Here is a 144,179-nt window from a genome sequence, read left to right as displayed (position 1 = left end):
GAGAAGGAGAGAGAATATATTTTCAGAATATTTTACAACAAAGTTCCCAGCGAAAAACAACTTCACGTGCCTTCTTGTAATTGGGTCCAAACATTTGGATCCACATTCATACATTTTCGCTCCCTCCCTCCCTCCCTCCCTCCCTCCCTCACACGTCAATGTTTGCTTCCTTAGAAATGTCGACGGCCAAAAATAGATCCCTCCAAATTAAGGAATGTAGGAGGGTGGATTTCAATCACTGAATCAGTCACATGATGTTGAACATGCTTCAGGAAATGCGACTTAGCTCAGATCTTTGCTGGCAGATGAGATCCAGTCATATGCATGATGTGTCTGTGTGGATACGAGCCTGACATGATCAGATAAAATAATACAAACTTTATTAGTCCCAGAGGGGAAACTGGTCTGTCAATCAGTCAATGTGTCTCAGTATCCATTCTGAATATATTATTACATCATTACATCCATGTCATACTAGTACTAAGCTTATCTACTGTATGGCTATTGAATGTCAGATCGCCCCTAAAGACCACATCTGAATATTTATGATTTGATAGAGGGGACATGCAGACTGTGATTTAGAATAGGGGACAAACTGTAAGTGTAGCCCATGTGACTGTCTCTGGCCCACTGTGTCCCTCTGACTGCTGCCACATTCTTCCCCAGCTGTTTCGACTGCAGCAGCTTGGAAAAACATCTGCATGTCTGACTTGATGTATTGTTATCCCTTCAATATTGTGACATATCTTGTCCCATATTTGGAGCTCTCAGGTCTTCGGCCCACTGGGAATGTTCTAATTAGGACATATACTTAGCTTGCTCCGTAGTGTGTCTATTCTGTGGAAAATATCAGTTTAGAAATGTGTAAACTGGTTAAGAAAACATCATTCATCAGTTGTAGTATGGGAAATGTTCCTGACTTTGGTTTTGGCTCTGACTTTAATCCAAATAACCATTACTGTAAACCTGGATGCCAGTGACCTCTGTTTTTGCTGCTTTTCTCAAATCAAGACACAATTCCAGCCAAGACCATTTATTTATTTATTTATTATTTTACACCTTTTTCTCCCCAATTTCGTGGTATCCAATTGTTGTAGTAGCTACTATCTTGTCTCATCGCTACAACTCCCGTACGGGCTCGGGAGAGACGAAGGTTGAAAGTCATGCGTCCTCCGATACACAACCCAGCCAGCCGTACTGCTTCTTAACACAGCGCCACAGGAGTCGCTGGTGCGCGATGAGACAAGGACATCCCTACCGACCAATCCCTCCCTAACCCGGACGACGCTAGGCCAATTGTGCGTCGCCCCACGGACCTCCCGGTCGCGGCCGGTTACAACAGAGCCTGGGCGTGAACCCAGGGACTCTGATGGCACAGTTGGAGCTGCAGTACAGCGCCCTTAACCACTGCGCGACCCGGGAGGCCCCAGCCAAGACCATTTAGCACTGATTGTAATGAATGGCTTTGTGTAATCCCCTGGCTCATTGCATGTGCTTAGAGGGAGATTACAAGTTCCCTGCTTGTTTGTGAGGACACGGACAGTGTCCAAGCAAACACTGATTATTTAGTCTAGCAAACACTGATTATTTAGTCTAGCAAACACTGATTATTTAGTCTAGCAAACACTGGTTATTTAGTCTAGCAAACACTGGTTATTTAGTCTAGCAAACACTGATTATTTAGTCTAGCAAACACTGATTATTTAGTCTAGCAAACACTGATTATTTAGTCTAGCAAGCACTGGTTATTTAGTCTAGCAAACACTGATTATTTAGTCTAGCAAACACTGGTTATTTAGTCTAGCAAACACTGGTTATTTAGTCTAGCAAACACTGATTATTTAGTCTAGCAAACACTGATTATTTAGTCTAGCAAACACTGGTTATTTAGTCTAGCAAACACTGGTTATTTAGTCTAGCAAACACTGGTTATTTAGTCTAGCAAACACTGTTTTTTTAGTCTAGCAAACACTGGTTATTTAGTCTAGCAAACGCGATGATTGGTTTCTTCTAGCTCAGAGCTTTGAAAACTGAGATCTGCTTGCAGAGGTGGATCATCCACTTTAAACCAGCAACCACTTATTCCATATGTGACCGGCTAGATTTGGAGACCGAGGCTACTGTGTATCAGACGACTGTGTTGGCCCGCTGAGCTAAAGCCTAGGCATTACACAAGTCTTCAGGTCTCAGGCAAGGTTACACATCACATGGGCATTGAACATAGATGTTTCTTTGTGTTGCTGTTGTTCTGCTGAGGTGAAAAGAAGGTTCCCTCCTGTTCTTCACTTCTGACTCGAGCTCAACACAATGAACTCAACGTATCATCTGTGTGTGTGGAATTCCAGCTCCACCTTCCTCCACTTATAGATACACACTGGAAAGCATCAGGAAAGGATGTGCTACTGGATGAAAGTCAACATTGGGGCTTAGGCTTTCCAGTACATACTGAATCATTATCACACTTGGATGCACAGTAGCACATATCAGCCCAAATCTGGGTGAAAATGATGACGGCAATGTCTGGCATTCCTCGCAGCTGCTGTATGTATGGCGCCTGAGCAACTACTGGTGAAACCCATAAAAATTGCTGGCTGGTTGGAGCAGCCATTTTGGAGCTAATATCTCCACAGAGGTACAGCATCGCCTTAACATCAAACGATTAATGGAAAACGAAGCATGGAAATGAACCTCATAGACCTCATAACCTCACTGTTCACACGGGCTCTGTGCCAATAAAAGTTGTTGTCCCAATGGGTGTGTTCTGTATGCTTATACATTCCCACGCTGCTTCTTTAACCATGTTTCTGAATGGGGAGAATGTGGCAAGTGTTGTCCTGTCGAGAATGTGAGACCTTGGTGGCGGGACAGTTAGAAGTTCAGTGGAGGGGGACTGGGAGTAGCAAGAGCTGGTCTTGGATCAGATTCCATAAGGAGTACAGTCGGAAAACAGTGAGTGGAATTGTGCTGGGTGTCAGTTGACCAGGAGCTTATTCCTGATCAGTTTCCATTGAGTGGGACAATGTTAAACTATGACCCTCATTAAGCTCAGTGAGCCTATATTTCTCTTGGCTCAAACAGCAGATTACTGTACAGTGATTGGATATCTGGCTTAGATTAGTAACAAGAGCACGTTCTACAGTAGTAGGGAATCTATCCAAGCTCAGATAGACACAACACCTACCAGAGAGTGACATTCTATGAGAGAATGAGAGTAAAGTATGGACAAACAGTTCCCTGCATGTTATGTTTTATAAAGCTCAGTCACAACCGCGTTGAACTCTTGACTGTTGAGAGGAAAACGTAATTTACCCCTAGTCACGCTGTGTTCCTACCATGACCTTTCTGTTCTGTCCAGGGCCCAGGCATTCCTCAGACAGACTGAGGCACTGCATGATCGATGGTCTGTTTGTGTCCACTTCATACATGCTCCGACTTCCAATCAAGCTTCTTATTTGGACCTTGTCTGTCTGTACCTGACCCTTCAACCCAAAAGCACATGGCCCTGTACTTTCAAAACAGTCCCTGCCAGGTATTCAGGGCTGTAATGGAAAAGAAAGCAAATAAGGTATTGAGGGAGAGATGCTGTTGCACCAGACTTTCTTTGGGTTGGGCTGGGTCATCTCTAGGTCATGTTAACAACATTTCTCAACGTGTCATATTTTTCTGTTGAGGTCAAATACTTGACCACAAGAATGTCCCTATGTACTGTAGCTGTCTCTCAAACAGGTGAAGGGTATTATCATGTCACTACTGTGACTCCTGCCTCAAATCATCCCCTCACTGTTAAGAAGCAGCTCAGAGTAATACAGAGGAAACACTGTTGAATGAAGCCGCTCAAAGTCTCATTATCTCACTTAATGTTAATCAGGCCTAGGTCATTTTTGAGAAAACAGGCGAGTTTGTAGATATAATAACTACTACATCTCCCGTACAGGTCAAAGAATAGGTGTGAAGGAGGTGGTTCAGTGAATGGTCTCATCTGAGATCAGAATACCTGACTTAGCTGCATTTAGCTCAGGAGCTGCCTTTAGCTCAGCAGTCCTGTGGTATGCAAGAGACCAAGGTTGGAACCCAGTTGGTAAGCTTGTGTCCAGGTGTTTCTCTGCTTCTGCTCCTGGTTAGCTCCCCTTATAAATGACAGAGCTGCCTTAGTCCGCGGTTCTGAAGGCTGAGAGAGAGGGCTTTTATGAAGAGCAGACCACAGATCCTGAACTCTCAGGCCTGCTGCGGCACATATGCCCTGACACTTTGAAATCTGACCGTCCTACCCTATAGCCTATGCCCTATAGACACACCTGGCTCTTTGAAAAGAGGGGACATCTATAACGTGGGACATACTTGCGATTACCGGTGTCAGAGGTTAAAAGGTTTTCACCCGGTTTCACATAGGAACGTCTGCTGCAGTTTGCACCCTAGTTGTCTCCCACAAACCTGCGGCTCGATAGTTTAACCTACGTAGACATGTTTACAGTATGCAGTAAGTGTAGGATTTTACATGACCAAGAGCCACTGTGTCAATGTATTTGACTATATTGTATACTGTATGCCACTGCGTAAATACTGCAACGTGTGCTGAGTTTGACTGACCTCCTGGTCACAATAACAGCAACCATATTCACCCGCTCAATGGGTTGCCATTGGTTTAATGAGTCATTCAACTACTCACAATGCTATCTCTCCTCTTCTCACTTTCTCTCCCCTTTCTATTTAGCCCTTTACCCATCAGCCTTTAGAGTGAAGCGTGGCGCACACTCATTGGTCAACCCCACCTTCCAGAACTCTGTGGAAGATGTTAACCTGCTGTTTGAGGTGAGTCGACAATAGCCATCTCTGCTTAAATTACATTAATGGGTTTAAAGGGGATTTAACTCATTGTGAATGTTACATGGAAACAAGAAGATTGTTGTCAAATAAAGTTAAATCTTCCACAAATGTAAAGTTGTATTGCATGCTCTCAGTCTGTAACAGTCTGGCTCTTCTCTCCGACCCACAATGGATCATCTAGAGACCCTCCTCTCAGATAGTTTTGACTTTATTACTAAATAATGTTCTGACATTGAACTCCATATCCCAGAGGTCCCTGCTTCTTCTCGTTGTTGAGCCAGACCATATCCACTGTGGGCACAACCCAGATTCATCCACACATACTACATTTGGTATGTTGGAGCCCAAGAAGCAAACATTATGTCTGGAAATATACTGCTCAACCATCCACCGCTCTGATGTTTGAGTGGAAAACATGGACACAGAGGTTATAGGTTATTCAAGGTTTGTGAATCTTGTGGGGTAGCAGCAAAACATGTTGCATCAGAATCAATGCTACTCAAGCTTTTATATTCACCATTGCTTCCAAATAAAATATCTTAGGCTTAACAAGTCAAAAATACCTGATAGCTCATCTCTTGTGCTTTTGGGAAGAATTCTTGACTTTCAGAGACTCTGTTAGTTACCTCAACGAGTTGTAGGTCCCGTAGGGACCCCTTTCTCCATGCTGTAGTAAACTCTTCTATCAGTCCTTGTCAGTGCCAAATATCAAATTGGCCCATAGACCCTTATGGAGATCTGAGAGCGCATAGAGTCTAAGGGCTGATTTGGAATTGGGCATTACAGTATGGGAAGAGGCTACATTTCTACTATTTGTTATGACAGAACTCAGAACATAGCTGAGCAAACAACGGAAACCAAGAGGTACGTGTGCAGTAAGCAAAGTTGGAGAGCTCTTGTCTTTAGCAGTGGGCCTATGTGTGTAGGTGTGTGTATCTCCTCAGAGTTCCATTCAGAGAGAGAAGTGAAAGTTAAAGACGTATTAAATGTTTGACTCCTCTTCTCCTACTAATTGAAGAGCTGAAACTTTCCTGTTTGATGTGAATCCTGTGGGTACCATCGCTCGTCGTGCAGCAGGGACATGGAGATCGAAGGTGGGAAGGACAGAGACAGAGAAGCTGTAGGCAAACAGTGCTCATGGGTTCAAACTTTCTGAATTTCATACAGTTGAACTTGGACAATGAGAGTCATGGTTGGAGCAGGAACGTAGTTTTGACCCACTGGGAAAGGGAAGCTGAAGCCTCAGTCAGCAGTCGTCATCAGTCGTAGTGTGTGGGTAAAATCACTGGGGAAACCAAGACAGGATTTTAAAAAACATATTACAACCTATGTGTTGTGATAATTGCGTTGTTTGCTCTATAACCTGTTAGTTCATACGTCTTGACACCATGATATATAGACCTACGGACGAGACAACAAGAAAACACTGGCAGAATAAACTCAACCAGGCCTTTGTTTCATCATTACAAAACCAGAGAGCAACCTCTGTCCAGTGAAGTCCACAAAGCATATTGAATGTAACCAACAGTTACATGAACTACAGCATGGGCAAGCAAATGAATGTTTCTGAAATTTTTGGACTACTTAACAGCTATTGATTTAGAACCATGGAGAGGTACCGCAAGTCGCAAAGAAACAGGAGCGGCCTCCACAATTCCAGCACTATTTCATCTTCGACATTTCAACATTATCAAACCACCTATGCTTAGTCTAATACAGTCACAACTAAAAGACACCAAAAATGATTTAGTCCAATCAACGTGAGCTAAATATGATGTGGCTTTCCGTGGTTCTGATTTCTCTCTCTCTCTCTCTCTCTCTCTCTCTCTCTCTCTCTCTCTCTCTCTCTCTCTCTCTCTCTGTCTCTCTCTGTCTCTGTCTCTCTGTCTCTCTGTGTCCCTGTGTCTCTGTCTGTCTCTCTCTCTGTCTCTCTCTCTCTGTGTGTGTGTTTTTTTTGTGTGTGTACAAGTAGAAAAAACACGTTCACTCACCCTACTTGTAGAGAAATGCCAATGCCGTTGTCCTCTCTTTCATGTTGACGAAACGGTCTATGACTCTGTTATACAGTACATGCTTTTATTTTTTGTTGTCCTAGACTACCTGGCTAAAATGTTTGCTCGCAAGACTAACTTCCTTTCATTGGAAACATTAGCTAGTTAACATTAGCCTTCTACATCTAGCTACATATTGACCTTCCATCCTCTCAGGCCAATGTATGAATTTATCCTCGGATCAGAATCAAAGTTATAATAATTTGCCAGTATGGTGAATTAAGTAAAACCGCAAGTCCAAATCCCTATCTCCACCGATGGATAATTTAGGAAAGGGACAATTTTAGCTAGCTAGCTAGCCACCAAAGGACAACAATACAACGAAATGCAACAATTCAAGTTGTTTTTGTCAATGACGTTTGGGTCTCGATGTGATAGGAGTGAAGCCAAATCCAAACTGGCTTCCCTTGACACTTTTTTGGTGAGCCAGGACCATTAACAATTTAGCTCAACACTGATTGGCTATTACAGTTTTTCTCAGTCGCTTTGGTTCATTTTTCACATCATCCCTAACATGTGCAAAATAATAAGTGCATTTCTCAGAACAATTTGTACAAATTGCAATATATGCAATAGATATGTTTCTAAAGCTAGTCAGTCACTAAAAATCATTAGTACATCTCTCAAAAGTAAATATTCATGCCAATGATCATGTCAGTGTCATCAGAATGATAAGTCATTGAGTCATTGTTCACGAACAAGGTCGTCAAAATGTTTAGGCATGTTGTCAATGTAACTGTGTACTTTGACAGTATTACCGTAGGGAGTTTTTCCTAGCCACTGTGCTTCTACATCTGCATTGCTTGCTGTTTGGGGTTTTAGGCTGGGTTTCTGTACAGCACTTTAAGATATCAGCTGATGTATGAAGGGCTATATAAATACATTTGATTTGATTTGATGTAAACTTAGGCTACAGTTTGGATGACAGCTACTGAAAATGCACTAGGCTGCACTTCTATGGCATATATCAATTTTAACAGTGCTATTTACTTATTACTGTATGTGGGTTATTGATTGAAAGAGACTGGACAACCCAAGAGGCACAAAGGAAAAAAAAAAAAAAAATTAGAAAGAAACACCGGAAACCACCCCTAAGGCACAACTTTGCCCGCAGCACTGTTGTGCTGTCTCTACACATCCAGACGTTCCTGTCTGTCGACCCACATATTCTCATCCACATCACACCGGATATTTTCCCTTCCAATGCAACGTGGAAAGAATCTTTTGGAATGCCTTATCCATCCTCTGCAGGCGTCTACTGTGATGTCCTCACATGCTGCATCCATTGCACTGTCATCTATGTGTGTGGCTGACGATCGTACACCTTCCACCTCCATGCTGAAAATAACTCCTCAATTGGCTTAAGGAATGGTGAATAAGGTGGGAGGAATTTTATGAGCATCCTCGGGTGGGTCACAAACCATTGCCTTATGTTTGATCGATGGAAACTCACATTATCACAAATGACCACATACTTTGGCAAATCCTCTCTAAAAAGACCCCTCTCATCATCAGGGATGAGAGCCCTGTAGAGAGTCTTTAAAATGTTGAGTAGATGCTGGGTGTTGTATGGCCCTATAAGGGGGATATGGGTTAGGACACCATGCTCCGAAATAGCAGCACACATGGTGATATTTCCTCCCCTTTGGCCTGGCAAATCCACAGTAGCTCTGTGACCGATGATATTCCGACACCCGCCTTCTGCATTTGGGAGGGTTAACTTGATTCCAACTCCATTATACGCTATATCACAGAACACACAGATGAATTTGTTTTGGTAAGGAAGAGTGACGTAACATGTACATATATTGCATGTTCCTTCCACAGCAATGGACATGTGTGCAGTTTATGCTTACTGTACTATGTATCACTATAGAATGTTGCTGTAAAGTAGTTACATAGATCTATGTTTTACCTGTACATACTGGTACCGTAGCTCCTTAACTCTGTCCTCATTCCTTTGGAATGGTACACGGTACAGCTGTTTCATACTCATCTGGTTTCTATGCAGCACCCTGTCGATGGTTGAGATGCTAACCGTATGGATGTTTTCAAAGACATTGTTGTCTTCTATAATGGTCCTAATGGTCCTTTGTATTTCCCTGAGTCTCATGGCATTGTTTACTCGGACTATGGTGCAAATAGCCTCCTCCTGTTGAGGTGTGAAAAGGCGTCCTCTGCCACCGGTTTGAGGTAATCTTGCAGTCCTATGTGGGGAAAAATACAGTGATGCATCGCACACTTTCACATCGACATCAAAAACTATGCAAACACACATTTTACTGTAAAACATACAGGTGGGTGCATGTAAGGTGCAGTATGTATCTGTATAGAGTATATTTCTGTATGCTGTGAAATACAAGTGGACTACTGTAATATGAAGCACTGTAGGAAGTATACAGTATACTGCTTATATACAGTAACAGTGCACTGTACATTGGTGGACATACCTGTTCTCTCTTCAAAACGTTTGAACTATTGAGGACACGGTTGATCTCCCAATATTCGACTGCACCCTTCGACCCGCCTCAGCCATTGTAAGGCCATGATTGACAACATGGTCTACAATAGTGGCCCTTATGTCATCAGATATGCGCCTAAATCAAATCAAATCAAATGTATTTATATAGCCCTTCGTACATCAGCTGATATCTCAAAGTGCTGTACAGAAACCCAGCCTAAAACCCCAAACAGCAAGCAATGCAGGTGTAGAAGCACGGTGGCTAGGAAAAACTCCCTAGAAAGGCCAAAACCTAGGAAGAAACCTAGAGAGGAACCAGGCTATGGGGGGTGGCCAGTCCTCTTCTGGCTGTGCCGGGTGGAGATTATAAACCTAGAGAGGAACCAGGCTATGAGGGATGGCCAGTCCTCTTCTGGCTGTGCCGGGTGGAGATTATAAACCTAGAGAGGAACCAGGCTATGGGGGGTGGCCAGTCCTCTTCTGGCTGTGCCGGGTGGAGATTATAAACCTAGAGAGGAACCAGGCTATGAGGGATGGCCAGTCCTCTTCTGGCTGTGCCGGGTGGAGATTATAAACCGAGAGAGGAACCAGGCTATGTGGGGTGACCAGTCCTCTTCTGGCTGTGCCGGGTGGAGATTATAAACCTAGAGAGGAACCAGGCTATGAGGGATGGCCAGTCCTCTTCTGGCTGTGCCGGGTGGAGATTATAAACCTAGAGAGGAACCAGGCTATGTGGGGTGGCCAGTCCTCTTCTGGCTGTGCCGGGTGGAGATTATAAACCTAGAGAGGAACCAGGCTATGAGGGATGGCCAGTCTTCTTCTGGCTGTGCCGGGTGGAGATTATAAACCTAGAGAGGAACCAGGCTATGAGGGGTGGCCAGTCCTCTTCTGGCTGTGCCGGGTGGAGATTATAAACCTAGAGAGGAACCAGGCTATGAGGGGTGGAGATTATAAACCTAGAGAGGAACCAGGCTATGTGGGGTGGCCAGTCCTCTTCTGGCTGTGCCGGGTGGAGATTATAAACCTAGAGAGGAACCAGGCTATGAGGGGTGGCCAGTCCTCTTCTGGCTGTGCCGGGTGGAGATTATAAACCTAGAGAGGAACCAGGCTATGAGGGGTGGCCAGTCCTCTTCTGGCTGTGCCGGGTGGAGATTATAAACCTAGAGAGGAACCAGGCTATGTGGGGTGGCCAGTCCTCTTCTGGCTGTGCCGGGTGGAGAGGAACCAGGCTATGTGGGGTGGCCAGTCCTCTTCTGGCTGTGCCGGGTGGAGCCTATGTCCTCTTCTGCCTCTTCCTCTGTTTTGCCTTTCCACCAGGCATCCTTGCTCCTCTTCTTCCTCCTCCTCTTGGCTGTTGACCCTGTTCATTTCCTGGTCCATCCATTATTGGAAAATTGCAACTCTGTGTTTTTGGTCTGTCTATATATGCTTGGCAATTGATTCTTCATGAGATACACCTTTGAGAAATTTAGACAACTGGTTGATTGTTGGTTGAACTAACACTTTACATTCCTTCATGAGTGAGGGTCAATTTCACCTGCACGATTCATCAATTCACGTTTTTGTACAAAAGGTCTAATATAAATGTGTAAAACTATGCTTGACAGTTTATGACAAATAGTTCAACAATTTTGCATGTAATGGCTTATGCAAGGAACTAATGCCTAGATGTTTCGAGGGGTAAGACTCAACAGAGAACCATCTACTATATTTTGATCAACATGACATGAGCAATTGATAATGTGGAAAAAAGCTGACACTTGTACATTATCAATTGCAATTTGTTCAAAGGAATAAGAACTTGCTTTAATGATGTGCACAAGTGACTAGATGATTTGGAATTTGTACAAGTAGTTTCAAGAATTGCACATTTGATCTAAGAAATGCACCAAAGCGACTGAGAAAAACTGTATTTTATGCTTTTTTTATATCAAGGGAGGACAAATGCCAAACTATTTTTGACCAGACATCATCAGATAGATGGCCTACACATACAGAGACAAAGGGGTACAATTTCACTCGCTTTAATGTTTTCTCTGGTGAGATGCATTCCGCCTCTGAAAAACTGACACGAAAGATACATTTATTTTAAACTTTTTTTCTTGGACAATTTTTGGGGGGAAGCCTGACTTCCCTTGGCATCCATGAATGCATGCCAATGGGAGTCAGGTTACATATGAAAAGTGGATCTGACAGAACCTGTAAAGAATCTGATACAACTGTGTCTGTCTTCTAGATCCTGCTGGCAGGCCTGCAGATCGAGGGTGAGGACAAGCCCTTCGTGATCCCAGACAAGGAGCTGTCGTCTCTGAGGAGGGTCCAAAAGCTGGAGGTCATCTGTGAGGACGTCCTGCCCAAGAGACTATCCGAGATCAGACGTCTGACCTCCCACCTGTCCCAGCGCAGAGGTGCCCTAAGCAGGGAGGACTTTGAGCGCACAGTGCTCACTATGGTGTACACTGCCCAGACTCTAGCTCATACCACTTCCCAACACCAGAAGGAGCTGTGGGGAGACGCCCTGCTGCAGCTGTTCAGGGCCATTGAAGAAGATCTGACGCCCCTATCCAGAACACCTCAGCACAACTAGTGTTATGGACACGTGGACACATTCTTTTAGATACTGTAATATACTGATAATTTTATATTGTAACACAAGTCACTTTTTGGCAGAAAATTTAAAGGATGTTTTCTATTGAGTTGTATTGTATAATCAACATGACTGTTCTGATAATGTAATGTGTTTGGTTATGATCAAATGATGACATGATCTAATCATATTGAAAGGAGGATGTGGGAAAAGGAGGGATGTGAACAATATCCTGTTCATGTTCTATCTATCGGACTTCGCCTTGTTCCAGGACTTCAGATGTAAACAAACATTTTAAATATTTTATCAGTCACTCTGTCATGATTCATTACAGGTCTTTATCAAATCTTCTGTCATAATCTTCTCAACTGTTTATCACAATCACAATCTTTTCCCAGCACTGTCCTGTTGCGAAAAGGTGCTTCATGAAAAAAAAAATAGTCCCATGAGGTGCAGAAATATTGTATTGAACTGTAACATTGAAGACAGGGGTGTCAATTTACTCAGCTTATTTCTCTGCAATTGATATTATAATAAAATAATGATCAATATATATATATTTGAACTGTAACATGGTTATGGCCATGTTATGAACCAAGCTAAACATGGGGCCTCAGGCTTTCTACACATCCCCCAGATCTACACATCCCCCAGATCTACACATCCCCCAGATCTACACATCCCCCAGATCTACACATCCCCCAGATCTACACATCCCCCAGATCTACACATTCCCCAGATCTACACATTCCCCAGATCTACACATTCCCCAGATCTACACATCCCCCAGATCTACACATCCCCCAGATCTACACATTCCCCAGATCTACACATCCCCCAGATCTACACATTCCCCAGCTCTTCAATGGCTTCAAAGAAAGACGAGTGCCTAATCTGTGTCCTGTTGGCGACATAGTCCCCCGCTGCTAGAACAGACTTTCCATTGACATACTGTTGCCTACAATGTTTCTCACTCTTCCACTGCCTACAGACGACAGGTTCAGGGTGGCGGCCATTTTGCATGGAAAACTCCTCTCTTTTTCTGTGTCCAGTTGCTATTGTTTCCGGATGGTGATAGAACTGGTCTAGCTCTCCTGGTAGTCACACATCAAGGCACGGGTGAGTCCATGCCCACTAGAGCCCTCATTGATGAGAAACTGCAGATTGTGGTGAAGAACGTTTTTCCCCAAAAAAGAAGATCACCCTTCGTTCCTTTCAGCGCTCTGAGGATGGGAGGCGTTCGGCCATTATGCCAGTGATGAAACGGGGATGGTCAAAGGTAAGAAGAGGTATGGTTTTGGGCTTGTGTTCATACTTTGCCAGGTGTTACTATCTATGTTTGTGATACTTCATGCAAAATTAAAAATGACAATATTTTCACTCGTTTATCAACTGTACAAATTGCTATAGTAAAGCAACTGAGTTGTGTTATTGTCACGTACCGTGTGTGAAGTTGCCGAGGACATCCATTTTGGTGTTTTTATGTGAAACATGACCCAGGTACACACACACACACACACACACACACACACACATACCACACACACACACCAAATTACATAAGATATGCCTCTGCTCCAGTATGAATTCTGAATTATTTTCAGTTAGCTCTCCCTACATAGTTGACTGTTTCTTTTCTCCGTGTCAGGTTGAGGAAGAAGGATATCCATACTCCACTGCTGGTTCAGATCTCTGTGTACAGTGGCCACATCAGCCAGGACTTCAGTGAGCAGGCTGCTGTAGCCTGTACAGTCGTAGAGCGCTGGTGTATGGCCCCCGTAGTCCAAAAGATAGACATCTTCAAGGACGGAATCCAGGGAACCCTTTTTATACCAGCAGGTGACTAAACAAGATATTTTGTACGCGATTAAATATCCTAAAACGCATTACGGTATATATCATTAGACCAGAATGTTGACCTTGAAGTGTGACGGACTGTTAAATATTGGATGCAAGTGTAACTATTTGACTGTATATGCTGAGCTGGAGCTATCTGGGGGAGGAGGGGGTCTGTTTGAGCATCGCTCCTCCCTATTAGCATCCGACAGCTACGTCTCCTCAGTGCTGCAGTACCCCACGGACGTCTCTACAACGGTTGCCATAGGATGCAAGTACTTTGAAAAAAAAAAAGATGCAAGAGGCCTGAAGTGTGTGTGCTCTGGAGTTTGTTGTGAACCTGCCGCCCCTACTTCAGACAGCCTTCACTATGCTGAGACCATCCTCAGGTGGCCAGTGATAGAGGCTATGTTTGGCTTCTCACTGGGAGTCCTTATCCCTGGCCATTTACTCTGATGTCATTAACATGATTATTCCACACCTTCCTCTTTGAAATTGACTTGTTTGATTGATAACCAGTTAATTAGTGAACGCAAATACTGTAAACAATTATTTCACAGGTGCTCTGTAGACACACCCCTCTCCTATTTCCCAACATATTTGTTGATAATTCCCCTCTCTTCCAGCCCAGATGTATGGTGTGTATACGTGGCAGCCATGTTTTCCCTTTCAGATTGTCGCTTGTGTCAATAGCTGACAAGTACAACACGTGAGTGTGTTTTAACCTATTCTAAAGCAATGGGAAATGACCTCATTTGGAGTGCACTGAAATTATAGTTGTATTTTGCTCAAATCCCTAGAAATATGCACTTTGATGAGAACAACCATTTGATCTGGAGAGACACGATCCAGCCCATCACTGAGAGTGGCCCTAAAGTAGAGGTGATGGTATCTTTCAGACTGCATTGTATGCACACTATACTGTATGTATTTGTACAGTGAGGAACTGACATGTGCGTGGACCTCTTTTTTGGCACCATAGGTCAGGAGGTTAAAGTGTCCGTTACTGATGGTCATTGGAGAAGCTGACCAGAACTGTGCCACTACAGAATCTGTCCAGGATGTAAGTACTGTACATTTAAGTTATTTAGTAGACATTTGTCCAGAGCCACATACATTAGCAATTAGTGTTAGTCAGTTCGGGGATTCAAACCAGCAACCTTTCAGTTTATGGCCCCACACTTTTAACTCCTAGGCTACCACTACCTGATAATGCATACAATTTGGAACACTAAAAGGCCTATCCCAGATATCACCTGACCTCTGACCTCTATGCACAGATGCACAGTACAGTATGTGGGAGAGGGCAGGGAACCTGTGTCTTACCCTGGGGCTGGTCACCTGATCAAACCTTTCTACTCTCCTCACTTCCGCTCCAGCAACTCCCAAGAACAGGGGCAAAGGTGAGGGATTTTACAGAGCATCTCTCATCTGCTCCGACTTACTGTAAGGCTAGATCAAGGACACAGTCGATTGTATCACTCGACATTACATTACAAGTGTCTGAAAGGGATTGTTTTTCATTAGTATTTTTACCCTACTGTAAAACTGTATTGTGCTGTTGCAGTGATAATGTTGTGGAGAGAGCAGCCCAAATGGAGGAGGCTCCTGGAGTTCCTTCAGAAGAACCTGTACCAAAGACAGGACCCCTCTGTCCCCTCAGAGCTGTGAGATCCTCCTGGACTATCTCCATTATAGTCGTCGCTTCTCCAGCTTCATTATCTGTCTTGAAATGAAGTAGAGACAATATTGGTTGGATTTGTTTTTACTCACCAGGTGGCAGCATTGCACAGTCTCTTAAATGACTGGTCTGCTGCTTGTAGTTGTCATAGTAGTCAATGTCCTGACAAGGAGGAAGAAGAGGAGATGGTCGACATCGGCCTTTCATCAAAGTCCTTATAGGGAACCCTTTCTGTTTAAAGACCTTGGATCAGACCTTGGCTGCTCGGTCACGGTTGAGTTGCGGTCTTCTAGCCAACCTGGTTTGGATTCCAAACTCCTGTGAGGTAACATGACGTGTCATTAATATCAGCTGAGTTGAAGAGAATGAACACCGCTGCCTTTTAACTCTCATCAACTGCATACTTTTTGATTTTTTAGATGTCACCCATATATTCTCACTTCAGATTCCATTCTGGCAAAGGGGACCGATGGCCTAAACATCTCCATGTGCTGCACATACTGTATATTAAACCAATAGCCTGGTCTGGATCTGCTTGTGCTGTGTTGCTCCTATGGTCATTATCATCCCAAACAATCATGCACAAACAGATCTGGGACTACGTAGGCTACTAAACCAATGCCTTGTCTAGTGATGAAGGATAAGTTCCCAATCTGGCAACCTGCCATGCCATTAAACTAAGGCCTTGTCTAGTGATGAAGGAAAAATACCCCATCTGGCAACCCACCGTGCTGTTAAACCTTTACAGACTCAGCAGCCTTGTGGTGTGACTTGGCATCCCCCCCTCTTCCCCCCTATTATTATGAGGAAGTAATCCAGCGCCTGTATCCCATGCATCAGACACACTCTCCGGCCCCGCCATGAAAAACATTCCACTGGCAGCCCCTCAGCACGGCCAAAATGGGCCAAATTCCTACTTTTGAAACTCCATTGAAAGAATATGTTCATGTTGTGAGCCGAAAAAAGAGGAATAATAGATTAAAGCGATTTTAAAAGAAAACATTTGCATTAATCATTGTCACACATGGCGGCGGTAGAAAAGAGGGCGGAGTGGAGGGGTTTAGATGGTTCTGGTTTGGTTCAGATGTTCTGATTTATGAGCTATAGAGCCAAGCACAGTGTGATGCTATTACCCAGATAATGATGCCACCTAGTGACCATGGCAATGTACAAACCCTGTAACTCTGGATAGGGTCCATGCCATGTTACGTGGGCAGCCCACAGAACACTAGAATCCCTACTCCCCAGGGGCTGATAGTGAGGTAGGATTTTAGAAATGTGACCCCACCCACTTTTAGTACAGAGGTGGAAGGGAGGGTTGAAATATGTCCCTGTCCATCCAGAGTTTTGACAGACTGATATAGCATGTAGAATGGATATGGAGCCTGGCTTTGACAGTGAGATGGGAGAGGGGGGATGATGCCAACAGCATGTGCGTCTCCGCTTGTGTGTGTGTTAGTTTCCTATGTGTTAGTCAGGGATTGGGATACCTCAGTGTATCCAACAGCCAATTACACAGTATGAGGGGGGTAGAGTCCAACCCATAACAACCTACATTAACAGCCTGCATGAGCTCATGAGATCAGCCTGAAATTAAATAAACACACTACCAATACGTTGAATCATGTCACCAAGAATAGTTATAACTACGTCTCAAGACAGATCAAATAAATATAAGCTGTTTAGTACATTTACGCATGCCATGCGTTCATTTGATTGGGTTAATATATCCTTCTGTCGCTGTTTTTGCAATCAAAGGTGAATTTCACAGCATAGACTGTCAATCTACTTCTTGCCAAGCACTTGCCCGCTTTGATGTGGTTTCTTGGGGAAGGCTTCTCCTCCAAAACCCCATAATGCTCAGTAACCGAAGCGGCCACATTTATCACAGCTCTTGGAATTCTGGCATTCTGCTCCATGTTCCCACAAAATGAATTTGTTGTGCATAGCGCCCCTGACACAGTCGATAAGCGATGGGAGATAGTTGTCAAGGAGGGAGTGATGAGGCTTAGGCATGAGGTGGTTCTCCTACTCCCCCCTACAGCTCTTATCTAGTATTGTTATGTAGAGGTGCTGGGTTCTCATGAGAGTTCTGGTATTGTTATGTAGGGGTGCTGGGTTCTCATGAGAGTTCTGGTATTGTTATGTAGGGGTGCTGGGTTCTCATGAGAGTTCTGGTATTGTTATGTAGGGCTGCTGGGTTCTCATGAGAGTTATGGTATTGTTATGTAGGGGTGCTGGGTTCTCATGAGAGTTCTGGTATTGTTATGTAGGGGTGCTGGGTTCTCATGAGAGTTATGGTATTGTTATGTAGGGGTGCTGGGTTCTCATGAGAGTTATGGTATTGTTATGTAGGGGTGCTGGGTTCTCATGGGACTTTTGGTATGCTCTGTTTCAACACAACCCACTGCAAGGGCCTTTAACTCAATTTGTCCCGGTGTAATCCTACCACAGGTGCTTGCTTCCCAAGGGGAAATGTTCATTGTGTGTGTGTGTGTGTGTGTGTGTGTGTGTGTGTGTGTGTGTGTGTGTGTGTGTGTGTGTGTGTGTGCGTGCGTGCGTGCGTGCGTGCGTGCGTGCGTGCGTGCGTGCGTGCGTGCGTGCGTGCGTGCGTGCGTGCGTGCGTGCGTGCGTGCGTGCGTGCGTGCGTGCGTGCGTGCGTGCGTGCGTGCGTGCGTGCGTGCGTGCGTGCGTGCGTGCGTGCGTGCGTGCGTGTGTGTGTGTGTCATTTAATAATTTTTCTTCCCCATTTTATGTTTCTCAGTTTAGTTCGAAAAGCAATGGTAGATACAGAGGTCGCAATAGACCCATGACAGTTATAATGCCAATATGATACAGATGAGATCAATTTGTTTCTGACCATTTCTTTCGATCCATCTGAAATTTGATATATGAGCATTTACATATTTATACTGAACAAAAGTATAATTGCAGCGTGCAACAATTTCAGGGATTTTACTGAGTTACAGTTCATATGAGGAAATCAGTCAATGTAAATAAATGCATTAGGGCCTAATCTATGGATGTCACATGACTGGGAATACAGATATGCATCTGTTGGTACCTTTAAAAAAACTATCTAGTTTGACCACCATTTGTTTCATGCAGCGCGACACATCTATTTTGCATAGAGTTCATCACGCTGTTGACTGTGACCTGTGGAATGTTGTCCCTCTCCTCTTCAATGGCTGTGGAAAGTTGCTGGATATTGGCGGGAACTTGAACACGCTGTCATACACGTTAACCCAGTGCATCCCAAACATGCTCAATTGGTGACATGTCTGGTGAGTAGGCAGACCATGGAAGAATTGGGACATTTTCAGCTTCCAGGAATTGTGTACAGATCCTTGCGACATGGGGCCGTGCAGTATCATGCTGAAACATGAGGTGACGTTTTAGGATGAATCGCATGATAACGGGACTCCGGATCTCATCACAGTAGCTTTCAAATTGTCATCAATAAAATGCAATTGTGTTTGTTGTCCGAAGCTTATGCCTGCCCACACCATAACCCCACCGCCACCGTGGGGTACTCTGTTCACAACGTTGACATCAGCATAGCTCACCCACATAATGCCATATAGGTGGTCTGCTGTTTTGTGGTCGTTCATACTTACTGCCAAATTCTCTAAAACAACATCGGAGGTGGCTTATGGTAGAGAAATGAACATGAAATTCTCTGGCAACAGCTCCCTCAAAACTTGAGACATCTGTGGCATTGTGCTGTATGACAAAACTGCACATTTTAGAGTGGCCTTTTATTGTCCCCAGTACAAGGTGCACATGTGTAATGATGATCATGCTGTTTAATCAGCTTCTTGATATACCACACCTGTCAGGTGGATGGATTACCTTGAAAAAATGAGAAATGCTCATTAACAGGGATGTAAACATATTTGTGCAAAATATTTGAGAGAAATAAGCTTTTTGTGAGTATGGAACATGTCTGGGATATTTTATTTCAGCTCATTGAACACTTTACATGTAGTGTTTATATTTTTGTTCAGTGTACTTTTTTCTTTTGATCATGTGATTTAACTACTTGGGTACGCCCAACTAAGAATTCAGGCAACACTAAATCTAGGTCATATCTAGAAACGATTCCGTTGTGGTAACCGTTGGAATTTGCGGATACTGGATGCCTGCTGGGTCTGTTTTTGTTACACCTCAGCATTTGATCCCATGTTTATTGGACCAATCCAATTGGTCCAATAAACATGGGATCACAGGTGTTTTATAGGTACTGATTGACTTCCAAAAGGCTGGAGAGGAGATCATGAACAGCTCAGATGTGGTTGCTTCAGATATAGTTGCTTACATGTGAATCACTCCATTTCTTCCATCAGGTAAAGATAATCTGCCCTGGCAGGGACCCAAATGAGACCGGCGCACGCTGCAGTTAAATCACATCTGAACTCATCACTGTCACTGTAATGTAGGCTGTGACAAACAGCATTTTCCATCTCATATCCAGCATTTGTTTTTTTTGCGTCGTCGTCATTTATTTGATGACACATGGGATTGATGCAGGCAATATAAACATAAAAAGGAATGTTTCAAGCAGGGCTCGTTCTAATTGAAATGTGTTCCAGATGAGTCAGAGTTCTCAATCACATTGTGCGTGTCAAGACGTGTGTTGGGGGGTTCAGGGGGTGTGTTGGGGGGGTCAGGGGGTGTGTTGGCTGGTCAGGGGTGTGTTGGAGGGGTCAAGGCGTGTTGGGGGTGTTGGGTGTGTTGGGGGGTCGGGGGGTGTTGGGGGATCTGGAGGTGTGCTGGGGGTTAAGGCGTGTTGGCTGTGTAGGGGGTCAAGGCGTGTGTTGGGGGTCAGGCGGTGTGTTGGTGGGGTTAGGGGCTGAGTTGGGGAGTGTATTGGGGGAGTCGGGGAGTGTGTTGGGGGTCAGGGGGTGTGTTGGGGGTCAGGGGGTGAGTGCCGGTGGCTGTATCCCTCAGGGAGTTTTTAGCTGCACTCTCTGGTGAGGGTCTGTTGACTCTGTCAAATAGCTGTTGTCATGACCCACTGATTAAACAGTAGAAGTAAAGAAGGAAGGAAAAGAGGGGGTCAGGGGGGACCCAGAGACCCCTGATCACTTTGGCATGAGGCCAACCGAGACCTACAACCATTCAGCCCGCCAGGGACGTTTTTCTACTGAAAAAGATTAAATCTGTGTTCTTACTGGACAAGTTTGGTAGTATACCTCCACGTTTCTCTCTACACCAACATGTTCTCTCTCCTGAACACCACCCAGCAGTTAATGCCAGAGGAGCAACAGCCTTATCACGCGCCCACACTGCCCCTTACTGCCCAGTCCCCACAATAGACTCAGTGTATTAGCTATGTGGTTACAGCAGTCTGTTTTTAATAGACTCTCTCACTTTGGACATTGTGCATATGTATCTGCCAATCACAGGCTTGGGTTTCTCTCCCGTTGTTGCTTGGCAACTTTGTGGAGGCAGTTATCACACAACTGTTTTTTCTATTTGTTGTCGTCCAAGGAGAAACTCTTGTGTGATTGTCTTGGAGAACATACGAAGACAACTGTGAGTAATGAGTAAACAACTGGCTGCATGAGGTGTGCTGACTGCTGGAAAACACCTTTAGAATAAGCACTGCACTTTCCTGCACTGAGGTTTAAGGCCAACGGTTACTGACCCAGAAACCGAAGGTGGGACTGAAACAGTCAAACACTTGACTGTAAATGAACTCCAAACTGTTTGGTTCTTGGCAGATTTCCATCCTATCATTTTCTCTGTTTACTTAAGAAATAATCATTAAAAGGGTAATCCGCAGATGAAACGATAACAAAGTTAATCCCAGCCCCTGTTTCAGTAATACATTTAGCTGTGAGATTGGGCTGGAGAAATGTAACCACTCTCAAATTCATAGACAGCGCTATGGATGCAAGGACTGAACGTCCATGACATAAAATGACAGTTTAAACTTTGTTTTGAGGCTGCATAGTGTTTGTTTATATTTACTTTGTTTACAAACATTGGAGTAACTAAGCTCATAAGGCATTTATAAGTTATATTCTTCAAGAATCAATTAATTCATCATTAATGTATACGTCCAAAAATGAATGTATCAGCTGCAGATTGCGCCTTTAAGTGACTGTAGTATCTGTGGTCAGCAGGCTCTGTTTTCTCTGTAGCCATCTTCGTATGGTTTTAATGTGCATCGTGCTGTTGTGTCAACACATACAGGAAGCCCAGTGTTAGTCCTCGACGTATGGGGAATTAAAGTGTTTATTTCTCACAGAGTAAACCGTGAAATTAGGTGCATGTGCGTCAGTGTGCACATACAGTACCTGTGTGCTTGCGTGCGTGTGCACGTACGTGCATTCGTCTTTGTGTGTGTTCCCCTCAGATGCGCTCCAACCCACCCCTGAGCTGCCAGTCACCAGAGGCAGCAGGGCCATTATGTGTGTGTGTGTGTGTGAGTGTGTTCAGTGTGAAACTAGCTGTGAAGACGTGTGTGGCCCTCGGGGAGCCAACCTGACCCTGTGAGCCGTTTAGTCAAACTGCTCATCCTTCCATTTCAACACGCCATCCGACCTTAGGGGTATGACAGTCTCCAATTGATGACCTCATCAGTAAGAGACACATGTAGCATAACCTCCCTAGATCATCCCTTAGTCGTCACCGCTGGGTGGTGGTGTCTTATGGGAGTTTTAAGCGGTGTCCATATGACAGACATTGCTTGGCCTAACACACCCCAGGCTTTATTCCACAATGGGGAAAGTATGTTTACTTGGATCAGATAGTAGAAAGTAAAAAGCTGTTGGCTTGGTGAATCCCCCTTTCCCCTCCTTTCTTGTTAATGGTGTTTTTCAGGGGAACAGATGTGTTGACTGAGTCACATAAGGACTCTGCAGATGCTCTGGGTTGAGGAGTTGAAGCATTCGTGTCCTAGAGAATACATAACACACAGTAGGAGGGAAATGATGTGGTGATCAATGTGTCCACTTGAGGATTCATGTAGAGAGAGAGAGAAGGTAAAGGGAAAGGGGGATACCTAGTCAGTTGTACAACTGAATGCCTTCAACTGAATGTGTCCATGTGTCAACTGAAATGTGTCTTCTTATATCTTGGTATCACTGACAGACTTCACAGTTATGATCATGTTTGCTCCTTTCTGATTGATGTGCAGTCAACTAAGGTACACATAAAGCTCTAGGAATGAGCTTTTACTGTTCCTGATCCCACCGATATATATGTGGGAGACATAGTGTATGTCCATATGCACAAAGCTCAACTTCAGCCCGGCCTTTGTGATTCCCTCCCAACACAGCCGACTTGAAGTTTACCCAGGAAATCCTTGTCTGGTTAGGGTGCCAAGATTGCCCAGAGAGAGGTTATCTAGCGAACATCTGCTCTTTGTCCTGAGCGTTGGCTTTGATTCTCCTGCAGCGTGTTCAGTCTCATAGTCCAGACATGGAATCAGCATGGAACCCTAAACACATCATGATTAGATAAGAGGCTTTCTCTTTATCACATTCAAGTCATTGCTTTACAGCTTTGCGGTGACTCTCAAGGACATATATGCTGATTATGCAGAACAGTAAATGTGTTCATGAATCTGGTCCAGTATATGGCTTGAAGCATGGAGTCCATGAGTGCATTAATGCAGTCGGTACTGCCTGACATGGAGCCATTCATCTGGAAATACAGAGAATCAAAACTCACTGTTACTTCTTACTAAACCCTAACTCTTTTAAACACTAATAACAGGTTCTAGTGTCCATGACTCAACACATGCCATGCAGGGAACCTCTCATACATTTGCAGATGCAGCAATGGAAGAAGTGACCTCTGGCGCAGCGCTGGACACATGGCAGATGAACCTTGGTCCTCTCTGGGGCTGTAATGAGGAAGAGGGCCCATAGCGTGCTGGAGGAATATGAACCACAGGTTAATGTTGACAGAATCAATCAGAGCCTAAGTAGAGTTACCTAAGCCTGTCCTGCCCGGGTCCCCAGGTCATCCATTCACGTAATTAGCAAAGTACTATTCATCTACAGAGGGAGAGGGGCTTGGATACAGCTCCCTCAGCGCTCTGAGGCTGGGCCAATTAAATAGCTGGTATTAATACAGCCATACGTACACACACACACACACACACACACACACACACACACACACACACACACACACACACACACACACACACACACACACACACACACACACACACACACACACACACACACTCACACTCACACTCACACTCACACTCACACTCACACTCACACTGACACACACACACACACCTCTGGCATTAGAATACAGGGGTGGGCATCCCATCCGTCCCTGTGGATTGGGCGATATTGATCTGGTCTGAAGTAATCCCCTTTAAAACATGAGGGACTCAATAGGGCGGTCACACTGTTAGAGTAATATAACTGATTGGTACTGTTAGGTCAGATACCTGGGTGCAATTCAATTGTTGGACGTGGTAGTAAAAGAATGAGAAGCATACTCAAAATAGGCCTCTTCAATTGAGTGAATGTGAATGGGAAGACGAGGGGGTAAGGATGGCTTGATGGAAAGAAAGAAAGCTCCCAGCACACAGCACTTTCATAGTGTTACTTGTTTATTTTGTGCCAACGTTTCACCTTCACACCCGTAGCTTGTGGTGGGAGAACGGTCTGTGAGTGTGTTTCTTGTTTGTTTTCTATTTACCCAATATGTATGTCTTATCGTCACCTTGCTCCCAGCCTTGCCTCATGTTGTCCACATGTGTTACTAATCCAGCCTGCTGACTGCCTGATGGTTTGGTGTAATGAGCGTGTTTCTTATGATGCAGAGCTGGCCTTAACACTGCAGCAACCCTCCCTCAGAGAATGAGTTCATATCTGAGCTTCCAACATAAAGAACCAAAAAAGCAACCTGTAAGTGATTCCAGGATATGGTCAGGAAGACATTGCAATCAGCGGGCTATACGGAAAGTATAAGATCGTCAAGATGTACTGGCAAAAACGCTTGTGGAAATTGTAAAACGTTGCAAGTTGTCTAGCGATTTACAGTGTATCCACATACGGTATCAGTAAATTCATGTGTATTTGTGTATGTGTATATGATTGATGGTAACACTTATTGAATACCAGAAATTGTAGGACATTGTTATATGCAGTAAATACCTATGTACTCCTACTACTTGTTATTGTCATACTTTACAGATGACGTTTCCATTTGACAAAATCCTGGAATGAAAGGAATGGGTCGGTTTAATTGGTCACTTATCTCTTCATTTAGCTGTATCTGCTTGATCAGTGGCTTTCGGTGCAGTTTTTTTTGTTACTAAGCTATTTTTAAATGCCCAGAATAAAATAGCTATAGGGCCATTTTTCTTTCAGTTATCTGAAATATGAGTTTAGGCTAAGGCAATGCCTTTCTAATTCAAAATCTTAAGACTGGAATATGTTAAACCTAATCTGAAAAGACTAAACAATGGATAGACAAGAGAACTCACTTCCTGTTCAAAATGCAGACACTAATCAGAAACCTGTCCACCCACCAATAATGCAGTTATTGATTAACATGTCTGAGGCTCTTTGCTGCTGATTGGTCTGGTCTGAGGGGACCTCCTGATTGAATTGTGGACCCAACATAAATAATGGTCTGCTGGCATAGACCAAAAGAGCTTCTGGAATGCAACTGGTAAGCGGAAATCAAGTGTCACTTTTCTCCTCTTTCCATTAATGCACTCGCTGCAGTTCCTTTTGACACGAGGAGGCGTGCAATCCTAGCATAGCCTTCGCCTGTTCAAAAAAACATTCATCAACAATGAGTAACAATGAGGCTGATAGCAGGTCTTTAAAATGAATTCAACCTAATTGAATTCCAGTGTGCTGATGACAGAATGCGTTCAGATCCTGATTTGTGGCTGTGATTGGTCATGCACGCCTGTTGACCCCTGGCCCCAGGAAGCATATAAAACAGCAGGATGTTTGCACAAGGCCAATTCATAAGTGCTGCGAGACACAGTGGCCAATATCCCCTCCCCTCCCTTCTCTGTGCTAGCCTGCCAGTCCACTCTAATCAGATAAATTTGTCTTTGTTTCTACCTAATTTATACAGCATGTGGAGGGAGGGACCACAATACACAGGGCCCCCTGCCTGCAGTTACTCATGGAGAATGAAGTCACTAGGTTAAATGAAAATGTATAGCTTTATTGATCATGTGATTTCTAGATAAGGCACTCGTTGGTAAAGGGAAAGCATGGTCACAATGCAATTCCATTTGTTTTGATTAGGGAGTGGGTTACATTTTGTCAAGTTTTGCTGGATGTTAGAGGTTAAAAACATTATTCCTGGTGACTGGGGTTCCAGGAATGGTATCTTCTAGTAAACAAAACGTCACTCTGATGTGGAAAATCAGATCTAAAACATCAGATTTCTGGAAATAGTGAAGCATTTGGCAACACACTTTTGTTCCGAATTGGGTCTTGTTTGCTTTCAAATTCTACACCAGCTCCATAAAACCAATGATTATCCAATACTGCTCCAGATAGCGGACCGTAACAATGCCTGATAATATTGTGCAGATGATTTAGCCAGGGAAACATTGGTCGGGCCTTTGCTGAATCGTGTTTATCTCCCAGGAAGAGAGACATCTGGGTTGGGAAAGACTTAAGGCCACGGCAGATTGAAAATTGAATCCCTGACCTAGGCCTAGGGAACATGCTGACCTTCCCCTACACTCTGTGTTCAGTCTGTCTACATCCACAGGTGAGTGGCTTTAGTGGGTATCTGGGGGGCGGTCTGGGGTAACCTTGAGTGGATATAGGGTTGTAGGTCTACATAGCTCCATAGGGATGGATGAAATAGGGCTGGGTACATGGGGCTAGTTAGTTTGAGTTTATTGTGAGTGGTTGCCGGGGTAGCCGGTCCGTGGGGAGGGCCGCGGTCACAGCTTGCACCGTGGGTCTCCCAAGGCATCATCGGCATGGAAACTAACGTTATGCATCTGTGTTTAATGCCCAGACCGGTAAGGGATATGGCTTGAACCCTGACCTCTAGAGAAATCCAGCCATTCGTCACGCATCGTTGGATCAGGGGGTGGCAGCTCCCAGCACATCTGTTCAGAGGCAGGCAGCATGTGGGGCCACTGGGCCGAGGCTTCTGTGCATCCATAGCAGTCTGTTGGTGTATGGAAATGGATGGCAGTTGGAGTTGTAAGCTCTGGGATAGCCTGACCCTCGTTGATTTATGTTGCCTATCCTAAGAGGTTTACCTTATCTAATGCAGCAGTTTTTCTTCAACTTTGAACTTTCTATGAAACTCAAACTGCTTTGGTTGAGTTGAAAGTCAGGCTAAACTCAACATTTATTTATATATTTTGATTAATTTTTCTATCTAGATAGACATTTCAAATAACGTTGAGGTTGTTCATCTGTGGGCCATTCAGGTCTCCATCCGTGTTGAAAGCTATTGTGAATTTGAGTCTTTGGGGAACGTGAGGCGTTTATATGTTCCAAGATGGATGGCACTTACTTTCCCTTGCTCTGAGACTTTGTGTACATTATACCTTATTGTTACCATTGACGTAGCGAGAGGCTTGGACTTCCACATACACAAACTGGGCTTAGACTTTGGGCTGCCAGACAGACCATTGACAGCGATTTTGTGTTGAATGGGTAGAGATGAACGTGGAGGCATATGTAGTGAATCAGGCATTCTCTCTATTTCCTCAGCGGTCAGAAAGGTCATTCCTCTGATTGACACTTGGATTGTGACGGAGACTCAATCGGAGAAGCATGACCATTCCCAGTTGACATTGACATGATCTGCTCAGGGAAGAATGGCCATAGAATACTGATTGGCATCTGCTGCTTTGAGCAGAACGACTATTGAGCGATTCGCCCCCGCCTTGACCTGGTTGAAGAAGGAATGTCCCGTTAAGAATTTTTCTACATCGACACGAGCTGATTAAAATTCCGGCAGAGGATCCCAATGAACAGCTGATGATCCCGGTGATGATCCACATGATCCAAAATGACAGTCAAATTACAGGAGTCTAGATGCAGAAGATAAAGCAGAACTAAAAACGCCCTAAAGGAACCTTCTGCCTTCACCCCCATGTTAAACTGTCAGCTACAGCCAAGTAGATTATGATTGATCGGTCTGTGTGGAATGTTGTTTTCTAAAGGTTCTCTAGGCTCTGATTGGTTCTCTAGTAACTCATCAGTGTCCGTCTTTAGGGGTGTTCAGTGTCAAAGTAATCAGAGGCATTATCAAAAGCTTTTGACCCACCACCCAAATCATTAGCACATTGCTGATAGGAGAATTTAGTCTACATTGCGGTTAAAGCAACAATCCCCCGAAAGATGGAAAGCTGCTTTTCATACCAGATTTTCAGCTTCCAACTTACCGGGCGTGTCGGCACGAATACGGTTGCTTTCTTTCCGAGGCTTCGGTTATGTGTTTTTAAACTAGTATCCATCTGTAACCTCTCTGAGTAGGAAGAGTTAATAAGTCCTCCGCCTGTCAAAAGGAAGGTCAAACTACGTCCTGTGTGTTCACTTGTTTTCTGTCCCAGTAGAAACTGTCGGCAGGGTCACATGAGTTCCAGACAGGAGTCGCGTTTTGTGCTCCATGTTAGATCCTGGGAACTGATACACTCTGGATTGAAGGAGAGTGTTTTCAGGTGTTATTCCTATTCCAGGAGTATGAGCTCAGCTGGCTGTTCTGATCTGTTCATACTGTGGTATTTTACCTCCTTTGGCCACTTGCTTTGATATTGTTTCAATTTTCCACCACAAAGGCAGTAGAACTCTCCATCAGTACTAGAATTCTCCATCAGTACTACATTTACATTTAAGTCATTTAGCAGACGCTCTTATCCAGAGCGACTTACAAATTGGTGCATTCACCTTATGACATCCAGTAGAACAGTCACTTTACAATAGTGCATCTAAATCTTAAAGGGGGGGGGGGTGAGAAGGATTACTTATCCTATCCTAGGTATTCCTTAAAGAGGTGGGGTTTCAGGTGTCTCCGGAAGGTGGTGATTGACTCCGCTGTCCTGGCGTCGTGAGGGAGTTTGTTCCACCATTGGGGGGCCAGAGCAGCGAACAGTTTTGACTGGGCTGAGCGGGAACTGTACTTCCTCAGTGGTACTAGAACTCTCCATCAGTACTAGAACTCTCCATCAGTACTAGAACTCTCCACCAGTACTAGAACTCTCCATCAGTACTAGAACTCTCCATCAGTACTAGAACTCTCCACCAGTACTAGAACTCTCCATCAGTACTAGAACTCTCCATCAGTACTAGAACTCTCCATCAGTACTAGAACTCTCCATCAGTAGGAGAACTCTCCATCAGTACTAGAACTCTCCATCAGTACTAGAACTCTCCATCAGTACGAGAACTCTCCATCAGTACTAGAACTCTCCATCAGTACGAGAACTCTCCATCAGTACTAGAACTCTCCATCAGTACTAGAACTCTCCATCAGTACTAGAACTCTCCATCAGTACTAGAACTCTCCATCAGTACTAGAACTCTCCATCAGTACTAGAACTCTCCATCAGTACGAGAACTCTTCATCGGTAGTGCTTGTCGTCTGATGGGAGATGAGGAGAATGAAATGAACACAATATCAGTGATGTGAAATGAGGGATGAAATGTAATCAAATCCAGTAGAAGGCAGAAGTCATTGTAATGAAATTGAATGGTGCTTTATGGGAGGGTAATGACCCATAACCATGTACTTGACAAGCATAGAGGAAGCTATGATAATGGAAGAGAATGAGAAGCAGAGCTCTGGTCATGAGGTTAAACCTACTGTGGTGTCTGCCTATCGGTGAGTCTTTTTGTCCCTCAGCCCCATGTCTCTTTCTCTCGTTCCCTCTCGGTGTCTCTCTCTGTGTCTCTCTCTCTCGCTCGCTCTCTCATCATTTGAATAACTTATTTAGTAGCTGGTAACATCCACTGAGTAATGCTACACAGATGTCTGTGGCTTCTCAATGTTAATGGAGCACTTTGAGCAGCTGAAACGTGGACAGAAAGAAATAGACTCGTCCATTCGCTATTATGAATCATTGGAGGAGGCAATTATTACAGTGTACATGGGACATTGGTCCTTTAAATTGGACCTTTTCCTGATAACTGTTCTCATCATGACTTAAGGTACCATTGTCACCCTCCAAAATACATGAAATTGAAATGATATGCCATAGATCCCTGGATAGGAAGGTCAGAATTATCTCTGCTAGTAACTGTAACTGTACCCTTTATCACAGACCATGGCTAGACAAAACTACAGGAAGTGGTATAAATCTTATAACTCAACTCCAATATGCTTTTCCTATTGAAGTTAAGGCCTGAGCTAGAGAGATGTAATTGAGAAGATTAAACCTGCGAGGGAACATATGATATTATTATGCTGTACCCCTTGCTGAGGTGTTTGGCACTGTGACAGACAATATTATTCAGTGGCAGGGGGTGAGGGGTGGGGTTCTCCAAACAGTTCACGCTGCTGTATACCAGACCTGGGTTCAGATACTATTTGAAATCTTTCAAATTCTTTTAGTGTTTTTTCTAGCCTACCTGGAGTGCCAGATGGTCAGGGTTTGCACTATTGTGACTACTCTATTGGCCAGGAAAGCTCATTCAAGCCTAGTGTAAGTATTTACAAAGTATTTCAAGTAGTCTTTGAACCCAGGTGTGGTATATACATGTCATAAACAACAGGAAGACCAGTTGAGATTAAAGTTGACTTGTACAGTGCACCTCAGGGAAGGAAGAGGAGAGTAGTAGGAAAGTGGAGGTAGTATAACAGTTGATTGATCCCATAATCTAACTCTGGCCCTTCCTGTGGGACTTTCTGGGAGCTGTAATGTATGAGACTGTGTTGGCAGAACTAATGGTGAGAAGCAGCGCTATTATTAGACACCTGATGATGTCTTCATTTCCTCGCGCCCTGGCTGCCTTAGTCTTCATTGGGCGACCTCGAAGGTATGCGATTCATAATAGGATCAGGTGTGGAGATATTATGAACAGTGTTCTGGGTTGAATTTACTTTGTAGGATTCATGTAGTCTGGGGTCAAACAGACGTCAGCCAGAAGCTAGTTTAGAAGTAATCGTTCCTTTTCACACAGACTCGCTATTATGAGTCTGTCTGGGTATTATGAGTCACTTAGTTAATTGAGTTCCTCCTCTCCTTTCTCTATAGGCTGTTATTTCTGGACCTTCCGTCCAGCCTCCACTGTGAGATGATGTCCTTTAGATATGGAAATGCTCTCGTTTGTAGAAAAATCTCCCTCTGTTTCCCTCAAGTGCCAAGTCATTCTACATTAGACTGAAGAAGTAGTCTCGGCTGCGCTGATTCCGCCAAAACTACAACTGTACTACAGTAATGGAATTCTTCAACACCGTCTGAGGGGAACGCTTTCAAAGACGAGTGTCTGAGGAGTTCTACCTCAAGCTGTTTCAACACCGACTGTGACTCCAGCTGAATTCCTCTCTCTCTCTCTTTCTCTCCTCTCTCTCTCTCTCTCTCTCTCTCTCTCTCTCTCTCTCTATCTCTCTCTCTCTCTCTCTCTCTCTCTCTCTCTCTCTCTCCTATCTCTCTCTCTCTCTCTCTCTCTCTCTCTCTCTCTCTCTCTCTCCTACTCTCTCTCTCTCTCTCTCTCTCTCTCTCCTCTCTCTCTCTCTCTCTCTCCTACTCTCTCTCTCTCTCTCTCTCTCTCTCTCTCTCTCTCTCTCTCTCTCTCTCTCTCTCTCTCTCTCTCTCTCTCTCTCTCTCTCTCTCTCTCTCTCTCTCTCTCTCTCTCTCTCTCTCTCTCTCTCTCTCTCTCTCTCTCTCTCTCTCTCTCTCTCTCTCTCTCCTCTCTCTCTCTCTCTCTCTCTCTCTCTCTCTCTCTCTCTCTCTCTCTCTCTCTCCTACTCTCTCTCTCTCTCTCTCTCTCTCTCTCTCTCTCTCTCTCTCTCTCTCTCTCTCTCTCTCTCTCTCTCTCTCTCTCTCTCTCTCTCTCTCTCTCTCTCTCTCTCTCTCTCCCCGTCCAGGGTGGCAACGGCCAGTCTATTAATCTAACACACGGTGATTTTCAGATCAGAGTCCCCCCTCTCGCTGCCTGGTAGGTTATTACTGACCCCACTATTCACGTTTTCTGCTGTTGTTATTGCAGTCTTTCATGGCTAAGTGGCAGCGGCGGCCTTAACTATGTGCTGTGTGCACAGATGGAGGGAGAGATATGCAAAACCAGAGCAGCTGCACCAACAGAGAAAACAATATGTCCTGATTATACCTCTCATAACACGTACAACACGCAAATCAATCCATCATTAGCTCGTTCAGGCGCCCACTACTCATACACTCCTGCCTCGTTATCATGCCCGTCATTCCCTTGGTAATTGAGGAGAGGGTTTGCAATAAGCTTCAGTCCGTTGATTGGAATGTCGTGTGCAATTTGGGTAGTATTTGTCAGAGGTACATATGCTGTCCGAAATGGCATGCTATTCTCTATACACTGAGTGTACAAAACATTAAGAACACCTTCCTGATATTGCGTTTCCCCCCCTTTTTGCCCTCGGAACAGTTTCAAGTTGTCGGGGAATGGACTCTACAAGGTGTCAAGCATTCCACAGGGATGCTGGCCCATGTTGACTCCAATGCTTTCCACAGTTGTATCATGTTGGCTTGGATGTCTTTTGTCTTGCCCATTCACTGAACGGCACACATACACCATCTATGTTTCCACATCTCAAGACTTAACAATCCTTCTTTAACCTGTCTCCGCCCCTTCATCTACACTGATTTGAAGTGGATTTAACAAACGACCACAATAAGGGATTGTAGCTTTCACCTGGTCGGTCTGTATCATGGAAAGATCATGTGTTCCTAATGTTTTGTATCCTCAGTGTATACTTGCACTACTTTTGACCAGAGCGCTATGGAGTGCCTGTACTCAAGCTGGTGGGGGTTCAATACCATATCAATGTTGGATACACACTGAGGGAGCAAGACAAGGTCAGCTCTCTGCCTCACATCTTTTATCATCTCCAATTAGTTGTTTATTGGAGCTAATTAGTTAGAGCCTGTAGCTATGATAATGACTTCCCAACTATACTGTTTCACCAGGCAGTACTCACACAGTAGGAACCAATTGGAGGTTTCATTGGCTCAGTGGGTTAGAGCATGATGCTGGCAACACCAGGGTTGTTGGTTCAATTCCCGCACAGGCCACCGAATACAGCTCTCTTAGTCACTTTTGCCAGAAACATCTGTTACATTTACATTTACATTTAAGTCATTTAGCAGACGCTCTTATCCAGAGCGACTGATGCGAAGCTGAAGGCAAATGTCCAAAGAGTGCAGAGAAATCTTGATTTGTGTTATGAGTAAGACCTAACTTGAAGGGAGGAATATTCCATGCTCAGCCTGATAGATTGTCCATGTAGTCTCAGAGTTCTTGTTGTATTACACTCTGAACTCTCTGGTATAGAATCACATACCATGAAAGCAGATGTGTGTGACGGAACATTTTGGCTTAGTGGAATCACCCGTAACCCTAGCCATCGCTCAATGTATTTAACTTAGGTGTGGCAAACAAAAAACACATGCGCGTGTGTGTGCGCGGTCTGCTTGTGAAACAAAGACACAGTCATAAGTACAGGTGGACAGTTCAGATTGCCTGATAAATTCTCTAAACTGAAAATGTATTTATCCTCCCAACAAGACATTTTTGGAAAACTCCAAATGAAGCATACCAATGTTTTATCATCTCTGGCCTCTCTACACAGAGCGGACATGTTTTACATGACACCACAGAGAATGCATCCTGTTCTCAGTGTGAGAGAGTTGCAGCTACCTACATCGTTTACAGTGTCAGAGAGGGCTGTTATTCGGAAAGGTTTCCCTCCTCTCATCCTCGATAATAATGTCTCTCATTTCTGTATGTAATGTCATGAAGATAGTTGCAGCCCGTCCCTTCTGTCTGAGGCAGACGTGCTCTCAGCTTCATCACAGCCATTAGAGTAATTTACTGCTCCTCTCATCTGTAGATGGGCTGGATAAAGAGGAGACCCCTTCTGCCTCAATTCTCTCTGGGTGAAGAGAAGAGGCTTTACGGCCCTATGAAATGGTCTCTCCCGCTCTGCTGCTCCATATCCTGACAGTTTAATTGGAGAGGCATAAATCAGCTCATCTGTCAGAGAGAGGGGTAATTATTTCCCTGTCTCCGCTTCTAGCTTTACTGCCCTCTCTCTTCCTCCCTTAAATAGACATGTAGGAGCACACCCACACATATTAGTAAATACACACACACCCACACATAGTAGTAGTAAATACACACACACCCACACATAGTAGTAGTAAATACACACACACCCACACATAGTAGTAGTAAATACACACACACTCGCTCACACACACTAAATTAATGCATTTGTCTTAATATTGTGTTGCAATGTATTTTTAACAAATGTTCTCTGACTTAGTTTCATAAAACACATTTGGAATGCATTTTTCCAGTTGATTGTATATTGAAAATGTATTGAAACCATAACACATTGGTTTGTACCAAGCTCTCAAACTCTGTGAAAACTCAACCTCAAAGCTTTTAAAATGTAAAAGTGTCAATCCTGCTTACCTTTACCCATAAACTGACAGGAGTCTTTCAAGTCATTCCAAGAGCAACACAAATGTACCCATTCATGGAAACACAACCTGGGTAGAATGTACAATACCTCACAGCTCTCTGGAGTGCACTCTGGAAATATAGCACACATTGGCATGTGGCTACTATGTGTGGTAACACATCTCATTCATGTATTTAGGTATGTGTCAGGCCTTTGAACAATGTGGTTTTGTTTTGGCACAATTTGCTGGGCAGTAGAGGTAGAAACGAGGAGATACCATTACATATCTCATCATGAGGTTCCTACTCAACTCACTGGTGGAAAATACAAGTAAATGCTCCCTCTTTTCAGGACCCCCTTAATTGTAACCCCCCAAAGCTGACTCAGCACAACAGGGTTGTGTTCATTAGGCACCAAATTGAATAAAATGTACTGAAACAAGGAGAGATTACCTAAACTTGTTTAATGAGAAATGTAACTGTTCATATTATGTTGCAAAACGTTTGAACATGACCCAGGACTCCAATGACCCCTTTAAAGTGTGTTTGGTGGGTGTGTTTTGAGGTGACTCTGAAAGTGATATGGTCTCTGCATTGTATTGTTGCATGCTTCTGGTCTGAGAGAGGGCATACCACTTAGATGATAAGCCATATGCTCCCAGAGGCAACCCAACTATAGTGGATCTCTCAGGGATGCACTAACCTACCCTGTGACTTAGAATGCAAGCTTTTGGCTATACCTTAGTAAAGGCAATTGTCATGCATAGGTGTAATTAGGTGGCAGGGAAGTCAGGCGCAGGAGAGTCAAATGGAGTGTAAAATGGAGTCTTTTAATAAAGTCCAACGAGTATGCTCCATAACACTAACTGTACATAAACAAACAAACATGGGTACGAGGACCCGACGCGCACCTAAACAACAATCACACTACACTGACAATAAAACAATCTCTGACAAAGACATGAGGGGAAACAGAGGGTTAAATACACAACAGGTAATGAATGGGATTGAAAACAGGTGTGTGGGAAGACGAGACAAAACCAATTGAAAATGAAAAAAGGATCAATGATGGCTAGAAGACCGGTGACGTCGAACGCCGAGCACCGCCCGAACAAGGAGAGGCAACGACTTCGGCAGAAGTCGTGACAGCAATGGAATAATTAAGTGTGTTTATACAGTTGAATTCGGAAGTTTACATACACTTAGGTTGGAGTCATTAAAACTCGTTTTTCAACCACTCCACACATTTCTTATAAACAAACTATAGTTTTGGCAAGTCGGTTAGGACATCTACTTTGTGCATGACACAAGTCATTTTTCCAACAATTGTTTACAGACAGATTATTTCAGTTATAATTACCTGTATCACAATTCCAATGGGTCAGAAGTTTACATACACTAAGTTGACTGTGCCTTTAAACAACTTGGAAAATTCCAGAAAATGATGATATGGCTTTAGAAGTTTCTGATAGGTTAATTGACATCATTTGAGTCAATTGGAGGTGTACCTGTGGATGCATTTCAAGGCCTACCTTCAAACTCAGTGCCTCTTTGCTTGACATCATGGGAAAATCAAAAGAAATCAGCCAAGACCTCAGAAGAAAATGTGTAGACTTCCACAAGTCTGGTTTATCCTTGGGAGCAACTGCACAAAGATCATACTTTTTGGAGAAATGTCCTCCGGTCTGATGAAACAAAAATATAAATATATTTATGTTTGGAGGAAAAAGGGGGAGTCTTGCAAGCCGAAGAACACCATCCCAACCATGAAGCATGGGGGTGGCAGCATCATGTTGTGGGGGTGCTTTGCTGCAGGAGGGACTGGTGCACTTCACAAAATAGATGGCATCATGAGGGTGTATGTAAACTTCCAACTTCAGCTGTGTATATATATACTGTATATTAGAATGGAGAGCCAGGCTACATAAGAACAAAAGTGGAGGAAATGAATAGTTTAGGAATATTTGTGTGAATGCCATAGTAACTTCCTTAGGATATCAAATTATCATCAGAATTCATATAACGTCTCACAACCGATTTGAAATATTTCAGCATGAAGAAAATATGTCCCCCGACTAACTCAAAATCTGGGCTGTAACATTTTACAACACTACTATGAAATAATGAATGTGTTGTTTTTGAAACTGTCTCCAGCCCATGTTAGTTGTGATTGGTATTATTTGGATACGTTCAACAGGAATAATATTTAATATTGTGTTGGTGTGTAGTGTAGATAGTGAAGAAGGAAGAGTCTGTGTTTTCATTTCATCTACTGCTGAAGGGCAATATGACTGAATGTGTTTGGGTAGTGTCCATGGATAAACTGTCCAGGGCTCTGCTGGACATAAATGATTGGTACTGACTCTCTGTCTCTCTCATATTCTCCTGCTTCTCCTGCTTTCTCCCTGGTTGCCTCTGTCTGTCTGCGTGAGGTAGGAGTCCTCTGTTTTCCTGTTTGTGTGATGTAGGAGTCCTCTGTTTGCCTGTGTTTGTGTGAGGTAGGAGTCCTCTGTTTGCCTGTGTTTGTGTGATGTAGGAGTCCTCTGTTTGCCTGTGTTTGTGTGATGTAGGAGTCCTCTGTTTGTGTGATGTAGGAGTCCTCTGTTTGCCTGTGTTTGTGTGATGTAGGAGTCCTCTGTTTGCCTGTGTTTGTGTGATGTAGGAGTCCTCTGTTTGTGTGATGTAGGAGTCCTCTGTTTGCCTGTGTTTGTGTGATGTAGGAGTCCTCTGTTGTCCTGTGTTTGTGTGATGTAGGAGTCCTCTGTTTGCCTGTGTTTGTGTGATGTAGGAGTCCTCTGCTGTCCTGTTTGTGTGATGTAGGAGTCCTCTGTTTGCCTGTGTTTGTGTGATGTAGGAGTCCTCTGTTGTCCTGTTTGTGTGATGTAGGAGTCCTCTGTTGTCCTGTTTGTGTGATGTAGGAGTCCTCTGTTGTCCTGTTTGTGTGATGTAGGAGTCCTCTGTTTGCCTGTGTTTGTGTGATGTAGGAGTCCTCTGTTTGCCTGTTTGTGTGATGTAGGAGTCCTCTGTTTGCCTGTGTTTGTGTGAGATAGGATGTCCTCTGTTTGCCTGTGTTTGTGTGAGGTAGGATGTCCTCTGTTTGCCTGTGTTTGTGTGAGGTAGGATGTCCTCTGTTTGCCTGTGTTTGTGTGATATAGGAGTCCTCTGTTTGTGTGATGTAGGAGTCCTCTGTTTGCCTGTGTTTGTGTGATGTAGGAGTCCTCTGTTTGCCTGTGTTTTTGTGAGGTAGGAGTCCTCTGTTTGCCTGTGTTTGTGTGATGTAGGAGTCCTCTGTTTGCCTGTGTTTGTGTGAGGTAGGAGTCCTCTGTTTGCCTGTGTTTGTGTGATGTAGGAGTCCTCTGTTTGCCTGTGTTTTTGTGAGGTAGGAGTCCTCTGTTTGCCTGTGTTTGTGTGATGTAGGAGTCCTCTGTTTGCCTGTGTTTGTGTGAGGTAGGAGTCCTCTGTTTGTCTGTGTTTGTGTGAGGTAGGAGTCCTCTGTTGTCCTGTTTGTGTGATGTAGGAGTCCTGTCTGTTTGCCTGTGTTTGTGTGAGGTAGGATGTCCTCTGTTTGCCTGTGTTTGTGTGAGGTGGATGTCCTCTGTTTGCCTGTGTGAGGTAGGAGTCCTCTGTCTGTCTGTGTCTGTGTGAGGTAGGAGTCCTCTGTCTGTCTGTGTGAGGAAGGAGTCCTCTGTCTGTCTGTGTCTGTGTGAGGTAGGAGCCCTCTGTCTGTCTGTGTTTGAGTGAGGTAGGAGTCCTCTGTCTATCTGTGTTTGAGTCCTCTGTCTGTCTGTGTTTGTAGGAGGAGTCCTCTGTCTATCTGTGTCTGTGTGAGTCCTCTGTCTGTCTGAGTCCTCTGTCTGTCTGTGTCTGTGTGAGGTAGGAGTCCTCTGTCTGTGTCTGAGGTAGGAGTCCTCTGTGTCCTGTCTGTCTGTGTTTGTGGTAGGAGTCCTCTGTCTGTCTGTGTTTGTGTGAGGTAGGAGACCTCTGTCTGTCTGTGTGTTTGTGTGAGGTAGGAGTCCTCTGTCTGTCTGTGTGTGGTAGGAGTCCTCTGTCTGTCTGTGTCTGTGTGAGGTAGGAGTCCTCTGTCTCCCTGTGTGAGGTAGGAGTCCTCTGTCTGTCTGTGTTTGTGTGAGGTAGGAGACATCTGTCTGTCTGTGTTTATGTGAGGTAGAAGTCCTCTGTCTGTCTGTGTTTGTGTGAGGTAGGAGACCTCTGTCTGTCTGTGTCTGTGTGAGGTAGGAGTCTTCTGTCTGCCTGTGTGAGGTAGGAGTCCTCTGTCTGTCTGTTTGTGTGAGGTAGGAGTTCTCTGTCTGTCTGTGTTTGTGTGAGGTAGGAGTTCTCTGTCTGTCTGAGTCTGTATGAGGTAGGAGTCCTCTGTCTGTCTGTGTTTGTGTGAGGTAGGAGTCCTCTGTCTGTCTGTGTCTGTGTGAGGTAGGAGTCCTCTGTCTGTCTGTGTTTGTGTGAGGTAGGAGTCCTCTGTCTGTCTGTGTTTGTGTGAGGTAGGAGTCCTCTGTCTGTCTGTGTTTGTGTGAGGTAGGAGTCCTCTGTCTGTCTGTGTTTGTGTGAGGTAGGAGTCCTCTGTCTGTCTGTGTTTGTGTGAGGTAGGAGTCCTCTGTCTGTCTGTGTTTGTGTGAGGTAGGAGTCCTCTGTCTGTCTGTGTCTGTGTGAGGTAGGAGACCTCTGTCTGTCTGTGTCTGTGTGAAGTAGGAGTCCTCTGTCTGTGTTTGTGTGAGGTATGAGTCCTCTGTCTGTCTGTGTTTGTGTGAGGTAGGAGTCCTCTGTCTGTCTGTGTTTGTGTGAGGTAGGAGTCCTCTGTCTGTGTGTGTGAGATGGGAATCCTCCACCAGATAAATGTTAGTACTGGGAGGGATTGGGTGATCAGTTCGCTGTCTCGTTAGCTGACGGAGGGGAAGAGAGAAAGAGAAACGGGGGGGCTTCAGTAGAGTATGTAATAGGAAGCCAGCCCTTTCTCTCTCTCCTCCTCTCTCTCCCCTTCCCTCTATCATCTCTTTCTCTTTCACTCATCAAGTCAGTCCTGCAGGCGGTTGGATGGAATAGCAGCAGTGCTCTCTTCTCTGCCTTCTTTCTGGGAGAGAACCGTCTCAGTGGTGCTAAAGTGATTGAAGAGGATAAGGACTGGGTCAACACAGGAACAAACAGGGAACCAGGGCTTTGGGATCGGGACAGAGACAGAGCAGGAGAGGAAGCCTTATAAGGTGGGTCGTAGGCTGGGCTGTCCTAGGCTGGGACAGGGGTGTGTGGACAGTCAATCTTTGTGACAGAGAGATCACTCACAGGGGTAGTGGGAGAGGGCTGCGTGGACTCGGGCTAACAGGTGCAGGGTCCCACTGGTAGACAGACGGAAAGGGAATAAGAACGGCTGAAAGGGAACACATTTAGACAAGTATTAAGAAATACTTCATCCAAATGTAGCTAAATTTGTGTCTTGTTAATTTAGATACCCATTTGCAGTTTGGTAGTTTATTTTCTCCGTTCTATAATGATGGATAAGGGGTTTTCTGTTTTGTCACAATAGGTCTGAAATGAGGTGCTGTGAGGCGTCTGAAAAGTAATGCTGATCATTGAACATGTTTTTGATTGTTCTTCATCACTGATGTTTGCACACCATACTGTATTTATGGTGGGATACGTGTTATATTCACATTTACATTGAGTAGAAATAAGTATCATTGTTATAGGACGTACTATGACAAATATATCAGCGTGATCACAAGTGTGCCTTTGCTCCGGGACTGAGATTGTCACGTTGTCTGACATTAACTATATGAGTAAAAATAGAAGATTGTGAGTCTGAGATGATTGACGATAAACCAAAGATATTGTTAAAAAATTATTATTCAATTCTATTCAACTGGTTACTGTAGAGCCCTGAATCCTCTGTTTTCGGAACACAATCACTCAGTTTTCCTTAGCTCTCCCTAGTCAAACGTGTGCTTGGCAACTTGTCCATGTACCCGAGCCGTTAACTTGTGAGTGACAAGGTGTGGTGTGAACACTCGGAGGCCCTCTGGTAGATCTTGTAGGCAGAGGGATCACTCCGATACAGACAATTCACACAGATTAACTCTATACTCTCAATATATTATTATGACTATTACTATTATTATTTAGCATCTGCTATTATTTACATGCTCTAGGTCTAAATAGCAGCTCTGCCATGACTAGAGAGAGAGACACAGTCTCTTGTCTAATTTATGTGTTGTAATTACAGTGTGGTTATCTCTATTTAAAGTAGGAATCTTTGTACAAATAGGACCAGGAAGAAGAGCGAGTCTGGACCAAAACAAGCCATTTATCAAGTCGTAACCCAGATGAGACTGCTTTTTCCCCATTACGTTCCATGTACAGTGCATTCGGAAAGTATTCAGACCCCTTGACTTTTTCCACATTTTGTTACGGTACAGCCTTATTTTAAAATGTATAAAATTGTTTTTTTCCCCTCATCAGTCTACACACAATACCGCATAACGACCACGTTCTAGTGTACAAAGCCATATGAAGAGCTATAAATATTCACATTAATTTGTCTGGCAAGACTGTACTCTGTCCAGAAATACTGCAGCTTGCAAATGTATAAAAAAAAACTGAAATATATTTTTTTATATTCAGACCCTTTACTCAGTACTTTGTTGAAGCACCTTTGGCAGCGATTACAGCCTTGACTTCTTATGTATTACGCTACAAGCTTGACACACCTGCATTTGGGGAGTTTCTCCCATTCCTCTCTGAAGATCCTCTCAAGCTCTCTCAGGTTGGATGGGGAGTGTCGCTGCACAGCTATGTCCAGGTCTCTCCAGAGATGTTCGTTCGGGTTCAAGTCCGGGCTCTGGTTGGGCCACTCGAGGACATTCAGAGACTTGTCCCAAAGCCACTCCTCCGTTGTCTTGGCTGTGTGCTTAGGGTCGTTGTCCTGTTGGAAGGTGAACCTTCGCCCCTGTCTGAGGTCCTGAGTGCTTCGGAGCAGGTTTTCATCAAGGATCTCTCTATACTTTGCTCTGTTCATCTTTCCCTCGATCCTGACTAGTCTCCCAGTCCCTGCCACTGAAAAACATCCCCACAGCATGATGCTGCCACCACCATGCTTCACCGTAGGGATTGTGCCAGGTTTCCTCCAGATGTGACACTTGAGAGAGTGAGTTCAATCTTGGTTTCATCAGACAAGAGAATCTTGTTTCCCGTGGTCTGAGAGTCTTTAGTTGCCATTTGGGCTGCCATGTGTGTTTTACTGAAGAGTGGCTTCTGTCTGGCCACTCCACCATAAAGGCCTGATTGGTGGAGTGTTGCAGAGATGGTTGTCCTTCTGGATGGTTCTCCCATCTTCCCAGAGTAACTTTGGAGATCTGTAGAAGTGACCATCTGGTTCTTGGTCACCTCCCTGACCAAGGCCCTTCTCCCCCGATTGCTCAGTTTGGCCGAGCGGCCAGCTCTAGGAAGAGTCTTAGTGGTTCCAAATTTGTTCCATTTAAGAATGATGGGGACCTGGGTGTTCTTGATGAGTGTTCTTGGGGACCTTCAGTGCTGCAGAATTTTTTTGGTACCCTTCCTAGATCTGTGCCTCAACACAATCCTGTGTCAGAGCAAAAACCAAGACATGAGCTCTACGGACAATTCCTTCGACCTCATGGCTTAGTTTTTGCTCTGACAGCTGTGTGCCTTTCCAAATCATGTCCAATCAATTGAATTTACCACAGGTGGACTCCAACCAATTTGTAGAAACATCTCAAGGATGATCAATGGAAACAGGATGCACCTGAGCTCAATTTTGAGTCTCATAGCAAAGGGTCTGAATACTTCTGTAAATAATGTAAAAACCTGTTTTCACTTTGCCATTGTTACTGTGTGTAGATTGAAAAAAAAAACATTAATTTACTACATTTTAGAATAAGTTTGTAACAAAACTAAATGTGAAAAAGTCAAGAGGTCTGAATTCTTTCCGAATGCACTGTAAACGCGCTCAATTGTGTGAAATATGAATAGTCCATTACAAAAGACAGACAGAGGAATTTCTCTCATTCAATAAGGACATTTATGGCAGAGCCAGATGATCAGATCTCCTGTTCAGCATCTAGGAAAAACAAATCGGTCTTAAAATGTCATCATACATTCATCGACTGGTCGTTTTTGAAAAGAGAGACTCCCTCTGAAGTGGTCAGATGGAACATTCCTTAGGCAAAGGGCCAAACAACACACAATAAACCCAATTATTCTTATACCCCTTCGGTAATGTATTGCTGTATTTATTCAAGTCCACCTCCTTTGTGGAGACCGATTTAATTGTCATCGCCAGGATTCCTGGCAAGGCTTCGACAAGCAGCAGTATTTCTGGACTACAGTCTCGCCAGACAAATGAATGTTTATGGCTATCCACATGGCTTTGTACACCAGAATGTGGAGCATTGCTCCTTATAAGGCTGTTGTGTACATCAATGTGGAGTTTGGTTGTGTACATGGAGGTCAGTTGGGCAGGTCAGTTGTACTAGCTAGGTGCCAGTCATATTTGTAGGGATCTCCATGATATCACCTGACAGGTTATACAGTATGACCGTGGTAGATTTAAAGCAGGAGAGAAGTTCCAGTTGTATGTGTCTAATCCTGCTGAGGTGGTGTGTCATGGCAGGCCTGTGTCTTCTCTCACTGTAATGACTCCTGGCACTCAGCAGCAGTTGAGGCTCCGGTCTCCAGCGATGGCTTAAGCAGCTGTGAGGCTGACATCTCCAGTCCAGCGCAAGGGCTTCTCTCTCCGTGAACTCACTCCAGCTAGGGTGGGCTGGGATAGGGAGGGCTAGGGCCGGTTTAGGAAGCCATGCTGCCAAAGAGATCTTTAACCCTTCTGCACTTTTCCATATGCGTTCTAATTCTTCACACGCGGCCCCTCAAACGACGCCCCAAGCCCGTCATGCAGGTTACATTTCAGCTGGGTGATATATGGTTCATCTGATCCCAGTGCCTCAACCTTTCTGTCAGCTGCATCCCAAATTGAAAGTTTCATAGATATCCCACCCTCCTCTATAAGCCATGAGAATATAGATCTGCCTTTGTTTGGGTGCATTTTATTGTCTCCCACATTTTTTATATTTTTTATTAAACCAATATGGATACTTTGCGTACAACACATTGACATTGAGTGGCATGGCCATGGGCAGAAGAGCCTGCACATTTTTTGGTTAGCAGTAATCTCTCTACAGGAGAAGATCCCCTGGTAATACCTGTCTTCATCAATAATGGAGCTCCTCTTGTCCAATAATGGAAGCAGAGTGAAGGCAGGACAGGAGATTCTCCCCCAGCTCTTTTGTGTAGAGGAATCTCATCCATATTTAACAGTGAGCCATGTTAAAGGATGTGGTAACTGATGGATTTAACTGTCATGTGACGCTCTGATCTCTCTCCTTTAAAACGGATCCTCCTTATTTAGTGTTATTATTAGAACAGGAAGTAGTTACCATAGGACAGGAAGTAGGCACCATAGGACAGGAATAGATCATGGAGGGCTGCATCACTGCTAGTTTTTATCCTACCATTCTAATCAGGAATTGTTTCAGACCTGGGAAACGAGATGAGTGAATCAATCAATTACTGGGATCTATTAACTACCGGGAAGAGAATAAAATCAGCAGTGCTGTAGCCCTCGTGGACTGGATTTGAACATCCCTGCCGTATCTGTGGTACTGTAGTCTGACCAGTGATGTCCCTCTCTCTTCCTCCCTCAGGTTATTTGGACTAGGTGTGGTGTGAGGCCCTGCTGTCATGAGGTGGCCGGAGGGGGTCGTTAAGACCCCGCCCTGGATAGGAGTCAGATCCACCCTCCTGGCTCTCTCTATCCTCCTCACTTGTGTCTCCAGCTTCCTCCAGCCACTGCCAAGAGTCTTCCTCTCCTTCGAAGGTAAAGAAATGTCCTGTTTACTCCAACAGTGAATTCCTAAGCATCGGACAGACATGCCCTCCATCTAACCTTCTACAGAACATCCGTAAAGCATTACCTCAGACTTAGTCTCATCCTGGTCTGCTGTGTTTTACCACAGCTGTGATGAGCTTACAAAACACAATGAAGCTATTAGTTTATAGTGTTAATGGGTCACATATGGTCAATAACAGATTGATGCCCAACCAGAGGATGTACAATCATCTTTGTCATTTTGAACTAATGAGAAAATACTCTATAATTACCTTCTCTGCAATGTCTGAGATGAGATCGTTGAATGTTCCCTTAGATGTTTGCGTTTGATTGACATTTAATCAGTGTTCTCCACCAGATAGTGGGAGGCCGGCTCTAACCTTTAAAGTACCCATGCTGCTTAGTCCCTGTGGGCCTTAACATCGACATGTTCTTGGTTTCGGCCTGTGAGACCCTGAAATCGTGGTTCCATTTCTTTGTTCTGTTCCATGTCATTGAGGCGAGCCAGAGCCGTACCTCTGTGATTGTACTGTACTGTGTCATGAATGACTGACTGCCCTGGCTCAGCCTGGTCCTGGTTAACGTTAAACACACACAGTGGGTGGAGGCACAGTTTCCCATCCCTGTGAGTGTTGTTACAAGACTCTTGCTCTGATTCCTCTTCTATTTAATTTCAATGACACAGATAATTTGATGAATTATTAACCCTCTGAACTAGGAAGGAGTTTGCGGGGGAGGAGGGGTTGTTTCTTGTTTCTCATGCTTTCAGGGACCAGCTACCCCTCCTCATAAGTAGTGGAACTGTACACTGGTGTTGATGTTGTACAGAAACTGATGGGTATGTTTGATCATCCTTCAGTACCTTCAGGCCCAATGCAGGAGAAACTGTGTGGCTGTGCTATAAACTCAGCAAAAAAAGAAACGTCCTCTCACTGTCAACAGCGTTTATTTTCAGCAAACTTAACATATGTTCATACAAATACTTACACAATAAGATTCAACAACTGAGACATAAACTGAACAAGTTCCACAGACATGTGACTAACATAAATGGAATAATGTGTCTCTGAACAAAGGGGGGGTCAAAATCAAAAGTAATAGTCAATATCTTGTGTGGCCACCAGCTGCATTAAGTACTGCAGTGCATCTCCTCCTCATGGACTGCACCAGATTTGCCAGTTCTTGCTGTGAGATGTTACCCCACTCTTCCACCAAAGCACCTGCAAGTTCCCGGACATTTCTGGTGGGAATGGCCCTAGCACTCATCCTCCGATCCAACAGATCCCAGACGTGCTCAATGGGATTGAGATCCAGGCTCTTCGCTGGCCATGGCAGAACACTGACATTCCTGCCTTGCAGGAAATCACATATAGAACGAGCAGTATGGCTGGTGGCATTGTCATGCTGGAGGGTCATGTCAGGATGAGCCTGCAGGAAGGGTACCACATTAGGGAGGAGGATGTCTTCCCTGTAACGCACAGCATTGAGATTGCCTGCAATGACAACAAGCTCAGTCCGATGATGCTGTGACACACCGCCCCAGACCATGACGGACCCTCCACCTCCAAATCGATCCCGCTTCAGAGTACAGACCTCGGTGTAACGCTCATTTCTTTGACGATAAACACGAATCTGACCACCACCCCTGATGAGACAAAACCGCGACTCATCAGTGAAGAGCACTTTTTGCCAGTCCTGTCTGGTCCAGCGACGGTGGGTTTGTGCCTATAGGCGACGTTGTTGCCGGTGATGTCTGGTGAGGACCTGCCTTACAACAGGCCTACAGCCCTCAGTCCAGCATCTCTCAGCCTATTGCGGACAGTCTGAGCACTGACAGAGGGATTGTGCGTTCCTGGTGTCACCCGGGCAGTTGTTGTTGCCATCCTGTACCTGTCCCGCAGGTGTGATGTTCAGATGTACCGATCCTGTGCAGGTGTTGTTACACGTGGTCTGCCACTACGAGGACGATCAGCTGTACGCCCTGTCTCCCTGTAGCGCTGTCTTAGGCATCTCACAGTTCCCTCTTCATAGAGGCGTGCGTAACACGGACATTGCAATTTATTGCCCTGGCCACATCTGCAGTCCACATGCCTCCTTGCGGCATGCCTAAGGCATGTTCACACAGATAAGCAGGGACCCTGGGCATCTTTCTTTTGGTGTTCTTCAGAGTCAGTAGAAAGGCCTCTTTAGTGTCCTAAGTTTTCATAACTGACCTTAATTGCCTACTGTCTGTAAGCTGTTAATATCTTAACGACTGTTCCACAGGTGCATGTTCATTAGTTGTTTATGGTTCATTGAACAAGCATGATAAACAGTGTTTAAACCCTTTACAATGAAGATCTGTGAAGTTATTTGGATTTTTACGAATTACCTTTGAAAGAGGTTTTGTCTGTGTTGCACATGTGTCTGTGCGGCATCTGAGTGCTCAGACAGTGTTAAGAGGTGTTGTGACTGTGACTCATTGTTTTTGGAAAGGCTGTGATGTACTGTGGTCATCTTTGTCCTTGACTCCAGACACCTTTCTCTTCCTCTCACTGGCTCTCATCCTCTCTCTGCCCCTTTTCTCCTACTGTCTCTCCTTTCTCCTTTCATTGACTGACTTTCTCTCTCCTCTCCCTCTCTTCTCTCTGTGTTTCTCTGTGATTGTCTTGAGTGCTGTAGCCCAGTGCTGTAGCCCAGAGACAGGCAGTGAAACGCCCAACTCAGCAGAGCTGCTCACAGACAGGACCCAGGCTGTATACTCTTGTCTAGGGGATGTGTGGAGCATTACTGGTGGCTTGGAAAAAGCCTGCTAACTCACTGCAAACAGACCAAACCACTCAAATACCTCTGTGGTTTTACATACAACCACGGTAGGCCTATTCACTCCTGCCCTGTTAAAATGTCTATCCTCCAAGATTCACCATCAACATACTGGGAATGAATCTATCCCTGCTGCTGATCATGGGATTGGTCAATCCCTTTTCCATGTGTGGATTTGATTTGTCCCCGTTCCTTGCTTTAGTGCAGTTCTACTGTATCTTAGTGAAACGTCAAAGGGAGCTATTATCAGTCAAATATGTTCTAAAGTGGTTCTTGGTTGGTTAGCGCTGGTTTTGTGGTGGACCGGTAGAAGCTTTTATTTTTTTAAAGTCAGATGTGTGTCTGTCACTTAGGATGATCTATGTAGGTGCTTCGCTGTGCTTCGTTCTCATGGGACTCATTGGATTGAATTAGTGTGAAAACAGAAGGGGAGGGGATTTGGCAGTGACTAGAAGGATGTTTTAAAGAAAGGAATGGAGATGTGATTGGGAGCCAAGATTTCAGGTGTTGGTTAGCTTTTATGCTGTGATTTTAGAGCTATTCTATCCGAGATGTTAAGCACAGGGGAGTTGAGCTGAACTGATCTTTGTTGGTGGAGATGGAAATCATTTGCCGTTGGGGCGGACAGGCTCCATATTTCACCCTGCCTTCAGTGGAGCTTCTGCCTGGGAGAGATCCAGATGTAGGGAGTTTATACTCCTCTGACCCAGGGAGAGGGCTCTTCTCTCCAATAAACTCCAGTGTGGATTTCCCCACTGAGGGAAGTATTTGGGGTGCATGGGCTCTCTCCAGTACCAGGGTGGGGAGAAGAGAGGTGCAGGGCCCAGAGAGGGTAACAGGTGGGGGTCCAGTCAGCAGCAAGTGTAAGGGTGTGTGTCAAAGGTTCTGCACTGGAGGTGAGATATACTGTATTTCCCTGGAGTAAACACTCTTTATTACTACAGCCTAAACTGACTAAACCAAAATAAGAGAAAACAAACTCTGGGAGGAGTCTTGTGTCAGTACACAGTATCTCTCTCTCTCCCTCTAGCTACCCATCTTTTCTTCCCTCTCTCCTGAAACTCTAGCCGAGGGTAAGGCAGGTTCACGTGGCTGAGTGAGTCAGCTCGCGTCTCCAGGAGAGGTTGCCGTCACTGGCATTCCTGCTCCCTCACACTGCTTCATCTTGTCTCGGAGAGGCAAATGCAATGCAATGGGACAACAGCCAAAACACAATAATAAACAGTGAGAAACTCAGGCCCCAGAACGCAGTCCTATATAATAAACAGTCAAATACAGCCATACGTTTCAATAAAGCTGGAAAATAAACGAGGGGCTTCAATTCTTTGCAAAAATCATTATGGATTTACTAGCATGAAAAGGGATTTGTTTTTAAACTTTTGTTTTCAATCACTTTTATTTTCTCCAATATTTAGTCTCGCGTCCCCTTTCATTTCATATATTCCAAAACACAGACTCCATCTGTCTCAGTGAAAGTTAAAATAATGAATAGCAGAGTGCTCCGAAGTCTGTGTTTTGTCAACCATGGATAAAAGAAGATAAGGGCCATATTTTCCCATGAATCATTCAAATGTGAGAATGGTACAAAGCCCAGGACTAAGGACTGAATAATAAACCACTAACAGTGGGCTTCCTATAGCTTTCTCTGAGCAGGTGAGGTGTAGATTAGACTGGGCTAGGTCTAATCCAAGGCCAGGATCCAAACAAAAGCAGAGAAAATGTAATAAAATATTTAGCTGAATCCTGGGCTAGGATTACCTAGTCCATTCAGATTCACACTTCACCTGCTCAGAGAAAGCTTTGTGATTTGGAGCCCTTGGCGTGGTGATTTGATGGGGGCGGCAGGGTAGCCTAGTGGTTAGTGCGTTGGTCTAGTAACCGGAAGGTTGCAAGTTCAAACCCCCGAGCTGACAAGGTACAAAATCGTTCAGTGTCGTTCTGCCCTTGAACAGGCAGTTAACCCACTGTTCCTAGGCCGTCATTGAAAATAAGAATTTGTTCTTAATTTGTTCTTGCCTAGTTAAATAAAGGTAAAATAAATTTAAAAAAATGGCTACTACTACCACCTCTGTCATGGTCCACAAATCAAGTGCACTGCGATGTTGATAATCTGTGTTTATTTAAATCCCTGCTATAGATTATATGGAGATTTGTTTCCATTTCAACTAAGGTGGAAAATGTATCTGGATCTAGTCCAGTGGTCATATAACATTGTCCTTTCTCAAATGGATTCAGTGACATAGGTGATACGCTTTTAATCAGAAACCGAATGAACTTCTCTCTCTTGGCTTTTTACCCCGCAAAAAAAAGACATGCATGCAGTATCTGGATGTCATCTCAGTTTATTTAGCCAAATTGCTGAGCATAGAAAACGTTTGATCATCAGTTTCTTGGTCAGAAAGGCCCTGGCTCATGCCATGTTGATAATTTCTGTTGTTTGACCCAGGTGAAACGTTTCACAACCTTTGTTAGGCTGCGTTCTGCACCTGCCAGTGAGTTTACAAGCAAGGAAGACAATGTTTTAGCCCTCATCTAATTGTTAGGAGGCCATATTAACGAGTTGTGAACCCAGGGCTATTGCAACTTCTTCTTAAGCTAGCGGGACAACTTCCGGGGAAACTGGAGGGTGCGCTATTCAAATAAATAATCAGAAAAAGTATGAATATTAAACATTTAGGTACATATAAAGGTGTCTCATATTGGTTGAAAGCTTAAATTCGTGTTACCCTAACTGCACTGTCCGATTTACAGTAACTATTACAGTGAAAACATGCCATGTGATTGTTTGAGGACGGCGCCCCATATCAAAATATTTTTCCACCAGCAGGGGTTTCATAAATTCACTAATAGCGATTAAATATTCACATGCCTTTTGAAAATCTTACTCTGATTTGTCCCAGCTATAACATATAGTGTTGTTTTGTTAGATAAAATCCTTCTTTATATCCCAAAAAGTCAATTTAGTTGGCACCATCGATTTGAGTAATCCATTCGTTCAACATACAGAGAAAGGAATCTGAAAATCTACCCCTAAACTTTGTTTCAACAAGTCAAAATACATTTCTACTTACTCCTCAGATACCCTAAAATATAAGAAAACTATATGATTTCTTACGGAAAGTAGTATGTTCAATAGGAAACCGATTTTAGCAGGTGTGTTCTGTCAGGTCGAGAGCAAACACAAATTTCCAAGACTGGGTCCCTGTACTAAAACTGATATTTCTTCTTCGTTTTTGAAGTTACAAGCCTGAAACCTTGAACATAGACTGCTGACACCCAGTGGAAGCCATAGGAATTGCATCCAGGAAGCTCATTTCCAGTATGCCCTTATACTTTCCATTGTAAGAGCATGGTCTCTCACAAATAAAAAATATTCCGGTTGATTTTTCCTTGGATTTTCTCCTACCATACCTATTGTGTTATATTCTCCTATATTATTTTAGCGTTTCTACAAACTTCAACATGTTTTCTTTCCAGTGGTACCAATTATATGCATATCCTGGCTTCAGGGCCTGAGCAACAGGCAGTTTACTTTGGGCACGTCATTCAGGTGGAAATTTAGAAAAAAAAGGGGCCTAACCCTAAGAAGATTTATTACACCTCTAAGGCTTTCTGTATATGGTCTGGTAGGATGATTTTGGTTTTGTTTCTCTCTGGGTGATTGTGAAGAGGATTATACACTAACACAGTGGGTGTTGAGAGTCATGGTCACTGTCACCGCTGACAGGGTGCGTGTGGCTGAGGGTGGGTGGTGGTCTTTGTTTAAGATGTCATTAATGTCCTTCTATCCTGGTAAAACACTGCTGGTGGTCAGGGTGACACTATGGAAATTACGTTGGGAAAAAAAGTGAAGTGTATGTGTGTGTGTTTAGCAGGTGTCTATTTGAATCCTCCTGTCTAGTCCTTGGTAGAGAGCCTTGGTCGCTTAGCTGCAGTTAGAGATGTGTGGGAGATTGATTAAGATGGTGTTCTTGTAATGAATGTTCCCTCTCTCTGGGAGCTACTCCTGTTCTCAGCCAAACCCTGAGCGGAACCAGACGTCTCACACACACAGCCGTCTGTCTCACAGCCTCTCACCATAGAACGGATGCTCTGGTTCCCCAGCTTCCTCAGATCAGTTCCTTCTTTTATCATGCGTCATTAGAATCTCCTCCTTGCCCTCATTACTTATAAAGGATGACAATCGGGTGCTCGTCCAACTGTGAAGTATGTTTATTTAATTGTGGGATGGTGTGTGCGCATGCAAATTCTTCACATTTGATTACTTTCTGATGGTATACCTTTCCGCTGAATCACCATGGAAACTGACCAGGGATTTTTTTCGTCCCTCTTTATAAAACAAATTGAGGCTGTGAGCTGTTAAGTGAATATTTGGAATACCTCAGGTATCCTGAAAAACGTTTGCGTTTTACTGAAGGAAATCAAGAGGTGCATTCAGTGAAACTGAAACACAGCCAAAGTCAAACATTTTCTGAATTCCTACGTGAAGGAATCATTTGGAAGATAAACAGCAGAACCTTGCCAATGTAACATTCACCTCCTGGAAGATAATGTCTCAAACTTTAAATCTAATGGGAAGGTCTGAGCCAGTGGTTTGATGTTCAAGGTTTTATCCTTGCCGAACCTAAACCTTTAAACCTGACCATAAATCGCCTAACTTGCCCCAGATCTCATGATAATGTGTTCTCTGTGGGTTTGCCCTTTTGTCGTCTATCCCTGACCCTCCCGCAATTACAGGGCCTGGATAGGTCAAACAGACTGATGCCTGCATGGTCGTCAGCAGGGCCAATAGGAAGTCGAAGGTCGTCAAAGGTTATAGGCAGGGCTGACGAGGGGCAAAAGTGGACCAGAGTGTCTGCATTATTGCTCAGGGGCATGGAAGTAAAGTAAAATGCTTATAATTTCACACAGCATCCCATATCTGCTTTACACTATTTTTCCCAGATTGCATCTAAACTTAATTTGCAACATAATTTGCCTTTGAAGTGAAGTCCCAAATCCGTGATGGTATGCTGCAGGGAGTTCAAGGCTATGCAAACCAGTGACCTGTCAATACTGTCGACAGAGAGATGTTTAGACATACAAATAACCAGGCTGACAAGGGTAATTTTTTGTGTGGTTGTTGTTTGAGTCTCCAGGCATGTATCCCGTTGCTAGCCGAGCTAATTGATTGAGTTAGAAACAGGACATTCTCCAGTGAAGGTTAGCGGGTACAGGCTGCAGCAAAGCCTACGGCTGCTGTGTTTGAAGGCAGGGTTTGACAAGCCTTCTGTCAGTCATACTTTTTCTCTCCTTTCTCCTCCTTTCTCTTCCTGTCTCTGTGTTTTGACATTCCTGTCTTTGACCTTGCTGCCCCAGATGAATGTTTTAGTGTTCATCCCGTGCGCCATGTTGAAAGGTAATCAATGGCCATCAATATGGAAGAGACAGTATCTTTCTGGAAGATACACAAGGTTAAATGAAAATGGTGACGGTTGGTCTCTGATTCTGTGAAATGTATTCTCAATGTTGTTTTTCTGTCTTTTTTACAGATGTATCATTAAATATTTTATTTTGCACACAGAACTATTCTCATACTAGCTTTGAGCTTAAGCGAGTTTCCATAGAAAAAGGCGAAGGTTATATACGTAATAAAAGGGAAAAGGTTAAACGAACACAGCTAGACTATTACATACAATGCATTGGGAAAGTATTCAGACCCCTTCCCTTTAACCACATGTTGTTATGTTACAGCCTTATTGTAACAAGGATTTATTTTTAAAATCTCATGATCTACACACAATATGCTATAATGACACTGTGAAAACTGTTTTTTAGACATTGCAAATGCATTAAAAAAACGGATACCTTATTTACACAAGTATTCAGACCCATTTCTATGATACTTGAAATTGAGCTCAGGTGAGTCCTGTTTCCATTGATCATCCTTGAGATGTTTCTACAACTTTATTGCAGTCCACCTGTGGTATATTAAATTCATTGGACATGATTTGGAAAGGCGCACACCTTCTATATAAGGTTGACAGTGCATGTCAGAGCATAAACCAGGACATGAGGTTGAAGGAATTGTCCGTAGAGCTTATATAGACAGGTGTGTGCTTGCTCTGACATAGGTTTGTGTCGAGGCACAGATCTGGGAAGGGTACCAAACAATGTCTGCAGCATTGAAGGTCTCCAAGATCACAGTGGCCTCCATTATTCTTAAATGGAAGAAGTTTGGAAACACCAAGACTTTTCCCAGAGCTGGCCGCCTGGCCAAACTGAGCAATCAGGGGAGAGGGCCTTGGTCAGGAAGGTGACCAAGAACCAAATGGTCACTTTGACAGAGCTCCAGGGTTCCTATGTGGAGATGGGAGAACCTTCCAGAAAGGACAACCATCTCTGCAGCAATCCACAAATCAGGCCTTTATGGTAGAGTGGTCAAACGGAAGCTACTCCTCAGTAAAAGGCACATGACAGCCCACATGAGAAACAAGATTCTCTGGTCTGATGAAACCAAGGTTGAACTCTTTAGCCTGAATGCCAAGCGTCTCGTCTGGAGGAAACCTTGCACCATCCCTAAAGTGAAGCATGGTGGTGGCAGCATCATGCTGTGGGGATGTTTTTCAGCGGCAGGGACTGGGAGGCTAGTCAGGATCGTGAAAGATGAACAGAGCAAAGTACAGAGAGATCCTTGATGAAAACCTTCTCCAGAGCACTGACGTCACGACAGCGGCGACGGTTCACCTTCCAACAGGACAACAACCCTAAGCACACAGCCAAGACAACGCAGAAGTGACTTCGGGACAAGTCTCTGAATGTCCTTGAGTGGCCCAGCCAGAGCCCTGACGTGAAACCGATCTAACATCTCTGGAGAGACTTGACAATAGCTGTGCAGTGACGCTCCCCATCCAACCTGACAGAGCTTGAGAGGATCTACAGAGAAGAATGGGAGAAACTCCTCAAATACAGGTGTACCAAGCTTGTAGCGTCATACCCAAGAAGACTCTGTAATCTCTACCAAAGGTGCTTCAACAAAGTACTGAGTAAAGGGTCTGAATACTTAAGTAAATGTGATATTTAAAACGTGTAATTTTTTTACATTATAAAACATTTCTAAAAACCTGTTTTTGCTTTGACATTATGGGGTATTGTTTGTAGATTGATTAGGGGGGGAACAATTTAATCCATTTTAGAAAAGGGCTGTAATGTGACCACATGTGGAAAAAGTCAAGGGGTCTGAATATATTCCGAATGCACTGCATTCACTAACATTGGAACAAGGCTCAGTGACTCTTTGGATTAACGTTCTATTATACCAGTGGAAATCATTGTAGCGAAGTAAAAATCGTCAAAAATAGTCAAGTACTTTACACCATTGACCCTCACCATCATTCGACAGCACTGAGATGACCATTTGACCTGCATGACGTCAGCCAGGAAATATTAACGTTGTTATCCAACAAAACGACGATCTCAACATGTCCGCCCCATTCGCCTAAACTTTACTCAGCCTTTGCTTCACTTTCACCTCCATCACTACTAAATCAGAGAATCTCATGGCCCAATACTGTCTATTAAACCTCCCCTGAACCTGACAGTTTCAAGTTTTATTAGTCATGTGTACGGGATTCAAATGGTATACACCCTCCAATCAAATGCTTACTTGCAGGTTCATTCTCAACAATGCAACAAGAATAAGATATAGAAGTTAAGAATGCGTACGTAAAGTAAATGGTAGTAGAATAGAAGAAAACATTTTAGCATAAGTATAATACAGGAAGGAACCTTTTATAGTCCCATATTGACTCTCACTCTGGTCTCATGGGGCCCGTAGTCTATAGCTTAACTGACAGTAAAAATACATCTGATTTGGTATCTGCGGGCGGGGTGAAGGTGTAACCGGAGGACTGGTTAGGTGAAAGGTTGTGAGAGGCCGATATGGGGTTGGTGGGATTCTGTGGCAGGTGAAGAGGCCAGGTGCTAATTAAGGCTAACGCTAGCTAGCGTGATGGACAGGTTGATTTGCGTCTCCGGTTTCAGACTCCTGAAGGGAATATTACCCAACGCCGCCGCATCTCAGGTCATCCGTGTAACGAAGACTGCTCTGACGCTGGTGATGAGTAACCTCACCCTGCAGAGTCTTAGAGAGCCACACTCTGAGACTCTCGTTCCATCTTGTCCTACCCTTGTGTCCTACATTGTGAAGATGGAGTGAGAAATCAATGATAGGTAGGTTATACCAAAGGCTAAAAGGAGAATAGTCATCCTACATATGACCATGAGATTCCCCTGACATTGTCTGGAGACTGCTAGATAATGCAGTAACTTGCAGAAAATGGTGGGAAGAGGATGATGATATTGGATGGGATGAGAGTTAGTCAGCCAAGCGGTTGTCCCTCTCCCTGTATGTCTATGGAGATGAGTGTGTTGATGCTTGAGCGGTGAGTTTGTGTGCTCCTGCTCCTCTTGCCTGGCCGAGAATGTGGAGAATGTCAGATAGAAAGCCAGCCAGACGACTCTGTCGCCCTGCACTGGCCACTCTGGGTGGTCCCTCTTTACGAGGAGGGACAAGGAGGAGACCATACTCTGGCATGATACCCAAACCACCCCCTCTGCTTTACCTGCCTATATACCACCTGCCAAAACATTGTATACTGTAGAGTTACTGTAGGCTAGGCCTATATCCCCATGGTGATGGAAGAAATGTCCTCGTGCGGGTCAGTGTCTCCAGAGCCAGACCGAAGCTTTGAGTTGCCATGGTAAAGGTTGTGAGTGGCGCAGTATGTGTGAATGTACCAACATTGTATTAGAGGAGTGTAGCCATGCAGAACTGAACCCAAGGAGATGTGGCATTGTCCTCACAAAGAGCACCGACACTTGGCAAGAGGTCTAAAGTCAGACGTTTATAAAGAAACCCACTCCATCTTCAGTGGGTACATGAATCAGGGGGCGGGGGTGTACTAAGCCCATGCTTCAATATTTATCAAGGCGAGTGATTGGGATCCGCCTACTCCTGCCCCTCGAACACAGGTCCTATTCGTTGAAAATAGATGATGCCTCATTTGCATGTGGTTCATGAATTCATGATGCCCTTCAAGGGTGCGGCCCATTTGAAAAGGACTGCATTGAATCTGAGACACAAAGGGAGGTTTGTGATTGGCCGCCTGCCCAGCTCTGTGGTGTTAATGGGGTCTGAAGACCTCTGGGCCTTTGGCTCTCAGACACCGAGGTAGCCAACATCCAGCAAGAACTCACACTCCACAGGCCTAGTTAACCATTTAACCTAGTCTAGCTTTCCAGTACTCCTATGAGTAGAGTGGATTAAATCTTGGTTGTGTAGACTTGGTTCTCCTAAACTTCATCCCCAGATAAAGCCTTGGCTCGAACCATGCTGTACCGTGTACGGCATCCATATTAGGAAGTTGTCAGTTCACACAATGCCGTAATCCTGAACTTTTGATACCTCTCCTGCCTCCTTGTGCACCTGACCCTGCCTGGACACAGCCGGACTACAGGTGTCATGGCTCAGTACAGCCTGAGAGTGTCAGTCCCCAGCTAGTGCACCCCACATAGAGAAAGGGAGAGTAGAATGAGTTTGTCAGGGTGGCCAAGTGGGCCGACCAGCACAGACTGCTGGCTCCATGTCCTTAAACCCGGTCTTTGGGGGACCCACAAAGTCATCGCTCTTGTAAATGCCAGACGGCGTACTTTCCAGCGGCGCTGAATCTCTATTTTTACGATTCTGCAATGTGATAAAACTGTTCCTTGTATGGCGAGCCAAACCTAAAACACAACTGGCTTGTTTACTGGTGGGGATCATGGTGGAGGCCCGCTACTTTGATCAGCCTAACAAATGGGAGAGTTAGTCTGTCATTCCGTGTTATGGGTTTTCACTTCGCCGGAGGGAAACTCCTTATTCTCTGTGGTGGCACCATCTATGAGCACTGCAATCTCTTGAGCACTGCAATCTCTTCCGATTGTAATTACAGTAAAACCACCATGGGCGGAAGGATAAGTCCCTGCTGTTACCCAAATCCTTTCACTTAGATTCTACAGACTGACATCACAACTGTTTTGTTCCTTTTGGACAGTACTATGTGGCATGCAGGACGGTTGTTGCCTTTCTCTGCTATCCTCCCTTAGTTTACAGAGGACTCATTTATAGGGAATGATGATCAAAGCTTGTAGTCTTGTCATGTCACTAGACGTTCCTGGTGGGTACATTTTAGACTGGATTAAAAGCCTGCTGTCTAAAACAGATTTGCCCTCTGTGCACATGGTTCACTGGACAGAGGATCAATGCAAATGTGAATCAAAAGTGTGTTAATAAGCTGATGAAATATAGATCATCTGAGATCCTGCTGTAATGTCAAGGTGAATGTGTATCCATTAGGCTCATTAGTTACATTCTCACCATCGAGGATCTCTGACCTGATGTCTTGGGTGACCGCTAGTATGGATTTATATCTGGGTTTTAGTCTTGCATGCGAAATGTGTAGACTGCTCCACTCAGACTAGATAACATCTGTAGTTGCTCTGCGGCAGTGTACGACGATGCGAAGCCTGCAACCCACAACCACTCTTAAATATTGAATGACCGTTGTGGTCTCTTGGCCCCTACTGAAGGTTTTTGTGCCACTTCCGCTTGACCAAGCGCTCACAAATGAACCACTCTTCAAAGGGACTAGAGGTATTACTGTGCGGTCACCTGCAGCAGTCGGCTGCTCTGCAACCCGCAGTCCACTACAAGGATGACCGCGCCTGGTCAGAACATTATTCCTGCACAGCGGGAGCCCCCATGGGTGAACGTGCCTGGTCAGAACGTTATTCCTGCACAGCGGGAGCCCCCATGGGTGAACGCGCCTGGTCAGAACGTTATTCCTGCCCAGCGGGAGCCCCCATGGGTGAACGCTCACAGTCAAAGTGAACTCTGGAGTCCTACCAGGAGGCACACGGGGGAAGGTGCGGCCCACCTGCCCACATAAATAATAGACTACCCACAATCCTCTACTCAGTCTTCAACACTGCTCTGCGTTCTCCTACTGCGGCTGTGTTCTATAACGAGGCCAGAAATGTTTTTGTATCCTGTCCATTATGCCTAAACAACAAGGGACACGCCATTTCATCCTCACAGTCAACACCACAGCAGCTCAACCTACAGTACATACCAGACCTCCCCAACGTCTTTCTGTCAAGGGTGATGTCTTCCCATTTTATGACCCCCTGAATACTTCAACCGAGCCAATAACAATGACCAACATTCTTATTCATTATGCTTAACATTTAGAGCCAGTTTATCCTCAAGCCACATCTGAGTGAATCCAGTCTACATAAACAGCACCATCCATAGCAGACTGGACAGACAAGGACAATTTTGCCAATTATATCCACAAACACTTATGACATACCCAGGGTCTCTGCTGGTGATGTCATCATAGTGGAATGCAGGCTAAGCCCATGACTAATAAATATTACTACAACCTGATGGATTTATAATTCATTGTGATGAGAGCATATGGGAGCTCCCATTTGATCATTTGGTTTTCAATAAACAGGCCCGAGCTCATCGTAAGAGCATGGGTTTGATTGTCAACCCAATGATTTATATGGCAACAGACAGTACTGTACATGTATCAGCCACTGTCCTCAAATGCTTTAAGCGATACTTCTGGAACTCATTATTACTGATCTATGACAGCCATTATATAGTTTAAGTTTAGATTACATTTCCACAGCCACGTATTAATGTTATGGCGTCAAAATCTTAACTCGTCCCACAAGGATGACCTCTGATCCCATCAGGTCAATGGTTAATAGGTAGTAGAATAAACATCCACAAACCTGCCTGCCACCATCTCTCTTTGTAAGCCTATCTCATTATAAATTAGACCCATGTTAAATTGTGCAATCCCATGTATCTTAGGCAGAAAATGATGGAGAAAGCACTTGAAGTGAGTCTTGTTGTTTTCTTTAGAGAGTGCAGGTGCACTATACTAACGGCTATTGTGACATTTTGATAGAAGGCTGTAATGCTTGCCCAGGCATGAATCATGTGTGTCCTGCTGGGGTCATGATGAGCAGACAGACACTGAATCCCATGGTATGCACCAGAGGCTATGCTCGCCTCACTGTGGATCAGTTGGGTGTTGGGGTCATGTGACGCACGCCTGCCGCGTTTCCCCCCAAAACACTGGACTTAGTTAGGGCTTCCACCCATGGGAGGAAACATGAAAGTCTCCAATTCCTCCACTGAGAAAACAATACAGAGTTAATGATAATAATAACAGTTATTTCACCCGGGCCACCTCACCCCACACCCCTCTGAACACTTTGTTCCCCTTGTGGAATGTTCCAGAGGGAGAATATGGATAGAATCAGACTGTACCAAGAGCATTGACTTTAGGGGGGATTCCAGATCCACATTGAGCAGGGCTACAATAAAACATTCTGTAAACAGGAATCATTAAGTGAGAGTCAACACCTTTTTGCTCCAGGAAAAACAGAAGCAGGAGCCCGCAGGCTTGTAAACTGAACACTCCTTTCCCTCAAGGATAAGAAAAATATAAAATAAAACCCTTTCCAAGAAGGTCTTTAAATCTCTCCTGCCTGTTATTCTGGAGGGATGTAGGTAAGAGTGGTTTGGAGTGAAGCATGGTTTTAATTAGTTCTTATAGTTACCTCTTCACCCCTGGTGGCACACATGGCTTCCCTGATCTCTGGCAGAGCTGCTGTTGAACATCTTTAGCCTGATGAGCCGAAGGCTTGAGCTAACCCAATATCTCCCTGAGCCCAATGCGACACGATCTCCTAAGCTGTAAAGCTTTTGAGATGTGGATCTTCTCCTTTTTCCAGAGGTTCCCTTTATTAAATACACATTGGCTTGTTGGAGTTTGACAAGGGCCTTCGTATTAGATTTGAGTCTGGTGGAAACAAAGCATATTTTGTGTGTGTGTGTGGTGTGTGTTCTTCATTCCGCACTGTGAGAATGCTCATGCCTAAAATTATACATGATACACCAACTGACAAATGTATGCTTTTTAAACAATATGGCTTAAGTTGATTTCTCTACATGTGATTGGGGCGTAGGATATGAGGATGCTTATAGAGGTATGTCAAGATCAATAGAGTGAAGAGGCGTGGGAAACGGTACTTATTCATGTAAACAACTCTGGCTTTATTCCATACGGCAACAGCACTAACCACACATCCATGATCAAAAAGAGAGGGGGAGGGGAGGCACTCGAATACGGCTTTCATTCAGGATAAAAGGGCCTCGACCTCAAAAGCAATGTGCAATACTATTGACTAGAATAATGAAAAGTGACTTTAGCCTGGAGGCCTGAAGGAGAGCGCAGCCAGCCTGTTTGTTGATTAGAGAGAGAAGACAAAGGAAGAAGGATCAACTTGCTCTCAACTCCTCCACTCCTGCCCCCTGTCAATAGTGATGAATATGCATGAGTTTGGCATAGACAGTGAAGGCCTTTGATGGTTTGGATGGAGAGCTCTCCGTCTCTGGACGCTTAGAGACAGAGGATGTTTACTTCTTCCTTCTAGCTTTAGGACAATAAGGGCTTTTACAGTAGCTGCTTGGTCAGAGAGACAACCAAGTAAATGTTTTTTTCCACAGATCTCTTTTGCTCACCATGATAGTCCAGTGTTCATAAAGTGTCTGGAAAGTTGTGCTGTGTGGAATCTACTGAATGCATTGCAATCACAGATACAATCACTTCTTATGCACTTGTTGTTTAGTCAGTGTTAGCTGACTTGGTATAGTCCTGCTGTAAACGATAACACATTCCTCATTATTTCCCACCATAACATTGTCTGTTTGTATCCCACAGACCTGCAGGCCTCCCAGACGGTGGAGTACTACAGTCTGTCAGACAAGGCCATGGACTACAGGATCCTGTTGATGGATGAGGACCAGGACAGGATGTATGTAGGCTGTAAGGACCATGTCCTGTCTATGGACATCAACAACATCACCCATGGGACACTCAAGGTGAGGTCCTCTGAGCAGTCCGTTAAAGTGCTAAGAGGATTTTCCTTGCAGCATCAGGGAAATGTTTAGTTGATCATTGTTTGTTGTGATAGTATTGTAAGTAGAGAATGGATATAGCAGGATACTGACTTCATTTGCCTTACAGAATTATAGTATGATGGTGTGTTGACTCATAACTCCTTGTCCGTTGCCTACATTACTTCCATTACTTTCCATCCTATTTATCGAGGAGACAAAATTATGTTGATCTCATTTAGCTTTCCTTGCATGTGGCAGATCATGGCTGAATACATGATGCTAGTTATACAAGAACAGTAATGGTGGTAATTAAATTATATTATAGTACATTTTATATGCTAGATCACACCCATTTCATGGAGCAAAATATATGACACATATTAGTGGTGCTTGATTCAGTTCTGTGATTCTGTAACAGAAGTTCCCTGCTAATTGTATCTCTGTGTGCAGTGAGGGAGCCATCCTGTCTGTAATTGACAGGCGTGAAGAGCAGAACAGATGGGAATGCATTTAGTTCACCCCAGAGAGAGCTGTAGCACATCCATTTGCAAAGTAATTGCCTGATACGTTCCCAGCATTAGATCCTTCAAGCTTCTCACGGGATTAGAAATATAGCATTTACTGTAGACAAGTTATCATCATGATTGGGAAGTTCACTAAAGTGTAGAGCATCCCTATTAGGAAGTCACTAGAGTGTAGAGCATCTCTATTAGGAAGTCACTATGGTGTAGAGCATCCCTATTAGGAAGTCACTACAGTGTAGAGCATCCCTATTAGGAAGTCACTACAGTGTAGAGCATCCCTATTAGGAAGTCACTACAGTGTAGAGCATCCCTATTAGGAAGTCACTACAGTGTAGAGCATCCCTATTAGGAAGTCACTACAGTGTAGAGCATCCCTATTAGGAAGTCACTACAGTGTAGAGCATCCCTATTAGGAAGTCACTACAGTGTAGAGCATCCCTATTAGGAAGTCACTACAGTGTAGAGCATCCCTATTAGGAAGTCACTACAGTGTAGAGCATCCCTATTAGGAAGTCACTACAGTGTAGATCATCCCTATTAGGAAGTCACTACAGTGTAGAGCATCCCTATTAGGAAGTCACTACAGTGTAGAGCATCCCTATTAGGAAGTCAATACAGTAAGTGAAGTTTGTCCGTTTGCTTCAGAATCTGTTTATTTCTGTTCAATATGTTCTCTTCTCTTCCTTCCTTCCGCTCCCACAAACTGTCCATTGTTTCTGGGTTTAAAAAAATTCCCAGGTTTCCAAGAAGACCAGGATGTGCAATGGTCCCTAATGAAGCTGTTTTCTGTGTTTCTCACCAGGTGTTTTGGCCTGCATCTGTTAGCAAGATTGAGGAATGCCAAATGGCTGGCAAGGACCCCACGGTAAGAACACCAACACTCAATATGTAGCACTAACCGCTAACTAAATCCACTGAAAGTCATGTGTGATGCTAACCGCTAACTAGATGAATGAACACACTATACTGAGGATGCCTCTGGTCCTTTTCCATTAGCATGTATTAGCATGTTAGCATCCTGAGTTCCAAACACGTGGGGCTGCAGATGTTGAGGAGAGTCATTGACTCCTCCTGGCATTCCTTATGTTAGTCGATAGAAGAATGAGGCGTAGGAGTGTTCAAATCCACCCAGAGAAAACAAACGAGCATAAAAGCAGTACGTTAACCACTGTGACTGACAACAGATCTCATAACCTGGCCTGAACCCTTACTGCACTGCTTCTCTGTAATAGCATATACAACATTGGCAATCTCAAAACAGCAGCTGGTGATTCAGTTTTCTGTAACTAATTAGGCTGTTTTGCATGTTAGGACAAAAGTTCTGTTTTTGTTCCATTGTTTTTATTGGACTGTGTTGGCCTGTTTTTATTTGGACTGTGACTTCAAAGGCATGCATGTGGTGTACTGTTTCGAAGCTAGTAGTCGTAGTTAGTAACAACAGCCACCATGGCAGAGAGCTGTGGTCTTGTACAGTACTACAGTGTAGGACCATAGTCTTGTACTGTAGGAGTAGAGAAGAAGCTGTTTCCAGTCAGTGGAGGGTGATTAGTGCTGCCTATAGTCACGGCTTCAGCTCTGTGGACAGCCTCGCACAAATATTTGTGTGGAGAAGACTCGTGGTCGGCTTACCTCCCTCCTCTGCCTCTACTCTGCCATCCCTCTCTTTCGCAGCCCTGCCTGGTCTCTCTCTCTTGCATTCTCGGCCTCTCCGCTCTCTCTCGCTTTACTCTTACTGTCTCGCTCTACCCCTCACTCGCTCTTTGTTTCTCTCGCTCTGTTTAAACTCTGTTTTTATAATGCAGTTTCTCCCAGACATTTTATTTGTCTTCCTGAATCGCAGCCCTTGTCAGTTTGTTATGGTTACCCTCCTGATGTGTATATATTCAATTCTTCCTTTAGAATCTGGGGTCACCGGGCCTCCAGACTACGACCACACATTGTTAAGCACTGGAGGATGGCATTTGGGGAGAAAAATTCCTTTATTGTATGTATAAAAGGTTGAGATTGATTAAATCCATGTTTAAAAGTTCCCTCACTGTGTGATCCTCCCTTAAAGGCCATCAGCCTGGTTTTAAATCCCCTACTACAGTTGCTCTGGCTTGTCTCTAAAGGGGGCCTGTGACTGGATAGTTAACACAGGCAAGCTCTGGGACATGATATTAGTTCATATGTAAATTTGCTTTTGGATTTGAGCAGACAGTGGGGGGGCGTAGAGTTGATGGAGGGTGTCGTCTGCAGGGTGTTTATCTGCTAGGAGGAGAGGGAATGAAAGAGAAAGTGAAAAAGCGAGCGGGAATGAAGGGTGTGTGATGTTGGACATATCATTGTTTTTCTCGGTAGAGTTGGTGTGCGGAGTGTGAGCGGACGCAGCTGCCCCGTTTCCGTGGCGATGGCCAAGTTCCTAATGGCTCCCTGGGTGCTCCTCTCCTCCGCTGGCTCGCTCCGCGGTCTGAGTTTTTATTATGCACAAAGCCCAGTGCTCCGGCCACTCCCACGTTGTGCTGAAGAGGGGAAGATCTCGATTGGATCTGTAATCAGATCACAGGGCTGTATTTACTCAGCACTGGAGACGGAGCTTTGACAAAATATCAATTTCACTGTTGACACGCTTTTTTCCACTCCACCAGTGCCAGGGAGAAAACTGGAAATAGCTATGATGATTGTACTTCATGACAGTATATACAGTTGAAGTCGGATGTTTACATACACTAAGGTTGGAGTCATTAAAACTTGTTTTTCAACCACTCCACAAATTTCTTGTTAACAAACTATAGTTTTTGCAAGTCGGTTAGGACATCTACTTGGTGCATGACACAAGTAATTTTTCCAATAATTGTTTATAGACAGATTATTTCAGTTATAATTCACTGTATCACAATTCCAGTGGGTCAGAAGTTTGCATTCAGTAAATTGACTGCCTTTAAATAGCTTGGAAAATTCCAGAAAATTATTTCATGGCTTTAGAAGCTTTTGATAGGTTCATTGACATAATTAGAGTCAATTGGAGGTGTACCTGTGGATGTATTTCAAGGCCTACCTTCAAACTCAGTGCCTCTTTTCTTGACATCATGGGAAAAACTAAATATATCAGACAAGACCTAAAACAAATATATAATCGAATTGTAGACCTCTGGTCTGGTTCATCCTTGGAGCAATTTCAAAATGCCTGAAGGAACCACATTCATCTGTACAAACAATAGTACGCAAGTATAAACACCATGGGACCACGCAGCCGTCATACCGCTCAGGAAGGAGAAGCATTCTGTCTCCTAGAGATGAAGCTAGTTTGGTGCGAAAAGTGCAAATCAATCCCAGAACAACAGCAAAGGACCTTGTGACGATGCTGGAGGAAACGGGTACAAAAGTATCTATATCCACAGTAAAAAGAGTCCTATATCGACATAAACTGAAAGACCGCTCAGCAAGGAAGAAGCCACTGCTCCAAAACCGCCATAAAAAAGCCAGACTACGGTTTGCAACTGCACATGGGGACAAAGATCGTACTTTTTGGAGAAATGTCCTCTGGTCGGATGAAACAAAAATAGAACTGTTTGGCCACAATGACCATTGTTATGTTTGCAGGAAAAAGGGGGAGGCTTGCAAGCCGATGAACACCATCCCAACCGTGAAACACGGGGGTGGCAGCATCATGTTGTGGGGGTGCTTTGCTGCAGGAGGGACCGGTGCACAAAATAGATGGCATCATGAGGGAGGAAAATGATGTGGATATATTGAAGCAACATCTCAATACATCAGTCAGGAAGTTAAAGCTTGGTCGCAAATGGGTCTTCCAAATGGACAATGACCCCCCAAGCATACTTCCAAAGTTGTGGCAAATTGGCTGAAGGACAACAATGTCAAGGTATTGGAGTGGCCATCACAAAGCCCTGACCTCAATCCTATTGAAAATTTGTGGGCAGAACTGAAAAAGCATGTACGAGCAAGGAGGCCTCCAAACCTGACTCAGTTACACCAGGTCTGTCAGGAGGAATGGGCCAAAATTCACCCAACTTAATGTGGGAAGCTTGTGGAAGACTACCTGAAACGTTTGACCCAAGTTAAACAATTTAAAGGCAATGCTGCCAAATATTAACTGAGTGTATGTAAACTTCTGACCCACTGGGAATGCGATGAAAGAAATAAAAGCTAAAATAAATAATTCTCCCTTCTATTATTCTGACATTACACATTCTTAAAATAAAGTGGTGATCCTAACTGACTTAAGACAGGGATTTTTTACTTTGACTATATGTCAGGAATTGTGAAAACTGAGTTTAAATGTATTTGGCTAAGGGGTATGTAAACGTCCGACTTCAGCTGTAAGTAACAAGTGAGGAAAGTTGGAGTAACATTGGTAGCTAACCATTTGGAACTGTGTAATTGTTTTTTATGAAGCATAGTCCCTGACCAATCACAACTTGGCCACTGTTAGCTTTTATGACCTTCTCAACAATTGCAGTCTGGAAGGATTTTGCTGTTGATAGATAGATAGATAGATTGATTGATGTGTGAATACTTTGGTTATTTCATACATGTACTAACTAATTTCCTCCCCATCTCTCTGCAGCATGGATGTGGGAACTTCATCCGGGTGGTCCAGCCGTTCAACAGAACCCATCTGTTCATCTGTGGGAGTGGTGCCTACAGTCCTGTCTGTGCCTTCATCAACAGGGGCAGGAGACCAGAAGTTAGTATGCTCCTTGACCTATAGTCAGACCATGACAGCTATGCTATACTTGACCTACATTACAGTCTCCACCACCATATTATCATACAAATGGAAATTCCTGTGGCTATGTGATGTGGATTTTGCTGAAACAAAAGCTTCGTAGGTTTACGGCTGGGCGTCTGCTTCTGAAACCAAACTATGGGATTTTTTATGTTTCATCTGTGGCAAGAGGAAGTCTGTCTTAATCCAAGACATCCTCAGGAAAGCAGCCATTTGAGTTTAGTCATGTGTGTCAGTCTCTCTGAGACCAAGAAGAGAAGGATGGAGGAGCTGTCTGACCCAGTCTCTGCGATCCGGTCTCTGGCCGCCCGGCCCTGGAAACGAGATTGAGAAACCCCTCCAGGAGAAAAGCGCTCACAGAACTCACTCATAGTTACAGTAGTCTGCAGCGCCTGCCAAATGCTAACCGGCACAGAGTTCGAAACCAGGCTCTTTCTGCAGTATGGCGTCTTCTGTCATTTAGGATTTTGTTTGAAAAGCAGCTTTGCTCTGTTTTTCCCATCAGCCAATGCTTGGATGGGTCAGTATTGTGTCTCAGACTGGGTTTGCTAACAGTAACAAGCTGCTAGTGTGGGACTTTGACGCATAACTCCCTGGGCTCTTTGACCCCTAAACTTGTATCACATTGTTGTTGTATGGGAGCCTAGTGAGGAGGATTTCAGTGTCACAGACAGGTCACCTTTTGTTTGAGGGTGTCGCCGTACAGACCCTGTGATGAATGGCCACGGTTCACTACCAGAGCCATGGGGAATCTTCACGCAGTGGAGAGCAGTCGCGCTTTTCTGGAGAACGTCCCTGAGCTGACGACACCACCTTCCCCTTCATTGCCCCAGTCAGAACTGTTGAAGTTTGGGTAGGACCAAATCGGGGGGATGGGATGGGGGATTTTACGCTGACCGCCAAGATTGTCAATTCAGATGATCCATTTGACTGTGAGGGGTGGCAGAGGGCCAGGTCTGAGATGGAACCACAGCATCTCAGCCCATCAGAGGACATGTTCTTTTAATGTCCCGTACAACGTAGAATTCTGCCCAATTCCCATTCTAAAATCTGTTATTTACACTTTCTTTTCCTGTAGGAGCAAGTGTTCCACATTGACTCCAGGGCGGAATCTGGGAAGGGAAGGTGCTCCTTCAGTCCTAGAGTCAACACGGTCTCCGTCATGCTTAGTAAGTTCTCTGTCCCTCTATTGGCTCTATTTATGTCTCTGTAGCACGTGCCATCCAAAAACACAAACCGCTGTACTTCAACACCCTATGGTTAACCCCACTCCCCATCCCCCTTATCGGTGACCCTGTCGTAGGTCGGGCCGCACACCCTCGTCACTCTGTGTCGTCCTATGGTCTCTGATTGGTTGCCGGGTGTCAAGTTGCTGACGAAATAGCCAGAGTCACCCTGCCGCACGCACAGCTCGCCTTTCTGACACCCGAGCCCCGTGGGGTCAGCAGCCCTACCCATCATCAGCCCCTCAAGCCCAGGCCGTCCAGTCACAAGGCGAGGGTTGGCAGAGCGGAGGGGTAGTGGTGGCAGACAGAAGGCCTCTGAGTCAGACTAGTGGACAATCTGGCCTGTGTCTGGGCTAGATAAAAAGGCTCTATCTCCATACTGAACCCCTCTGGGGGATGTTGACACCACTGCTCCCCTCAGAGCAGCCAACCACATACAAACACTTGGACTTGAGCCACACCGCCAGAGTACAGGCTGCTGCATGCTGGGCTGGGGCTGATGGAATGATGAAGTGGCAGAGTAATGGAATGATGAAATGCACAGCGGGTGTGGGGAGAGGAAAGAAAGAGAGAGAGTGCGGGCTCACAGCCAGGGTCATTAGCAGAGTACAGGGAGATCAAACACTATGGCTGTTGGCTCCAGTACTGTTTACTGTCACCATTCCCTGTCCACAGTGATGTACTGTCTCTGTAAATAAAGGTTGTCATTGTAAATAAGAATTTGTTCTTAACTGAAATATTATTAGATAGTTGTGTTTACTCCATCACCATTGAATTCACCATTGAATATGAACCCAGAATGTCCGTCGACACAGGCACATCTTTGTTCCGTTGGCCGTTAATAGTCAGTGTTTGATCTTGTGTTGCCAAGTCTCCAGGATCAGGGGCTTGGGAGGGGGGTGTTCTGTTTGGTCAGATGGGAGTAAGATGGTTCAGCTATGAGGCAGGGTAGTGTTCATTGGGGCACACTCTATGGCAACACTCTTTGCAAAGGAAAATTAAAACAAGCTTTTCTTAGTGGACAAGTTCAGGTATTACAAGTTCCGGTAGTACCTCCCTGTTACACTCTATTTTCTTCCATGTTGTGCCTTAATGAACACTGCCCTGTATGTGTCTCTGTGTTCCAGACCAGGAGCTGTTCTCAGGCATGTACATAGACTTCATGGGGACGGACGCTGCCATCTTCAGGAGCCTCACCAGGAGGAACGCAGTGAGGACAGACCAGCACAACTCCAAGTGGCTGAGTGGTGAGCACGTACAGCAGAAACATATGAAGCACATGTGCACCAGAAGTCTCCAACTGTGACCCTGAAATGCTAGAGGTTGGGCAGGCTTTTATTCCATCCCTGCACTAACACATCTGGAGTAGGAGATCCACATTTAGTACATCAAAAGTACTTCAACTACTTTGACACTGGAGACAGTGGACAGAACGTTATACTATAACCTTTGACCCTGTTTATTTTTTTCCCATAGAACCCATCTTCATAGATGCCCAGTTAATCCCAGACGGATCGGATCCCAACGATGCTAAACTGTATTTCTTCCTCCGGGAGAGACTGACGGACAACAGTGGGAATACCAAGAACATCCACACCATGGTCGCTAGAGTGTGTCCTGTAAGTGTGTGTTCAGGAAGTGTGTGTACGTGCGTGTGCATTGCATACAAGGGTATGTGTACATACATGAGACATTAACATGCATCTCTTTCAACGTCTACAGAATGACATAGGTGGCCAGCGTAGCCTGGTGAACAAGTGGACCACGTTCCTGAAGGCCCGGATGGTGTGTTCAGTTCTGGAGGAGGACGGCACCGAGACACACTTTGATGAGCTCGGTGAGGAATACGCCAACACCTACCTACTATGTTCACCAAGGCCTGGAACATTCTGTTCCAACCCAAACCACTTCTCCTGTTTACCAAGAACTAAACATCTCGCTGGCCAGTCTTAAAAAATACCAATGGATCTCAGATGCTCAGGTGTTTTGGATTATAAGGGTCTTTATATCTGTTTCTTGACCTTCTCAGTATTGAAAGAATTCAGGGTTGCACTTTAGTTGGCTAGTCCACCTGCCGATGCTCTACAGACTATCTACAGACTATTAGTAACATGTAGACTATCTACTAACCCTAGCTCTAACCCCAACCTAACCCTTACCCTAACCTTTATTCTAAACCTAAAAGATCGTGTTTTGATATTATGACAATCTGGACTATCCAGAGTGACCCAATTCATTATTTTTGTCCTCTGTGAGCCTAAACAGATGCAATTCAATTCATCTCCACTTCAGACTCTTCCGTTCCAGGAGTATTAAACGATAAGGTGCATGATGAACGCTGACTCCATAACACAATGTTGTGTTTCCCCTTCCAGAGAGTGTGTTTTCTCTGGAAACCGATCACCCCAAGAGCCTCCTGGTGTTCGGCGTCTTCACATCCACAAGGTGAGGCCAACGGTAATATTGCTCGAGCCTTAGTGGCTGTGCTGACTGGCATGGCAGCACCGGATATCACCAGGAATGAAGCAGACATGACAGGAGCTCCTGGATAGAGACCCCCAGTATCACCTTTCACTGGACATGCCAGTCAGCAAAGCATTTAAACATTTTTTTTAATGTAACCTTTATTTAACTAGGCAAGTCAGTTAAAAACAAATTCTTATTTACAATGACGGCCTACACCAGGTGGATGGGCTCATTGTGCGCCACCCTATGGGACTCCCAATCATGGCCAGATGTGGTGCAGCCTGGATTCAAACCAGGTACTGCAGTGAGACCTCTTGCACTGAGATGCAGTGTCTTAGACCGCTGAGCCACTTGGGAGCAAACTATAGTGACCTGCATGTAGTACCAGAGGAGGAGCTATAGAAGGATGGGCTCATGGTAATGGAATAAATGGGACGGAGTCATACATGTGGTTTCCATATGTTTGATACAGTTCCATTCACTCCATTCCAGACATTACAATGAGCCCATCCTCCTATAGCTCCTCCCACCAGCCTCCCCTGGCACTACAGTATTTTGCTCATTGACTTAACTTTGCCATACCGTTCTCATTACATTGATCACTTTTCCTTATGTACTAGTAATGCATTTAGTGAGCTCTGCTTCCTTTCGCAATGTTGACAGCAAGTTCATTATGCATGAGTATCACCATGTAGTACCCCTGGTGTTTCCTGAGATCTACTGTTACTGTATGTGGTAACTCAGACACTATGTGTTCAATTACTTTATTTATTCCCAAGGTCTTTTGCAGGATGGCTATGCGTGCCTGTTACGTGTACTTACTGGGTTGTATTCACTAGGAACTGAACAGAAGCAAATGCGCAGAAACGGGAAGGGAACTATCAATAAGAAACAAGTTTTCTTTTTTACATTGCAAAACATTTTGCTTTGGTGTGCACTAATGAATACAACCCTGGTTTCTTTAATCATCAAGGGTAATTGGGCAGTGTCTAGATCAGGGTTACTCAACCTTGTACCGGGACCCTTCCATAAATCCTAAGGCAACGCTTGTATCTTTTGACCCTGCCCATAGGGCTCTGTAGTGCACTATATAGGCAGGAGTGTGCCATTTGAGACTCATACTCTCTCTATAGCCAACACAAACAGTCTGTCGTCTCCAGGCAAAGTTGCCATTCGTATCTCTCGCTCTCCATAGACCACACAGTCTGTAGTCTATATGCAACATTGTCATTCTTATCTCTCTCTCTACAGTCTAGTCTCCAGGCAATCTCTCTCTCTAGCCAACACAGTCTAGTCTCCAGGCAACATTGTCATTCCTATCTCTCTAGCCAACACAAACAGTCTGTAGTCTCCAGGCAGCATTGTCATGCCCATCTCTCTCTCCTGCTCTCTAGCCAACTGTTATATATGCCTCTTAGAGAGGGAACGCAACACCCTGTTACAACTCAATTCCCCGTGGAGTGAAAGAGGTATGGGACTGTAGGTGTGAGTAAGGATGACAAAGGCAGAAAATTTACCATTTACTGGGAATTTATTCCTTCACACGGTAAATTTGGGGAAAAGGGGCTGAATGAAACCAAAGTAAAGAAAGTAAAATGTCAAAGCCCCCTCTCCTACCTTACCTGCCTACCCACTACTTATCTGACTTAGCACCAGCTGGTGTGCTTACCAAAATACAGGGGGTGGTCCGTCCAGGTCTTACCTAGTGTGTATAGACAGTAAATACTATGGGTTATGTATGCCCGCAGGCCTCTTGCCTAAGCCCTTCCTAGGTGCCTTCCCCTTAACCCCTGGGAACAAATGAAACAGAATAATAGAAACGGAAGTCATCCATTTCAAGAGTCAAAAACACTGGATCTTATTGGCCAACACATACCTCAGATCAGCGGTTACAAAAATACCTAACAAAAACCTGTCTCTGAGCAACAACCAACACAGGACATCACCGTCGTCGCTCTTAACAACAACCAACACAGGACACACTAATCATTTCTCTTCTGCGCAACAGAACACTGGCTTATATAGCTGGAGAAGGAGTCTAATGGCATACAGCTGTATCCTCTGGCGAGAGGGCGGGGTCAGCTCCAATTAGCAATGGGGGCCGACCAATCAGCTGCTTGGGGGAATTTCCGGAAGCTACCCTGAAACACACACATGCAAACAAAACCACAACACATAAACAGGGGAACGTAACACCAACACAAACAGTCTGTAGTCTCTATGCAATGTTGTCATTCATATCTCTCTCTCTCTAGCCAGCACAGTCTGTAGTCTCTATGCAATGTTGTCATTCATATCTTTCTCTCTCTCTCTAGCCAGCACAGTCTGTAGTCTCTATGCAATGTTGTCATTCATATCTCTCTCTCTCTAGCCAGCACAGTCTGTAGTCTCTATGCAATGTTGTCATTCATATCTTTCTCTCTCTCTCTCTAGCCAGCACAGTCTGTAGTCTCTATGCAATGTTGTCATTCATATCTTTCTCTCTCTCTCTAGCCAGCACAGTCTGTAGTCTCTATGCAATGTTGTCATTCATATCTTTCTCTCTCTCTCTAGCCAGCACAGTCTGTAGTCTCTATGCAATGTTGTCATTCATATCTTTCTCTCTCTCTCTAGCCAGCACAGTCTGTAGTCTCTATGCAATGTTGTCATTCATATCTTTCTCTCTCTCTCTAGCCAGCACAGTCTGTAGTCTCTATGCAATGTTGTCATTCATATCTTTCTCTCTCTCTCTAGCCAGCACAGTCTGTAGTATCTATGCAATGTTGTCATTCATATCTCTCTCTCTCTAGCCAGCACAGTCTGTAGTATCTATGCAATGTTGTCATTCATATCTCTCTCTCAAAAGCCAACACAGTCTGTAGTCTCTATGCAATGTTGTCATTCATATATCTCTCTCTCTAGCCAACACAGTCTGTAGTCTCTATGCAATGTTTCATTCATATCTCTCTCTATCTCTCTAGCAACACAGTCTGTAGACTCTATTCAACGTTGTCATTCATCTCTCTCTCTCTCTCTCTCTAGCCAACACAGTCTGTAGTCTCTATGCAATCTTGTCATTCATATGTCGCTCTCTCTCTAGCCAACACAGTCTGTAGTCTCTATGCAATATTGTTATTCATATGCCAGCCAACACAGTCTGTAGTCTCTATGCAATATTGTTATTCATATCTCTCTCTCTAGCCAACACAGTCTGTAGTATCTATGCAATGTTGTCATTCATATCTCTCTCTCTATCTCTAGCCAACACAGTCTGTAGTCTCTATGCAATGTTTTGTCATTCATATGTCTCTCTCTCTCTAGTCATTCATATGTCTCTCTCTCTGGCCAACACAGTCTGTAGACTCTATGCAATATTGTCATTCATATCTCTCTCTATAGCCAACACAGTCTGTAGTCTCTATGCAATGTTGTCATTCATATCTATCTCTCTAGCCAACACAGTCTGTAGTCTCTATGCAATATTGTCATTCATATCTCTCTCTCTAGCCAACACAGTCTGTAGTCTCTATGCAATGTTGTCATTCATATCTCTCTCTCTAGCCAACACAGTCTGTAGTCTCTATGCAATGTTGTCATTCATATCTCTCTCTCTCTCTAGCCAACACAGTCTCTAGTCTCTATGCAATGTTGTCATTCATACCTCTCTCTCTCTCTCTCTATAGCCAACACAGTCTGTAGTCTCTATGCAATGTTGTCATTCATACCTCGCTCTCTCTCTCTCTCTCTCTCTCTCTCTCTCTCTCTCTCTATGCTGTTGTCATTCATATAGCCAACACAGTCTGTAGTCTCTATGCAATATTGTCATTCATATCTCTCTCTATAGCCAACACAGTCTGTAGTCTCTATGCAATGTTGTCATTCATATCTCTCTCTCTAGCCAACACAGTCTGTAGTCTCTATGCAATGTTGTCATTCATATCTCTCTCTCTCTAGCCAGCACAGTCTGTAGTCTCTATGCAATGTTGTCATTCATATCTTTCTCTCGCTCTCTAGCCAGCACAGTCTGTAGTCTCTATGCAATGTTGTCATTCATATCTTTCTCTCTCTCTCTAGCCAGCACAGTCTGTAGTCTCTATGCAATGTTGTCATTCATATCTCTCGCTCTCTCTCTCTAGCCAGCACAGTCTGTAGTCTCTATGCAATGTTGTCATTCATATCTTTCTCTCTCTCTCTAGCCAGCACAGTCTGTAGTCTCTATGCAATGTTGTCATTCATATCTTTCTCTCTCTCTCTAGCCAGCACAGTCTGTAGTCTCTATGCAATGTTGTCATTCATATATTTCTCTCTCTCTAGCCAGCACAGTCTGTGGTCTCTATGCAATGTTGTCATTCATATATTTCTCTCTCTCTCTAGCCAGCACAGTCTGTAGTCTCTATGCAATGTTGTCATTCATATCTCTCTCTCTCTCTCTCTAGCCAACACAGTCTGTAGTCTCTATGCAATCTTGTCATTCATATGTCTCTCTCTCTCTAGCCAACACAGTCTGTAGTCTCTATGCAATGTTGTCATTCATATCTCTCTCTCAAAAGCCAACACAGTCTATAGTCTCTATGCAATGTTGTCATTCATATCTCTCTCTCTCTCTCTCTAGCCAACACAGTCTGTAGTCTCTATGCAATGTTGTCATTCATATCTCTCTCTCTCTCTCTCTCTCTCTCTCTCTTGCCAACACAGTCTGTAGTCTCTATGCAATCTTTTCATTCATATGCCTCTCTCTCTCTAGCCAACACAGTCTGTAGTCTCTATGCAATATTGTTATTCATATATCTCTCTCTAGCCAACACAGTCTGTAGTATCTATGCAATGTTGTCATTCATATCTCTCTCTCTATCTCTAGCCAACACAGTCTGTAGTCTCTATGCAATGTTGTCATTCATATGTCTCTCTCTCTGGCCAACACAGTCTGTAGACTCTATGCAATATTGTCATTCATATCTCTCTCTATAGCCAACACAGTCTGTAGTCTCTATGCAATGTTGTCATTCATATCTCTCTCTCTAGCCAACACAGTCTGTAGTCTCTATGCAATGTTGTCATTCATATCTCTCTCTCTCTCTAGCCAACACAGTCTCTAGTCTCTATGCAATGTTGTCATTCATACCTCTCTCTCTCTCTCTCTCTCTAGCCAACACAGTCTCTAGTCTCTATGCAATGTTGTCATTCATACCTCTCTCTCTCTATAGCCAACACAGTCTGTAGTCTCTATGCAATGTTGTCATTCATACCTCTCTCTCTCTCTCTCTCTCTCTATAGCCAACACAGTCTGTAGTCTCTATGCAATATTGTCATTCATATCTCTCATTCATATCTCTCTCTATAGCCAACACAGTCTGTAGTCTCTATGCAATGTTGTCATTCATATCTCTCTCTCTAGCCAACACAGTCTGTAGTCTCTATGCAATGTTGTCATTCATATCTCTCTCTCTCTCTAGCCAGCACAGTCTGTAGTCTCTATGCAATGTTGTCATTCATATCTTTCTCTCTCTCTCTAGCCAGCACAGTCTGTAGTCTCTATGCAATGTTGTCATTCATATCTTTCTCTCTCTCTCTAGCCAGCACAGTCTGTAGTCTCTATGCAATGTTGTCATTCATATCTCTCTCTCTCTCTCTCAATGTTGTCATTCATATCTTTCTCTCTCTCTAGCCAGCACAGTCTGTAGTCTCTATGCAATGTTGTCATTCATATCTTTCTCTCTCTCTCTAGCCAGCACAGTCTGTAGTCTCTATGCAATGTTGTCATTCATATCTTTCTCTCTCTCTCTAGCCAGCACAGTCTGTAGTCTCTATGCAATGTTGTCATTCATATCTTTCTCTCTCTCTAGCCAGCACAGTCTGTAGTCTCTATGCAATGTTGTCATTCATATCTTTCTCTCTCTCTCTAGCCAGCACAGTCTGTAGTCTCTATGCAATGTTGTCATTCATATATTTCTCTCTCTCTCTAGGCATCACAGTCTGTAGTCTCTATGCAATGTTGTCATTCATATCTCTCTCTCTCTCTCTCTCTAGCCAACACAGTCTGTAGTCTCTATGCAATGTTGTCATTCATATCTCTCTCTCTCTCTCTCTCTCTCTCTCTTGCCAACACAGTCTGTAGTCTCTATGCAATCTTGTCATTCATATGTCTCTCTCTCTCTAGCCAACACAGTCTGTAGTCTCTATGCAATATTGTCATTCATATCTCTCTCTCTAGCCAACACAGTCTGTAGTCTCTATGCAATGTTGTCATTCATATCTCTCTCTCTAGCCAACACAGTCTGTAGTCTCTATGCAATGTTGTCATTCATATCTCTCTCTCTCTCTAGCCAACACAGTCTCTAGTCTCTATGCAATGTTGTCATTCATACCTCTCTCTCTCTCTCTCTATAGCCAACACAGTCTGTAGTCTCTATGCAATGTTGTCATTCATACCTCTCTCTCTCTCTCTCTCTCTCTCTCTCTCTCTCTCTATAGCCAACACAGTCTGTAGTCTCTATGCAATATTGTCATTCATATCTCTCTCTATAGCCAACACAGTCTGTAGTCTCTATGCAATGTTGTCATTCATATCTCTCTCTCTAGCCAACACAGTCTGTAGTCTCTATGCAATGTTGTCATTCATATCTCTCTCTCTCTCTAGCCAGCACAGTCTGTAGTCTCTATGCAATGTTGTCATTCATATCTCTCTCTCTCTCTCTAGCCAGCACAGTCTGTAGTCTCTATGCAATGTTGTCATTCATATCTTTCTCTCTCTCTCTAGCCAGCACAGTCTGTAGTCTCTATGCAATGTTGTCATTCATATCTCTCTCTCTCTCTCTCTCTAGCCAGCACAGTCTGTAGTCTCTATGCAATGTTGTCATTCATATCTTTCTCTCTCTCTAGCCAGCACAGTCTGTAGTCTCTATGCAATGTTGTCATTCATATCTTTCTCTCTCTCTCTAGCCAGCACAGTCTGTAGTCTCTATGCAATGTTGTCATTCATATCTTTCTCTCTCTCTAGCCAGCACAGTCTGTGGTCTCTATGCAATGTTGTCATTCATATATTTCTCTCTCTCTCTAGCCAGCACAGTCTGTAGTCTCTATGCAATGTTGTCATTCATATCTCTCTCTCTCTCTCTCTAGCCAACACAGTCTGTAGTATCTATGCAATGTTGTCATTCATATCTCTCTCTCAAAAGCCAACACAGTCTGTAGTCTCTATGCAATGTTGTCATTCATATATCTCTCTCTCTAGCAACACAGTCTGTAGACTCTATTCAACGTTGTCATTCATATCTCTCTCTCTCTCTCTCTAGCCAACACAGTCTGTAGTCTATATGCAATATTGTCATTCATATCTCTCTCTCTCTCTCTCTCTCTTTCTCTCTCTCTTGCCAACACAGTCTCTAGTCTCTATGCAATGTTGTCATTCATATCTCTCTCTCTCTCTAGCCAACACAGTCTGTAGTCTCTATGCAAAATTGTCATTCATATCTCTCTCTCTCTCTCTCTCTCTCTCTCTCTCTCTCTCTCTCTCTCTCTCAACACAGTCTGTAGTCTCTATGCAATCTTGTCATTCATATGTCTCTCTCTCTCTAGCCAACACAGTCTGTAGTCTCTATGCAATGTTGTTATTCATATCTCTCTCTCTCTAGCCAACACAGTCTGTAGTCTCTATGCAATGTTGTCATTCATATGTCTCTCTCTCTAGCCAACACAGTCTGTAGACTCTATGCAATATTGTCATTCATATCTCTCTCTCTCTCTAGCCAACACAGTCTCTAGTCTCTATGCAATGTTGTCATTCATACCTCTCTCTCTCTCTCTCTCTCTCTCTCTCTCTCTAGCCAACACAGTCTGTAGTCTCTATGCAATGTTGTCATTCATACCTCGCTCTCTCTCTCTCTCTCTATAGCCAACACAGTCTGTAGTCTCTATGCAATGTTGTCATTCATATCTCTCTCTCTAGCCGACATAGTCTGTAGTCTCTATGCAATGTTGTCTCTTCATGTCTCTCTCTCTCTCTCTCTCTCTATAGCCAACACAGTCTGTAGTCTCCAGGTCTGCAGGCAACTTTGTCATTCCTATCAGCACAATGTGTTTCTTCCTCTTGCTCCTTCAGACTTTCTCCTCTGTTTCGCTCGCTGTACAAAGGCTCTCTCTGTATTACTCATGGTCATGTGGTTTTTAGGTTCCGGTCCAAACCACATCATATCCTCATAACCTTCTGGGAATGGAGCAAGAATGGTGGAAGAGGGGCAAGTTGGGTAGAGCGGAGTCGTGTGGCAGTAAGCTTCACCCGGATTTGATGGCTTGGATATCCTATGAACAGCAGGGTTTAAAGGACTGTGATGTTTTAACTGGGTGGATCTGGGGGCTTCTGGGATGTCAGTTCACATCACACTGACCGCCAGAATGTGTGTGTGTCGTTTCCCACAGCTCAGTGTTTAAGGGCTCGGCCGTGTGTGTCTACAACATGGCAGACATCTTGACAGTCTTCAACGGGCCGTTCGCGCATAGGGATGGGCCAAACTTTCAGTGGGTGGCGTACCAGGGACGGATCCCCTACCCCCGGCCTGGAACTGTGAGTTTAGGATCTTATATCTGTATTGAACTCAAAATAAGACAAGAGCTCCAATGCAAATGTTCCTTGATGTTCTCCTACACAGTATCTACTGTGTATCTACTGTGTCTATCAATGTGGTTGAGGAAACCATGTCAGAGAAACACTATGCAATGAGCATGAGGATAGCAGAGTTCAGAGTCAGGGGTAGGCTTTTCCTTTATGTACCTTTGTCACAGAGCTGAGTGGTAGGGATTTAGTCACCTCTATAACAAATCTCTCTCTCTTGCTCTCTCCTTCCCCCCTTGATTCTCTCCCTCCAGTGTCCAGGCGGAGCCTTCACCCCTCACATTCAGAGCACCAAGGAGTTCCCTGACGACGTGGTGACGTTTGTCAGGAACCACCCGGTCATGTTCAATTCTATCTACCCCGTTGGCAGGAGGCCCCTGGTGGTCAGAACGCAAGCTGACTACAAGTACACCTCCATCGCTGTGGACCAGGTGACCGCCGCAGATGGCCACTACCAGGTCCTCTTCCTGGGCACAGGTTTGTACTGAACAATACATCCTTATTGATCTGTTAGAGACAACTAGCACCCAGTCCCACCACACAACATACACACACCACAGGCTAGGAGCAGCACAGGGCCTGTACATCGCCTACATCAGCACCTAAGTAGCTGTTCAGGATGCCTGTTCAGGAAGCCTGTTCAGAATCTCTCCTTCAGACTAACATTCTCATATTCCTCGTCTCGCCACTTGTGTTCAATAACCATCAGAGTTGCACTTTAAAGAGCTCTGACTAATGCGGTGGGTTACATGAGTGGGATGCTTCGTAAAGAGTGTGACATCGTCCATGATGGAGCATCCATGTTGGCTACGGATGCTAACAGATCTCCAGGCCCCAGCATGACAGCCTAAATGACCTGTTCTCTCTGTCACCAGGGGGTGGCGCCACCACAATGCCCTCATTATACATAACCCACTTAATTCCATTATATTCTATATTGTAATAATCTATCTCTGCTCTCTAATGCCATAACACAGGCATTTCATAGGCAAATGATTACAGAGGGGATATGAACTCAAGATAAGTAGTCTGTCTCACTCTTCAGTGAATAGAACAATAACTGCACTATAATGAGCTGCAACAGAGACAAACAGACGTGTAGGAGGGCGATGCAGCCCACTGGGTGGAGGAAGAGGAGGAAGAGGAAGAGGAAAGGTCTGAGCAACACAGAGGGGAGTGTGGAGCTGGCTGTATGTCTTGCATCCCAGGGAGCCTCTCTCCTTTCTCTCACTCACAGCTGTTTATGTTTATCAGTCTTCCAATCCTCCAAGATTCCTGAACACATGCCAGTAATGTCAGACTGCAGGGCGGAGAGGTGGAGGCTTTGTTTCAGGAGATCTTGCTGTAACTCTCCTCTCTCCTCCCTCTGCTCGCGAACTGTCTCCATTCTCTGACATGTACATGGAACCGATAGATGCACACACACACTACATGTTCATGTTTTTAAATGTATTTCAATTGTAAAGTATTTTGTCTAAAAATCTAATCAAAATGTGTGTGTGTGTGTGTGTGTGTGTGTGTGTGTGTGTGTGTGTGTGTGTGTGTGTGTGTGTGTGTGTGTGTGTGTGTGTGTGTGTGTGTGTGTGTGTGTGTGTGTGTGTGTGTGTGTGTGTGTGTGTGTGTGTGTGTGTGTGTGTCCTCAGACAAAGGGACAGTGCAAAAGGTCATCGCTCTCCCCACAAACCGCTCCCTGGACCAGGATTTGATACTGGAAGAGCTGGAAGTGTTTAAGGTTTGAATTCTCTCTCTCAAACACAGACAGACAGACATCAAATGCAGACAGAATAGGAGCTCTTGGCGTCTTCACAAGGGGTTGCAGACTGTACTCCTAAGGGAGGGGCATTCAGGAGAGTGATGACCCGGCCACTAGACCACCACACAAGACTGATGGGAAGCATACTGACATTAGAGGGCGATGGCAGTCACCCATACCAACCCTCACACGCTCTGTTTTATCTCAGCCTGATAAACAAAGCAAGTCATCCATGTGATCAAGGCCCAACCAAGCTAATCTCTCTCTGCACCTGGACGACACCGGTCTCCCAGTCTCCCACTAGTGTAGTTTGACGTGTCATGGAGATCTCACATAGTGTTCCTACTAGTGCCTCGCGGTGGAAGGTTACAGGGTATTCAATAGGATGCAAGATAACCTGAGTGTGTGATGAACGAGTGAGAGCGTTGATTAAAATATCCCTCCACAGAATGTAAAGGATCAAATGAATTTCCTAAGATTCACGGTGTGCAACAAGGACTAGCTCAAACACACCTACAGTCTTATGTAATATGATAAGATAAGAAAGTTATTATGGTCCATTACTTTTATGAGATAGGGTCACAACATTTGTTACATAATATTATTGACATTGTGGCATGTTTCTCTCTTCCCAGAACCAAGCTCCAGTGACAAACTTGAGAATATCTTCCAAAAAAGTAAGTATGTGCAACCAGTGCTTAATGTATCTCCATATTGTTTCAAAATGCTTCTGATTAGCTCATTGCTATCGCCTAGTGCAATAGTTTATTTTCTGCATTAAAATTGTGACTCAGCCGGAAAGCACGATAATAAGCCATAATTGTCCGTGATCTTAACTTAGTTAAGTCACGCTTCCACTTGTTAAAACAAACAGTGTGGTTGACATTTGAACTGTTTGGCCTCGCAGCAACAGCTGTACGTAAGTTCAGAGCACGGCGTGTCCCAAGTGTCTCTGCACCGTTGCAATGCCTACGGCTCAGCCTGCGCCGACTGCTGCCTGGCCAGAGACCCCTACTGTGCCTGGGACGGCCTGAGCTGCTCCCGCTTCTACCCCACTGGCAAGAGGTACGGTACTACAGACTCTGGGTCAACATCAACAGTACAATACCAGCTGTGAGAAAGGAGCGCTCTGAAGCAAACTGAGCGGCACAATTACCATTTTACGGTGTTATTCCACTCTATGGTGCAGTCTGATTTTACCCGTAAAACATTGGTGCTGAGGACCCAGGTTGTTAAGGGTTACAGTATAGGGCAACTCTTCACATAGCTTAGGTGTTATTCATGGGGAATGAGTCATTATACAGCTCTTAATAGTTTGTTTGGTTTTCCCCAAAATACCAAAAGGTTTGAGCTAACGATACACTGATGTTACTGTAATTACATAGCTAGGTTATTCCACTGGCATAAGGCAATGTATTAGGCTGGTTATACAATATATCTGCAGGACATAATGATAACATACACTATAGAAAACATCCATGACCGACTGACCTGGTGAATCCAGGTGAAGGCTATGATCCATTATTGATGTCACTTGTTAAATCCACTTCAATCAGTGTAGATGAAGGGGAGGAGACAGGTTCAAGAAGGATATTTAAGCCTTGAGGCAATTGAGACGTGGATTGTGTATGTGTACCATTCAGAGGGTGAATGTGCAAGACAACATAATTAAGTGCCTTTGAACGGGGTATGGTAGTAAGTGTCAGGAGCACCGGTTTGTGTCAAAAGCGTCAACACAAATGGGGTTTTCACGCTCAACAGTTTCCTGTGTGTATAAATAATTGTCAAGCCTGCTCCCGCTCTCCCTCTCTGGCGCTCGAAGGCGCCAGGCTGCCCAGCACTACACACTCCTTTACCTCATCGCGTGCATCAGTGATTCATTGGACTCACCTGGACTCAATCATCTGCTTTCATTTCATCCCCTATATCTGTCTGTTCCCAGGTTGTTCCCTGCTTCAGCATTATTGTCGTCATTTCGTTTTGTTCCCCCTTTTCTGACGCTGTTCCTGTCCTGCTCCTCGTCTGTGCTTGATTAAACGTTCACTCTCCGTACCTGCTTCTCATCATCAGCGTCGGTTCTTACAAGAATGGTCCACCACCCAAAGGACATCCAGCTCATCCAGCTCAATATTAGGAAGGTGTTCATAATGTTTGGTATACACCATGTATTATTGAATTGATCCAACCATAACACAGCTGTAGCAGTGAGTGATACTGTTCTACTTTGAACAGTCCCCCCTCTGGTTTCCCTCCTCACCGGCTGTTCAGCTGCCATTGCAGTCACCCGCAGTTCAAGTTTAGCTTGGTTAGGGAACAGAGGCTCTGTCCTTTTACTCCTCAGAAAACCTGCTGGAAATGTGTCTGCTGTTTAAGCTCTCTCTCCCTGTAGCTGTTGGATGGGAAGCGACTGAACCATACAGTGGAATAACATTGTCAAATGTTCCTCACACCGCTGTGTCTGGCTCAGTGGTCCTTCCTCACTGTTGATATTATGGGATTTTAGAGATTTTCATAATGGGCTGGAGGGTTGGTATAACCGTGTTTCTAAGCTACTGGGCTTTGTGTTTGTGTAGGCAATTAAACTAGATATACAATATATTTGACAGGATTCAATGTTTATGCCATTTCACAGTACATAACATATATACGGGACTGTATTGTGGCATTGGAAATATTTCTGGATGGTTATGGTTTCTACACAGAAGGAGCAGAAGACAGGACATCATCCATGGCAACCCACTGACTCAGTGCAGAGGATTCAACCTGAAAGGTATGACAACATCCAGCCAACGTGTGCCCAATGCCTGAGAAACCCACAGCTCTGTTGAATTGGCCAACAGAGGGCATTGGTATGCTAATCCATTTATCTGATTTCCTCGACTCATTTGCTCTGTGGCTGGTCTATCCCAGCTGTACTCATTTTACTCTAAACGGGTCTAACATAGATTCTGTTGGTTTATGGGTCATTTGAGTTCAGGCCCTTTCGTGGTTCAGCAGCAGGTGCATAGTGTTTTACTGTATTGTCCCCTTGAGAGAGAGAGAGTGTGTGTGTGTGTGTGTGTGTGTGTGTGTGTGTGTGTGTGTGTGTGTGTGTGTGTGTGTGTGTGTGTGTGTGTGTGTGTGTGTGTGTGTGTGTGTGTGTGTGTGTGTGTGTGTGTGTGTGTGTGTGTGTGTGTGTTAGTGAGCAGACAGACTATACACAGATGATTCACTCAATCAGCTGTCGGCAAGCTGTCCAACAAGGGGAGGCGCTACGGTCTCCATAGTGCTACATTCTAGTATAAGTCTGTGTGAATGAACATATGTCATGGGACTAAACCATATGGTCACTGGTGCTAATTAGTCTATACCCTGTCATCCATCCAGCATGGGGATGAGCTAGTTGGCTGGCACACAAACATCAGATGACAATGCTGTCAGTTAAATGGATGCAATCTAACAAACAAGCATACTTGGGGGATAATCTTAACTTCAAATTTCTTTAGTACATTGAAACCAATGGGCGACTACGTGAAAATTAGACTTCAGTGGAAGTTAGGATTCACCCCCTTGTGACTAGGAGGGTTTGGTTGTACTGCAGGTGTCACTAACCCTCAGGTCAACTTTTGACCCTGACTCTTGGGACCTACTTCATACAACTGTATGGTTTATGTCTCAGTGAGTTGATGTGTGTGAAACGCTCTTGTTTCAGCGTACAGGAACGCGGTGGAGATGACCCAGTATGGAGTGAAGAACAACACCACCTTCCTCGAGTGTCTTCCTAAGTCCCCTCAGGCCTCCGTCCGCTGGCTCATCCACAGAGACAATGACAGGAGGAAAGAGGTCAGACAACACCTTCGCGAGTCAGGGTTAATTGAGAAGTTGGGTTGAACCACAGAAATGGAATGATTCATTCTATGGGTTCAACATCAGAGCTGGCTCAATTGGCTTAATTCCGACTCCAGTTTCTTGCAAATCAATGACTTTTTAAGCAAATATGGAATCCCATGACGTGAAGGAGGCTTGAGGGGGTATCGTTTTTCCTCAGTCAGTAACACACGGGACAGACTGAGTACAAATGCTGTTGGTGGTCGATTACATTATCAAACACGTCGTTACAATCGAATGATTGTGTCGAATAATTGTGTTGAATGCCTTGATCTGGTTGGAACTAGAACAAAGCATTTGAACACAATCCTTAGATTGTGACGACGTGTTTGAAGTAATATCAGACCACTATCACGTCATGCCTCGGATGACGTTGTAAAGTATTTATTGGCTGTGTAACAAGATAATGAGTAGTGATATACTGTAGGTCACATGTGATATGGGACCTAACTAATGAGTCTATTCTCAACGGGGGAAACATTTCACATTACTGACACCCTCTGAGACTTCCTGCTGCCCATCAGGCCATGAGAAATTATACGGGGCTGTGCAAAGAGAACCTGCTCTTATAAGGATTCACATCTTTTACAGATTTCACTCTTTGTAGCTCATGAATAATACTTATATCAGAGATTCTATGAGAATGAGTATTCCAGGTGAACTGTTTAAAGACTTCCTCCAGTGATTTTTGACCTTTTACAGTTGAAAAGCGATATCCCCAGTATTGATACAGTAAAGGACACACTAGAGGGTAAAAAAATGTTTGTTTTCAGCAAAATTGTGTTTTTTAGACACAACTGCAAATTTCAAGGAGCAGGACATTAATGGCTGATGGGAAGTGGCGATGTCATGGGCCTCCCCCCTTGCTTGAGGAACAATAGAGAATAAAAGAGGAAAGCCCTCCCCCTTCCTTGTGCTATGTCATGACATACCAGGACCACCTATTGAGATGTGCTTTACATGAAGTAAATCCAGTGTTAAATGAGCTGAACAGGAGACTGGAGTGCCACTTGAAGTTGACGTGTCTTTGCTTGATTTACTTGACTACAGATCATGCTGTGGGATAATGTGTTATGCTATAGGACAATTAAGACTACTGACACCTCTCTTTCATCCCTTCCAGGTGAAGCTGGGTGACCGTGTGGTCGCCACTGACCACGGCCTGCTCATCCGCTCCGTCCAGCTGTCAGACCAGGGCCTGTACTATTGCCTGGCCACGGAGAACACCTTCAAGCGCACCGTGGCCAAGCTCCGCCTGCGTGTCCTGAGTGAGGCCATGGTGTCAGTGCTGACGGACAAGCAGCAGTCTCCCTGGGCCTGGGCCAGCACCCTGCACCCCAAGGCCCTGCTCTCAGCCTTCAGCCCTGCAGAAAGCCTGGCCGTACAGCAGTACTGTAAGGAGAGAAAGCAGCTCCAGAGTCTGCAAGGGGCCAGGCAGCAGAAGGGGCCGAGGGGAGGGCCTCCTCTCCGGGGAGACATGGCCAAGCTCAAGCCCCTGCTAGACCTCAGGAAGAGCCGCAACCGCAGAAACCACCTGGAACTGCCTGATGATGTCTGACTGGGGGAGACAAGGGGTTAACAGGGCTGTGGAGAGGCGGGTATACATGAACACACACACCTGGCCACACACACACAACCCCCGAGCTCCCGCCCTGCCCAGAGGCAATGGACTTGAACTGAACACTTCCCCAGCTCTAGCTACTATAGGTTTACAAGGAGAGAGTGGAACTCACCCTGCCTGGGGCTGTCTGTAGTCTTATATGCATGAGGTACGCTGACCAGATTACTGTGATATACATGCACACCTCACACCCTGTCACACTCGCCATTTAGACAGAGGTGTAAATCCTGACCCTGGATCAGGACACATAGAGATGTGTGGATTTAGGCATCGGGTTCAGGTGTCATAGGCTACATACACAGGATGACTTACTGCATTCACTGTTGCTCACGTAGTTGTATGATAATACTTGCCACACATGTATACTGTAGTCACGCTATACAGTAGGCAATGGTCTGATAGCATTAATGTAGTATTTTGCAGTATAGACATTTACAGAATGGGGAACTTTATCAGGCAGCATGAAATGGCTTAATATGAATGGATGTCTGGTCCAAGGAGAACAAACCTGGGGTTACAGATGGTGAAGATTGTGATTTGAGTAGGGAAATCATTGGCGTATTATCATTGCATATCCAAGAGGGATGTTTTATAGGGAGCACCCTAGCTGTTTACACTCTGCTCTGCAACTGAACCTTGACTCATATTCATATCATATTCCTCCACATGAACACTGTTTACAACTACCACCTATTACAGTTTCACATTTGACAAAACGACAGGGTTATCATCGAGATCAAAACAAATCCATCATTGTATGACCCGTTTCTATGTTCACATTGTAGCTTTGTCTCTATGGAGGAACTCTATCCCTCCTAACACCAGATAAAATGGCAGCACTGTCTATACAAAGGGCATATTGTCCATAGTAAGTGGTCCCAATAAAAATATTCCAGCCTTGGAAATGAAAACATAGTGGCTAGGCCAAAGTACACCTCCAGCTCAGCTGCCACCCATATGGACAGTACCGTTACACTAGAACACGTAGCGCTGTGTGAGCAAAGAACCTTTGTTGGGAGGAATTCTGCACAATTTAGTGAACCCGAAATGTTCGCAATCCTTACTCAGTCATTTTCTAAACATCACGTTGAATAGGTCAAAGGTCATGTAAAATGTTAGGTCACAGCATCCTTACATTCTGTCTTCTTTCCTGTATTTATTCACGTTACATTGGAACATTTATGTTCTTAAATGGTACGGGACATTGTGCCATACTGCACAAGCATCTCTCCATGATCTCTTTGATAGTGTACGATACTGTCGTCAGCACATAGGCATGTTCATGTATATAAAATCCATCTAAACTTTGTGGCTATTTGCAATACATCGCTGGATTGGTTTTATACTGAGGGAGTATAGCAGTGATGCACATCCTAGCTTTTGTATTCAGGTACATGTACACTCCTGATTTTGGGGTTTGCATTTTCTTGATCCATGATTTGATGAGATATATTTCATCTCCTTACCGAGTTTTAATGTCACGTACAGCAAGACAGACACGATCAAAAATAACCATGATGACCATTTAACTTGAATATCATTCTAATCATTTTTGAACAATGCATTTAATTCACAGTTTGTGAGATGGTCAGATTGGCGCTCTCTGTTAATATAGTGTGAATAGCCCTTTCCTGTTTGTCTCAGAAGTATAGTCTGTGTAGATGTATTCGTGGTTGTTATGTGTACAGTGTTTTTCATTCTATATTTTCATCGTTATAACTTATGTCATTGTGTCCAGTTTTTGTGGATCTGCGCTTTTGAATGTGACCCTAGTGTATATAATTTAACATATTTCATCAGATATTCTCGACCGTATCTGCAAATCGTAGAGATACTATTTTCATTTTGACAAAATAACATAAATCTCTAGACTGACGACTCGTTTAAGTTTTGAGATCGATTCAAACTTTTAACAAAGAAGTGTCGCCATGGTGAATGTTCAATGTCATTTCCATGTCATCATAAAACTGGTGTATTTCTATTTATTAATGTAATGACAGCCTGAATAAATGCATTTAGAAACTACTTTGAATTTCCTACATTTAGGCTGTAAGTAGTCAGAGATGAATCTGACAGGAGACGAACAACAGGATCATTCCGTATCTCTTCAGATGTGATACACTTTCACTGTTTACAGTCACGCTTAGGAATTACATTGATTTATTGAATGTATGAAATTCATATGAGGTTGGTGCCACCTTAATTGGGGAGAACGGTCTCGTGGTAATGGCTAGAGCAGAATAGGTGGAACGGTATCAAACTCATCAAACACATGGTTTCCATGTGTCTGATGCCATTTCATTGACTCCATTCCAGCCATTATTATAAGCCATCCTCCCCACAGCAGCCTCCACATATGAAATTGTATGATGACTGAAAACAATCACATTACTGTTCTATTGGCTAGATATTTGCCATGTTCATGTGCTAGTCGGAACTCTGAAATTTCCATCTTGCTAACTGGTTGTCCCGTGTATAATAACTACAACCATTTAGCAAGTCGAAAATGTAAGTTTCCTAGTTCCGACTAGCACGTGAACACGGCATTAATACTGAGAAAAAGGTCAGGGGTCACTTCTGAGGAATTATGGGTAGGAAGAAGCTGCCCATGCAAATGGGGTGGATATGGAAAACGGGTAAGAATTCTGGTAAACAATGTAATGACTCCAAGTGAAGCTGACTAGACTTACAATGTGATTTATTAGGTACCCACAAGTTTAAACATTTTACAAATTGGCCTACTTTCCTTCAGAATATTTCAATGAAGATATCAGTAGCTGTTGTTAGAACTAGCATTGAATATTGGTTCGTGTCCATTTGTAGATTCATACTCGGTATTTAATATTCATTTACAAACAGTCACACATCTTAGAAAATATGGTTTAGAAAGAAAATGGCTTCCTTACAGAGTGAACTGGTGCAGAGAAGGCGAGAGATGTCTCCTTCAATATCACTTTCCACTGTTACTGTACTCTCTAGAGTAGACAGAAGTATCAAAGAGCCCCGGGAATTTTGCAAATGGTCATTTAAAACCCCCTAAAAGTAAGAGAGGTTTCCTGCAGGGCAAAAAAAAGTGATTTCTCACCAAACAAACCCGAGTGCCATGCAGAAACCACAGAATAATCATCTGTATGGGGGTGTTTTCACTCTCACTTTGATTTACGGGCCACATGAGGTGAAAGGGAAACTAAATAAATTGGCTTCAAATGTACAATAGAGCGGTTTGTTCCAGCAATGAGAGAACCTAAGCTGGTTACTTCCCATGGGGATGTGGGCCAGTTTTGCTAGACTCATGCCGTGTCATAACCCTACTTAAGACCCCTTGAGAAGCAGGGTATCATAAAATAACTTCACTTCCTCCCCGTTCCTGCCTCCATTGATATTCATGGCTCAACTTCAGTGTGAGCCGAGATTAAGTTGAATACATTTGAATCAGCTTGATTTCTTTTTATTGGAGTCATGAATGTTCGCTACATTAATGTCATAGCAATTTCAACCTGCTGTATATTCTAGCTTTCAAGATCCCTGACCAAAGTCTAGCAGGGAGGTGTGTGCAAATCAAATTACAACAACATGAAAGAACAATTTATAAGAATTTGTACAAAAAAAGTACTTTCTGACTCACACAATGTCTACAATATATCCTCGCTATGTAAAAGAGCAAGAATGTTCACATCGTAAATAACACTGAAATTAAGAACGTGCGTGATATTAAAAGTGACAAGTTACAGCACACTGATATCCTTGTACCCCCGCTGTTCCTCTGTTGTCCAGCAGCATTGTCCCTCTCACACAAGCTTGTTGTTGTTTCTGCTTACCAAACAATGTGCCACTGTGCAGAGTACCAAGGCTGCTGACCCTAAGCCTATCAGCGTGAACTGCACCGTCTCCAGCATGTCAACACGAGATAACAGCTCCTTCTTAAAACTGTCCGCTGTCTCGTCATCCAGGGATGCCGTCTGTAGAAACAGACCGTCGTTGAGGTATAGCATGTACAGAAACGAGAGGTTATAAACTCAGGAAATACGTTGGAAATATGCAATAACAAAGGCAAGTTAAAGCTTTATAAGAAAGACCTGGCAGCAGTAAGACTCACATCTCCCTCACCAGCATTAAGCACCAGCTGTCAGAGCAGCTCACAGATCACTGCACCTGTACAGAGCCCATCTGTAAACAGCCCATCTATCTACCTACCTCATCCCCATACTGTATTTATTTATTTATCTTGTTCCTTTGCACCCCAGTATCTCTACTTGCACATTCATCTTCTGCACATCTACCATTCCAGTGTTTAATTGCTATATTGTAATTACTTCGCCACCATGGCCTATTTATTGCCTTAACTCCCTTATCTTACCTCATTTGCACTCACTGTATATAGACTTTTTGTTTTCTTTTGTTCTACTGTATTATTGACTATGTTTTGTTTATTCCATGTGTAACTCTGTGTTGTTGCATGTGTCGAATGTCTATGCTTTATCTTGGCCAGGTCGCAGTTGCAAATGAGCCTACCTGGTTAAATAAAGGTGAAATATATATATATTTTTGAAGTACAGCTCAAATGACTTACCTCGTTTAGCCAAACTATAGGGAGTATGGTGTAGTCCTTCACTTTCTTTAACACCCTGGAGAATATGTAATGAGAGAGAGATGTCCTTGGATGAGTGGCTGTACATACAATAGTAAAGTACGGGAAAATAATAGACCAAGACATTAAACCTACGTGATGATCTTGGAGGGGCCGTACATCATGTTCACCTGCAGTCTCTTAGCGAACCTCAGACTGAACCCTGTTGTCTGACAGAAACAAACAAACACCAAACACATTTATTCCCACAGCAGTTAGGCCTACTGTACTGTACACCCCAGCAACAGACAATCATGAGCTGTCAAAATCTAAATAGATGCGAGAGCAAAATGATGTCGCTTATTGAGAGAACAGCACAAGATGTGTGCTACGACTTTTTGGGGGGCGTATTCACAGATGACTGCATAGTTGGGAAGGTCCTTTGACATATCCTAGAGGTCAGAGGTGAAAGGTGAATGGACGCAGGGCTCTCACCGGTTCCACATCCAGGAACGTGACGTGATGCTCCTCATGAGGACCAAGGCCCTCCACATCTTCAACCAGGTATGGACTACCATGCAGGAAGTGAGGCAGGGAGATGTAGACTGGTTGTCCTGGTTGAGAATATCAAAGATGGACACTTTGATCACCTGTTACTGTGCACAGTACATGCATACAGTATCAAATCAAATGTATTTATATAGCCCTTCTTACATCAGCTGATATCTCAAAGTGCTGTACAGAAACCCAGCCTAAAACCCCAAACAGCAAGCAATGCAGGTGTAGAAGCACGGTGGCTAGGAAAAACTCCCTAGAAAGACCAAAACCTAGGAAGAAACCAAGAGAGAAACCAGGCTCTGAGGGGTGGCCAGTCCTCTTCTGGCTGTGCTGGGTGGACATTATAACAGAACATTGCCAAGATGTTCAAATGTTCATAAATGACCAGCATGGTCAAATAATAATAATCACAGTAGTTGTCGAGGGTGCAACAAGTCTGTGTGTAGAACCCACAATTTTTCCCTGACCAGGAAAAACTCTGGGACCTGCTTGTAGTCCAATGGAACTGCAGTAAATGCTAGTTGCTATTAACCCTTTATTGCTCCTGTAAGTCTCTCTGGATAAGAGCGTCTGCCATGACAAAAATATGAATTTATCAGACTTCTGTGCCATTCATACTGTGCTAATAGATCATTAGATCATAATATGATTTTTATCTGCTGATGTCCAGCAGTGCAGGAACCAGTTAGTGACTGTTGCCCGTGTCCCTCACCACGAGAGGAGCTGATGTCCAGGACTCCGGCCAATGTGCAGTTCTTAGTGACCACGTAGTCCGTGCAGAAGCACTGGTTGTCTGGGTTGACTGCAGGGGAGGCTAGGGTGAGCGGGGGCAGTTTGAACCGGTACACCTCGATCCCCTTCAGGTCCAGGCTCCTCTCATACTCAGCTGACACAGACCTGAAGACATTGAAGAACAGTGCTTTTAGGAGACAAGGCTCTTTGTTTTTGCTGGGGCCTGACCTCTTGTGGTCATGATTAGAAAGGCATCCTCAAAAGTGAGGATGGGAATAAAGGATCAGGGGCCCTAATGTATGTATAAAGCTCCTCAGAGTAGGAGTGCTGATTGAGGATCAGTTCAGCCTTTTAGATGAATGAATAAGATTGCATGGAGGGGGGATCCTAGATCAGCACTACTCTGAGATGCTCATTGCATATGGCCCCAGATCTGACTACAGTGTCTGTGAATATTAGGCCAATGGACATAGTGAAGAGTTCCTTCCAGACTTTAAGGGGTGTGATAAACAAGTAGTACATTTCTATTGGCTGTATGACGGCAGTGAACAGGATTAAAGCTGATAGAAATTGGGGCCACTGCAAAACCTAAATCAGTTATCATCTCCACTTGTCTTTGTTTACCATAACACCACAGTCTACATGAGATCTGAACATTACTATCCACCCCAATAGGTAAATGAAGAACAGATCACTCCACCTGCTGATGTCAGGGGAGAAGAAGTACAGAGGCTTCTTCTTGTCCAGGAAGGGAGAGAATGACGAGCCATCTGATGAAAATAGTCAGAACAAAGGTAAAGCACATAGAATTTAATATATTAACCATGGGAGTATAAGATGACTGAGTAATGATTCTCCAGTGTTCTTAATTCATTTCTTACACATTTTTAAATGTTTTGGTTGTGTGATGATAGAGTAAATGTCATTCAACAAGACAGGGATGCAATGCAAGTTGTCTGCTGCCTGGGTGTTTGGGTGACTGTACCTGTGCCGTTGATCATGTCACAGTATGTGTTGTTCCAGAAAGACACCTTCCTATTAGAGAGAAATGGACTCATCAGTAAAACCACCAGTTATTGGGTAATAGGACCCAGACAAAAACGACTTACATTCAGGGGCGGACTGCGACAATAAATTGGCCTTGGCATTTCAAACACACCAGCCTATTTTTTTTCCCCTTGAGGCCCCCACACAGGCCTATTTTGTTTCTTTGAGGCCCCCATTATTAGCCAGATAATTATTTGGGGCAACACAAAAACTAGTTAGACAAGCCCACTGGGCTACAAATGGACCAACCCATCTGGCATTTGCCCAAAATACCAGATAGCCAGTCCGCGCCTGCCTACCATCACCAAAGACCTGTGGTTTTACGTGGTTTGCAAGGAGAATTCTACAGATGATGCTGCAAATCCATGATGTCATTAGACTGAATTGACAATATGGACCCTACGGTAACGGTAACAGACTCAGATGTTACACTTTAAAATGTACGCCAAACAAAAAGCATTGATTTCAAAGTTTAATAACCAACTCAGTGCACAAGGACTACTTTGAACAATTTACTAGAACTGTGCAGATGCAAAAAAAAATCTAACAGAATTACGGTATATTTATTTTGTATTTTGTTTATTGATATTACAGTAGGTGAAGTGGATTTACATCCGGTAACAGAAAAACGGTAAGAGAATTCCATCATGGGTCCCTGTTATGATATGGGGGGAAGGTTAGCGTGCACTCATTGCACTATTTGGATTCAACCCTCACAACAACTCTCCATCAACTTCAGTATGTGGAGGCTCAAGATAGACTCACTTTTCCCCCTGCCAGCTGTCAATGGTAGACACTTTAGAGATGTCATCCTTGCCTGTGAAGACACTGTATGGCCCATCATAGGTGCCGTTGTACTGAGGAAAGAGCACATCACACCATAGAACAGTTAGGTAGCTACACAACATTACATTTCATTAAGTTATTCTTACATTTTCAGTGACTGTCTACCTAAATAATCTAAATTGGTAATTATTTTAAAATAATGTACATATAAAACGAAATAAAGGATTTGTATTATTCTATGTAGGGAAGGTGTGTGAAAATAAAGGATTTGTATTATTCTATGTAGGGAAGGTGTGTGAAAATAAAGGATTTGTATTATTCTATGTAGGGAAGGTGTGTGAAAATAAAGGATTTGTATTATTCTATGTAGGGAAGGTGTGTGAAAATAAAGGATTTGTATTATTCTATAAAGGGAAGGTGTATGAAAATGATATGCTGGTGTATGAAACTGATATGCTGGTGAGCTTACAGGAAAAAAGAGGCCCAGTGTCCCTTTCAGAATGGGGTCTTTGTAACCCCAGAGTATTTCCCTCACTGTCCGTCGCTGGAAGAGGGAGACATTGTTTAACTTTATTGCAGCTTCCAGTATCCATGGGGGAAACAACTTGTACCCACCCTGAAAGGAAGGAGAAGAAAAATGAAGTCGCATTTCCATTATTCAAAACGAATACATTACATAATGTCAACACACATGCATATTACTGCTTCCCTGGCTCATAGCTAGAAGATTACAACAGCAACGTTTTATGACTGATAAGGTGACGTGCGAGAGAGGGCTGTGTCCTACAAACGGTTGTATTCAAATCAAATCAAATCACATGTATTTATATAGCCCTTCGTACATCAGCTGATATCTCAAAGTGCTGTACAGAAACCCAGCCTAAAACCCCAAACAGCAAGCAATGCAGGTGTAGAAGCACGGTGGCTAACCTTATAGATCCTTGAACATATAGGATACAAAAGTCCCAATTTGTTATCTACAGTGCCTCCAGGAAAGGAGTCAGACCACTTGACTTTTTCCACATTTTGTTAGGTTACAGCCTTATTCTAAAATGGATTAAATATAGAAAATCCTCAGCAATCTACACACGATACCTCATAATGACAAAGCAAAAACAGGTTTTAATTTGCAAATGTATTGCATATAAAAAACAGAAATACATGATTTACATAAGTATTCATACCCTTTGCTGAGACTCGAAACTGAGCTCAGGTGCATCATGTTTCCATTGATCATCCTTTTTTTCTCCGATGGTCACTCTGACAGAGATTTTCGATGGTCACTCTGACAGAGCTCTAGAGTTCCTCTGTGGGGATGAGAGAACATGGTAGAAAAACAACCATCTCTGCCACACTCCCCCAATCAAGTCCAGCATCCCGGAGTGGCCTCTTCACTGTTGACGTAGAGACTGGTGTTTTGTGGGTACTATTTAAGGAAGCTGCCAGTTGAGGACTTGTGAGGCGTCTGTTCCTCAAACTAGACACTCTAATGTACTTGTCCCTCTTGCTCAGTTGTGCACTGGGGCCTCCCACTCCTCTTTCTATTCTGGTTAGAGCCAGTTTGCGCTGTTCTGTGAAGGGAGCAGTACACAGTGTTGTACGAGATCTTCAGTTTCTTGGCAATTTATCGCATGGAATAGCCTTCATTTCTCAGAACAAGAATAGACTGACGAGTTTCAGAAGAAAGGTTTTTATTTCTGGCCATTTTGAGCCTATAATCGAACCCGCAAATGTTGATGCTCCAGATACTCAACTAGAAGGTCAGTTTTATTGCTTCTTTAATCAGAACAACAGATTTCTGCTGTGGTAACATATTTGCAAAAGGGTTTTCTAATGATCAATTAGCCTTTGAAAATGATAAACTTGGGCCTCCCTGGTGGCGCAGTGGTCTAAGGCACGGCATTGCAGTGCTAGCTGTGCCACCAGAGATTCTGGGTTAGATCCCAGGCTCTGTCGCAGTCGGCCGTGACCGGGAGGCCCATGGGGCGGCACACAATCAGCCCAGCGTCGTCCGGGTTAGGGAGGGTTTAGCCGGCAGGGATATCCTTGTCTCATCGCGCACTAGCGACTCCTGTGGCGGGTCGGGCACAGTGCATGCTGACCAGGTGTTTCCTCCTACACATTGGTGCGGCTGGCTTCCGGGTTGGATGTGTATTGTGTCAAGAAGCAGTGCGGCTTGGTTGGGTTGTGTTTCGGAGGATGCATGGCTCTTGACCTTCGCCTCTCCTGAGTCCGTACGGGAGTTGCAGCAATGAGACAAGACTGTAACTACTAATTGGATACATGTTTTAAAAAATGATCAACTTGGATTAGCTAACACAACGTGCCATTGGAACAGAAGTGATGGTTGCTGATAATGGGCCTCTGTATGCCTGTGTAGAAATTTCATTTAAAAAATCTGCTGTTTCCAGCTATAATAGTCATTTACAACATTAACCATCAAATTTCTGATCAATTTGATGTTATTTTAATCGACAAAAAAATGTGTTTTTCCTTTCAAAAACAAAGACATATCAAAGTGACCCCAAACCTTTGAACGGTAGTGCATGTAAATGTGATATTTCAATTTCTAAAAGCCTGTTTTTGCTTTGTCATTATGGGGTATTGTGTGTAGATTGATGAGGGGGAAACGATTGAATCCATATTAGAATAATATGTAACAAAGTAAAGTAACAAAAGTAACAAAATGTGGAAAAAGTCAAGAGGTCTGAATCATTTGTGAAGGCACTGTACATGTTCACTTCAAACCAAACATTCACAATAACACTGGAGTGTTGTGAGACCACCACAGCCAGACTCACAACTAAATAAATGGTGGTTTGTAAAAACAGTGAAGGCTAGGGCCCCATAACTTATGTTGTGCTCGTACAATCCAGACACCTGGTTCCCTTCAACCCCAGCTCTCCTTATTGTCCTTTTTCTCTACTCCAGGAAAGTAACCTGTGCCAGAGGTGGAATACACAACATCCACTCAGACAGGTAGAGAGCCATCACAAGCTTATGAGCTGTCACCCACTTACAGCCACAGCTAGGTTGAGGGAGGTGACACTGTCATCCTCAGACCCCACAGACATGGAGGGCTCAAATATGGCCCCCGCAGGGAGCAGGAAGGAGATGGTGTAGTCCTCTGGGTTGGCCGTGATGTTCTCTTTGGGCAGGTACCGCGTCCTGATGGTTAGAGCGAGACACACGAAAGAGTGTCACCCACAATTTCGTCTCCTGCTTTCTCACCCAGTGACTTTTAATCTCTCGTACATTATATCATATTAAATTGGATTCTAGATTAGATTTATTAAACTATAGGTGTTTTGTCTTCATCTATATTAATTGTAGATATTAAAGAGCAATTTATCATTCAAAGTCATCCAATTCTATTCAGAATACAAAGTGATGAACACCATAGGTTTTCTTCCTCTATACAGCATTGAAATCACCTAACAGAGATGATGCACATCGTATACACATCGTATATACATCATTATATTATCAGTATATATATAATTTTGTTGATATTTTAGAGGCATCTGAGTGAGTAGGGACCTACTTGTATGTGTAGGGCCCTTTCTCCACCAATTTGGGCTTTGACCCATTCTCCACTACGTCCTGTGGGTTCTGCACGTCAAAGAGCCAGAACTGTCTGTACACAGGTGCGTCTGCAGACACCCAGTTGTCCCAGGCTGTGGTTCCAGGCTCGATGACCGATTCCTGCATTCACCAGACAGACATGAACTCTTTCTACACGGTGCCCTGGTTTTAAGTAAAGCAGCACTCATTTATTTAAGTTATGACCAAAGTGGCTGTCAACATTTTAGATGCATTTGGAAAATATGACCTGGGACATAGCAATGTAAGAGATTGAACAAATGAAGATGTTTCTTCCACTTACTATTTAGAATCTACTCTCATGTCCCTTTCTTGCTAGCAGCAAACCCCTTTTCCCAAAATGGACCTCTAAGAAATCCACAATGGTTACATTTCTAGCCAGCTGACACTCACCTTTGTAACAGTCTCACGGATGATATTGTTCCCCACGGGGATAAGGATTATACCTAATATGGCCACTGCAATTCCAGCCCCAATTCCAGCCTTTAGCCCACACAGCTTGTTCCAGCAACCCATGGTGGTGTGTGTTTCTGTCTGTGGTGTATGTAGGTCCCAGCAGCAGCTGTGCCAGAGGAGAGACCGAGAGACTGAGACTGAAGGACAAGTACAGACAGATGTAGCTGGTCCTAAACCAGGCCACCTACTGATAAGAGGTATATAATAATGTTGGGGGTTGAAGGTTGGGTGATGATGACTCCTGACCTACAGATATCACTACACTATATGACAGCTGATTAGAGCTCTGCTTAACTGAGGATTAGTCAAGAAGGAAGGAGATGCTCTGAGAGGAACTGTAATTTCTGTACCTATAAATACAGACAGGTCTCTGTATATCATGTTAACTGGATATTCTATTCTAATGTTATTTCCTGGTGGGATGTGGGTTGCTATATAGTCTCCCCCTGCTTAGAGGAAGAGATGAGATGGTCACTGTTGGAGGTGGGTCGGAGGAGACAAATTGGGTACTTTTCAGAGAATATATCCACAACTGTATGTTTTCAATGGAATTTGCAGAGCTTTATTAATCCCATGCTGATAACGAAGAAGGAGAAGCTTAATCTTGATTATATGATTATGGCAAACCATGTTTATGACAGCCATAAATTTGAGTGATATTGGAGTTATCTTCTCCCTCGGTTCTGGTCAAATGTCAGGTCATTCAGTATGTGGGAGATTCTGTGTCACAAATATGCCCCCTGTTGTTGCAAATACAGACCTACAACTTTTGTTGAACAAGTGTATTTATTATTGCAGTACCACACTGACATGCGCTTTTCAGGTGTTGTTATCTTAGAGTTAATAGGTTCCACCTCTTCCCTCCAGGTGACCCTCAGTCCCACATCCATATCTCTACTTTACTAACCACCCTGACCCAGAGGAAGCTGGTGGGAGGACATATAGGAGGATGGGCTCATTGTAATGGCTTCCATATGTTTGATACTGTTCCATATATTCCATTCCAGCCATTACAATTAGTCCATCCTCCTATGACGCCTCCCACCAGCCTCCTCTGCCCTCCTGACCTGCCACACCCTGCTCTTCCCCTTTACGGGCACCAGGTAGCCTAGTGGTTAAGTGAGTTGGGCCAGTAACCAAAAGGTTTCTGGTTTGAATCCATGAGCTGACTAAATTCAAAATCTGTTGATGTACCCTTGAGTAAGGCACTAAACCCTAATTGCTCCTGTAAGTCACTCTGTATAAGAGCGTCTGCTAAATTGTACATTTTTATTTAAATGCATTTAATTCTCAGGGGGGCATCAAACTCCACCTGAAGAATCCCTAAAACGGGTGCACAAACCAGGGCCAAACATAAATAAAGCTTATGTGTGATTCCAAAGAGCATGTGCATTCAACATAACTACTGTCAGTAAAATTTTGGTTGAAATGACTGTCTTTCACACATTAAGATACTTCAGAATGACACCATCACCACAACAGCCTGCCACAGCTATGTGTAATTGTGTGTTATTACACTACAGTCCACCTGTTGGATCCTTCGTCTACAGAGCTTGGCTTCATTTTTGTGACTCCTATCTTTGGCTGGAAAAATGTCTGCATGTTTTTTTTGACTTGGCAGTGATCTAACAGCATTCAAACCTGTGTTGGAGTTGGCTTGATCTCCAGCACTAACCTGTTGAGCTATTAAAGAACTCAGGGGTTCAGAGCTTCAAATGAGTATTCATCACTATGTTCTCTTCACTTGCATTCTCCACCAGATGGCCACCAGCATGATCCTGTGCAGTTTAAATGAGAGGCCACTGAAGGCTCCAGTGTATTAGTAAGTGAAAAGGATCCTGCTCATGGCCAAGTTTCATTTTTTAAATTGATATCACTGTAACATATGCTTCCAACTCACACCCTCAAACACGTAGATCCCCTGAACGCAGCTCACTTTCCAGCTCACACTCTCAAACATCTAGATCCCCTGAACACAGCTCACTCTCCAGATCCCAATCACCTGAATTCTAATCACCTGTTCACTCACCTGTATGTCATTATCACACACTATTTAGTTCAGTTCTTTGCAACTCATCACTGTGAGGGATTGTTTGATTTGTGACATGTCTTTCAGAGTGCTGTTTTTTTTTTTTTTTTTTTTTTTTTTTTTTTTTTTTTTGCAATAAACACCTGTGTCACGTTCTGACCTTTATTTCCATTGTTTTGTCTTTAATTAGGATGGACCACACGGTACTGTTTTCGTTTTGTATTTCAGTGTTCAGGTCGTTTTGAATAAATCATCATGAACACTTACCACGCTGCGCTTTGGTCCTCCGATCCTTCTCGCTACTCCTCCTCAGTAGAGGAAGAAGAATGACGTTACAACCTGCTGCGCTTGAAACCAGCTCTCTGTCTCCCCTCGTTCATTACAATCACAAGATTTTTTTCTTTGGATCTTGCTGAGGACTTAAGCATATTCTGTTGGTTAGCTTACTGCTTGGGGTCGAGTGTTGGTTTGTGAAGATGGCCCCCTACTGTAGAAAGTAGGTTAGAATGTTCATTCACAGCATCACAACTCAGGTGAAGGACACTATAGCTAAATAAACTGTTGCCCAGGTTAGAGGTTACAGGAGCAGCAGGTCTCAGCTCCTGTTTCGCCATCCTCTCAATGTCCATGCCCACATCTGGGTCCTCAATGGTAGGAGTGATCTGTGGAGACAAGAGGCTTCCACAGCAGCCTTTTTTATATATGAAATCAGTTTAAATTGAATTTCATTTTATATGATCCTCAAACGTTTATCCAATTTGTTTGTATGAATTCAATTTATCCAACAACTGGCTCACCAGAAAACTGGATTGGCAGCTGTACAGGAATCTTACTGAATAATTCCACCTTTGTTGTCCTGAAACAACCATTATTAATTTCTATGCAACCATCCCTCAAAGTGTGCCTGAATGTCTCACTTTTTTTTTATAGGATTCAATGGGCATGTTGAATTCATCCTAAATGTAGTTTAGGTGCATGGCTGGTGAAGGGAGTTACAGTATGGCTTCCCGTTGATGAGGTTGGCACGGGGATCTTCCCAGAGCTGGTCTTGGGGAGTCGTCTGACAATCAGCACCTTCCTGAAAGCAGCCACTGGTTCGTTGGTCTCTCTGGCCAGACTCACCATCTCCTTCACATCTTCCTAGCTTTTCTGTAAGACAGACAGACAGACCACAGATGGAGAACCACCTCCAACTGGGCACGGACATCCGAGAACGAAGAAAGTATCACCCAGAACAGATTAGTTTAAAAATGGGTCCTGTGGCTTTCCATTAGCCAAGCTGTAATTGCTGTTTGGAGCTGTCTCATACCACATTACAATTCTGTATCTACCTCTTCTACTCTCCTCAGCACCTGGCTTGTATCTGTGGTCACAAAGGGAAATCTGTTAATAGGAAACGATTATTTTGCATGTCCTCCTAAACATCCCCATTTGAAAGTAAAATGTTATGTAAAAGGCATGCTGGAAATGTTCCCTGCATGCCTGGCTGGAAAGAAATGGAATGATATCAAACGTGTATTACACTCACTCCATTCCCGCCGTTGTTATGAGTCATCCTCCCCTCAGCAGTCTCCTGTGATGCATACTATTCATATGGTATCTCTCTATCAGGTGAAGATGGGGTCTGTCCATGGAGATGTATTTTCTCTATAAAACCACCAGGTGGCAGAAATTCAACTACAACTCAGGTGTTGCATACCCTTTTTGATGTTGTTTTATTCTGGGAATTAAAAACGTTTTAATTCATTATATTTGTACTGTAACCCTCATGGCTTGATGATGAAAATATATTATAACACCCTAGTAGCCTAATAATAACCGTATGCTATATCTCTTGAGGTCTCTATTGGGGGTGAATAGCGTGTTTGCCTTGGTTTAGCTAGATCTGTGTCAGAAGTGGGATGGCCCCAGTGTACCCTATAATATTTTATACACAGAAAAGAAAACAGTAAAGTACAGTACATTGTTTTCTCAGGGGATATCAAGTGTCACTTACAATATTAGGCCAAAGACCACAATATATTGACTCAAGGTCAGTCTGGTATTTTGACAGAGAAAAAAAACAGGAAGTATTCGTGTAGCCAGCTGGTGGTAATTGTAGTTGAATGAGCAGAGCTCACTGTGGCAGTGAAGGACGGACGCCCTGAGACAGAGAAATTCGCGGTGGAACTGTTTTCAATTAAAACTATTTATGCCACGACGAGAGAAATAGCTTACACTGACTGAAAGTATAGGAATATAGTGGACTGGAGAAGCACACTCCTGGTCCTTTAAAAAAATATTTAATAAAAGTGTAAATCCAAGCGACCCGATAGCTTTCACACAAGGGCGTGTGTGGGTCTCGGGAGCACTGGGTCGCTTTTTATCCCTTGCATGTTGTTACTGTATATATTTGATATTTTTGCATCACTTGGGTCCGGAGGATTTGCTTGAGGATGGGGTGTACCCTGAGCACGGACGATAAAGCGGCGGTGGAGCGCAGTAAAATGATCGACAGGAATTTGCGGGACGACGGGGAGAAAGCCGCAAGAGAGGTCAAGCTACTGCTTCTCGGTAAGGGAAGAAGTGGTTGTCCTTGCTTCGTCCCGCAACGTGAAACATTGTGGGACGAAACAATGGTTATCCGTGAACTTCAATGACTGCAATATTATATGCGATTGCGACATTGTAACTAAATGTCAAACGCACTATTTACAGTGATATACAATTGGTCTGCATACATATAATGGCAACCATTTGAATTGAGAATTATTGCACGATTTCATACAATTCCGCATAGCAGACAAGTTGTCGTCATCAAATTTAAAACACTGTCAACTTTTGCATAGACTACCTAGAAATCACAAAGCACATTGGCTACAGTGGATTGCCTAATTAACAAAAGTTGAAGAATCATTTCCGATTTAACATATAGGCAGAACAAAGGTTGTTGTCCACGCTGGCTCATCAGTTCCAGCCTTCGGTGTGTCACCACCCATGCAGGCAGTTGCAACAAAGTACCCCTTTTTGTTACGCTTATCCAGCAACACAAATGGTTTCTATGGGCCATATATATATATATGCATTGGCTTAATCCTCCCAGTATTTGACACCTTGTCTCCTGTCAGCAGCATTGTGTTTGAATGCCAAGTCCAGCTGAGTGCATATGATGTTATCAATTTGGTAATTGGCCCATAAACTGTTGGAATAAAGAATTGCAAGTGCTATACTACTATGTTCAAAACATTTTTGTTTGAGACTTAATCACCTTTTTTGCTACTTCAGGCATATATGTAGGCTGTTTATGATTCCACCATTGCTTAGATAGAGGTCTAAATTAAACTTGAGGTTCTTTCTTTCCGCTACCCTCATTGGTTGGTGGAATAGTGGATGGACTTATCCCTGAGCGTAGCCTACTGCACAATATGTTTTGCCTAAAATCAGTTAAAACCGTGGACATTCCATTGACAAACAAACAAGCCCATTTCCCTGGACAGAAACTAGTGATTGTTTTTGAAATCCTGCTCTACCATCCACTCCATTGGGGAAGAGAGCTCTGGAGTTGACACGCATGTCATATCATATTTTCATGTTGAATATGGGTCACAAGGACTGGATGTGTCTTCTCTATTAATACGGGTATTCTTCACTAATGCCATGCGCGAGAACGTCTGTCCTGAAATGCCTGTATAACTGTAGGCCTGTCAGTAGATGGCTATGAAAGGACTGGATGTGTCTTCTCTATTAATACGGGTATAACTGTAGGCCTGTCGGTATAACTGTGGGCCTGTCGGTATAACTGTGGGCCTGTCGGTATAACTGTAGGCCTGTCGGTATAACTGTAGGCCTGTCGGTATAACTGTAGGCCTGTCGGTATAACTGTAGGCCTGTCAGTAGATGGCTATGAAAGGACTGGATGTGTCTTCTCTATTAATACGGGTATAACTGTAGGCCTGTCGGTATAACTGTAGGCCTGTCGGTATAACTGTAGGCCTGTCGGTATAACTGTAGGCCTGTCGGTATAACTGTAGGCCTGTCGGTATAACTGTAGGCCTGTCGGTATAACTGTAGGCCTGTCGGTATAACTGTGGGCCTGTCGGTATAACTGTGGGCCTGTCGGTATAACTGTGGGCCTGTCGGTATAACTGTGGGCCTGTCGGTATAACTGTGGGCCTGTCGGTATAACTGTGGGCCTGTCGGTATAACTGTGGGCCTGTCGGTATAACTGTGGGCCTGTCGGTATAACTGTGGGCCTGTCGGTATAACTGTGGGCCTGTCGGTATAACTGTGGGCCTGTCGGTATAACTGTGGGCCTGTCGGTATAACTGTGGGCCTGTCGGTATAACTGTGGGCCTGTCGGTATAACTGTGGGCCTGTCGGTATAACTGTAGGCCTGTCAGTGCTATGAAAGCTTTTGGCGAGGACATTGTCCCTGTTCTGTTTTTCTGCTATTTTCTTCTGGTTTTACATGTTGATATTTACCATTTATAAACTGGGTGGTTAGACCACTGAATGCTGATTGGCTGACCACGGGTATCACGAAACATTTATTTTTACTGTTCTAATTACGTTGGAAATCAGTTTATAATAGCAATTAGGCACTTCTGAGGTTTGTATGGTTATATGGTATAAACCTCTTCCTTGTTGTTGACAGCCTAGGCTAAATTCATTTGTCTTACTATGAATGATGAAACTGATTCGAAGCAAGTCGGATCAAGTACTAAGAACTCAAGGCTGCGATTTAGGTCTCCAAATATTCCTCTGAGTGAAATTATAAAGTTTGTGTAAAGTCAATCCCAGACCTGTGACATCCAATATTTTGAACTCTTTTGAAAATGGTCTCTCCCAGTATCATATACAAAACAAAAATATAAACACAACATGTAAAGCTTTTCTCTAAAATGTTTCTCTAAAACTAAATCCATATTAGTGAGCATTTCTCCTTTGTCAAGACAATCCATCCATCTGACAGGTGTGGCATATCAATAAGCTGTATTAAACAACATGATCACTACACAGGTACATCTTGTGCAGGGGACAATAAAAGGACACTCTAAAATGTACAGTTTTGTCACACAACACAATCTCACAGATGTCTCAACTTTTGAGGGAGTGTGCAATTGGCATGCTTGACTGCAGGAATGTCCACCAGAGCTGTTGCCAGAGAATTTAATGTTAATTTCTCTACCATAAGCTGCCTCCAACAGTTTTAGATAATTTGGCAGTACATCCAACCGGCCTCATAACCGCAGGCCATGTGTAACCATGGCAGCCCAGGCCCTCCACATCTGGCTTCTTCACCTGCGGGGTAGTCTGAGACCAGCCACCTGGACAGCTGATGAAACGGTGGGTTTGTACAACACAATAATTTCTGCCCAAACTGTCAGAAACCGTCTCAGGAAAGCTCCTCTGCATGCTTGTCATCCTCACCACTTGACCTGACTGCAGTTTGGCCTTGTAACTGACTTCAGTGGGCAGATGCTCACCTTTCATGGCCACTGGCACTGGTGTGCTCTTCATGGATGAACTGTTCCGGGCAGATGGCAGACAGCGTGTATAGCATTGTGTGGGTGAGCGGTTTGCTGATGGCAATGTTTTGAACAGAGGGCCCCATGGTGGGGTTATGGTATGGGCAAGCATAAGCTTACGGACAACAAACACAATTACCTTTTATCAATGACAATTTGAATGCGCAGAGAAACTGTGACGAGATCCTGAGGCCCATTGTTGTGTCATTCATCTGCCACCATCACATGATAATACATAGACCCATGTGGCAAGGATCTGTACACAATTCCTGGAAGCTGAAAATGTCCCAGTTTTACCATGGACTGCATACTCACCGGACATAATCACCAATTGAGCATGTTTGGGATGCACTGGATCGCGTACGGACGACCGCGTGTTCCAGTTCCGACAATATCCAGCAACTTCACACAGCCACTGAAGAGGAGTGGGACAACATTCCACAGGCCACAATCAACAGCCTGATCAACTCTATGCATAGGAGATGTGTTGAATAGGAATACCTAGGATAGGGTAAGTAATCCTTCTCACCCCCCTAAAAAGATTTAGATGCACTATTGTAAGTGGCTGTTCCACTGGATGTCATAAGGTGTATGCACCAATTTGTAAGTCGCTCTGGATAAGAGCGTCTGCTAAATGACTTAAATGTAAATGTAAATGTATGATATTGGGAGAGACCATTTCTTTTTCTTATTAATACATTGAACAAAAATAGAAATGCAACAATTTAAGATTTCACTGAGTTACAGTTAATATGAGGAAATCAGTCAATTTAAAAAAATTAATTAGGCCCTGACGGACTGACCCCGGGCTGCCACGCTCACCCTCAACACGTGGGCCCCACAGGGGCCTGTTTATAGTCCCCTCCTGTAGTCCCTGTTCACCCACGACTGCGTGGCCACTCACGACTCCAACACCAAGTTTGCAGATGACATGACTGTGGTAGGCCTGATCACCAGCAATGAGGAGACAGCCTACAGGTAGGAGGTCAGTGACCTGGCAGTGTGGTGCAAGGATAACAACCTCTCCCTCAACATCAGGAAGTTGAAAAGGTTTGGCATAGGCCCTCAAAGTTCTACAGCTGCACCATTGAGAGTAGATGTCGACCGATTAATTGGAATGGCCGATTAATTAGGGCCGATTTCAAGTTTTCATAACAATCGGAAATCGGTCTTTTTGGACACCCCATTTTTTTTTTATTGAAATATATACATTTTTTTACACCTTTTATTTAATCTTTATTTAACTAGGCAAGTCAGTTAAGAACACATTGACGGCCTAGGAACGGTGGGTTAACTGCCTCGTTCAGGCGCAGAGCGACAGATTTTCACCTTGTCAGCTCGGGGGATTCCATCTTGCAACCTTAGAGTTAACTAGTCCAACGCAATAACGACCTGCCTCTCTCTCGTTGCACTCCACAAGGAGACTGCCTGTTATGCAAATGCAGTAAGCCAAGGTACGTTGCTAGCTAGCATTAAACTTATCTTATAAAACACAGTCAATCAATCATAATCACTAGTTAAATACACATGGTTGATGATATTACTAGATATTATCTAGCATGTCCTGTGTTGCATATAATCTGACTAAGCATACAAGTATCTGACTGAGCGGTGGTAGGCAGAAGCAGGCGAGTAAACATTCATTCAAACAGCACTTTCGGGCATTTTGCCAGCAGCTCTTCGTTGTGCTTCAAGCATTGCGCTGTTTATGACTTCAAGCCTATCAACTCCCGAGATGAGGCTGGTGTAACCGATGTGAAATGGCTAGCTAGTTAGCACGCGCGAATAGCGTTTCAAACGTCACCCGGTCTGAGCCTTGGAGTGGTTGTTTCCCTTGCTCTGCATGGGTAACGCTGCTTCGAGGGTGGCTGTTGTCGTTGTGTTCCTAGTTCGAGCCCAGGGAGGAGCGAGGGGAGGGACGGAAGCTATACTGTTACACTGGCAATATTAAAGTGCCTATAAGAACATCCAATAGTCAAAGGTTAATGAAATACAAATGGTATAGAGGGAAATAGTCCTATAATTCCTATAATAACTACAACCTAAAACTTCTTACCTGGGAATATTGAAGACTATGTTAAAAGGAACCACCAGCTTTCATATGTTCTCATGTTCTGAGCAAGGAATTTAAACGTTAGCTTTCTTACATGGCACATATTGCACTTTCTTACTTTCTTCTCCAACACTTTGTTTTTGCATTATTTATACCAAATTGAACATGTTTCATTATTTATTTGAGGCTAAATTGATTTTATTGATGTATTATATTAAGTTAAAATAAGTGTTCATTCAGTTTTGTTGTAATTGTCATTATTACAAATAAATCATTTTTAAAAACCGTCCGATTAATCGGCATCAGCTTTTTTGGTCCTCCAATAATCGGCACCGGCGTTGAAAAATCATAATCGGTCGACCTCTAATTGAGAGCATTTTGACTGACTGTGTCAAATCAAATCAAATTTATTTATATAGCCCTTCGTACATCAGCTGATATCTCAAAGTGCTGTACAGAAACCCAGCCTAAAACCCCAAACAGCAAGCAATGCAGGTGTCACTGCTTGGTATGGCAATAGCACCGCCCTCGATTGCTTGGCACTACAGAGGGTGGTGCGGACAGCCCAGTACATCAAAAAGGCCGAGCTCCCTGCCATCCAGAATCTCTATAGCAGGCGGTGTGACTCGAAGGCCCTGAAAATCATTACTCCAGCCACCCAAGCCATAGACTGTTTTCTCTGCTTCCGCATGGCAAGCGGTGCCGGTGCCGGTGCATCGAGTCTGACAGGCTCCTGAAGAGTTTCTATCCTCAAGCCATAAGACTGCTAAATGGTTAACAGAATGGATACACAGACTAAATGAGTTGACCCTGTCTATGCACGCTCATAGGACACTGCACGCACACTAACACTCCAACGCAGACACATTTATATGGACTACGCACACACACATGCATACAATCATCATTTATGCTGCTGCTACTTTTTTTTATCATATCTCCTGATGCCTTGTCACCTTATTCCTAATAGTAATATGTCGTCAGACTTTGTCAGTTGGCAACAAACTTTAAGGTGTATTACCACCACTGACTGGAGTGCGGACTGCAGTTCCTCTTTCAATCACCCACATGGCTATATGCTCCTAAAAACCAATGAGGATATGGGAGAGGTGGGACTTGCAGCACGTCAAAAATCTAACCAAGTTCATATGTACGTGTCAATTTATTTTGAAACACAAGGTCAGCTTGTTAGAGTTTACAAGAAGGGCATTTCACTGTACTTGCGCGCGTGACATTGAAACTTGTTGGCACCCTGACCTGCTTCCTGTGTCAGCCATTCAGGGGTAACCAGGTACACGCAGCCTTGTCAGATGACCGTGAGATATGCTAATAGAGGAGCAACAGGAAGGAATGTTCTAGATCATGTCTAAACGCTAACACTCAGAAGGTGTACTCATGGAGAGGAGGAAGATGTTTTGGTTTCTGTTTGTTTACATATTAGTCTTTTCTGTTACTATACTTCTATCACAAGTCTCAATTCCTCTCATCTGCCTCCTAGCCGCCCCACTAAAAATACTTTGTTTAATTACATCCTGGTCAAGAGGTCACAGCCATATCAGTGATGCTGATGGTGCGTACATCGGCACAGGCAGCACCTCCAGAAACGGTGGTGAATATTTACTACTAAATCACTTCAAGGACACCAACCATCAAACGTCCGTGTTTTACATTGTATGGCGTTGATGGGCTGACCCTGTCCATGTCTGTGCTGTGGACTTCATTGGGGGTGGCATACGGTAGGACGCACGCACGCATAAAACAATTGTTGCGTTGTCCAGATGCATGTAAGCATTTAATTGGCCAGTGTATACCATGTGTATCCTGTACATGCGGCTAATAACACACACAATGCGCAGTCTGTCAGCAGAGTATACCAACATCCTGCTGTCAGAGGAACAATCATTTGTATGAGGAGTGCTATGAATGTTTGGGTGTATGCTGTCAAGTCTGTACAAGCAACATCTTGTCTATATTAATTAGGCTGACTAAACCCAACCACGTTGGTGTCGTGAGGATTCTGTAGGTGTTCTATGTAACATTTTATGTAAAGCATTACGGGTAGGCCTTTATTTTACAGTACTAATGCTTCCACTTGTATTTCCTGGATGTTTGATAGGAAACTGTCTTTCTTGTACATCAAATAGTTCAACACATGGTGATTAATTTCCTGTTACCAAATGTGTAGCAAATAACTCTCAAATAAACAAACAAGCAATTCCTAGGTTATCACTGTATCTGCTATTTTACCATGTCATTCATCACATCTGGTGATTTCATGTAGGCCTACTGTAGTGCTGAAGTGCTTATGAATTATGAGGAATTCAATAGCTTCCACTTCTCCAGCACCATCCCGTTAGATCTACTACTGTTACTGGTCTCTTCCAGTAAAGTATTGGCCTCCATGGAGTTTGAGGAAACATTCTATTATCCATTGGTTTGGATGTGGGCAGATGAATCCAGCTGATTTAGCTACATGACTCCCTGATTGGTTAATTAATGCTACTGTAACTTCCTGGGTTCCCTTATGAGTTACTCAGAGGCTCAACAGCTCCCGATGGTAACGAGGAAAAGCGAGAGGGATGGTGCCAGCTCAAGTCGCTAATGTAGTGCAGCTAATGTGGTTCCTGGAGAGTGAGCCAGGCCCAGCCGTAAGCCCGTTCAGCCCTGTCCCCTGTCTCTCAGCCGTGTCTCTCGCTCCCTCTCAGCCGTGTCTCTCGCTCCCTCTCAGCCGTGTCTCTCGATCCCTCTCAGCTGTGTCTCTCGCTCCCTCTCAGCCGTGTCTCTCGATCCCTCTCAGCCGTGTCTCTCGCTCCCTCTCAGCCGTGTCTCTCGCTCCCTCTCAGCCGTGTCTCTCGCTCCCTCTCAGCCGTGTCTCTCGCTCCCTCTCAGCCGTGTCTCTCGCTCCCTCTCAGCCATGTCTCTCGCTCCCTCTCAGCCGTGTCCCTCGCTCCCTGTTTACCAGGACAGCCTGGCCAGAGGACTGTATGCCCTGGCCAGCCTAACTGAAACCCAGGCAGGACAGGCCCTGGTTTCTTCTAGTGACCCAGACAGATAACCCCTCGGCTCAATTGAAAGCCCTCCTCAACTCCGTGACAGGCAGAGAGAGCGAGGGAGAGAGAGAGTGGGAGGAACTCCAAAAGCTATTATCCCCACCCTAGTGTTATATAAAAGCTCCAACTAAATCATAATTTAAGATTAAAATACAACAGAGCTGTCATTTGGAATGAAGACCTGATTTGTAGCCAATCCCACCACAGCACTTTGAAAAACGTTCCTTCATTGTTGACACGCATTTCATTCATGTCCTCTTTTCACTCTGTGGAAAACCACCGTGGGGCAATTTCTATGAGAGATGGGTTGGATGGTTGTTGGGCTTTAGAAGTACTGTTCTATAAATGTCCATTTTGTCTGCAGGTCTCAACAATTTTTCTTAAAATACAGTCGTTTCCCTACCGCCAGAAAGCAGCTGCCTCACTGAGGTTTTGTTCTGGCTCTTTGATGGGTGTATCAAATTTTGGGTGGGTAACATGACTCTGTCTATCCCAGCCCATGAGGTCCACTTTTCTATCTCTGCTTTCTCTAATGGCCCATGTGGCTCAAATCAGACTTTAAAGTTACTAGGGTGGGGCCACACCCCTATGACATCACTAGAGTTGAAGGAAAGGGCAAGGTCAGTTAGGCAAACAAACGTTCCAGTCTGGACTGACTTAAAGAAATGTCATAAGGGAACAGTACCTTGGCGATATCATCCAATAATTATTCCTGTGACTTGCTAGCATACATTTTGTTGACCCTATGCAGGGTTTTGTGTTCCATATTGAGAAATCAAGTGTGTCGGTCAGACAGTAAAACGTATATCTAGAGGGAGGGTTCAGTGAACACACAATGGCCTGTAAAGAGGGTATGTTTATTCTAGATTGAGAGGCAGCCAAACCGTGTGGTAGGGAGTGGAATGCTGTGTTGTGTCGCTGCCTTGGCACCGAGGCCCTTAGCAGAAGGAGGGAGATGACTTTACCTGCTGCCAATGCTGTGTGTCTGTTACAGTGCACGTGTGTCTGCTGTCTCGTAGTCCCTCTGGGGTTCTTAGTTTTTGGCTCCTGAGCAATGAGACATGTGAGTCCTCCCCTCTCTGGGGCCAGGACCACAGCAGTGACATGTAATTAAAACAATTTGTCCTCCGGTGAAAGCCATTCCATTAAGCTGAACAGTAGGAGGTACTTGCCTGGCTTGCACACTGTTAAAACACACACATTCTCACACACACTCTATCAGCATGCTCTAAGGCTCTGGAGAAAGGCTTGTCCACAGGAATTCACTTCTACATGTTGGTTTCAGGTTCTCTTCTGCGTTAGGGAAAGTTCCAGGCCCCTAAGTTTCACTTGCCACAACGAGAAGCCCTGACGTAGTGTGGGTGTGTGTGTGGTGCGGCGTGCATGTGCTCATTGTCTTGCTGTATTGCAATACTAGCTGGTTCTTGTGAGATGGGAAGGTTGGGTGTTACAGAAATAGCTTCCTCCTGGCAAATTTAATGGGTGTTGGTACAGTTCTGAATAAACAGTAAAGAACTTTAATCACACTAGTAGCAACAACATTGTATTAAAATGTGATCTACTACTTTGGTAATTGCATTTTATTGCATAGCCATGGCGTTTGTAATTACACAACATGAGTTGGGACTTTCTTATTCCACTATTGAACTTCTATAGAATTAAAAAGTAATACTAATGAGTAAAGTTTAGACTGACATGGCTACAGTTCCCCTTTTTTCTGACTGTGTTTGTGTCCGTGCTGAGCAACCCCTATGGGAAGGGACTTAGCAAGCCCACGAAACAAGTGAAAACATCATGAGTTTGTTTACAGGGTCAACCCATATTTCCCAGTGGTCTGACTCTCTCTGAGTGGAAACGTCCACTTGACTTTTATGTCAAGGAGGAGGGGCCTGCCTTAGTCAATCTCCATGACCCATCCTCTACTTATGCGTTATGGGGACATTGCGTACATTTTGGGGACATTTTCCTATCAATAATACATGCCCTGGCTATGGAGATGAACCATCGCTACACAACCGCCACCAACCCTCCTCAGGTGACCGTGTGGCGAGCGCTTTGGTACCGGACCCGGTTGCCATGGCAGTGTGACGGAGGCACGGAGCCCCTAGCAGCAGCCAGGTCCAAGCAACTCTTGTTCTGTGTTCCCTGCCTTTCTCATAGGAGTATTGCCAATCACCTCGCCACCTCTCACTCATTGGCTGCTAGCTCAGTGTCCACCCTCCTGGCTCTTGTCCCCGTGCGAGTGGTTTACACAGCCTATCAGTCAGTAATGTGTAATTTCAATATAGAAGGCTTGTACCATCTTGAAGTAACACTATGTGCTCATAGGCCCTTTAAGGCAAACCCTTGTTACATCTAGGTATCGTTGTCTTTCTGGTGGTATAGCAGAGCTGACAACTAACTAATTTTTAAAAAAAAGACCCAATGACCCGATTATTAACTGGTTGATAGCAGCGTTGTGTTGATAGTGTGTTAGTGGTTTCTGGGAACTTCTGCAGGCTGCATGCTTCACTGCTGTTAATGTAGATGATGAGGACTGTACTGCCTGTGATTTGGCCTTTGCAATAATACTGAGGATGCTGTATTCACCTCTGTCCCTTCACTGTACTCCCACCGCACTCACTCACACATACACACACTCTCACTCATCACTCTGCACTCTCTGAATGTTACGGAGTTTTGCTATGGTGCTGTTCATTCAGTGATTCTTGCGATGCTGCCAGGGATGTGTCGTTGGTTCCTGCTGCAGTAGGTAGTTAGCACTGCTGTCGAAATGTGCTCATAAAGGGAGCGGTGGGGAGGGTCTGTATTAGAGGTCGACCGATTAATCGTAATGGCCGATTTAATTAGGGCCGATTTCAAGTTTTCATAACAATCGAAAATCTGTATTTTTGGGTGCCGATTGTGCCTATTTTTTTTATGTTTACCTTTATTTAACCAGGCAAGTCAGTTAAGAACATATTCTTATTTTCAATGACGGCCGAGGAACGGTGGGTTAACTGCCTCGTTCAGGGACAGAACGACAGATTTTCACCTTGTCAGCTCGGGGATTCAATCTTGCAACTTTACAGTTAACTAGTCCAACGCTATAACCACCTGCCTCTCGTTGCACTCCACGAGGAGACTGCCTGTTACGCGAATGCAGTAGAAGCCAAAGTAAGTTTGCTAGCTAGCAATGAACTTATCTTTATAAAAAACAATCCATCAATCATAATTACTAGGCTGACAACACATGGTTGATGATATTACTAGTTTATCTAGAGTGTCCTGCGTTGCATATAATCGATGCAACTCTGGGGGATGATTTAACAAAAGAGCATTTGCAAAAAAGGCACAATCGTTGGACGACTGTACCTAACCATAAACACCCATGCCTTTCTTAAAATCAATGCACAGAAGTATATATTTTTAAACCTGCATATTTAGCTAAAAGAAATCCAGGTTAGCAGGCAATATTAACCAGGTGAAATTGTGTCCCTTCTCTTGCGTTCATTGCACGCAGAGTCAGGGTATATGCAACAGTTTGGGCTGCCTGGCTCATTGCGAACTAATTTGCCAGAATTTTACGTAATTATGACATAACATTGAAGGTTGTGCAATGTAACAAGAATATTTAGACTTAGGGATGCCACCCGTTAGATTAAAATACAGAACGGTTCCGTATTTCACTGAAATAATAAACGTTTTGTTTTCAATATTATAGTTTACGGATTCGACCATATTATTGACCAAAGGCTCGTATTTCTGTGTGTTATGTTATAATTAAGTCTATGATTTGACAGAGCAGTCTGACTGAGCGATGGCAGACAGCAGCAGGCTCGTAAGCATTCATTCAAACGGCACTTTAGTGCGCAAGCACAGTGCTGTTTATGACTTCAAGCCTAATGGCTGGTGTAACCAATGTGAAATGGCTAGCTAGTTAGCGGGGTGCGCTCATAGTATTTCAATCGTCACTCGCTCTGAGACTTGGAGTAGTTATTCCCCTTGCTCTGCAAGGGCCACAGCTTTTGTGGAGCGATGGGTAACGCTGCTTCGAGTGTGGCTGTTATCGATGTGTTCCTGGTTCCAGCCCAGGTAGGGGTGCGGAGAGGGACGGAAGCTATACTGTTACACTGGCAATACTATAGTGCCTATAAGAACATCCAATAGTCACAGGTAAATTAAATACAAATGGTATAGAGAGAAATAGTCCTATAAATACTATATGAACTACAACCTAAAAACTCATGTTAAAAGGAACCACCAGCTTTCATATGTTCTCATGTTCTGAGCAAGGAACTTAAACTTTAGCTTTCTTACATGGCACATATTGCACTTTTACTTTCTTATCCAACACTTTATTTTTGCGTTATTTAAACCAAATTGAACATGTGTCATTATTTATTTGAGGCTAAATTGATTTTGATGTATTATATTAAGTTAAAATAAGTTAATTCAGTATTGTTGTAATTGTCATTATTACAAATACATTTTAAAAAATTGGCCGATTTTAATCGGTATCAGCTTTTTTTGTTCCTCTAATTATCGGAATCGGCGTTGAAAAAAATCATAATTGGTCGACCTCTAGTCTGTATCAAGCGGACGGCTGCAGAGCAACGCTGTGGGTCAGATGTCAATACAGAAACACAGGAAGGGAAATGACCAGTGTGTTTGACCACCTCGGGGTTCTCCACTACGCTCCAATTAAAATGGGGTTGGATAAGGGCCTGTAATGAGTAGCTCTTTACAATTTGACTTTTCTTTCTCAGTATGTTCGTCAGTGTAATCCCATAATCCCATAAAAAATATAAAAAAATACCAGGCAATCAACATTATGATCAGTGTTGGCTTGAAATTCCACTGCAGATTCGGAACACATCGCTCTTATCGCATAATTGCAATTTGTTCCATTTTAGGCTTTGACTGGTTTGGTAAATGTGTTCTCTCTCTCAGGTGCTGGTGAGTCGGGGAAGAGCACAATAGTCAAGCAGATGAAGTGAGTATTTTCCTTCCATTCTTCCAGATGCCATATCTGCCACACCATCAAAACAAAGCATTGTTTTTGCCCTTCTGTGTGGACAGTTCTCAGAAATTAGTCATTGTTATTGTCCTAGTGCCCCATTCAATTCAGATGCTGTAAACATTGTTACCTGGATAGTGTTGTTATCAATGTTAGGGTTTTTTCTCCTGTCATTTTATGATGGAAAGGTTGCTATGGGGTTTGGGGTTATTGGTCTGCTATTTTTCTGTGTTATCTTTTTGCTGTTAATAAAAATGAACATGTTCTCACAAACAGAAAGTGTTGCTCAATGTTCCTCATGGTGACTGGCTGGCTGACTGACTGTGTTGTGTTCCTCACGTTGGCTGGCTGGCTGACTGACTGTGTTGTGTTCCTCACGCTGGCTGGCTGGCTGACTGACTGTGTTGTGTTCCTCACGCTGGCTGGCTGGCTGACTGACTGTGTTGTGTTCCTCACGCTGGCTGGCTGGCTGACTGACTGTGTTGTGTTCCTCACGCTGGCTGGCTGGCTGACTGACTGTGTTGTGTTCCTCACGCTGGCTGGCTGGCTGACTGACTGTGTTGTGCTCCTCACGCTGGCTGGCTGACTGACTGTGTTGTGTTCCTCACGCTGGCTGGCTGGCTGGCTGGCTGGCTGGCTGGCTGACTGTGTTGTGTTCCTCACGCTGGCTGGCTGGCTGGCTGGCTGACTGTGTTGTGTTCCTCACGCTGGCTGGCTGGCTGGCTGACTGTGTTGTGTTCCTCACGCTGGCTGGCTGGCTGGCTGACTGTTGTGTTCCTCACGGTGGCTGGCTGGCTGACTGTGTTGTTCCTCATGGTGGCTGACTGACTGTGTCGTGTTTCTCCATGTTCCTCATGGTGGCTGGCTGACTGTGTTGTTCCTCACGGTGGCTGGCTGACTGTGTTGTGTTCCTCACGCTGGCTGGCTGGCTGGCTGGCTGACTGTGTTGTGTTCCTCACGCTGGCTGGCTGGCTGGCTGACTGTGTTGTGTTCCTCACGCTGGCTGGCTGGCTGGCTGACTGTTGTGTTCCTCACGGTGGCTGGCTGGCTGACTGTGTTGTTCCTCATGGTGGCTGACTGACTGTGTCGTGTTTCTCCATGTTCCTCATGGTGGCTGGCTGACTGTTGTTCCTCACGGTGGCTGGCTGGCTGACTGTGTTGTTCCTCACGGTGGCTGGCTGGCTGACTGTGTTGTGTTCCTCACGGTGGCTGGCTGGCTGACTGTGTTGTGTTCCTCACGGTGGCTGGCTGGCTGACTGTGTTGTGTTCCTCACGGTGGCTGGCTGGCTGACTGTGTTGTTCCTCACGGTGGCTGGCTGGCTGACTGTGTTGTGTTCCTCACGGTGGCTGGCTGGCTGACTGTGTTGTTCCTCACGCTGGCTGACTGTGTTGTTCCTCACGCTGGCTGGCTGGCTGACTGTGTTGTTCCTCACGCTGGCTGGCTGGCTGACTGTGTTGTGTTCCTCACGCTGGCTGGCTGGCTGACTGTGTTGTGTTCCTCACGCTGGCTGGCTGGCTGACTGTGTTGTGTTCCTCACGCTGGCTGGCTGGCTGACTGTGTTGTGTTCCTCACGCTGGCTGGCTGGCTGACTGTGTTGTTCCTCACGGTGGCTGGCTGGCTGACTGTGTTGTGTTCCTCACGCTGGCTGGCTGGCTGACTGTGTTGTGTTCCTCACGCTGGCTGGCTGGCTGACTGTGTTGTGTTCCTCACGCTGGCTGGCTGGCTGACTGTGTTGTGTTCCTCACGCTGGCTGGCTGGCTGACTGTGTTGTTACTCACGGTGGCTGGCTGGCTGACTGTGTTGTTCCTCACGGTGGCTGGCTGGCTGACTGTGTTGTTCCTCACGGTGGCTGGCTGGCTGACTGTGTTGTTCCTCACGGTGGCTGGCTGGCTGACTGTGTTGTTCCTCACGGTGGCTGGCTGGCTGGCTGACTGTGTTGTGTTCCTCACGGTGGCTGGCTGGCTGTGTCGTGTTTCTCCATGTTCCTCATGGTGGCTGGCTGACTGTGTTGTTCCTCACGGTGGCTGGCTGGCTGACTGTGTTCCTCACGGTGGCTGGCTGGCTGACTGTGTTGTTCCTCACGCTGGCTGGCTGGCTGACTGTGTTGTTCCTCACGCTGGCTTGCTGGCTGACTGTGTTGTTCCTCACGCTGGCTGGCTGGCTGACTGTGTTGTTCCTCACGCTGGCTGGCTGGCTGACTGTGTTGTTCCTCACGCTGGCTGGCTGGCTGACTGTGTTGTTCCTCACGCTGGCTGGCTGGCTGACTGTGTTGTGTTCCTCACGGTCGCTGGCTGGCTGACTGTGTTGTGTTCCTCACGGTGGCTGGCTGGCTGACTGTGTTGTTCCTCACGGTGGCTGGCTGGCTGACTGTGTTGTGTTCCTCACGGTGGCTGGCTGGCTGACTGTGTTGTGTTCCTCACGGTGGCTGGCTGGCTGACTGTGTTGTGTTCCTCACGGTGGCTGGCTGGCTGGCTGGCTGACTGTGTTGTGTTCCACACGGTGGCTGGCTGGCTGGCTGACTGTGTTGTGTTCCTCACACTGGCTGGCTGGCTGACTGTGTTGTTCCTCATGCTGGCTGGCTGGCTGACTGTGTTGTGTTCCTCACGGTGGCTGGCTGGCTGACTGTGTTGTGTTCCTCACGGTGGCTGGCTGGCTGGCTGGCTGACTGTGTTGTGTTCCTCACGGTGGCTGGCTGGCTGGCTGGCTGACTGTGTTGTGTTCCTCACGGTGGCTGGCTGGCTGGCTGGCTGACTGTGTTGTGTTCCACACGGTGGCTGGCTGGCTGGCTGACTGTGTTGTTCCTCATGCTGGCTGGCTGGCTGACTGTGTTGTGTTCCTCACGGTGGCTGGCTGGCTGACTGACTGTGTTGTGTTCCTCACAGTGGCTGGCTGGCTGACTGACTGTGTTGTGTTCCTCACGGTGGCTGGCTGGCTGACTGTGTTGTGTTCCTCACGGTGGCTGGCTGGCTGGCTGGCTGACTGTGTTGTGTTCCACACGGTGGCTGGCTGGCTGGCTGACTGTGTTGTGTTCCTCACACTGGCTGGCTGGCTGACTGTGTTGTTCCTCATGCTGGCTGGCTGGCTGACTGTGTTGTGTTCCTCACGGTGGCTGGCTGGCTGACTGACTGTGTTGTGTTCCTCACAGTGGCTGGCTGGCTGACTGACTGTGTTGTGTTCCTCACGGTGGCTGGCTGGCTGACTGTGTTGTGTTCCACATGGTGGCTGGCTGGCTGACTGTGTTGTGTTCCTCACGGTGGCTGGCTGGCTGGCTGACTGTGTTGTGTTCCTCACGGTGGCTGGCTGACTGTGTTGTTCCTCACGCTGGCTGGCTGACTGTGTTGTTCCTCACGCTGGCTGGCTGACTGGCTGACTGTGTTGTGTTCCACATGGTGGCTGGCTGGCTGACTGTGTTGTGTTCCTCACGGTGGCTGGCTGGCTGACTGTGTTGTGTTCCTCACGGTGGCTGGCTGGCTGACTGTGTTGTGTTCCTCACGGTGGCTGGCTGGCTGACTGTGTTGTGTTCCTCACGGTGGCTGGCTGGCTGGCTGGCTGGCTGACTGTGTTGTGTTCCTCACGGTGGCTGGCTGGCTGGCTGGCTGACTGTGTTGTGTTCCTCACGGTGGCTGGCTGGCTGGCTGGCTGACTGTGTTGTGTTCCTCACGGTGGCTGGCTGGCTGGCTGGCTGACTGTTGTGTTCCACACGGTGGCTGGCTGGCTGGCTGACTGTGTTGTGTTCCTCACACTGGCTGGCTGGCTGACTGTGTTGTTCCTCATGCTGGCTGGCTGGCTGACTGTGTTGTGTTCCTCACGGTGGCTGGCTGGCTGACTGACTGTGTTGTGTTCCTCACAGTGGCTGGCTGGCTGACTGACTGTGTTGTGTTCCTCACGGTGGCTGGCTGGCTGACTGTGTTGTGTTCCACACGGTGGCTGGCTGGCTGGCTGACTGTGTTGTGTTCCTCACACTGGCTGGCTGGCTGACTGTGTTGTTCCTCATGCTGGCTGGCTGGCTGACTGTGTTGTGTTCCTCACGGTGGCTGGCTGGCTGACTGACTGTGTTGTGTTCCTCACGGTGGCTGGCTGGCTGACTGTGTTGTGTTCCTCACGGTGGCTGGCTGGCTGGCTGACTGTGTTGTGTTCCACATGGTGGCTGGCTGGCTGACTGTGTTGTGTTCCTCACGGTGGCTGGCTGGCTGGCTGACTGTGTTGTGTTCCTCACGGTGGCTGGCTGACTGTTGTTCCTCACGCTGGCTGGCTGACTGTGTTGTTCCTCACGCTGGCTGGCTGACTGTGTTGTTCCTCACGCTGGCTGGCTGACTGTGTTGTGTTCCTCACGGTGGCTGGCTGGCTGGCTGACTGTGTTGTGTTCCTCACGGTGGCTGGCTGGCTGACTGACTGTGTTGTGTTCCTCACAGTGGCTGGCTGGCTGACTGACTGTGTTGTGTTCCTCACGGTGGCTGGCTGGCTGACTGTGTTGTGTTCCTCACGGTGGCTGGCTGGCTGGCTGACTGTGTTGTGTTCCACATGGTGGCTGGCTGGCTGACTGTGTTGTGTTCCTCACGGTGGCTGGCTGGCTGGCTGACTGTGTTGTGTTCCTCACGGTGGCTGGCTGACTGTTGTTCCTCACGCTGGCTGGCTGACTGTTGTTCCTCACGCTGGCTGGCTGACTGTGTTGTTCCTCACGCTGGCTGGCTGACTGTGTTGTGTTCCTCACGGTGGCTGGCTGGCTGACTGACTGTGTTGTGTTCCTCACGCGGGCTGGCTGGCTGACTGACTGACTGTGTTGTGTTCCTCACACTGGCTGGCTGGCTGGCTGGCTGGCTGACTGGCTGGCTGGCTGACTGTGTTGTGTTCCTCATGGTGGCTGGCTGGCTGGCTGACTGTGTTGTGTTCCTCACGGTGGCTGGCTGGCTGGCTGACTGTGTTGTGTTCCTCACGGTGGCTGGCTGGCTGACTGTGTTGTTCCTCATGGTGGCTGACTGACTGTGTCGTGTTTCTCCATGTTCCTCATGGTGGCTGGCTGACTGTGTTGTTCCTCACGGTGGCTGGCTGACTGTTGTTCCTCACGGTGGCTGGCTGGCTGACTGTGTTGTTCCTCACGGTGGCTGGCTGGCTGACTGTGTTGTTCCTCACGGTGGCTGGCTGGCTGACTGTGTTGTTCCTCACGGTGGCTGGCTGGCTGACTGTGTTGTTCCTCACGGTGGCTGGCTGGCTGACTGTGTTGTTCCTCACGCTGGCTGGCTGGCTGACTGTGTTGTTCCTCACGCTGGCTGGCTGGCTGTGTTGTTCCTCACGCTGGCTGGCTGGCTGACTGTGTTGTTCCTCACGCTGGCTGGCTGGCTGACTGTGTTGTGTTCCTCACGGTGGCTGGCTGGCTGAATGTGTTGTGTTCCTCACGGTCGCTGGCTGGCTGACTGTGTTGTTCCTCACGGTGGCTGGCTGGCTGACTGTGTTGTTACTCACGGTGGCTGGCTGGCTGACTGTGTTGTGTTCCTCACGGTGGCTGGCTGGCTGACTGTGTTGTTACTCACGGTGGCTGGCTGGCTGGCTGACTGTGTTCCTCACGGTGGCTGGCTGACTGCGTTGTTCCTCACGGTGGCTGGCTGACTGCGTTGTTCCTCACGGTGGCTGGCTGACTGCGTTGTTCCTCACGGTGGCTGGCTGACTGCGTTGTTCCTCACGGTGGCTGGCTGGCTGGTGTTCCTCACGGTGGCTGTCTGACTGGTGTTCCTCACGGTGGCTGGCTGGCTGACTGTGTTGTTCCTCACGGTGGCTGGCTGGCTGACTGTGTTGTTCCTCACGGTGGCTGGCTGGCTGACTGTGTTGTTCCTCACGGTGGCTGGCTGGCTGACTGTGTTGTTCCTCACGGTGGCTGGCTGGCTGACTGTGTTGTTCCTCACGGTGGCTGGCTGGCTGACTGTGTTGTTCCTCACGGTGGCTGGCTGACTAGTTGTGTTGCTCCATGTTCCTCGTGGTGACTGACTGACTGTAGTTGTGTTGCTCCGTGTTCCTCGTGGTGACTCACTGACTAGTTGTCTTGCTCCGTGTTCCTCGTGGTGACTCACTGACTGTAGTTGTGTTGCTCCGTGTTCCTCGTGGTGACTAACTGACTGTAGTTGTGTTGCTCCGTGTTCCTCGTGGTGGTTGACTGTAGTTGTGTTGCTTCGTGTTCCTCGTGGTGACTCACTGACTGTAGTTGTGTTGCTCCGTGTTCCTCGTGGTGACTGACTGTAGTTGTGGTGCTCCGTGTTCCTCGTGGTGGTTGACTGTAGTTGTGTTGCTCCGTGTTCCTCGTGGTGACTGACTGACTGTAGTTGTGTTGCTCCGTATTCCTCGTGGTGACTCACTGACTGTAGTTGTGTTGCTCCGTGTTCCTTGTGGTGGTTGACTGTAGTTGTGTTGCTCAGTGTTCCTCGTGGTGGTTGACTGTAGTTGTGTTGCTCCGTGTTCCTCGTGGTGACTCACTGTCTGTAGTTGTTGCTCCGTGTTCCTCATGGTGACTCACTGACTGTAGTTGTGTTGCTCCGTGTTCCTCGTGGTGACTCACTGACTGTAGTTGTGTTCCTCGTGGTGACTGACTGACTGTAGTTGTGTTGCTCCGTGTTCCTCGTGGTGACTGACTGACTGTAGTTGTGTTGCTCCGTGTTCCTCGTGGTGGTTGACTGTAGTTGTGTTCCTCGTGGTGGTTGACTGTAGTTGTGTTCCTCGTGGTGGTTGACTATAGTTCTGTTGCTTCGTGTTCCTCGTGGTGGTTGACTGTAGTTGTGTTGCTCCGTGTTCCTCGTGGTGACTGACTGACTGTAGTTGTGTTGCTCCGTGTTCCTCTTGGTGACTCACTGACTGTAGTTGTGTTGCTCCGTGTTCCTCGTGGTGACTGACTGACTGTAGTTGTGTTGCTCCGTGTTCCTCGTGGTGACTCACTGACTGTAGTTGTGTTGCTCGTGGTGACTCACTGACTGTAGTTGTGTTGCTTCGTGTTCCTTGTGGTGGTTGACTGTAGTTGTGTTGCTTCGTGTTCCTCGTGGTGACTCACTGACTGTAGTTGTGTTGCTCCGTGTTCCTCGTGGTGACTGACTGACTGTAGTTGTGTTGCTCCGTGTTCCTCGTGGTGACTCACTGACTGTAGTTGTGTTCCTCGTGGTGACTGACTGACTGTAGTTGTGTTGCTCCGTGTTCCTCGTGCTGACTGACTGACTGTAGTTGTGTTGCTCCGTGTTCCTCGTGGTGGCTGACTGACTGTAGTTGTTGCTCCGTGTTCCTCGTGGTGACTGACTGACTGACTGTAGTTGTGTTGCTTCGTGTTCCTCGTGGTGACTGACTGACTGACTGTAGTTGTGTTGCTCCGTGTTCCTCATGGTGGTTGACTGTAGTTGTGTTGCTCCGTGTTCCTCGTGGTGGTTGACTGTAGTTGTGTTGCTCCGTGTTCCTCGTGGTGGTTGACTGTAGTTGTGTTGCTCCGTGTTCCTCGTGGTGACTCACTGACTGTAGTTGTGTTGCTCCGTGTTCCTTGTGGTGGTTGACTGTAGTTGTGTTGCTCAGTGTTCCTCGTGGTGGTTGACTGTAGTTGTGTTGCTCCGTGTTCCTCGTGGTGACTCACTGTCTGTAGTTGTTGCTCCGTGTTCCTCATGGTGACTCACTGACTGTAGTTGTGTTGCTCCGTGTTCCTCGTGGTGACTCACTGACTGTAGTTGTGTTGCTCCGTGTTCCTCGTGGTGACTGACTGACTGTAGTTGTGTTGCTCCGTGTTCCTCGTGGTGGTTGACTGTAGTTGTGTTCCTCGTGGTGGTTGACTGTAGTTGTGTTCCTCGTGGTGGTTGACTATAGTTCTGTTGCTCCGTGTTCCTCGTGGTGGTTGACTGTAGTTGTGTTGCTCCGTGTTCCTCGTGGTGACTGACTGACTGTAGTTGTGTTGCTCCGTGTTCCTCTTGGTGACTCACTGACTGTAGTTGTGTTGCTCCGTGTTCCTCGTGGTGACTGACTGACTGTAGTTGTGGTGCTCCGTGTTCCTCGTGGTGTTTGACTGTAGTTGTGTTGCTCCGTGTTCCTCGTGGTGACTGACTGACTGTAGTTGTGTTGCTCCGTGTTCCTCGTGGTGACTCACTGACTGTAGTTGTGTTCCTCGTGGTGACTGACTGACTGTAGTTGTGTTGCTCCGTGTTCCTCGTGGTGACTGACTGACTGTAGTTGTTGCTCCGTGTTCCTCGTGGTGACTGACTGACTGTAGTTGTGTTGCTTCGTGTTCCTCGTGGTGACTCACTGACTGTAGTTGTGTTGCTCCGTGTTCCTCGTGGTGACTGACTGTAGTTGTGTTGCTCCGTGTTCCTCATGGTGGTTGACTGTAGTTGTGTTGCTCCGTGTTCCTCGTGGTGGTTGACTGTAGTTGTGTTGCTCCGTGTTCCTCGTGGTGGTTGACTGTAGTTGTGTTGCTCCGTGTTCCTCGTGGTGGTTGACTGTAGTTGTGTTGCTCCGTGTTCCTCGTGGTGACTGACTGACTGTAGTTGTGTTGCTCCGTATTCCTCGTGGTGACTCACTGACTGTAGTTGTGTTGCTCCGTGTTCCTTGTGGTGGTTGACTGTAGTTGTGTTGCTCAGTGTTCCTCGTGGTGGTTGACTGTAGTTGTGTTGCTCCGTGTTCCTCGTGGTGACTCACTGTCTGTAGTTGTTGCTCCGTGTTCCTCATGGTGACTCACTGACTGTAGTTGTGTTGCTCCGTGTTCCTCGTGGTGACTCACTGACTGTAGTTGTGTTGCTCCGTGTTCCTCGTGGTGACTGACTGACTGTAGTTGTGTTGCTCCGTGTTCCTCGTGGTGGTTGACTGTAGTTGTGTTCCTCGTGGTGGTTGACTGTAGTTGTGTTCCTCGTGGTGGTTGACTGTAGTTGTGTTCCTCGTGGTGGTTGACTATAGTTCTGTTGCTCCGTGTTCCTCGTGGTGGTTGACTGTAGTTGTGTTGCTCCGTGTTCCTCTTGGTGACTCACTGACTGTAGTTGTGTTGCTCCGTGTTCCTCGTGGTGACTGACTGACTGTAGTTGTGTTGCTCCGTGTTCCTCGTGGTGACTAACTGACTGTAGTTGTGTTGCTCCGTGTTCCTCGTGGTGACTCACTGACTGTAGTTGTGTTGCTCCGTGTTCCTCGTGGTGACTCACTGACTGTAGTTGTGTTGCTTCGTGTTCCTTGTGGTGACTGACTGACTAGTTGTGTTGCTCTGTGTTCCTCGTGGTGACTCACTGACTGTAGTTGTGTTGCTCCGTGTTCCTCGTGGTGACTAACTGACTGTAGTTGTGTTCCTCATGGTGACTGACTGACTGTAGTTGTGTTCCTCGTGGTGACTCACTGACTGTAGTTGTGTTGCTTCGTGTTCCTTGTGGTGACTGACTGACTGTAGTTGTGTTGCTCTGTGTTCCTCGTGGTGACTCACTGACTGTAGTTGTGTTGCTTCGTGTTCCTCGTGGTGACTGACTGACTGTAGTTGTGTTGCTCCGTGTTCCTCGTGGTGACTGACTGACTGTAGTTGTGTTGCTCCGTGTTCCTCGTGATGACTGACTGACTGTATTTGTGTTGCTCCGTGTTCCTTGTGGTGACTGACTGACTGTAGTTGTTGCTCCGTGTTCCTCGTGGTGACTCACTGACTGTAGTTGTGTTGCTCCCTGTTCCTCGTGGTGACTGACTGACTGTAGTTGTGTTGCTCCGTGTTCCTCGTGGTGACTCACTGACTGTAGTTGTGTTGCTTCGTGTTCCTCGTGGTGACTCACTGTCTGTAGTTGTGTTGCTCCGTGTTCCTCGTGGTGACTAACTGACTGTAGTTGTGTTGCTCCGTGTTCCTCGTGGTGACTCACTGACTGTAGTTGTGTTGCTCCGTGTTCCTCGTGGTGACTGACTGACTGTAGTTGTGTTGCTTCGTGTTCCTCGTGGTGACTCACTGACTGTAGTTGTGTTGCTCCGTGTTCCTCGTGGTGACTAACTGACTGTAGTTGTGTTGCTCCGTGTTCCTCGTGGTGACTCACTGACTGTAGTTGTGTTGCTCCGTGTTCCTCGTGGTGACTGACTGACTGTAGTTGTGTTGCTCCGTGTTCCTCGTGGTGACTGACTGACTGTAGTTGTGTTGCTCCGTGTTCCTCGTGGTGACTCACTGACTGTAGTTGTGTTGCTCCGTGTTCCTCGTGGTGACTGACTGACTGTAGTTGTGTTGCTCCGTGTTCCTCGTGGTGACTCACTGACTGTAGTTGTGTTGCTTCGTGTCCCTCGTGGTGACTCACTGACTGTAGTTGTGTTGCTCCGTGTTCCTCGTGGTGACTCACTGACTGTGTAGTTGTGTTGCTCCGTGTTCCTCGTGGTGACTGACTGACTGTAGTTGTGTTGCTCCGTGTTCCTCGTGGTGACTGACTGACTGTAGTTGTGTTGCTTCGTGTTCCTCGTGGTGACTGACTGACTGTAGTTGTGTTGCTCCGTGTTCCTCGTGGTGACTGACTGACTGTAGTTGTGTTGCTCCGTTTTCCTCGTGGTGACTGACTGACTTTAGTTGTGTTGCTCCGTGTTCCTCGTGGTGACTGACTGACTGTAGTTGTGTTGCTCCGTGTTCCTCGTGGTGACTGACTGACTGACTGTAGTTGTGTTGCTCCGTGTTCCTCGTGGTGACTGACTGACTGTAGTTGTGTTGCTCCGTGTTCCTCATGGTGACTCACTGACTGTAGTTGTTGCACCGTGTTCCTCGTGGTGACTGACTGATTGTAGTTGTGTTGCTCCTCATGGTGGTTGACTGTAGTTGTGTCCTCCGTCCCGTGTGTCAGGATCATCCACGAGGCAGGCTACTCGGAGGAGGAGTGTAAACAGTACAGGGCTGTGGTCTACAGCAACACCATCCAGTCCATCATCGCTGTCATCAGAGCCATGGGACGACTCAAGATCGACTTTGGAGACGCCGCCAGAGCTGTGAGTGAGCTAGACATGATGATGATGGATTGCATTTATCAAAGCCTTCTGACTAAAACTATAAACACACCCAATCACATGCCCAACACTACTGATGCCATGGCAGTATTATTAATGCTATTGATGGTTATGATGGTAGGGATTATTTTCACAGTGGAACTGATGGTGACGATTTGATGGTAATAGTGATGGTTGTGCTGACGGACTGCTCTCTCCCAGGATGATGCGAGACAGCTGTTTGTGCTGGCGGGGTCGGCAGAAGAAGGTTTCATGACGGCGGAGCTGGCCGGGGTCATCAAACGCCTGTGGAAAGACGGAGGGGTACAGGCCTGCTTCAGCCGATCACGAGAGTACCAGCTCAATGACTCTGCAGCATAGTGGGTCACACACACACACACACCACCTTGTCCTGCTCACACAGTCTGCTCAGCTTGGTCTGACACACACACACACACACACACACAGCTCCTGCAGTTCCTCTTCCTCCCTAATTCTCATTCCTCTGCAATAACCAAAGGCCTTGAGCAGTCCATTTATTACAGATGCCCGCCCACTCTCTGGCAGACATGTATATCTCTACTGCCTACAGTCCAGTCTGCTTGGTGTTTCAATCTTGAGTGAGACTGTCAATATTTGTTTTGTGTGGGGGTGTCACCCCTGTAGTAGGACTGTAACACACAGGTTGCAGCATGTCTGCTGATTCCTTAACCGTAGCATTTATCTCATGTTGCTGTCCAACAGCAGATTGGCCAGGGCTGTTGTGTTTGCAAAACACCACAGACAGTAGAGCTAGAAAACATGTCCAAATCCCTTTGTCAGTGGGCAGCGTTTGAGCTCAACTCCCTCAGTTCAGTTGTTTTTTTCTGAAGTGGTTGTTCTTTTTTCGTCCGCATTGAGCCACAGCCTTTCCATTAGCCAATGAAGTCACCAGAGGGGCGGCCCCTGCGGTGTGTCATATGAAACGGAACAGACGTCATCGATTGGCTCTCTGGCCTCAAGTGCCGTAGCTGCTGGCTATTTCCAAATCAATACCCAGAATCCTTTTGGCCAGGACTACCACACACACACACCCACACCCACTGACTAGCGTCAGGTAGCCTGCCGACCGGCCTCCACAGCGAGGCTGCTGACCCCGATCTCTTCTGTTTGTTTGGGTTAAAACACCTGTGCTGAGTAGTGTGTAATTACTGCTGCCGTAATCTTTTGGAAGAGTAATACAGGGTAGATTGTTTGATGTGTGGGGGGGTTCTACTGTAGATTTACTGTTGAGGAGGGGGCAGGTGTGTGCGACAAGTCCAGAACTGAGCCCTATGTGGACTATTTTTGGAAAGATTGGCTTATAGGGACCATTCTGGGGGGCACTGATAGTGTGGAAGAGAGTTGGAAAAATGTCACTTGTTTTAACCAGTTCAAGATATAGAAGCAGACATGGTTCATGGCCAAACAAGATTTGAATAGCGTATTGTCCTATTGTTCCATTGATGTATGTGAATTGGATGCATTGACTCCCATCTAAACATTTTCTCTCTCCCCCTCCCCCCATTCTCCAGTTACTTAAATGATTTGGACAGGATATCCCAAGCCACCTATATCCCGACCCAGCAGGATGTCCTGAGGACCAGAGTCAAAACCACAGGCATTGTGGAGACACATTTCACCTTCAAGGACCTCCACTTTAAGTGAGCACTTCCTCCAAATCCCTTTTTAAGTGTAGTCATATTCCCTACTTTAAGTAGGATTACTCAATCTACCTCCCTACTGTGCCTATTGAATCTCTCAAACCCATAGAAAGGTCCTTAGTCCAGTGGTTTCATTGTGCCTGGATGACAGCTGACCATACGACATCAGCAGTGAATCATATCTGTTCTAGTGTTCCATTGGCTGATGCCAGAGAGGAAAGGGGAACGGTTGGCTCACTGGTCAATACCCATATTTCCAGTGTTGGGGATTAGTGAACTACATGTAATTGAACTGAATTTTACAGTAGCTTGGTGGTAGTTCTACTAAATTCAAATCTAGGTTGTGTTTTCTGTAGTTAGCTACACCACTACATAGTAAGACAGTTAACTACACACTATAGTTAACAATACCATGTAGTGGTGAAGCTAATTACTGGAACTACACACTACTTCTTTACCATGTACCGGTGTAGCTAACTACTGGAACTACACTCTACTTCTTTACCATGTACCGGTGTAGCTAACTACTGGAACTACACACTACTTCTTTACCATGTAGCGGTGTAGCTAACTACTGGAACTACACACTACTTTACCATGTACCGGTGTAGCTAACTACTGGAACTACACTCTACTTCTTTACCATGTACTGGTGTAGCTAACTACTGGAACTACACTCTACTTCTTTACCATGTAGCGGTGTAGCTAACTACTGGAACTACACACTACTTCTTTAACATGTAGCGGTGTAGCTAACTACCGGAACTACACACTACTTCTTTACCATGTACCGGTGTAGCTAACTACTGGAACTACACTCTACTTCTTTACCATGTACTGGTGTAGCTAACTACTGGAACTACACTCTACTTCTTTACCATGTACCGGTGTCGCTAACTACTGGAACTACACTCTACTTCTTTACCATGTAGCGGTGTAGCTAACTACTGGAACTACACACTACTTCTTTTGCAAAAAGAAAAAATAATACCTGCCTAATTGTCACTTGAAACAGTTTTTTTGTGTTAAATAGGCTAAATTACATATTAAAAGTAACTTTAGTTAAGAAAATTATATTTTCCTTAATGGAAGCATTAGTGTAGCTTTACTTCTTTCAGTGTGAAGTAATTGGTAGCTTGGTAAACTATATTTTCAGAGTCGCTTCCCCAACATCGCATATTTAGTTGTTTTATGACGTCTGTCCCCCACTCCATGTCCAATCGGCTATCAACCCCTTTAAAAATGCTCTTCCTCAACAGTTTGTTCAGCCAAGCCACTCAGTGCAACTCAGCAGAGAACTATGTGGAGCCAATCCAATGCAAACCATATCTAAGTACATTATAGCCCCACAGCCGTCTGTGTGCCAATGGGTGGAAACTGGCTCACAAAGCGGGTGACATTATTAGGGCTTGTTCCCTTGGGTTACATTAATGGGTTATACAGCTCAAAGTGCAAATTGTTAAGGGTATAAACAAGAAAGTTATTTAAAATACAAAAACATTACATTTAACAAAGTTTATACATTTATACCCCACAAAAAAATATTAAACAATTATACCCTCCCTTCTAAATATTTTATTCTGTGTTGAGCATTTCTACTGTGTACCATCTCTCCACAACACAGAAAAGCCTCCAAAAAAAATACAAATGCACGTATTCTCTGTCATTTCCATCTGGTCGCCTGTTTAACCATCTAACACTTAAACCCATGTTTTCCCTAGTGGCCAATGGCCAATAAAGTTGTTTGTCTTGTGTGAGACGTGCATGGAAACATGCTCCGTTTACATTGTCTGGTGCATTATCCTCCACTTCCTCCTCAGGATGTTTGATGTTGGAGGTCAGAGGTCCGAGAGGAAGAAATGGATCCACTGCTTCGAGGGTGTCACTGCCATCATCTTCTGTGTGGCGCTCAGCGACTATGACCTGGTGCTGGCTGAGGATGAGGAGATGGTGAGTTCCTGTCCAACCAATGGACATTAAATAAGTGTACATGTACAGTACCAGTCAAAAGTTTGGAAACACCTACTCATTCAAGGGTTTCTTTATTTTTACTATTTTCTACATTGTAGAATACCAGTGAAGACATCAAAACTATGGAATCATGTAGTAACCAAGAAAAGAGTTAAACAAATCTAAATATACTTTAGATACTTCAATGTAGCCACCCTTTGCCTTGATGACAGCTTGGTACATTCTTGGCATTCTCTTAACCAGCTTCACTTGGAATACATTTCCAACAGTCTTTAAGGAGTTCCCACATATGCTGAGCACTTGTTGGCTCAAAGGACAGATTTCTACCAGTCTAATGTGCATTGCTCATGTTTCTTGGCCCAAGCAAGTCTCTTCTTATTGGTGTCCTTTAGTAGTGGTTTCTTTGCAGCAATTTTACAATGAAGGCCAGATTTCACAGTCTCCTCTGAATTGTTGATGTCTGTTACTTGAACTCTGTGAAGCATTTATTTGGACTGCAATTTCTGAGGCTAGTAACTCTAATAAACTTATCCTCTGCAGCAGAGGTAACTCTGGGCCTTCCTATCCTGTGGCAGTTTCATCATAGTGTTTGATGGTTTTTGCGACTGCACTTGAAGAAACTTTCGAATTTCTTGAACTTTTATGGATTGACTGACCTCCATTTCTTAAAGTAATGATGGTCTATCGTTTCTCTTTGCTTATTTGAGCTGTTCTTGCCATATAATGGATTTGGTCTTTTACCAAATAGGGCTATCTTCTGTATACCACCCCTACCTTGTCACAACTGATTGGTTCAAACACATTAAGAAGGAAAGAAAATCCACAAATGAACTTTTCACAAGCCACACCTGTTAATTGAAATGCATTCCAGGTGAACACCTCATGAAGTTGGTTGAGAGAATGCCAAGAATGTGCAAAGCTATCAAAGCAAAGAGTCCCTACTTTGAAGAATCTCAAATATAAAATATGTTTTGATTTAACACTGTTTTGTTTACTACGTTATTCGATGTGTTATTTCATAGTTTTGATGTCTTCACTATTATTTTGTAAGGAAAACTCTGGAATAAGTAGGTGTGTCCAAACGTTTGACTGGTATTGTGTATCTGTATGAAACCAGCCAAGTCCTGAACAAAAAATTGTTCTCAAAAACATATTTACATTACATTTAAGTCATTTAGCAGAGCGATTTACTTTGAACATGCATTTTAGTGCTGGACTAAGCTTCATTCTGGGTCTGTGAAACTGTCTCTACGAGTCCAAACATGTTTCTGAGTATATCTCGATAGTCTAAATAGGCTTTCTCTCCTCAACTCCTTTCCTTCATCTGCACTGATCTGAAAACATAGGATAAAGCAATATGGTGGACGTCCTAGCAGGTGTTTGCTTTCACCTGTCCCGTTTTTCCACATCAGTGCAGCGTAGCCTAGTGGTTAGAGCGTTGGACTAGTAACCGGAATGTTGCAAGTTCAAACCCCGAGCTGACAAGGTACAAATCTGTCGTTCTGCCCCTGAACAGGCAGTTAACCCACTGTTCCTAGGCCGTCATTGAAAATAATAATTTGTTCTTTAACTGACTTGCCTAGTTAATTAAAGGTAAAAAAAATAAAAATGAAGGCCTGAAGTTCGAAGCCCCACAAAAACCATTGTCCAATGTTGCCGTTTTCTCTCCCCAGAACCGGATGCATGAGAGCATGAAGCTGTTTGACTCCATCTGCAACAACAAGTGGTTCACAGACACCTCCATCATCCTCTTCCTGAACAAGAAAGACCTGTTTGAGGAGAAGATCAAGAAGAGCCCTCTAACTATCTGTTACCCAGAATACGCAGGTACAGTAACACAGCCAACCAGCCATGGTAGACTGTCTATTGAATGATTGGTGATGGGTGTGTGACTTATCACTGGAGTTGTCTGTACATTTTCTATGATTTCTTTGTCATTTTGCACAACTGAACAAATAGAACAATGTCTCCATGAGTGGAAAGAGGATCTCATATAAACATATAGCGCCGGTAATATAGTTACTGAACAGATGCAGATGGTATGTTGCACCGCATCAGTGTTGTGACAGGAGACGTTCAATAGACATTAGTCACTTCTACCTTTTTAAAGAGACCAGCGAGAACAACACAAATAGCGGAAAGCCAGGAGGTAGGACATAGTGTTTCTCTATCACCTGTTCCTCCATAACACCACAGGGAGGATATCTCATTTCAACACAGTTCCCATGTGGTCACTTCCTGTGTAATTGTGTTGTCTATACTGGGGAGTATAAGAAATGTTGATCTTTTGTTTCTTGGTTGGTTTCTTATTTTATTTTGTATGGATGACATATGCTTGTTGTGAACAGTTGAAGTCGGAAGTTTACATACACCTTAGCCAAATTCCTGACATTTTATCCTCGTAAAAAAAATACCTGTCTTAGGTCAGATAGGATAACCACTTTATTTTAAGAATGTGAAATGTCAGAATAATAGTGCAGAGTGCTTTTATTTCAGCTTTTATTTATTTCATCGCATTCCCAGTGGGTCAGAAGTGTACGTGCTACCAAATACGAATTGAGTGTATTGCCTTTAAATTGTTTAACTTGGGTCAAACATTTCGGTATCCTTCAATAAGCTTCCCACAATAAGTTGGGTGAATTTTTGCCCATTCCTCCTGACAGAGCTGGTGCAACTGAGTCAGGTTTGCAGGCCTCCTTGCTCACATGCTTTTTCAGTTCTGCCCACAAATTTTCTATAGGATTGAGGACAGGGCTTTGTGATGGCCACTCCAATACCTTGACTTTGTTGTGCTTAAGGCATTTCACCACAACTTTGGAAGTATGCTTGGGGTCATTGTCCATTTGGAAGACCCATTTGTGACCAAGCTTTAACTTCCTGACTGATGTCTTGAGGTGTTGCTTCAATATATCCACATAATTTTCCTTCATCATGATGCCATCTATTTTGTGAATTGCACCAGTCCCTCCTGCAGCAAAGCACCCCCACAACATGATGCTACCACAGCCATGCTTCACGGTTGGGATGGTGTTCTTCAGCTTGCAAGCCTCCCCATTTTCCTCCAACATAACAATGGTCATTATGGCCAAAAAGTTATATTTTTGTTTCATCAGACCAGAGGACATTTCTCCAAAAAGTTTGATCTTTGTCCCCATGTGCAGTTGCAAACCGTAGTCTGGCTTTTTTATGACTGTTTTGGAGCAGTGGCTTCTTCCTTGCTGAGCGGCCTTTCAGGTTATGTCGATATAGGACTCGTTTTACTGTGGCTGTAGATATTTTTGTACCTGTTTCCTCCAGCACCTTCACAAGGTCCTTTACTGTTGTTCTGGGGATTGATTTGTACTTTTCGCAACAAAGTACGTTCATCTCTAGGAGACAGAACTCCTTCCTGAGCGATATGATGGCTGTGTGGTCTCATGGTGTTTATACTTGCGTACTATTGTTTGTACAGATGAACGTGTTACCTTCAGGCGTTTGGAAATTGCTCCCAAGGATAAACCAGACTTGTGGAAGTCTACACATTTTTTTCTGAGGTCTTGGCTGATTTCTTTTGATTTTCCCATGATGTCAAGAAAAGAGGCACTGAGTTTGAAGTTAGGCCTTCAAATACATCCACAGGTACACCTCCAATTGACTCAAATGACGTCAATTAAGCTATCAGAAGCTTCTAAAGCCATGACATAATTTTCGGACATTTTCCAAGCTGTGTAAAGGCACAGTATGTAAACGCCTGACCCACTGGAATTCTCATACAGTGAAATAATCTGTCTGTAAGCAATTGTTAGAAAAATGACTTGTGTCATGCACAAAGTAGATGTCCTAACCGACTTGCCAAAACTATAGTTTGTTAACAAGAAATTTGTGGAGTGGTTGAAAATTGAGTTTTAATGACTCCAACCTAAGTGTATGTAAACTTCTGACTTCAACTGTATGTACTGTCTTAACTATGGGATGAATTCTAACTTGCTCTTCAATTCTCACTTAGTCTCCTATTAACATCAATTCATGACATAGTGAGAATAACGGAAGCAGAGGTTGGGATTCATCCCTTATGAGGAACACCATTAGAAATGTGGGGGTTTTCTTGTCTTGCGGCTAGGCTCCAACACTTACGAGGAAGCTGCGGCCTACATCCAGTGTCAGTTTGAGGACCTGAACAAGAGGAAGGACACCAAGGAGATCTACACCCACTTCACCTGCGCCACCGACACCAAGAACGTGCAGTTTGTCTTCGACGCAGTCACTGACGTCATCATCAAGAACAACCTGAAGGACTGTGGACTCTTCTAAGTCCTGGATTTGATCGATGGAAGTTTTCTGGTGAGCCCACCTTTTTTTTTGTTCCCTTTCTCCATCAGTCTTTCCCTCTCTCTCTTCTCATCGCTTCTCCTTGTGAAACATAGCCCTGCCCACGCAATGCGGACTTGTGAACTTGTGTCCGTATGTGTAGAGTGCTGGGGGATCGATGTTGGCGCTACATGGTTGTGGGCACATGTCCGACTGGTGGCTGCCATGAGTGCTCACAGTGCCAGTGTTGAGGACTTACAAACATACCGTAAGCTCACTCCATAGCGAGCTTCAAATGTCTCAACCACCAGTTCGATCGCTCAAACGGTTGGTACGTTGTCAATGTGGGAGGTCACGTGTGTTGCGAAGCAGAGGATCACTGGTTCAAGCTCAGTATGGGGACAGGGAGAGTGGAGGAAGCCAAACTGTTAGCAGCACACTGAGATCTGTTACAATAGCATGTTGCAGTCATAGCCAGGTGCGGTTTCAGGCAGGCTGCATCGTGTTGCCCACATTGCCAGTGTGCTAAACTAGTATGCTAGCTTTCCCAGATGGTGAGAGTTATCCTCAGGAGTTCTTGTTGTCGTGTGTATCTCTACCTTCTGAAGACTGGCATCCAACTTCAAACGTTTTAGAATCAATTGACGTGTTTGAATTTTGCTGCTTCCAGGCTGCATTTGAGATGCAGTTTAACCCTTTCATTATCAACTACTTGTTAAATCTAATCATCTGAAATCAAGGCCCTCTGGAGTCTATTTGGGAGTTTAGTTAAATGCTCTGCTTCATTAATATGTTTGGGGGATGATCATGGCATGGTCAAACAATATTTTCAGGATATTTGAATGGAACGGCCTTTTGTACTGCCAGGCAGACAATAAGATCTAATGGTGTGTCTTCCTCTATTTCTCTCTCTAGGCGGTGAAAAACCAGCATAATGTGCATTTTCGGGGAGAAGATCAGGAGAATCTGAGTGGGGAGAATCAATTATGGACCATTGCTGTACTGTATTCCACTTTTAATGGATTTATTTATGTTTTTATCTTGGAACATTTTGAATTTGTGTTTAAACATTTGTGTTTGATGTTTGTCATTGTAAAATCATTTTCACACTTTTCTTTTTTGGAAGAAGCTTGTTTTATTTAGTTTGTTCCTTTTTTATGCCCTCTGGAAAAGGAAGCTTGTTTTATTTAGTTTGTTCCTTTTTTATGCCCTCTGGAAAAGGAAGCTTGTTTTATTTAGTTTGTTCCTTTTTTATGCCCTCTGGAAAAGGAAGCTTGTTTTATTTAGTTTGTTCCTTTTTTATGCCCTCTGGAAAAGGAAGCTTGTTTTATTTAGTTTGTTCCTTTTTTATGCCCTCTGGAAAAGGAAGCTTGTTTTATTTAGTTTGTTCCTTTTTTATGCCCTCTGGAAAAGGAAGCTTGCCTTTTGGTGGAAATATTCCTTTTCTCCCTCCCCAATTGTTAGGGGAAAGGGATTTGATTTGAGCTCAGTTTGTTGGTACTGTGCCTTTGCATGTCCTTTTCTCTGCAGTCACTGACCAAATTTCTATTTTTTTGCCTGCTAAAATTGTTCCAACATAAAAGGTGAAACATTTCCTGAGGGATATTAACAGTCTTTGGTGCACATTCCCAACCAATTTAGTGGCGGAATTCCCTGTGGTCCAAATGTGTGTTTGTGTGTGTCTCGATGGTGACCAACGCAGCCCCGCCCACAGGCTGTCCCATACTGACAAAGGGATGTGGTTTTTAACAGTACACCATATCAAATGTGTATCCAATATGAACCCTAGCTAGGTCAAGGAGCTTACGTTATGCTGTGGAATTAAAGAACAGCTAAACCGGAGTAATATTTTATTGTATATTTTAAGATTTATTTAAGGAGATTTCGGGGACTTGGTCTCTGCGATCACTGCAGAATCACAATTGTAAAGCAAAGTAAAAATGGATGGGGAACAAACACATGGTTATGGTCTGTAACCAGCCACAGCTGTCTGTGTGTTCTCCAACAGACGGGGAGCCTTTGTACACTTATTCCCTTATTTTGCTAATAAAACCCTTTACAAACCATTCAGTGAACCTGGCGTCTTCAGTGCTCTCCCGAGTCTATTCATCCGTATGTCATGTAGTTACCCTCATCTATTCATCCCTGTGTCATGTAGTCACCCTCATCTATTCATCCCTGTGTCATGTAGTCACCCTCATCTATTCATCCCTGTGTCATGTAGTCACCCTCATCTATTCATCCCTGTGTCATGTAGTCACCCTCATCTATTCATCCCTGTGTCATGTAGTCACCCTCATCTATTCATCCCTGTGTCATGTAGTCACCCTCATCTATTCATCCCTGTGTCATGTAGTCACCCTCATCTATTCATCCCTGTGTCATGTAGTCACCCTCATCTATTCATCCCTGTGTCATGTAGTCACCCTCATCTATTCATCCCTGTGTCATGTAGTCACCCTCATCTATTCATCCCTGTGTCATGTAGTCACCCTCATCTATTCATCCCTGTGTCATGTAGTCACCCTCATCTATTCATCCCTGTGTCATGTAGTCACCCGCATCTATTCATCCCTGTGTCATGTAGTCACCCGCATCTATTCATCCCTGTGTCATGTAGTCACCCGCATCTATTCATCCCTGTGTCATGTAGTCACCCTCATCTATTCATCCCTGTGTCATGTAGTCACCCTCATCTATTCATCCTTGTGTCATGTAGTCACCCTCATCTATTCATCCTTGTGTCATGTAGTCACCCTCATCTTCATGCTTGTGTCATGTAGTCACCCTCATCTTCATCCTTGAGTCATGTAGTCACCCTCATCTTCATCCTTGTGTCATGTAGTCACCCTCATCTTGGGTCCTTCTGTAGCTCAGTTGGTAGAGCATGGCGCTTGTAACGCCAGGATAGTGGGTTCGATTCCCGGGACCACCCATACGTAGAATGTATGCACACATGACTGTAAGTCGCTTTGGATAAAAGCGTCTGCTAAATGGCATATATTATCTATTCATCCTTGTGTCATGTAGTCACCCTCATCTTCATCCTTGTGTCATGTAGTCACCCTCATCTTCATCCTTATGTAATGTAGTCACCCTCATCTTCATCCTTGAGTCATGTAGTCACCCTCATCTTCATCCTTGTGTCATGTAGTCACCCTCATCTATTCATCCTTGTGTCATGTAGTCACCCTCATCTTCATCCTTGTGTAGTCATCATTTTTCTGTTTTACCATCCTGTTTCTTTATGCCATGTTGATGTCACACTGATGTCACATGCTGACTGGCTGCCATGCCCAGCTTGCTGGGGAAAACCCCAAAATGTATCCTTCTGTTTAAATGTTGTTTTACTTCAGAAGGTGTGACACACTTCACTGTGAAACAGTGGTATAACGGGAGTGATTTTCCCACCATCCTTGAGTGTTTGGCACAAACGCATACAAAACACATCACAGTGTGTGTGATCAAGGAAACTGGCAAACTGGAGACAATTCTCCTTGTCTCTAGATTATTCTCCTCTGGTGGCATTTCCCTGTCTGTTTGAATATACAGCTGTATGGAGTGTGGCACTGCTGTTTGTTGGGTGTTGAATGATTGACAGCCTGTTGTCATTGGGTGGTGGGTGACTTAAGGAGAGGCAGAGTCTGGTCAGTGGCCATGGTGACATGTTTGGTCATAATGACGTAAAAAAAATCACTATTCCATCATCTTGTTTCTCTAATCTCATTAGCCAGATTTTCCTGCAGAGCTATTGTTGGTTTAGGTTTTTGGAGGAAATGAAACGCTTTCAGGGAGTTTACAGGTTCTTTACAACCTTTCAGGGAGTTTACAGGTTCTTTACAACCTTTCAGGGAGTTTACAGGTTCTTTACAACCTTTCAGGGAGTTTACAGGTTCTTTACAAGCTTTCAGGGAGTTTACAGGTTCTTTACAAGCTTTCAGGGAGTTTACAGGTTCTTTACAAGCTTTCAGGGAGTTTACAGGTTCTTTACAAGCTTTCAGGGAGTTTACAGGTTCTTTACAAGCTTTCAGGGAGTTTACAGGTTCTTTACAAGCTTTCAGGGAGTTTACAGGTTCTTTACAACCTTTCAGGGAGTTTACAGGTTCTTTACAACCTTTCAGGGAGTTTACAGGTTCTTTACAAGCTTTCATTCAGGGAGTTTACAGGCTCTTTACAACCTTTCAGGGAGTTTACAGGTTCTTTACAAGCTTTCAGGGAGTTTACAGGTTCTTTACAAGCTTTCAGGGAGTTTACAGGTTCTTTACAACCTTTCAGGGAGTTTACAGGTTCTTTACAACCTTTCAGGGAGTTTACAGGTTCTTTACAACCTTTCAGGGAGTTTACAGGTTCTTTACAACCTTTCAGGGAGTTTACAGGTTCTTTACAACCTTTCAGGGAGTTTACAGGTTCTTTACAACCTTTCAGGGAGTTTACAGGTTCTTTACAAGCTTTCAGGGAGTTTACAGGTTCTTTACAAGCTTTCAGGGAGTTTACAGGTTCTTTACAAGCTTTCAGGGAGTTTACAGGTTCTTTACAAGCTTTCAGGGAGTTTACAGGTTCTTTACAAGCTTTCAGGGAGTTTACAGGTTCTTTACAAGCTTTCAGGGAGTTTACAGGTTCTTTACAACCTTTCAGGGAGTTTACAGGTTCTTTACAACCTTTCAGGGAGTTTACAGGTTCTTGACAACCTTTCAGGGAGTTTACAGGTTCTTGACAACCTTTCAGGGAGTTTACAGGTTCTTGACAACCTTTCAGGGAGTTTACAGGTTCTTGACAACCTTTCAGGGAGTTTACAGGTTCTTGACAACCTTTCAGGGAGTTTACAGGTTCTTGACAACCTTTCAGGGAGTTTACAGGTTCTTGACAACCTTTCAGGGAGTTTACAGGTTCTTGACAACCTTTCAGGGAGTTTACAGGTTCTTGACAACCTTTCAGGGAGTTTACAGGTTCTTGACAACCTTTCAGGGAGTTTACAGGTTCTTGACAACCTTTCAGGGAGTTTACAGGTTCTTGACAACCTTTCAGGGAGTTTACAGGTTCTTGACAACCTTTCAGGGAGTTTACAGGTTCTTGACAACCTTTCAGGGAGTTTACAGGTTCTTGACAACCTTTCAGGGAGTTTACAGGTTCTTGACAACCTTTCAGGGAGTTTACAGGTTCTTGACAACCTTTCAGGGAGTTTACAGGTTCTTGACAACCTTTCAGGGAGTTTACAGGTTCTTGACAACCTTTCAGGGAGTTTACAGGTTCTTGACAACCTTTCAGGGAGTTTACAGGTTCTTGACAACCTTTCAGGGAGTTTACAGGTTCCTGACAACCTTTCAGGGAGTTTACAGGTTCCTGACAACCTTTCAGGGAGTTTACAGGTTCTTTACAACCTTTCAGGGAGTTTACAGGTTCTTTACAACCTTTCAGGGAGTTTACAGGTTCCTGACAACCTTACAACTCAGAACAGCAAGTCATGAGAGACGAGGTTCTCTATGGTGAATCTCCTCAGTAACCTCCCACTGGGGGGCTCACTGGTGGAATCAATGTTTCCAACATTTCAATGAAATTACATTGAACCAACATGGAATAGACATTGAATTGACGTGTGTGAGAGACACCTATTCAGTTCCCATATCGTGTGAACTTGTTCAGATTATCTGATACATATTTGTATTGGTCATAGATGTTATCCCAGATACACTGTTTGCAATGTAAATGAGTTGGCACTTTCCATAGAAATAGACCACTACTGTCCACTTCTATGACACACACTTGTATGTTCCCATATCCCAAGTCAGATCTGGGCAACCTCAGGGGAGCGGAAGGAGGCATTGAACTGGCACAGATGCCCCTTAGCAGCCACACAACCCTTCAACACTGTGGAGCGTTCACTACTTCCTCCGTCCTTCCATCCCTGGCCAAATTGTCTTCCACCCGGTGATCTCTATTCTCTAAGGACTCTCTAAGGACTGGGTTGGGCACCATATTTTGCATAACGTGGGCACATGATAAGAAACGCTAATTTGCATCTATAGATGCGTGCACATCCCTGTGGCAGCGTGTCTGTGCAGGAAGGCTACATTTGCATAGTTTAGCTGTCATTACAATATGACAGAGAAGGAGGGAGAGACAGATGTGTGACGGACAGGCGGAGGGAGGGAGGGAGGAAGATGTATTTATGTGAAGTGGGGCTCAGGGATTTGGCTCCCATGGGCGCCACGGTTGGGGGAGGTATATTTTTAGCACCCTGAAAATATGACAACAAAAAAAAACATGGAGAGCAGGGGTGGCGGGCTTCGGCTGCGGCAGTGTGAAATACTGAAAAACAATAGTGACACTGTTAATAAATGGTTAACGCTGAAGAACAGAGGGAGGTTGTGGTGTGTGTGTGATGGAGAACAATGGACATATTATTCATGTTCTGCCTGGAACTGTACAGCGTTTACTCTTTGTTTACGGTGTCTGGTATCTCTGTATGAAGCAGCTGGCCGTTGGAGGGAGGAGACAGGCTTATCGGTGGTATCTGGGCCTGGTGGTGGCTGTGTTGGACCGGCCACATAGTTAAACCAGCCACACTTAGTCTGTCTGGCTGCCACCTCCAAGTCATCATGGGGTGCTGTATTCACTCGCACGTACGCACACACATACAATCTGCAATGTTTGCTTTCAGTCTGCCGGTGTAGACTCCTTCACCTTCATGGAAGGACTCTCCCCCCACACACACACACACACACACACACACACACACACACACACACACACACACACACACACACACACACACACACACACACACACACACACACACAGTTTATATTACAACCCCAGGGAGCACCAACACAAACTTCTGCATGCAATAAGGGACACAGCTGATTGGAAACTATAGTCAGTGCACAGCATCAGTGTCGGTATTAGCAATTCTATATGATACACCACTGAAGCTGTGACATGAGAAGGAGAGATTGACCAATGTCATTTTCCAAAGCCTTGAAACTGTCCACAGCTGACCAACTCTGGTCTTACCAGTTCTCCTGTTATTACCAATCAGAGGACCTGTTGATATTGTGTATGGATGGTCTCTTTCTCTGACGTGTGTGTGTGTGTGACAATGTTTCCCTGGCGGATTTTTGTTTTCCAACAGATGTGGCATAGTTAGCGTGAAAGTCAATAAATTAGGCATGTCGGCAAAATAAATGTTTATTGGGAAGTTAGCCTAGCCAGCTTTCTATTTTTGTAGTAATCATGGCCGAATTCCGTCCAGGCACGCCCTGCACGTGCCCAGGGTCCCTGACCTCCAGATTTTGTTAGTCACTCTCATTCGGATATCATGGGAATGGGAATCAATTGTTTGGTCCCTACAAGGATTGTTAAACAAACGTGTGTGTACATATCAATCTACTACTGTATTTGTGTGTAACTATACAGCCTGGGCTTACGCTCCTTGCTTCTATATTTTTGTCCCCAGCCCCCCAGCCCCCCCCTCAACCCCACAACACGTCACCTGATCTTTGTTGCTCTTGTTCAGTCGCCGTGACTCGCTTTCATCTTCTTCCTCTCCCCGTGATGTCATCGGCGCTGGGCTCCATGGCAACAGGCAGAGATATTCCTTTAGACAGGCATTACCTTCAGCTCAGTGGAGAAGAGACGCGTTATATATAGCTCCTGATGTTTCTATGTGTTAGACAATGATGGGACGTAACGCCATCTTCCATCACCAAGCTGTTTTCTGCCTATGGGACATTGGGTCATTGTGACGAGGCGGTCATGTGACTACGGGGCCAATTGAAGAATGACGCCGACCCAAGATTTAGTAAAAATAGATATCTCTATTATTTATCCTCATGTAGAGTGCATGCATTGAGCCAAAAAAAGCACCATGAAAATCGTCACAACTGCATTGAGCAATGCTATCATTTCCAGCTTTTTAATTCTGCTTTTCTTTTCCAGTTTATAGTTTGTTTTATAGTGCTCTCATTCATTCATTCTTTCCTGTCCTTGACTGCTCTGTGATAATGCTTCATTTAGTTTGACACAGACACACCAACAGATTCACTGATCACTTCTCCACTGCAGTGTGCCTAAATCTAGTAACGCGTGTGTACTACACTATGCCGCCGCCACCACCACCACATCAAATCCATAGCACAACGTGTGTGGGGGGTGGGGTGAAGAACCCATCTTCTCCACAGGCCTCGGTGCAGGGAGAGCCCAGGGATCCAGATGTGTTAGGAACAGTTACAGCTCTTACAGCTCTAACACCCCACCCACTCCTTTCTGCAGCCTGAACAATAGTGCAGGGAGAGTTAGCTCTCTCTGTGCCTTGATGTGAAATGCCTGGGATTAAACAGCCTTTGTAGACTCTTAACATTCCTGTGTGCCCACTGCCTGGGTCCAGTCACATGAGCTGGCTGGGGTAGGGTGGTGGTCATGGAGGGTTGAATGGTTACCCACTTCCAGACAGGAGTTTGTGCACATGAGGCTGACGCAAAGGCTTATGGGAGATGAACTCCGGAGTCAGGCGTTGTAGGCAGGCCTACCACTATGGCTGCTCACTGGGCCACTGCTGAGGATCTCTCAAGCTCCCGCTGTCTGTCTTTCTGTGGGCGGGCCTCTGCTGATTTCCTGTGAAAGAATCATTCATTATGCAAAATATTATGGCTCATGTACTTGTTATGTCCTACTTTAGGAAAATGGGGGCAATGGTGATGTCATGTATTTGTTTGTGTACTATCCTCATAGAAACTGTCCGCTTTGTAAGGAGGCTTGGGTCCTGGCTGGTGTAACCATAACTCTTAGGCTGTAGGCTACTGAAAGCCCTTTGGACTCAGGTTTCTCCTTCCAGACAGAGGGATGGGTTGTACTCAGACCAGAGCACCTACTTCAGCCAAGCTAAGTAGCCTAATAGCCCACTGTATATATGGAATCCTTTCTCGGAACATTGCTTATGAAATTGCTTCTTCCAGTTACTGATAATGTCATGTCTTTCATATCATTAAAGGTGAAGACTGCTATTTTATCAAATCAATTCTCTGTAATTATTATTACGTGATTAAACTAATCATGTACATTTAATTAACTAGGAAGTCGGGGCACCATGGAAAATCTTCAGATTATGAAGTTATAATTTTCAGAATTTAACTCTTCAGATATTTTAATATCTGATCAATTAGTCTTCTATTAATAAATTATTTGTCGTAAATTGTTGGTTATCTGACCAAACCCAGCCTAAACTATGAATGATCCATACACCGATTGGCTCAGTCATTTATTTACTAATTAACTAAATAATCACAGAAATGCATAACAAACAGACAGTAGATATTGGGAAGATAGGGAAGATCCCCTAGTGGGCTAAACAGATATGACTGCTTGGTATACAAAGAAAAGGGGGTGTGGACCGATAGTGGGAAAGACAAAATGGATCACTACACACGGTAGATAATTATATTAATTGAAATGCTAATCCTTTGCACATGAACGCTCGCTCATTCGGGAATAACTGCAATCAATATATTTACGCCCATATGATGTTGTTGTCTTCTCTGTTGGAATCGTCGGTCCGTCTGCTGTAGAGTCAGTTCATCAGAGAGTCTCTGGATACTTCCCCAGAAGTCAATGTCTTTCATGGTTGTAGATCTATTGGCGGCTCCTGATAGTGTCTGTTGTAATGGATACGTCAGGCGTTGTTCTTAGCATAGATGTTTTGGCTGTTGTTGGTATTCCATCCTAGGTTTACATAATTTCTAGCTGCAGTCTAGTAATTAGTATCTAAGATTTGCTCATATTCTGTAGGGATCGATAGTCTCAGAGTCTAACCATTTCCAGCCGTGTAGCTATTGCCTATGGTTAGGTATTCAACAACCATTGCAACCTTAGCTTACACCGGAGTTTGGGTGGTCTGATGTGAATTTCCTTAGGAGTGGGTTTTATTCGTAACAATAGAAAATGGCGGTTCCATGACGGCAGATCATGTCTGTGCTCACGGGGTGTGGCCGCTGAGTAGGTAAGCTTTACTGGGAATACAATTATCTCAAATTAAAGGTTAACATCACATCATTTCACAAATAGTTTCATCTTTACTCATTCATTTTATACAAGACTTAGATGCAACCCCCATAGTTGAGAAATGTACACATTCAGAGATATAGTAACCAGAGTTCTGTAAGTTTCAGTGTATCACAGCGAACTTCGAACTTCCGGCGCCAACAGAGATGGCCGCCTCGCTTCGCGTTCCTGGGACACTATGTAGTATTTTGTTTTGTTACGTGTTATTTCTTACATTGGTACCCCAGGTAATCTTAGGTATCATTACATACAGTCGGTAGGAACTACTGAATATAAGAGCAACGTCAACACACCATCATTACGGCCAGGAATATGACTTTCACGAAGCGGATCCTGTGTTCTGCCTTCCACTCAGGACAACGGATCG

General features: G+C 44.7%; 4 protein-coding genes across 4 annotated transcripts in view; 3 read left to right on the top strand and 1 right to left on the bottom strand.

Moving 5' to 3' along the window:
• Positions 1-12,523, top strand: part of LOC118365900 (protein FAM180A) — a 13,253-nt gene extending 730 nt beyond the window's left edge. The window contains exons 2-3 of the mRNA XM_035748200.2: positions 4,712-4,809; positions 11,573-12,523. Of these exons, the coding sequence (XP_035604093.1) occupies positions 4,712-4,809; positions 11,573-11,923 (449 nt within the window). The 3' untranslated portion in view covers positions 11,924-12,523. The remainder of the gene's footprint in view (positions 1-4,711; positions 4,810-11,572) is intronic.
• Positions 12,524-39,014: 26,491 nt separating this feature from the next.
• On the top strand, positions 39,015-87,536 carry LOC118365989 (semaphorin-3C-like). Its single transcript, XM_052492442.1, has 18 exons — positions 39,015-39,237; positions 43,750-43,922; positions 60,560-60,720; positions 62,065-62,127; positions 65,830-65,949; positions 67,070-67,160; positions 68,345-68,464; positions 68,694-68,836; positions 68,940-69,054; positions 69,593-69,662; positions 78,078-78,222; positions 78,525-78,747; positions 79,914-80,002; positions 80,659-80,700; positions 80,931-81,088; positions 82,726-82,793; positions 83,715-83,845; positions 85,014-87,536. Exons 2-18 carry the CDS (start codon positions 43,787-43,789, stop codon positions 85,446-85,448), a joined length of 2,310 nt encoding a protein of 769 aa, XP_052348402.1. The 5' UTR covers positions 39,015-39,237; positions 43,750-43,786; the 3' UTR covers positions 85,449-87,536.
• Positions 87,537-88,192: 656 nt separating this feature from the next.
• LOC118366384 (platelet glycoprotein 4) lies at positions 88,193-97,413 on the bottom strand. Its single transcript, XM_035749008.2, has 12 exons — positions 97,198-97,413; positions 96,746-96,906; positions 96,222-96,369; positions 93,671-93,817; positions 93,181-93,272; positions 92,354-92,403; positions 92,069-92,138; positions 91,349-91,533; positions 90,574-90,692; positions 90,235-90,308; positions 90,082-90,136; positions 88,193-89,470 (listed from the first exon to the last, which is right to left on the bottom strand). The coding sequence occupies exons 1-12, from the start codon at positions 97,318-97,320 to the stop codon at positions 89,300-89,302; spliced, it is 1,395 nt and encodes a 464-aa protein (XP_035604901.1). The 5' UTR covers positions 97,321-97,413; the 3' UTR covers positions 88,193-89,299.
• Positions 97,414-101,342: 3,929 nt separating this feature from the next.
• LOC118366383 (guanine nucleotide-binding protein G(i) subunit alpha-1) lies at positions 101,343-135,825 on the top strand. The gene is made up of 9 exons (XM_035749007.2): positions 101,343-101,842; positions 114,832-114,874; positions 125,681-125,822; positions 126,042-126,199; positions 127,373-127,501; positions 129,322-129,451; positions 131,146-131,299; positions 133,572-133,792; positions 134,675-135,825. The coding sequence occupies exons 1-8, from the start codon at positions 101,725-101,727 to the stop codon at positions 133,760-133,762; spliced, it is 1,065 nt and encodes a 354-aa protein (XP_035604900.1). The 5' UTR covers positions 101,343-101,724; the 3' UTR covers positions 133,763-133,792; positions 134,675-135,825.
• Positions 135,826-144,179: the final 8,354 nt, after the last annotated feature.

Source organism: Oncorhynchus keta, chromosome 33 (genome assembly GCF_023373465.1).
Source record: "Oncorhynchus keta strain PuntledgeMale-10-30-2019 chromosome 33, Oket_V2, whole genome shotgun sequence".
Classification (NCBI taxonomy): domain Eukaryota; kingdom Metazoa; phylum Chordata; class Actinopteri; order Salmoniformes; family Salmonidae; genus Oncorhynchus; species Oncorhynchus keta.
Note: the sequence above shows the minus strand (reverse complement) of the source record. Positions and strands in the feature narration are given on the sequence as shown.

What these genes read in the sequence shown, in the direction of transcription:
- LOC118365989 (XM_052492442.1), top strand. Translation starts at nt 43,787, where the DNA reads ATGAGGTGGCCGGAGGGGGTCGTTAAGACCCCGCCCTGGATAGGAGTC. An exon ending in TGGCTGGCAAGGACCCCACG is followed by an intron (nt 62,128 to 65,829) that starts GTAAGAACACCA and finishes ATCTCTCTGCAG; the next exon opens with CATGGATGTGGGAACTTCAT. An exon ending in ACAGGGGCAGGAGACCAGAA is followed by an intron (nt 65,950 to 67,069) that starts GTTAGTATGCTC and finishes CTTTTCCTGTAG; the next exon opens with GAGCAAGTGTTCCACATTGA.
- LOC118366384 (XM_035749008.2), bottom strand. Translation starts at nt 97,320, where the DNA reads ATGGGTTGCTGGAACAAGCTGTGTGGGCTAAAGGCTGGAATTGGGGCT. An exon ending in CACTGGGCCTCTTTTTTCCT is followed by an intron (nt 93,273 to 93,670) that starts GTAAGCTCACCA and finishes CTCTTTCCTCAG; the next exon opens with TACAACGGCACCTATGATGG. An exon ending in TGACATGATCAACGGCACAG is followed by an intron (nt 92,139 to 92,353) that starts GTACAGTCACCC and finishes TATTTTCATCAG; the next exon opens with ATGGCTCGTCATTCTCTCCC.
- LOC118366383 (XM_035749007.2), top strand. Translation starts at nt 101,725, where the DNA reads ATGGGGTGTACCCTGAGCACGGACGATAAAGCGGCGGTGGAGCGCAGT. An exon ending in ACAATAGTCAAGCAGATGAA is followed by an intron (nt 114,875 to 125,680) that starts GTGAGTATTTTC and finishes CCCGTGTGTCAG; the next exon opens with GATCATCCACGAGGCAGGCT. An exon ending in TTCAAGGACCTCCACTTTAA is followed by an intron (nt 127,502 to 129,321) that starts GTGAGCACTTCC and finishes CTTCCTCCTCAG; the next exon opens with GATGTTTGATGTTGGAGGTC.